Source organism: Gracilinanus agilis, chromosome 2, assembly GCF_016433145.1.
Source record: "Gracilinanus agilis isolate LMUSP501 chromosome 2, AgileGrace, whole genome shotgun sequence".
NCBI lineage: Eukaryota > Metazoa > Chordata > Mammalia > Didelphimorphia > Didelphidae > Gracilinanus > Gracilinanus agilis.
The window spans coordinates 566,332,341-566,459,651 of NC_058131.1; the positions used below are offsets into that span (position 1 = coordinate 566,332,341).

The 127,311-nt window shown below is 40.9% G+C and overlaps 1 protein-coding gene across 7 annotated transcripts; it reads left to right on the forward strand.

The window, feature by feature from the left end:
- Positions 1-56,409: 56,409 nt before the first annotated feature.
- On the forward strand, positions 56,410-115,981 carry TLE3 (TLE family member 3, transcriptional corepressor). Of its 7 annotated transcripts, none has more exons than XM_044665314.1 (20): positions 56,410-56,464; positions 57,091-57,191; positions 57,840-57,903; positions 59,188-59,232; positions 79,541-79,603; positions 82,552-82,656; positions 92,980-93,184; positions 96,550-96,566; positions 101,070-101,189; positions 102,868-102,918; positions 103,746-103,898; positions 104,136-104,268; positions 105,428-105,606; positions 106,805-106,881; positions 108,289-108,538; positions 109,121-109,368; positions 110,849-110,996; positions 112,334-112,484; positions 114,010-114,086; positions 115,221-115,981. In XM_044665314.1, exons 1-20 carry the CDS (start codon positions 56,441-56,443, stop codon positions 115,326-115,328), a joined length of 2,319 nt encoding a protein of 772 aa, XP_044521249.1. In that variant the 5' UTR covers positions 56,410-56,440; the 3' UTR covers positions 115,329-115,981. The 7 variants fall into 7 exon arrangements, with proteins under 7 accessions (XP_044521249.1, XP_044521250.1, XP_044521252.1 ...); XM_044665315.1 differs by having other exon boundaries at positions 82,552-82,626; positions 104,136-104,289; positions 105,428-105,621; XM_044665317.1 differs by having other exon boundaries at positions 82,552-82,626; positions 104,136-104,289.
- The last annotated feature ends 11,330 nt before the right edge of the window (positions 115,982-127,311 follow it).

Here is a 127,311-nt window from a genome sequence, read left to right on the forward strand (position 1 = left end):
TTAGTATACGGTCTCCAGAGAATTTAAATCTTAACAAAAAAAATTTTTTAATAGTTCACCAGAGTGGGCAGGTATATGTCCATCAATTGGGGAATGACTGAGCAAGTTGTGGTATACAACAGTGATAGAATACTATTGTGCTGTAAGAAATGATGAAAAGGATGACTTCAGAAAGAGCTGGAAAGACCTACATGAACTGATGCAGAGTGAAATAAGCAGAACCAGGAGAACACTATATACTGTAACAGCAATATGATGGAATGATCAAATGTGAAAGACTTTGCTACTCTCAACAATACAATGATCTGGGACAATTCTGAAGAACTTTTGTCAAATGATGCCATCCACCTTCAAAGACTGGAGTCAGATGCAGATCAAAGCAGAGTATCTTTCACATTCCTCTATTTATGGTTTTATTTGGGGGTTTTGGTCATATATGAGTATTCTCTTACAATAACAATATAGAAGTATGATTTGCATGATAATTCATGTATTAACCCAGATCAAATTGCTTACCATGTCCAAGAGGGAGCAAGGAAGAGAGAGAGGGAGACAATTTGGATCTTATCATTTTGGAAAACACAGGCTGACATATGACATATAATTAGGAAAATAAACTCCCCCCCAACAGTGTATGTTGAAAGCTAAAGGGATGGTATAAAACAATGCTACAAAGTGTGTGTTGAATGAATGACTGGGCACAGAGAATAGTGGAGGAGATAGAAAAACTATAAAAAGAAGATATCAGAACCATATATCTTTGAATTAAAAAAAATGAACAAACATTTAGATTATATGACTTAATCTATGGTCCTAACATGAACTGTGTCAAATAACACTTGAGAAATGGGGTAACCTTTGGTTTGATCCTTAAATTATTCAGAAACCTAGTAAATCCTGCCTTTCATAAAATGCTAGCTTTTTAAAATTTTTCTTCTATGCCTACATTTTCTGGAGTTTCTAAAATAAATTATATATAATAAAAAAAAAAGTAAGTAGCAGGATTTGAATTCTGAGATTCCTACTCTAACACGAGTATTCCTCTCACTCTCCCAGAGCTGCCTATGGCCATGGTAACTGATAAAAAAAAGAGTCAGAATTCAAATCCAGGTCTCCCTTGATTCTTAGATGAGCAGCTATTTCCTCTATGTTACATGGCCTCAGTCACAAAAGCAGTAAAAGAAATGAAATCATCCTTTTCTGCTGCTTGCTGCCACCAGAAACCCTCTTGATTTTCTTCCTAATTCACCCCATTCCTATCAGGAATGCCTAGAGAAGAGGCTGCCAAATCCCTGGGGAGACTGTGGAAGGCGGTTCGTCAGGCAGTCACAAGCATGTCAATAGGAATTTATGACGATATGCTGGCAGTTAGGCCCAAAATCCATTTCTAATTCCCCCTAGGTTGGGAAAACCCCCTTGTCAGGTCACTCCAGACTCTCTGAAGTTGTTTGCCTTTCTCTTGTTTATACAGTGAGGCTCTGTCTAGAAGCTGAGACGGGGCCTCCCACTTCTAAGTGCAAATAGTCTGCTGTGTACTTTGGGCCCCTCTGAAGGGTTGTTTTTGGTGAAATACTAGGTTTTGAAATACTTTACTTCTTGTTTATGTTAAGAATCTTATAGATTCTCTTCCAAAGGCCCCTTCCCAGAGACGGGGATGAATAGGTGATCACGGACAGCACCTAATTCCTATCTTGAACCACTGTAGACACTCTGAGTAGTGGTCCAGAGCTAGACTAGCCCAGAAGTCGGAAAACCTGCCCCAGCCCTTTAGGCATCTAGAGTCTACCAGTGGAGAAAAGACTATACATACAAAGTCTATTAACAAGACAAAGCAGGTTTTTTTAACTCTTATTTTCTATCTTAGAATCTTCCAAGGCAGAAGAGCAGTAAGAGCTAGGCAACTGAGGTCAAATGACTTGTCCAGGATCACACAGCTAGAAAGGGTTTGAGGCCAGATCTGAACCCAGAACCTCTCATCTCCAGACCTGGTGCTCTAGCCACTGAGCCACTTAGCTGCCTCCCAAAGCAGTGGATGTTGAATGCTAAAGGAGTGGTACAAACAATGCTGGAAAGAGTTTGTTGAATGAATGACTGGGCAAGGGAATGGTGGGGGAACTAGAAAAACTATAAAAAGAAGATATCAGAACCATATAGCAGCCTGGGGACATTTAATAGAGGGGTAACCAGCCGCCACTATTTATCTCATCAGGCCCTGAGTACATGTTGTATTAGTAAATGGGACAAAAATTGATCTTCGGTAATAATGATTCTAAGTCATTGGTGGCACATAGTAAGCAAGGTCTTAATAAATGCTTTTCATTCATCAATAAAGTCAAATGTATATGTGGTGTACTCTGTTTAAGAAAGCAGGGAATTGTAGAATACATTAGAAGAATTCCAACAACAAAAATGAAGTTTTATATATATTTTTTAAATTATTTTTTTGTCTTGGCATTTGAAGGAATAAGCTTCCAACACAGAAAAATCCACTTCTATAAAACACTCATTCCTGGATGGCAGTGGACAAATGAGATGTTACTTTATTCTAGACTGTGAAGTTAGAGTCTTTGTTATCATTTACCCAGAAGAGGTAAGAAGAGTGAAAAAAAAAAAAAAGGGTAAGTGATCTGAGTATGAAATGCTCCCTTCCTTTGCTTCCCCTGCCCATTAGTCAGCTGAATTCCAGGGTAAGTTGAAGCTTCGGGAGGGCTAAATGTCACTGTCAATATATTTTGGTGGGAGTCAAGGCCACCCAAATGCTACAGGTCCATCCATTCCAGCTCTGTCTCATTTTATCAGATCCTGTTCATCCCTTTTGTATATAAAACACAGTCAAATCCATCTTCTCTGGTAGCAAACAACAGAATACCTGACAGGACTAAGATAGCCTTGCACATCTTGAATATCACTCGGCTCCAAGAGAGCATATTAAAAGTGATTTATTTAGTGAAAGAACAAGATAAAGGATTTGTCATCATTTTCAAAGATTAGACTCTTTCACTTGGGGACAAAGAGGGGAAAAAAGGCACTTTGGAGATCTAGATTTCCTTCCTTACAAGTTCCCTCCTTTGTGCAAAATCCAGACTTTCCACCTTTGTCAATATTTTTCCATTACAAAAAAAAAAAGAATAGGAGAAGAGTAAAGCTAGATTTCTCAGTTTGCTCCTCAAGGTGATTCTACTTTCTAGTTTTTGAAAGCTTTCAATCAAATTTCTAGAATCCATATGCAAGGATAATATTGAACAAGAATTCTATCTGAAATCTCCTGCATCTCAGCTTGTCCAAGAAGTGAGAGCAAAACCCAAGCAGAGGAGCAGCTAGATACCAGCAATGTGCAAATAACCTTTGGCATGGCTCAATAAGAAATCTAGAATCCAAGAGACCAAGGAGCAAGCATTAGGGTCCAGTAAGCCAAGAAATCTAGTGTCAGTATCAGCTGAAAGGGACCATTTTTCTCTATGACATCATATGTAACTCAAAGGTCATTCCTTACAAATTTGTGAAGTCACTAAAAAAAAGTGACTTTGGCAGTATCAGCCTCCCTTTTCTATACTTGTTTCCTGTTTTCTGACTGGCTTAAGTCATTTAACTACATAAAGCTTCAATGTCCTTATCTTTAAAATGGAGTTAACAACAACGACACCTATCCACTCTTATCATACTATCAAGATGGTTAGGATAAGGGCAGCAGCAGAACTTGTGATTTCATCAATAAAGGGCAATGGTGCTCAAAGTATGGTCCAAAGATCCCTGGCGGCTCGCCAAGATCTTTGTCCATGAAGTCAAAACTGCTTTCATAATAATATTTAGATATTTTAATTTCTAATATAGTAAATATGAATATGTATAACTACATCAACAAAAGTTTTTGGAGGGATCTTCAATAGTTTTTAAAAGAGTAAAAGAGTCCTGAGATCAAAAAGTTGTGAACCACTGCTATAGGGAACTCCCAGGTGGTAGGTGTCTTCTCTACACTTTGTAATATTGTTTAGAACTCAGAGATTCAAAGGCAGAAGATTGTTGCTAACTATCTGTGTTGCTTCAAGAATAACAATATGTCACTCCTCCCTCCTTTCTCTACAGATACAAAGTATTAGCCCATCATGCCTTAGGAGACATCTTTCTGGATCCAGTTAGGACAAGGAAAGCCATTGCCCTGTGGCCAGCATTCCCAAAGCTCTGAAATTGAGGAGGAACTACCAGAGTTATTCCAAAGAAGAGAGACTAAGAAGATGATGAGTTATTGCTAATATAAACACTGACCTATGTTAGCCATTGGAGGGTTCCAAAAATCTAAAATATCATCCTTTCCCTCAACACAAAAGCATGGGACAATGAGGAGTATGCTGAAGGGGAGAAACAGGAGATCTAGAGTCTACCATCTCTGCAACAAACTAGATGTATGGCTAGGGACTGATCTTGTGATTTCCTTCATATAGAAAACCCTCAAGGGAGGCAACTCCCTCCACCAATGCTAATCAGCATCTAAGCTGAAATTTATAATCTTAGAAAATTACCTAGAGAACTGTGAGTTAGTGACTTGCCCAAGTCCACACGGATAGTACTCATCAGAGGCAGGACACAAACTAATGGTATGGCCTTAGGAAAATCATTTATCCCTTCTGGGGGTCAGTTTTCTTATCTGTCAAATGAAGGGGAATGTTGGGGTTCCATTCCAGCTCTAAGATTTTAGTTGGGGAAACAATGCATGAACCTACAAAAATTTATTTTAAAAATGGAAGATGGAAATAATCACCAAAGACTCCAATAGAAGAAAAGCTAAAGGAAGCATCAGGATGAATTATCAGATGAAATTTATAGACAGTAGAGTTTAGAGCCTTCAGGTACAATTGAAAGGATAGGGATAAAAGAGAGAGAGGAGAGGAGGGTATTTTCCCCTTCCCTTCTTTAACTTTCCTCTCAGCAAGAATCTGACTGCTTCACAATAAGTGTCCTCTCCCATCTCTGCTCCTCTCTGGACTTGGTCACCATGTCTCAGTGGCCATCTCAACTTGGAAGATCCCTCTTCCCCTGGACCACCCCCTTCCATTGGTGAGTTTCTCCTGGAAACTCCATTTTGAAGAAGTGCCTGCCCCTGCCATCCTTTATTCCTCTCCCAGTTCTGCTCCTGACTCTCCAGATTTTAGCACCATTCTGGTCCAAATGGACACCTCCACTTTTCAGCTCCATTTTTGTGTTTTTCTTCCCTCATGAGAATGTAAACTCTTTGAGGGTACAGAATGTCTTTCTTTCACTTATATTTATATTTCCAGATTTAGGACAGTGCCTGGCACATAGTCATTTAGCATTTAATAAATGCTTTCTGTTAACTGGAAAAAGAGATGGGAATGGCTGAGGATGGCTTATAATCATTATTTCCAATAGTGTTATTAACTAGCCTCTAAATAGATTTTATACTTTGTTCATAATCATCTTGCAAATAGGTAATAAAAGCATCATTATGGCCATTTTATAGATAAGAAAACTTCATCTCCGCAAGGTTAGATGGTTTACTCTTAGTCATATAGTCTTTTCAGTAAATACACCTTTGTTAAAGCTTTTTTAAAAGATCATATGGTTAGTAATTACCTGAGCAAGGATTCCAGCCCAGGTCAAAAGTTCAACATTCTTTCTAATACACTGGGCAATTTTTATATTTACCAAGAACAAAGCTGTTAATTTTAGGGAAAGAAATTCAAAGATCAATCACCCACCGCCTGAGGGAAAAGTCACAGAGTTCTGTTGGGAGGAGGACCTCAAATGTAATATAGCCCAGTCATTTGACAGTCAAGGAAATGGGGGGCTAGGGAGGTGGAGAGATGTGTCTAGCGTCAGAGTGAGTAAGTGGTGCTATCAGGATTCAAATCCAGGTCCCCTGTTGACAAGTCTAGAATTCTTTTGGGAGAACCTGTGTATATATACCAAAAGACCCCTGCTCTATCCCTACATCTTATCCCAAATGTTGCTGCCTATTAGTTGATTTGGATCATTATGGCAGAAGACGAGAGAAGGTTATACACCCAAAGACATTAAAGACCATTTCAAGCTTTTCTCCTCTTGCTTCCTAGCAAATCCCAGATGAATGAGTCCCATATTCAGCCATTTATTAGCCATATAAGCTTAGACAAATTCCAATCTCCTTGAGCCACAGCTATCTCACCTATAAAATCAGGTGAATGATAGTAGCCAGCATTCTATAGAGCAGGAGTTTGTACATTTTTTGTGGTATGGACCACTTGGGCAGACTAACTGGTAAAGCTTATAGACCCCTTCTCAGAATAAAATTTTTAAATAATTGAAGGAAAGGCTAAATTTCCATTAAAGGATAGTAAAAAATAAAGATGCCCCAACTATATGGACCCCCAGAAAACTATCTCCAAATTAAGAATTCTGGCCATAGAGCCTTAAGGTTTAAAAGGGCTTTACTGGTGTCCTATTTGACCCTCATAACCCTCTGAGGTAGATGCTACCATCTCCATTTTATGGAAGCTGACACCAAAAATAAATGAACTGAACCAGGGTTCCACAACTAATAAGTGTCAAGGACTCCATTTGAAAAAAGGTCCCCTTACTCCAAGTCTAGCACTCTTTCAACTCTAACTAGTTGACTCTTTGGATAGAGTCCTGTGCCTGGAAATCTGGAGGAACTGAGTTCACAGGACTAGAGATGGGAGGTCCTAGGTTCAAATCTGACCCGACACTTCCTAGCTGTGTGACTCTCTATTAGTCACTTAAACCCCATTGCTTAGCCCTTACCACTCTTCTGCCTTGGAACCCAATATACAGTATTGATTCTAAGATAGAAGGTAAGGGTTTAAAAGAGATAGAGACAGAATAGAGAAAGAGGGGCTGAGCAGCTCAGGGGACTAAGAGTCAGGCTTAGAGAGGGGAGGTGCTAGGTTCATATCTGACTTCAGACACTTCCTAGCTGTGTGACCCTGGACAAGTCACTTAACCCCCATTGCCCAGCCCTTACCACTCTTCTGCCTTGGAACCATTGATGCTAAGATGGAAGGTAAAGGTTTAAAAAAAAAAAAGAATTGAATTCAAATATTGCCACCGATACTTATCAGCTATGTTACCTTGGGCAAATCCACTTCACTTCTGCCTTTCTCTTTCTTCAGCTGTAAAATGGGGGCAACAATAGCACCTATATGCCAAGGCTGCTGTGAGGATCAGTGAGACAATATTTGTAAAGCTCTTAACACAATGTCTAGCACAAAGTAGGTATTTAAATAATCTTGGTCCCTTCTCTACCTTTATACTAACTTTCCTCAAAAAATGACACATGGGGGTAGCTAAGTGGCACAGTGAATAGAATGTCAGGCCTAGAGTTAGGAGAACCTGAGTTCGAATAAGATCTCAGACATTTCCTAACTGTGTGACCCTGGACAAGTCACTTCACTCTCTATGCCTGACTCTGGCCCTTCTGTCTTAAGACTTGTTCTAAAACAGAAAGTAAGGATTAAAAAAAAAAAAAAAAGAATGGCACATTACAGATTTGAAAATGCCCAGGACTGTATACATTGCTACATGCTTTTGTTGTTGAGGGCATAGTGAGGGGAAGGTAAAAAGGAAAGAAAATAGATCTTTGTTCTTTAAAAAAAATTAAATTGAAAAATAAAATAGAAATGGTCAAAAACTAATGTGCTGCCTGTGTAGGTCCTGAAAGACAGAATCATAAACTGATAGAATTAAAAGAAATCTTAACAGCCACCTAATCTGATCTAATCATTTGATAAATTAGAATAATTCACAACTAGATTCCAAAAGGATCTTAGAAATCCTTTATCCCAAAATTTTCATTTTGTAGATGAGGAGACTGAGGATCAGAGAGGGAAAGAATTCACACAGTATCTTAAAACCTTGTGGTAGAGTCATGGCTAGACCTCTCATCTCCTGACTTCAATCTGGTCCTCTTTCCAGTGAACTGTACTGTGTTTCTCTCAATGAGGAAACTGAGACCCAGTGAAAGTAAAGGGTTAATTTTTTTTCTTATAAGGAAAATGAAAAAAAAAAAAGTCAAATGGATAAGCTCCCTGCTTGAGTCACTTCTCTAATTAATTGCTTATTATTCAGTGGTTTTATTGGGTGATATAATGCATTATTTTTAGCAAATTCCAGTTTTAAGAAAATAATTACCTAACTCCCATTTTTCTCCCAAAGTTGAATAATTCTTTCTTCCATCTTCAGAGACATTAAGCATTTTCATGAGGGCTGCTGCATCTCTGTAATATGCAAATAAAGTCACTATGTAATTACCAATAAAATGCTTACTGGAGTGACAAATTTTTACTCCCTAGCAAGTTAAAAAAAAATAACCTCGTTTGTTTTTTCAGGATCCTTTAACCTTGTTTAGGTGACGTTCATTTCCAGTCATTTTATGGTCATTTGAGAAGACAACTCGGTCAATATGCCTACTCTGTGGGGGAATCAGGCCCCTGGGAATCTGACTTTTCCTCCTTGCCTGTTTCATTCAATTGATTCTCTATCCCTCCCCTACCCAACCCTCGCAAACCCTTCCCCCTCCCAATCCCCCTCCCACGCCTCTGGCCAGTTGTAGTTTTAGAGTATCAGCCTCCCCAGGGTCCCAGGGAATTGAGAGGACATGGGAAGAATCATTCATGAGATCTCAGAGCAATTCACTTGGGACAAGGGCCTGCAAATTGGCTCAGTTTCTGGCTATGTCCAGAAGCTATCCCTTCCTCTACTCATTAATAATCTAAGCTGTGAAGGCCATAAGGCAGTGATGGGCAAACTTTTTAAAGAGGGGGCCAAAGGAAAGGAAATGCTCATCTGTCAGTCTGTTTCTAAGGCAACTCTTTCGAATTTTCATTGTATTGTATCCTACTCTTTGTATTCATCAGATTAGGAATAATGTCACACAGCCAGATAGAAGATTTCAGGGGACTGCATCTGGCCCATGGGTTGTAGTTTGCCCATCACTGCCATAAGGGAACGGAAAACAAAATCCAAACAAACAACCTACAGACCCTAACTCAGATGCTAGAGAAACTAACAATGGGTCATCAATTTTCCAGATGTGGCTACCTAGAGCTGACCTTCCTCAAACCATTGTGAGGGTATCTTGTGTGAAAGGCACTGTGTTATGTGCTTAAGATGCAAAAGTAAAAAAAAAAAAAAAAAAATTTGGTTTCTACCGGTCACTAAGGAATTGATAGCTCAATTAGGAACATTAGTGTGGAGAAGGAAATCATGAAAAATTGGAAATACCTGCCTAAAGTTGTTTATACCCAGAAGGTCAGGATGGGTTAATTAAATAATTCAATAAACATGTGTTAAATACTTGCTAGGTGTAGTAAAGCATGGGCTGGGTCTTGTAGAGATTCAGAAATGAATAGGCTTGGTCCTTGCTTTCAAGGAGCTCACAAAAATCTTTCAATTATATAATATAAAGAAAATTCACTCTATATTCAATGAGTCTTTATTAAATGCTCCTTATTTTGATTCTCTGTTCATTCAAGTTGTATCAATTTGTTGTTGGCATCTTGCCTCCTTCCCCATAGCAATTTCTTCAAACTCATCTCCATCTCCTGGGGCAATTCCTGTGTCCAAGGGCAAGTTTCACAGAATTCTGACATCCTAGAGATTCCTCCAAGGAACTCTCACTACCTTGCTTCAGCCATGGTTAATACTAATATCAGTTAGGACTACTACCATAGACATTGTCAGGGCAGGGCACAGTACAAGGAAAATATCACCTGCTGATTTTTGAAAACTATACCTTAAATATTTCTTTACTCTGTAGCCAGAGAGCTCAATATATTTTTTGATGTTCTTTGTCAATATTGTCCCATCTTCCTGAAAATTTCCATACAGAAGGCATGGATTGTCATGATAGTTAAATTCTGAACCCAAACTCGGCGCTTGAAATAACTTTGTCATTACTTTGAAGAGAGTGAAGTTATACCTAATCAATTAAATTCCATGACCCTTCTGGATCTGGACATGCCGAAACCATGGTGTTCAGTTTCTTTTTTTTTTTTTTTTTAAACCCTTGTACTTCGGTGTATTGTCTCATAGGTGGAAGAGTGGTAAGGGTGGGCAATGGGGGTCAAGTGACCTGCCCAGGGTCACACAGCTGGGAAGTGGCTGAGGCCAGGTTTGAACCTAGGACCTCCCGTTTCTAGGCCTGACTCTCACTCCACTGAGCCACCCAGCTGCCCTGTTCAGTTTCTTTTTGATGCTTCCAACTTACCTTGGAAGCTCCAAATTTCACTATGACATAATTCAAATGAAGACAGTTCTTTTTACTTAATCCATAGAGTCTAAGGCCCTGCATAGACTCTACAGGCATGAGCTGAAAATGTCTTTTATGAAATGAATGGTATATCATTGCCACTTGGGATCTTTTGTTGAGAATAACAGAGCATTTTTAATAATCATCATTGTCAAATGGAGTCCTAAGTGTTCAAATAAAAAGGAATCAGGAAAGGTTGGTGAGGGTGCAGATCAATTTCTTCGGGGCTCAAAACATGCTTCATCCCTGACCCCATGGCCATTTTCTGATGTTTGTTCAATGGAATTTGGTTTCTGAAAAATAGCAGATGAATTTTCTTCTCAAGTGCACCAGCAGATGTAGCCCATCTTGTCCACTGTCGTATCAAAATCCAGATCACTTATTTGCTATACTCTGTTGGTCCTGTTCCTGAATCAGGCTACCTCTAACCCCAAACCCCTTAAGACTCTCTATAAAGAATAGCTCTGCTCAATAGCTTATGGCACAATCTTCTTTAGTGGATATTAATTGATGGAAGTTTGACTCATATTTGATCTAGATGGCCCATACTTGAGGACATATGTTGGGATCATTGCTTCTTTCTACTCTTTCTGTCCATATCAACCATCTCCTTTTTTCTCTTCCCAACTTCTCAACTTTGTGAAACTGAGAGACTTCATCTTCATGTCGTTTGTATTCTCATATAGTTTTTGACATATCACATCCAGGAAGTGACATGACAACCTGGTACTAAATAAGAGAGGAGAAAGCTCATCTATCAGGGTTCCATCTCCCTCCTCAACTCAACTTTGGGTTTTACTTTTGGAAAGTTGGGCTCCAGAAGACCTCTTTACTATCTGCTGGTCATCTTGTCACCATGCCATCTGCACTCTGGACATCATCCTTTCCACATATTCTACAATCTTATTGTTCCTCGAACACACTTTACTATCTCCAAAGAAGGATAGGGGTGCCTGGGTGGCCACCAAGGTGTGCTGATAACCCCCAGGGCTTATGAATGTTCAGCTCAGCTAAGCACTTGACCCCACAAACAGTGCCCAAGCCAAAGTGAACAAGGGAGGAGTTATATATTGTTCACACAGCTCCTCTGCCTACTTGGCTTGGGGTTAGGTTAGAGGATAAAGGTTTGAAATAAGGATGGTATTGTATTGAACTGGATAACTCTGAATGACCATAGATAAATTCCCCTCTTCCCTTTGGCTGTAATTATTCACTTGCTCTTGAACAGATATCAGTCTTCACTTTGAGATATATTCAAAGGGTTTAATGCTATAATTCAAAGGGGTAGGATTCAGGACAAGGAAAGTGGTGTTGGGGATGGCTATGCTAAACTCTATGGCAGTTAGATTAGGCTAATCAACAAATAACAGGTTGGCAGCAGGCTGGAGAGGCTTCTCTCCCTCCCAGACCCTGGTCAGACCCAGCCATGGTCTAGACCAGGGGTCGGCAACATATGGCTCTCGAGCCATATCTGGCTTTTTTGAGGGCCAGATATGGTTCTTTCTGCAGGAGCCATAAAGTCCATTTTTTTTCAGGCGCTGTTACAGGAGCGCGCACTGTGAGCACTGTACGGCTCTCACGAAATTACATTTTAAAATACGTGGCGTTTATGGCTCTCACAGCCAAAAAGATTGCAGACCCCTGGTCTAGACCAAGTGAAAGGAAGAGCTTGTGATATTCTTCTTGATAGCAGGTGTTGATGTTTATCTCTCAGCCTTGTTCAGTAATAGGTCAATGGATATTATGAGACAATCAGGTCAGGGGGTGGATATGCCAGTCTATAGGTCTTCACCACCCACGAGACCCTTCTCAAGAATGAGACCCTGAAGTCTTCTGCCCCTGGGCTTTTATAGTGGTGGTCTCAACTGTCTTTTGTCCTTGGCTTATGCCATCTGGGTAAGTCCTATAACCCACGATCTGTTACTCAAGCTGGTCTCCATCTTCTCCCCAAGTTACCTATTACACTACCTGCCAAGAAAATCTATTTTATATTATAATGATGAATATTATTAATGCTGTCATTCATCAATGGAGGGGCTGTCCATCACGAGGGATTTGGACGAACATATGGTAGTATATGGTTATAATGGAATACTATTACACCATAAGAAATGACAAATGGGATGAGTTTAGAAAAACCTGGAAGGACTTATATGAAGTGATACAAAACGAGGTGAGCAAAATCAGAAGAACAATATATACAGTAATATAAATATTATACAATGATCACTTGTGAAGAACTAAACCATTATTAGCAAAGCAAGTCTTCAAGATAACCACAAGAGATTCATGATGAAAATGTTATCAAACAGGCCTAGGTTCAAATCGGGCCTCAGACACTTCCCAGCTGTGTGACCCTGGGCAAGTCACTTGACCCCCATTGCCTACCCTTACCACTCTTCCACCTATAAGTCAATACACAGAAGTTAAGGGTTTAAAATTAAATTAAAAAAAAAAAAGAAAGAAAATGTTATCAAAGAGAAACTGTTGGAGTCTGAGTGCAGATCAAAACATGTCATCTTTCTCTTTATTTTCTTCATAAGATTTTCATTGTATGTATTATCTGTTTCTATCACAACATGATCAATATAGAAATATGTATTGCAATAAAAGTATAGGTATAACCTACATCAGACTATTTACTGTCTTGCTGGGAGAAGGGGGAGAAAGAAAATATGAATTTGAAAATGGCCAAAAATGTTTCTACATTTAACTGAAAAAAAAATACATTTATATACACATAGTGTGTATATAAATGTATTTTATATAGTCATTCATCTCATTTTCATCCCTCTTGATGGAGTTCAGATAGGAATGGTCAGGGCAGCTAGCTGGCTCAGTATATAGAGCCAGGCCTGAAGACAGGAAGTCTTGAGTTCAAATCTTGACCTCAGACATTTCCTAGCTTTGTGACCCTGAACAAGTCACTTAACCCCAATTGTCTAGTCCTTACTGCTCTTCTACCTTGGAACCAGTACAGTAATGAGTCTGCTATTAGATATTTATACTTAAAATTCTATGGACTTTAGCCCATATGGATATGGAGGCATAATTTGTAGCTGATTAAAAGTACTAGAAAGGTTCATTTTCCATAGGTTCATTGAAGGCATATCTTGGGCACCCCCACTTGAAGACAGGTTTAGGAGGATGGTATGAATCTCCACCTGTTTCCATTTGGTTTTGATTTCTTACGCTAGATGTCTATATTTTTAAAGCTTTACACTCCAATTAACTTGGAGATTATGAATATTTGGTATGATGACATCTACTAAAAAACATTGTTCTTAAATTTTTATGGATTGGAGTAATGTCTAGGCAATTGTGAGCCAGTTTCATTTGTGATAATGCTCCAGTTCCAGCCCAATTTCTGTGATGACTTCCAAAGGATACATAAGTATTTATGAAAATCACTTTGACTTTGAGAATCTGCAAAAGGATGTGGGGCCACACAAACCACACTTTAAGAACCACTCAACTAGACTAAGTTTTCCTTCATTCCATTATTGATAAGCTCCATCAGTTATAAAGTTTTCTTTATATCTGCCTCTCTGTAATTTCCACCCTTTTTTTGGACCTCTGTAAGGACACATAATTGTTTGAATCCAGTTTCCACAGTGTTCCTTTCCAGGACCAACAGTGGGAATTCAATAAAAGTTTGTCAAATTGTAGGCAACTCTCTAAGACAATAAGTTGCTTAGCAGTTGTTTATCTGCCTTGGTAGAAGAAGTTTGCTCACTGAGAATCCTATACTGCTGAAATCTCAAGCTTGGTACTAAAAAAAAATGTCCAAAAAACATTCCAGAGATCACTGAGGGCTGGTGGTGATCAGGGAAAGCTTCATGGAGGAGGTAAACGGTAAGCTGAGCCCATAGGACAGGGAGGATTTTGATAAGTAGAAATGGAACAAGAAGGTTATTCTATTTAGAAGGAAAAACATGAATAGAGGCAAAGAACTGGAAAATTACAAGTTCAGGAAACCATTTTACAGGTGAGGAGACAAAGGTAAAGAGTAAGATAAGGAAAGTTGTCCAGCATCACACAGCTAGTGAATGTAGGAAATAAGCCTGAAAAGACTTGGAAAAGATCCTGAACCAAGGAGGTAAGGTGAACTTGGAGGTAGAAGTTGGAAGCCTTGGGATATAATTGAAGCACTAGATATAGAATCAGAGTACCTGGATTGGAGTCTCATCTCTTCTTTTTACTATTTCACTTCTTCCTAACCCTCAGTTTCTTCAACTGCAAAATGAGATTGAATTCAATCTTTTTTTTTTAAACTCTTACCTTCTGCCTTAAAATGTATACTAAGTATTGAAGAGCAGTAAAGACTAAGCAATGGGGGTTAAGTGATTTGCCCAGAAGCACACAGCTATAAAGTGTCTGAGGCCAGATTTGAATCCAGGACCCCTCGTCTCTAGGCTATCACCTAGCTGCCCTTAGATCAGAGGTTGGTAATCTTTTTGTATATGTCATGAATCCCTTTGGCAGTCTATGTACCATATGAACTCCTTCTTACGATGCATAAGATAAAACACATGAGATTATATAGGAAACAAATCAGATAGAAATAAAGATGTATTTTTCCCCATGCAAACTCATAGACCTCCTGAAACCTATCCAATGTCCCTCCAAGCTAAGAACTCCTGGCCTAGATGACCTCTAAGGTCCCTTTCAGCTCTCATGAAATCTATTAGTGGAAAAGCCTGAAACCTAGGTCTTCTCACACCATACCACCACAAAAATCAACACTTGAATAATTTGCTCCTTATTTTCTCTCTCTTTGCCAATGGCTCCATTTTGTGTGATCACATTTTTTCCCTAGAATAAGTCTTTCTCTTATTTTTATTGGTAGCTGCTCCAAGAACCAATGATGACTTGGAGGTAGTCCAGCATCTTCCTCATACACTGGCCTAATTGTTTGCTACAAACACCTCCCATTTAAATACCGAACCTCCTGGGGGAAAGGGTTTTCATAAGAATAACACCACTTTCTCCAAGGGTCTCATAATATGCAAGTTTGGCACTGGATTTCTAGGGCTTTGAGGAAAGTGAAATGGACCAGTAATTGTCATCCATTGAGCATATCCAAGAAATGGTTGTGTGAGGTTTTAAATAAACTTTTTGAGATCCAAGAACTAGAGCATGTAGGCTTGTCACATTGCAAGAACATAGGGGAAAATAGTTATGCTCAATAGCAATGGGGATTGTGATAGGTAGGAGGAAAGGGGCTAGATTATCAGGTTTTTCCCTTAAAATTCTTGGGATTTGGTTTGGAGTGCCCCTTTCAGTCTAATTACTTCTTCTACCAGACTGGCTGCTAAAATGGAAAATAATAGTAGTAATCTCTGTTCTGTAGATGAAGAAACTGAACTTTGGGAGACCAGTGGCTTGCCCTTTGTCAAACAAATAACAACAATCTGTGTGAATTTGCAACTTGCTTAACTTCTGAGAGGATCAGTCAGTTATTCAATCAACAAGCACCTACTATGTGCCAGGTACAGTACTAAATTAGAAGGATACAAAGGAGCTTTCAAAGAGCTTATGGTTTCCTCATCTATAAAACTAGTGTTGAAATAGAGAGCTCTAAATTCTATTCCAATTCTAAAATCCTAGAATTATACTTGTACTACAACCTACCTAAAATTACTGAGTTAACTTAAGCTAAGAGGGACTTTAGATTTCTAGAGTTTTCTTCATAGAAGAGAGTCCAAAGGGGTGTTCCTATTCAGGATTGTGCCTATATCTTTTCTCTAGGACAAAGATTGGGAGAAAGGAGGCAGAGATTAGAAGGTAAAAACAAGTAACTCAGAATATACTCATCTTTGTCTAAACCTAAGCTTCCTCTAGCTCTCCCTCTGAGTCGAGACTGGCTCTCTTACCTCACTAGTTCCTACTCCAGCCAGTTGGTGTGGTTCCCCAGAGGGGCTGCCACATGACTATAACTCACTCTCAGAGTCCTGCTCGTAACCCTAGAATAAAGATATATACTCTTACTATTTACCATTACAACTTCTGAGCCCCAATCAATGTGCCTTCTATTTATACAAAGCAGTTGCTGAATCTAAAGCATGAAACATTTACTAAAAAAGAAAGTAATGGCAAAAATAATCATAACATATAATTTGCTTAATAAAAAGCAAAAGCAAGAATAATCAGAGCATAATGGTGATCCATAAACCTGGATGACACTATACTATCAATGAAAATTATGTTAATAATAAATATTTCTATAGACTTATAAAGCACTTTAAGATTAGAAAGTACTTTGCCAATATTTCATTATATCCTCACAAAAACCCTGAGAAGTAAGTACTATTATTATCACCATTTTATATATAAGGAAATTCAGGCTGACAAAGGTTAAATAACTTACCCAGAGTCAAACAGCTAGTATCTGAGGCTGGATTTGAACTCTCTATCCAAGGTGCCACTTAGCTGTGGAGGAAAATGAGCACATGTTCAGTACATGAGTAGGGAAACTTATGTGTCTGGCACAATTCTGAACTCTAGACTATAGTCCTTGAAGTCCTTGTTCTTTTTAGGGAACAATGAACACCACATTTTCTCTGCTATCTGTTCCCCTTCAGATCCTCATGGCTTTCCTGCTTCTCTACCTCTGTAAGATAACTGAGGCAAAATTAAGTTCTTTTGGTGAAGCAGCCCTAAACCTGGAGCTGTAGTTTTCCACCCCCTTAACCAAATGATGAAGCAATGTTTAACTATTTTGGTATCAATTCCCCCAAACCAGAAAACTGCAAAGCCCCTTAAATTTCCTCTCTAGGTGCGAGAGCTTTCTCCTCCTCTTAGTAGAGAGCAACATACTCAAGCCCCTGAGGAGTTTTTCTTTTCTCAGACTGCAGATAATGCTAAGAGGCAATAAACTCAGCCATCTCTTCAACAGAAAGATTCTTCTTCCTCCAATCAGCTTCCTACAACTACAGTACATTCCTCCAATCAAACAGCTCCTTGCATCAGCTGCAGTGCCCATCAATCATCTGCAGCTCCCATTAGATTCTGTATTCTATATTTTGCGTGCTTTTGCATTTCCCTCACAAGTTTCTGATCTTCTAATCTCTTGTTTCTTCCAAAGCCTCAAATCAAGCCCTCCTTATGAGTAGTGACTTGTTTTCAACTCAGGTTAAAAAAACCCAAAGTCCACAGTTCTATCAGGCATAATAACAAATAAACAATATACTTCCCCATATTGCTCAGAACCTTGAAAAGTCACATGTAAATGAGCTGGTTGGACTTCAAGGAATCTTCTCAGCACTTTTGTTGACTGGGCAGTTTTCTCTTCAGCTTTCCAATATGTTTCAGATTGCTTTTCTCATAGAAAAATATAGTGAATGTCCAACTATTTTTTCTTTTTTTTTTTTTTTATTCTTATTTTTATTATTCCTTGTATCTCCAGCTCTTAGTTTGAGGTCTGGCACATTGGAGATGCTTAATAAATGTTTATTTACCTCCTGACAGAAGTTCTTTCTTTTTTTTTCCCCTTTTCCCCCTTTCAGTTAGCACAGTTTTACTGGGGTGTGGCTCCTGCCCATGCCACAGGAGAGAGTTGAGTGAAGATAGATAGCAAAAGTAGATGAGCAGTCCTGGAAAGGACAGACTGACTAAATGATGAAGGTAACTGACAGGCTTCAAACCAATGGCTGAGTTAATAAGAATGCCTTCCCCAAGCATGGGAAGACTCCCTGGAGGAATGGACAGATGAGGAAAACTTGTTCCAAGGGTCATGAAGGCAGCTGAAGCAGGCATTGTGGAGTGCTTAGAGCTTGATCAGATATCAAACATGCCAAGGGCATCCACTGCATCCCTTTTCTTCTTCAGTTATCCAGACTTTTGTCTAGCCACTGGACCTGATGACTTGGGAGAGTGAAGGTGATGGCTTTGTGCATCTCTGCTTCATACATGCAATCTAATTCATGTGCAAGTCAAGAAGTCACCCAGGTGATGTCCTTAGTCTGGAAAACAAGGAAGAACTTCAAACAAAATGTGGATAAAACCAAGGTTCAGTCCCTTACATATGAATATACTGTAACTCTCCCTCCCACACACTCCCTTTTCCTCCTGGAGGAAAGCTCCAGGAGAGCAGAGACAGTTTTGTTTGGGGTTTTGTCTTTGTATTTCCATCTTCATAGGGAACTTGGAAGCTTGGAAACTCCCTTCAACAATGCAAATCAGCAATTTATAGTTTTAGAGAGTGGCCTAGAGCACAGAGAATTCTTGAATACTATATTCATTCAATGGCTTGCCCATTGTCTAGGAGCTAATATGTGTGAGAGTTAAGGCCTAAATTTGGTATTCCAGACTCAAAGGCCAGCATTCTCTTCACTAGGCCGGGCTGCTTGGTACACAGAAGCTTAAAGTTAGATGAACTGAATAATTAACTCACGTTTATAAAGTACTTAAGGTTTGCAAAGTGCTTTACATACAATGTGTCACTGGATCCTTACCAGAATCCCATGATTAGGTGCAGTTATTATCATCCCCATTTTACTGATAAGAAAACTGAAGTTCAGGGAAATTGAGGGAATGTCCCAGAATCACAAATGCTCTATGATGGATTTGAATCCAAATTTTTCTGCTTTCAAACCCAATGGTTCTTTCTACTACAGCATACTGCCTTTGAAAAGAAAGTTCCCAGAGTTCTGAAGGGATAAGGTCTCCCAGAAGATGAATTCTACATTCATTCAAAAAATACTGATTCAGCACCCAACGAGGTCCAGTGCTCTAGTGAATGTAGCCAGAGTGCCCTGCCTCCAAGGAGATTATCTACAGAGGGAGATAAATGGGTATGCAAGGAAGAATGTGACAAGTTATAGAATTACTAAATCTCGTCAAATCTACCTCTAAGCCTATCTCTTTAATCCATACTTTTTTCTCTACTCACCCAACCCTTATCCTACTTCAAACCCTCACCCTATCTCACCTAGATTATTAGAAGTTTCCTAACTGGTCTTCCTGCCTCCAATCTCTCCCACTCTCCAATCCATTTTACCGGGTTGAGAATAACTGACAAGTCTCAAGCCTGTAGGTGAGTTATAGTGTTTGTCTTCCCCAAGCATGTGAAGAATTTCCCCCAAGGAATGGGCAAATGAGAACAGTTTGTTCCAGTGGCCATGAAGGTGGCAGAAGGAGGCTCTCTGGAGAGTGTAGGGGTTGGCTTGATATCAAAGGGACCAAGGTCATCCACTGCCTCCCAGGCCATCACCAGTCACCTTGTCTTTTGTCCTGACCCTGAACTTTGATGCTTCTAGAAGAGAATGAATGAAACCAATAAATTTGGTTAACTCTGCTTCACTTAAATCTATCTCAAGTTCAAGTCAAAACACCACCCTCGTAGTTATTATTGGTCTTACTCAAAAAAAACAAAAAACCACGAAGGACAAACAATAATGTTTATTGCAGTATTCCTTTGTCTTCTTCTCTACACTCCCAACAAAGTAATCTCCACCAGTGCTGATTTTAGCTCAGCACCTAGATTCCCAACATGCTCTCAATAAATGTGAATTGAGTTGAGAGGTACAAAGAAAGCCATTAATAAAGTAGAATAGAATTTTATTTCAAGCAAAGGAAATTCCACTATCAGATAATCATTCTTTTACTTTGCCTCCAAGTTCCCCATTACCATGCAAATACCCCCAGGAAGGGCAAATCTTTTAGCAAGTCTATGAACCTGTTTTCTTGAATGTGGGTTTTTATTATGGGAAGAGGGGGGGGGGCAGATCTGGGTGTAGGAGAGGAAAAGATTTTACTTGGGATAGGAAAAAAAGGGGGGGGGGGAATGGTCTCAGAATTGGCATACCCAGGAGACAAAAAGATAAATTTAAAGGATATCACCATTTTCCCTAAGGGGAGTCCAAATTTCTTGGGAGCTCTTTCTTAACAAATGAATGGATTGGGTAGGAATTCATTCATTATTCCCTGCTCTGGGAGAGTTAACTCTTTAGTTGTTTTTACTGCCAAATATCTAGATCTTTCTGTCTCTGTCTCTGTGCCGCAGTCTCAGTCTCAAAACCTATCTCTACTGAGTTTCTCTTGATAAAAATCTTTTGAATTAATATGTGTAAAAATATGCATTTGGCTGGACCCATATAAAGGATTAGGCTCCATACAGCATATCATGTAGTCATATCAAAGACAGAATATGTAAAATGTATAAACACAGGCTATCAAATCTAGAAAAGAGTAATTACAATAAAGGAGAATCCTGAAACAAATCAGGCCCCAATTATTGTCTCCCAAAGAAAGAAATTGATCAAAAAAGAAGGACCCCTTTAATAGACACTGAGGTGTAGTGATTGGTCCTTATTCTATCTGGGGTAAGAAGACCTGGTTTAGTTTCTAATTACCTTTTTGACCTCAGTTCTACCAATTCTGGTTTCATTCATGTCTTCATTTACAAAATGAAGAACATAGAATAGATGATCTTTAAGATTCTTTCCAGTTCTGAAACTAAGGTTCTTTTTTTTTTTCCTTTCAGATTCTCTTTGCCAGTGGTAGCAACCTGTTTCTTCCTGGCTCATAAACTCTAGAAGTTATTTTTAGGTATTTTTAGGTAGAGCAGAAGGAAAGTTGATGAGCCAGCTCTGGCCTCTGGGGAAGAACAGAGCATGCTCCCCCTCACCTCTAGGGCAAACATTTCCTAATGACTGAGGCTCTTGAGCTAGAGAGCCTTTCTTCCACATTTACTAAATAAATATTGACTGAACACCTAAAATTTGCCTAACACTAACTTAGATTGGTTCCCTGCCCATCTGAAGCTTACAATCTAGTGGAAGAGAAAAGACAAATACATTTGAAATATTTAAGTAACAATCCAAAGGTTAAATAATAATACTAGAGTAGTAGCTCGGTTTAATGTTTTGAAGCCAGGAAGATTTGGGTTCAAAGTCCTGTCTCCAATAGGTTTGTTTCTATCTTTAGGCCTAACAGAGGCCACCCAGAAGGGACTAAATAAGTGTGTACTTACATAATGATTGACATTATGTAAGTAGGGTGAGTTGATTTCTTCTAGGTCTCTTCACAGTATATTTAAACATTAATTGCCACTGAGTCAACTCTAATTGTGTTGTTATTATGTCACTTCGATATCCATTGCTAAATATCATGATTATTGCATTGTATTGCCTTCTTATAACAATACAATGCAGCTAAGATACATTTGGGAAATGTGGGGTCAGTAACTATTCAACAAGTAAAACTAGATTCTTGAAGGAATGCCTGTTTTTTGTCACTTAAAATGCTACAAAGTGTGGTTTATTATTATTATTTTTCCAACACACCAGACTTTATAATACCAATCAACTGTTATTATCTTCAAAATAATCATCTTGGGAAACCCTGTGCTTATTCCAACAAGATCCTGTTCCTCTTTTTTTGGAATTCCTTCAAAACTAGTTTCTGAGTCATATACATGCATATACATTGACATTTGATCTCAGTATTATACATCAATAAATGGTAAGTAATGTAGGAGTTCAAAGGAGGGAGAAATGGAGGAAGACGGGCCAGTCTGGGTGGAAATGGTCTTTTCTCCCTGGACCACTCATGGAGGATGGAGTCCAAGCTTGAAAAAGAGTTAAGAAGTAAGGAGTGGTACTTAGGAAAGTGGGAGAATATTTCAGATGCAGGAAATGTCAGGAAGAAAATAAGGAGGACCAGGATCTGGTGTTTTGGAGGTATACTGAGGATATGAATTAGTATTGCTAGAGAAGATTCATGCATGGGACCAGGGGAAAAACAAAACTGGAATGATAGCTTGGAGATAGGTTGTAGAGTTCCTCTAAAGGGAACATGGGGAATAGTAGTAGTAGGAACCCTGGTCATGGAGTTCAATGAGATTGATTCATAGTCCTGGAACTGACCCTGAATTAATTAAACCAAACAGAGAAGCCATTTCAACTCTCTGAGGCTATCTCCTTCTCTGTTAAATGAGGATAATACTATTTTCACTAACTTTCTCGCAAAATAAGAATACTTTGTAAACATGATCTTACTCTCACATGCTAGACTACAGCCTTTGGGCATTTTCCCTGTTATGCCAAGGAAGATAAATAAGTAAGCCAACATATGAATGAATTAATATAAAGCACTGTGGCATAGCAAAAAGTGTCCTAATTTGGAGTTAGATGATTTGGATTCAAATCCCAGCTTTGTTACTTGACTCCTATATAATTAGGGGCAAAATACCTTATCTCTGGTCTTCAGTATCTCTCTAAAATGAAAGGGTTGGCCCAGATGACTGGAATCTATGGGAAATGATGATATAATTAAGTAAAATAGTATAAAGAGAGAAGAGAAGGTCCAGAAGAGTCCTAAAGGACACCCACTGTTACTAGTCATGTCTTTGAAGAAGATCCAACAGAGGAGATTAAGAAGGAATGCTCAGATAGGTAGAATGAGAACCAGATAGGAGTACTGTTAGGAAAACCTAGAAAGAAGAGTTTTAAGAAGAGGTCATTGACAAAGGCTGCAGAGATGTCAATAAGGATGAAGTTTGGGGAAAGGCTGTTAGTTTTGGGGGAGAAAAAAAAGAGATCATTAGTAACCATTTTGAGGAGGAAAAAGTTATATAGAAAGTTCTGGTCTGCTCTAGTCACATAGGGTTAGAAGTGCTGGGCTCTCCTGAGTTTCCAAGATAGCCAGGAAACCTAGTAGGAGAAACACCAATAGAAATAGTGTGTGACAGCTGCTTCTACATTTGTTTCTCTTTTTTTTCCCTTCTCAATCATGTTTTTCCATATTCTCCCTAAAGATAGGAGGGGTTGATGGGTCATCACTAATTAAGGACAAATGAAAAAATAATCTATCTTAGTATAATATATTTCACAGAATTTGGAGCTCAAAGGGAGATCATCTAGTTCCAATCACTTCATTTTGAAGATGAAGAAATTGAGGTCCACATAGATGGTCATTTACCCAAGTTCACACAGCCAGTAGGAACTTTAAGATGGGAACCCAGATGCTTAGAATATTAGAGTTGAAAAGGATCTTACTGTTCAACTATCTAGTGCTGTCCCCTCCTTTTACAGGTGAGGAAATTGAGAAGAAAGTGACTGGTCCGAGGTCAAACAGTCAATCAACGAGAGCCTGAGGATTAGAACCATGGTTTCTTAATTAGTAGTCTTTCCACTAAGCCATATTGGAAAGCTACCATAATGTCAAGTGTTGACTTTCTCTAGTGAAAATAGAAGGTGATCTGGGTAGGTAGCCTAAGAGAGGCAGGATGATATGGTAACTCCTATGACTCTGAGTCAGGATTGCTCACTTGAACAGTCTACTCTAGCCTTAGGGCCAGTTAACCTCCAACCCTAGATTTCACCAGCTATAAAACATATCCACCAATCCCTCCCCACCCCACCGCACCCCACCCCCATAATATTTACCTACTTCACAGGGGTGTTAAAGAATTAATTAGCAGTTTTCTAAGTGCTTTGAAGATGAAAAGCAGCATTCAAGTGGCAAGCTATTATCTATAGAATTAACACATAAAAACAACAGCACAGATTCCAAATGAAGAATGGAAAACACTTATCAAGGTGATAAAGAGAAGCAGGCTAGGTCATTTAGCTTTTCCCTTGGGGGCTCTACTAAGGTAGGCTTCTCCAACAGTTCAATCCCAATTTTTAAGTAAATCTAGATTGATCTTCAAATCAAGAACTGTCATCATTCACACCCAGTCCCCTCTCCCACCTCTAGGTCTGTCTTCTGTCTCTCTCAAAAAAAAAAAAAATTAGCAATTCATAGACTAAGAATTAGAAGGAATCTCAGGGCACACCAAACCCAACTTGTATTTCCCTGATAAATGGTCTAGTAGGATCTGCCTAAGTACTGTCTAGTGATAGGCGCCTCCCTCCCCCAAGTCCATTTCACTTTTAGACACCACCCCCCAATCAATCAACATTTATTAAATACCAATTACATGCTAGGAATTACACTAGTGGAGGAACTGTAAAATCTAGCAGGCAAAAAGAAACAATTCCTGCCCATAGGGCTCTTACATTCTATTAGAGGGGGTGTACGTATATATGTGTATATAAATACAAATATGTATACATATACATACCCATTTGAAGATTTAAGGAATGTGGTAGAAAATGAGTTCAAAACCTGTTTGTTACTACTTGCATGATCTTGAATCCTCCCTTCTCCCTTTTTTTTAACCCCCTTTTTAAAACCCTTACTTTAAGACAGAAGGGCAAGGGCTAGGCAAAGGGGATAAAGTGACTTAACCAGAGTCACTGGGCTAGGAAGTGTCTGAGGTCAAATTTGAACCCAGTTCCTCCGGACTCCAGGCTTGGCTCTTTATCCAGGAGAGATCTAGATCCTCCTTTTCTCTGGGTCTTAGTTTCTTGCAGGGAGGAGGATGCTCACATCTGAGGGTAAGAGCAAAGGCCTCACCTCAACTCAATGAAGGTGACCCCTAAGCTAAACTGGAAGGAAGCTAGAGATTCTTAGATTCTCAGATGGGAGGAGGAGGACAGCATTCTGGACTTGGAAATTTAGCCAGTGAGAAGTCAAGGAGCTGTTAAGATAGAAATCCTCACTTTACAGCTAGGCCTGGTTAGCATGAATAATGAATCCCCTGAAGGGACCGCATTATTCAAATTTGCACTGTATATTTCCATTGGGCTGGAACCAATTACCATATGTTACACCATTATAACTTCAAATAGTACAAATTTGAATACTGTGACCACTTCAGGGAATTTTTTTTTGCACTAATTGGGAATTAAAATCTGCTTCCCTCTTGCTTCTGCCAGGTGACAGCCCTTCAAATCCCTGAAAACACTGATCATGTCTGTGATTTTACAGATGAAGAAACTGAGGCTGAGAGAAAGGGAAAGTACTTATCTAAAGTCACACAGATAGGTGGTAGCAGAGCCAAGCTTCATATCCTAGATTTTCTAGACTGCCACTCTACCCCACAGTCTTCTCTTCTTCAGGTTAAATGCCTTCACTTTCTTCAGATGATCCTCAACATCCTGTGTCACCTATGGAATGCCCTCCAGCTTGCCAATATCCTTTTCCTAAAATATGGTTCCTAGAACTGAAAACTCCTTCCTTTCCTTCCTTCCTTCCTTCCTTTTCTTCTTCTTCTTCTTCTTCTTCTTCTTCTTCTTCTTCTTCTTCTTCTTCTTCTTCTTCTTCTTCTTCTTCTTCTTCTTCTTCATTCGTCCCTTACCTTCCATCTTGGAGTCAATATTGTGTATTGGCTCCAAGGCAGAAGAGTGGTTAGTAGACAAATGGGGGTTAAGTGACTTACCCAGGGTCACACAGCTGAGAAGTGTCTGAGGTCAGATTTGAACCTAGGACCTCCTGTCTCTAGGCCTGTTTCTCAATCCACTGAGCTACCCAGCTGCCCCCTCTCCTAGGTTCTTCTAAAGCTCAATCTTCTTCTATAGTCATACAGTCAGTTTGTGTTTATTATGTGCTAAGGTAGAATTACAAATATAAATAAAAGGAGAGAGAATTCCTGCCCTCCTAGAGCTTACATTTTAATGGAGGAAACCAATACATAAAAGGAAGCTGAAAAAGAGAGGTTTAATAGAGAAGTACCTTGTAGATACAGGAGGGGATGATAGAAAAGTTGGGATTTTACTTGGGCGAGAAATGAAGATGTGGTTGACCTGGGTCCCCTCCTTAATTATAGATTCTGGGAGGAGCCATCCAATCAGAAAGAAGGACCATTGGTACGGTCATATAAATATATGGTATAAATGTGTATATGTGTATATATATATTATATTTGTTTATATGTATGTACTAGTCTTTCCTGGACGCTTCATTTATACCTAGCACCTCTGTTGTGAGGGCTTGTCAAGCCCTTTTCAGAGTTTCTTTCTACCTTTGATGTCCATCTGCCACCCAGCTCATACCTGTGGCTCCAAGAAGGTATAGCGTGAGCAGCAGCAGCACCATGGCCAAAAATATTTTTAAAAAATCTCAGCAGATGGGTTAAACCAGGTTGAGGGAAACCAACAGGCTTCCAACTCAGTGAGTTAGGGAGCTGTCAGTCCCAAGAATGAGAAGACTTTCCTGGGGGAAAAGTTGGATGAGAACATTTTATTCCAATGGCCATGAAGGCAGCTGTAGCAGGTACTGTGGAGTGCTTAGATTAGGGTTAGATATCAAAGATGTCAAGGTCATCCATTGCATCCCAGACCATTACCAATTCCCCTGACTTTTTTCTTCCCACCAGACTTACTGAGGGAGGCTGAGGATTTTATGTAACTCTGAATGTCTAAAATCTAATTTATACGTGAGACAAAAGACATCACAATGTCATTTTGGTCCTCCTTAAGTACAAAGGACAATACCAACCAACTGCATATGAACATGTATATATATATATATGTATGTTTGTATTTATACATGAGCATTTTTTAAGTTTATGGACCCCTGGTTAAGAACTTGTGGTTAAAAAGAATAGAATTTGGGCTCTATCATCAGGAAGACATAGATTCAGATCCTAAAACTGACTGCATAGTTTTGTGATTATGGGCAGGTTGCTCAGGTGCTACATGGCTAAGCTTTAGCTACAAAATGTGGTCCCAAGACTCCTGGGCAGGGGCAGCTAGGTGGCTACAGTTTCTAGTGCTTCATGGCCCTAATAGGGATTTCCTTGGCAAAGATACTAGAGTAGTTTGCCATTTCCTTCTCCAGCCCAATTTATAGATGACGAACCAGAGGCAAACAGGGTTAAGTGACTTGTCCAGGGCCACATAGCTACTAAGTGTCTGAGGCCAAATTTGAACTCAGGAAGATGAGTCTTCCTAAATATAGGCTCAGTGCTCTCTGCCTACTCCACTGTCTAACTGCCTGTATTCCATCATACCATCCTTCCAGTTCTGAACCCGTGGTTTTGTGACATATAAGAACCATATTCCCAACCCCACAGAGTTTACAATCATCTCCCAATTTTGTTTATCAAGGACCTTACCTCTAGCTAGAGCTGTTTTCTTTCTCATCATCAGGCTTGTATGCTTTGCTCAATTCTGGCTTGTGGCTGATACTATTCCCCTAACTAGAAGACCCTCCCTTCTACTTACCTCTAATTTCTTTGGTTTTTTGTTGTTGTTGTTGTTTGTTTTTTTTTTTTTTTTAAACCCTTGTACTTTGGTGTATTGTCTCATAGGTGGAAGATTGGTAAGGGTGGGCAATGGGGGTCAAGTGACTTGCCCAGGGTCACACAGCTGGGTACTCACCTCTAATTTATTCCTTCTGTTACTTCCTTTTAGAATGGACTTCCTAGCTGTAATGAAGTAATTTAGAGAATAGAATAGAAATTTATCATGAGTAAGAAATACCTAGGGATAGGAGCTTGGCTGTCAGCTTTGAACATTACTTCATTACATAGCTACATGACCCTGGGCAGGTCACTTAACCCCAATTACCTAGCCCTTGCAGCTAATCTTAAAATTGTTACTAAATCAAAAGGTAAGGATTAAAAAAAAAAACACACAAAAAAAAACCAACAAGAACAACAAAAAAACAAGAAGAGTTTTGGAACATATTGGAAAAGTCCTCATGTAATTTGGAACACCTTTGAAGGAGATCTCTGAGGTCTCTTCTAGCTCAGACATTCAATGATTCTCAGGTTCTATGAAATGAATGAGTCAACTTGAAAGTCTGTGAAAGTAAACACCTAAGTGAACAGTGTTTCAGGGCCCAAAAATAGCAACAATTTTATCACACATATTAAACAAACATTTATTTTACACCTACTCTAAGCAAGGCACAGTTTTAGGTGCTGAGGAAAATACAAAACAAGATACAATCCTAGCCGATGATAAATTTATATATAGTTGGAAAGATAAGATTTTTGCACTTTTCTAAGCAGGACAAGGTGAATTATATACACAACGACTATATTAATGTCATTGAAAATAATTCTAAAATTGTAATGGACAACTTCAGTCCTAGAAAGAAGATGATGAAACACACTTTTCTCCTTTCTCTAAAGAAAAGGGAAACAATAGGTCCAAAACATTGAATATACCAGCAGGAAAAAAAAAATTATGTTATCAGTTGTTTTTTCTTTGTTATAAAGGAGGAATCTATGGTGGCGATGGTGGGAAAACATCAGGAAATTACAATGGTATAAAAATAGGAAATGTCAATAAACCTTTTAAAGACGCTTTTTAAAAAAGATATGTTTCTTCAGCATTTCAGTACTTCAAAAGAACTGTTGGTCCCTAGAAGGCTCCATGGAATAGGTAACATTTGAAAAAGGGCCTTATAGGATAGGCATTCAGGAAATGGCAGGAGCTAAGGTGAATTGGAGGACTAAGGAGTCCAACTCATGTCACAGATCTGGTGAAGTCCAATACTCTTTATAGGCCAACTTTGCATCTTATACTCTCTAACCTCAATCACTAATCTTGGGTAAATCACGCTTCCTCTCTGGGCCTCAAATTTTCTTCTCTATAAAAGAAGTCGTTTGACTTCAATGGTCTCTAAGGTCCCTCCCAACTCTAACATTTTATGTTCCATGATCTTCATTTAGGCTGGGTTTTATGGTACGTTATTTGGTTAGTTTGTTTTATTGATGGCTTTTGTTTTTATATAACAGTCATTTCTGGATATAGTCCTTCTTCCTTCCTCTCTACCCCACCCCCAGAATCCAACAGTTCTTTTATAACAAAGGAAACCAGTTAATCAGAAAATCAAAACGAAAAACAGTAGAGTAACCTGTGCCTGCCAACCTATGTGATATTCTACATCCTATCTCTTTCAAGGAATGGAGGGACATGCAGTACCTTATTTCTTCTCCAAGATCAAAACCCTTGTCTTTTGCCATAGAACTGATACCAAATATTGGTTCCAAGGCAGAAGACCAGTAAGGGATAAGCAATTGGGATTAAGTGACTTGCCCAGGGTCACCCAGCTAGGAAGTGTTTGAGACCAATCTAAACCCAGGTCCTCTTTGACTCCAGGTCTGATGATCTATCCACTGAGTCACTGTCCTGCCCTTGCTTTAATAACATTTTATCCATCACTCTCTTAAAGCTAGATAATCAACAACATGATGAATCAAGTCTTGATTTGGAGCATTTGCTGATTTTTGAGGTATAATTGCTCATACTGAAATTTTATCAGTTGGTTCCCTTGATCCTTTGCCTTCTAAGGGAAAAGACATTATTTTTTTTTTAAACCCTTGTACTTTGGTGTATTGTCTCATAGGTGGAAGATTGGTAAGGGTGGGCAATGGGGGTCAAGTGACTTGCCCAGGGTCACACAGTTGGGAAGTGGCTGAGGCCGGGTTTGAACCTAGGACCTCCTGTCTCTAGGCCTGACTCTCACTCCACTGAGCTACCTAGCTGCCCCTAAAAGACATTATTTTTTGAAAATTTTAATTTAATTAATTGATTTAGGATATTTTTCCATAGTTACATGATTCATGTTCTTTTCTTCCTCTCCTTCCCCCTAACCTCCCCATAGCCAATGAGCAATTCCACTCTGTTTTATATGTGTCATTGATCAAGACCCATTTCCATATTATTAATATTTACATTAGGGCAATAGCTTAGAGTCTACATCTCCAATCATGTCCCCATTGACCTGTGTGTTCAAGCAGTTGTTTTTCTTCTGTGTTTCTACTTTCACAGTTCTTCCTCTGGATGTGGAGAGCATTCTTTCTCATAGGTCCCTCAGAAATGTCTTGGATCATTGCATTGCTACTAGTAGAGAAGTCCATTACATTCTATTTTGCCACAGTGTAAAATCTCTGTGTATAAGGTTCTCCTGGTTCTGCTCCTTTCACTCTGCATCAATTCCTGGAGGTCGCTCCAGTTTACATGGAATTCCTCCAGTTTATTATTCTTTTGAGTACAGTAGTATTCCATCACCAACAGATACCACAATTTGTTCAGCCATTCCACAATTGAAGAGGATTCCCTCATTTTCCAATTTTTTGCCACTTCAAAGAGCACAGCTATAAATATTTTTGTACAAGTCTTTTTCCTTATTATCTCTTTGGGGTATAACCCCAGCAGTGGTATGACTGGATCAAAAGGCAGACAGTATGGAAAAGACATTTTAGAAAGAGAAAGGTTTCCTGATGTGTCAAGTTCCTTGAAAAAAGAAGAGTACTGATCACAGAGGGCCTAAGCCAGTGATTCCCAAAGTGGGTACTACCGCCCCATGGTGGGTGCTGCAGCAATCCAGAGGAGCGGTGCTGGCCACAGGTACATTTATCTTTCCTATTAATTGCTATTAAAATTTAAAAAAAACTAATTTCCAGGGGGCTAAGTAATATTTTTTCTGGAAAGGGGGTGGTAGGCCAAAAAAAGTTTGGGAACCACTGGCCTAAGCAATATCCTTAGAGAGAAAATCCAGTGAACCACCCAGATAGTGCCAATCTAGTAGTGGAAAGGGATTTGCTTGTTCAACAGCTTCCAAAGTATGTTTACCTTCCAGAGGGAGTAAGAACTACAGGTTGGACCTATGAGGCTTGGGTTGTCTTTGTAGGGTTGGGGGTGGGGGTGGGGAACCTTGCCAGACTATCAAAAACTTTCCCCAATAGTAATCCCAAATTCAGTTCTTTTCCAAGGCAAGCGGATGGATAATTTGAATGCGGTGTGCTGTCTGTTCCAGTTTATAGAGTCTTATAAGGTCTAAGGATGGAGTAAAATAAAGGCTGTGCCACAACTGATTTACATTTGTTATCTTGAATATTTGCAAGATGACTAGGGAAGGCACCATTCTCATTTGGGGAAATAGCACACAGGAGAAAGAACTTTGGCTCTAGTGTCAGATGACCTAGGTTCATATCATGCCTCTGATGCTTCCTCCTGGCTTGCCCAAGTCTCTTAACCTCTGTGAGCCTCAGTTTCCTTAATGTAAAATGAGAACTTTGAACCAGAAGCCCTCTAAAGTCTTCACCAGTCTCTAGAACTGTGATCCAAATTCCTGCCAAAACAGAGATTTCCCTCAGAGACTATTCTCTTTTCTTTCTGGTCCCAGTGATTCCTTCATTACCTGTTTGTTTTTCATATTTAAATGTTTTCATTGGTTTCTGTTTAGGCAATGAGCCTGAAAGAGAAAATCACAATCCCCCCAGGATCAAAGGCAGTCCATGTAATCCCAGAATCTTGGTGCTCCTTAGGTTATGAGTTACCTCATAAAAATTTCCCCCCACTTCTCTGAATTAGTCATTGATTCTGGTGACACTGTAATAATCAAATACCATCCCAATGTTATAGTTTCTTAAGCCATTCCCAAATCATTGGCCACCTACTTTGTTTTTAGTTTTTTTTTTTTCCTCAAACAAAAATCACTGTTGTGAATATCTTGTGCATTTCTGAGACCTCTCTGAGTCTCTTTGACCTCCTTGGAGTATGTGCTCTGTAGGGGTAGGTAATTTATCTTGAACCATCCCAAACTATTCTCCAAAATAGTTGTTCCAATCCTCAGTTCCAACAACATTAGTGTACATGGTGTAGTAGAGTTTGCTTAAGTGCTTTTTAAAAAGACCTTTTACCTTTACCCAGACTTTCAGACCATTTTGAAGACTTCCTTTTTTCCCTTCCACAAACCATTTTCATCTCCCTTGACAAAACATGACCCTCTCCCTAACTTCCTTATTTTTCGCAATGGTATCATTATCTTCCTGATCACCCAGGTTCAAAACCTAGGTGTCACCTTTGACTATTTCCTTTTCCTCACTTCCCCCATCTTAGTTATGAATTTCTGTGCTTTCCACTGCTGAAATACCTTACGAATCTTGTCCAGGGCTGACTCTAGTTAGAATCATGCCTTAGGGAGTCAGTATATAGGGAGAGAAAGGATTACCCTTCGAGGTAACTCCAGATGGTACCATGACATCTCTTCCCCATTATGAGGTGCAACTGCTTATAGACCATCCCCAAAGGGTTCTAGGAGTATGATAACCTTCTCCAGGTACCCACCTCCTGCCTCCTCCCCTCAACTCTTTGGGGAGAGGGGTCAGGTTTTCCCTTCCAATGAAACTGGTCCCACATTTGAAAGGTCCTCTTGACACCACCTAGCTGCCTCTGCTATTAAGTGGCTGAAGTGAGATTCAAATGCAAGTCATCTTAACTCCAAGTCATTTCCTTTTCATTTCCCAGAAGGCTATACACCTTCAGACTTTTCTATCCAGCCTCAGAAATCTCATCTTGAGAGATCACTTCAGCCTGGAACTCTCGCCTTACAAGTAATTTCTGCCCTTGGGGCCTCTCCCTCTGATTGGACTGCTCCTCCCAGAATCTCCATTTATTTCATTTCCCACTAGGCCATATTCTTCTGAACTTCTCCATCATATCCCCTCACCAAGTATCACCACCACCTCTTCTTCCTCCTCCTCCTCCTCTTCCTCCTCCTCCTCCTCTTTTTCCTCTCTTCCTCCTCCTCTCCTTCTCTTCTTCCTCCTTCTCCTTTTCCTTCAATTTTTAATAAAACCCTTACCTTCTCTCTTAGAATCAATACTATACATTAGTTCCAAAGCAGAAGACTGGTAAGGGTTGGCAATGGGGGAATAAGTGACTTGCTCAGTCACACAGCTAGGAAGTGTCTGAGATTAGATGTGAACCCAGGACCTCCTATCTCTAGCCCTGGCTCTCAGTCCACTGAGTCACCTAGCTGTCCCCCAGGTATCTTCTTCTCCTCCTCCCCTCCTTTCAGCTTCCTTTTATATGTTGACTTCTCCTTTAGAATGTAAGCTCCTTAAGGGTAGCACTTGTCTTTTTCCTTATTTGTATTTGTGATCCAAAGTGCCTGACAACTACTGAACACTTAATAAATGTTTGTTGACTGACCCCTACTCTGTCCATTATATCAGGATACCTGGCTTGTACCCTTTGTGTGTGTGTGCACATTTTTTATGAGGAATAACACTTTGTAAACTGTAAATGCATTCTATTTTGATTATTATTCTTATTTTAGAAAGAAGAGAAGTCAGAATCATAGAAGCTAGTTACTTACCCAAGCAAGTTGAGAAAGCCTGGACTAGAGTGGAGGAGGCTTCAACTGGGTTCTCTCTCTGGTGTCCTACATTTCAGCTCAGGCCAACATCCCTCCCCCCTCCTCCTCAGAGCCTGAGAGCTTCTGTTATATTAGAGCAGACTGTGAATTCAGAGACTCACTTGGATTATGCACCTGCTGCTGCTGTTCTCAGTGTCCCCCCTGAGACCTGGTCCCTGGTTGCTTTTGTAGTCAGGGAGGGTCATATAGGCTTTCCTAATGAACAGGCTTCTCTAAGCCCTGGCTTTGCCCTGCTTCTTCCCACAGATCCCCAAAAGCCATACCTTTGGCTCTTCTGATGGTTTCCTAGGATCTATAATTCAGAAATATTTAAGCAAATACATTTTCTACGTGGGGGCAGCTAGCTAGCATAGTACATAGAGCTCCAGGGCTGGAGTAGGGAGGATCTGGGTTCAAATTTGATCTCAGATACTTCTAGCTATGTGACTCTGGGCAAGTCACTTAACTCCCATTGCTTTTCTGCCTTGGAACCAATATGCAGTATTGATCTAAGACATAAGGTAAGGGTTTGTAGTTTTGTTTTGTTTTGTTTTTTATTGATACTAAGACAGAAGGTAAGAGTTTAAAGAATAGTTTTCTTAGCTTTTTGGACAACCAGAAGACATCAAACTAAATTCTCTGTCCTCTTACCCTCTCATGCACCCCCAAACATGCAGAATCGCCCAACGGGAACCAGCACTGATTTGGGGTGATTTGTTTAACCCTAGTGCATTATGTGTTTCCCTACTCCCACCTGCTCTAACAGTCCCCCTCTCCCACCCTCAATCATGCTATTGACTCAGGGGAAGCAGCTGGTAGGATTCAATTCATTCATTTATTCATTCAAAAACCATTTGTTTATTGTCTACTCTCTTTCATTACATTCTTGGCTGGGGGAGATCCAAATAAGACAGCTCAATTCAACAGACTTTCATTGAGTCCCCACACCAGGCAGACCCCTGTGCTAGCCACTATCAGGCAGTACAAAGATGGTGGGTCTAGGTTCTTCCCCTCCAGGAGTTTACAATCTAAGAGAGAGAGGTGGAAAAGACAAGTATGCAAATACTGCCACAGGAAGTATGCTACAGGTAATGGTCTAGGAAAGGTACACATGAACTGCCAAGTGTGAGCAAAATGGAGGGAAGGAGAGATCAAGTCTTACTTAGAGGATAAGAAATGACTTCCTGAAGGAAAGTAGCCTTGAAGGATGTAATAGAATTTTGACAGGTGGAAATGGGAAGAAGATGAGGGACCTCTTTCCACTCTCAGCTAATGTTAAAAGGGCCCAAGATTGATATGCAAACCAAGACACATTCATTAAACCCTGACATTCTGTTTTAGAACTGATGCTAAGTATCAGTTCCACTGCAGAAGAGTGGTAAGAGCTAAGCAATTGGGGTTAAGTGACCTGCCCAGGGTCATACAATTTAGGAAGTATCTGAAGCCACATTTGAACCTAGGAACTTCCTGTCTCTAGGCCTGGCTCCCTATACACTGAACCACTTAGCTGCCCCCATGAGATACATTTTTGGACATGGTCAATATGAGAATTTATTTTACTTGACTGTACTCATTTGTTATAATAATTTAGTTTTTGCTTTTTCTTATGTGGGGGAAAGAAGGAGGAGAAAAAAAAGAAATGCTTGATGACAAAAGGGTAATGAATAAATCATTTTGGACTATCCCTCAAAATAATCTGGAAACCTAATATATGATATCCTAGAAAGGAAAAAATATGTAGGTGTAAAAAAATACACAAATTGTATAAAATTATACAAAATGACCATATTAAAATATTTACTATTAAAGTGTTTTTTATAAAATATTCCTTCAGATCCAGAGCAAGGCTGAGGGACTTATAAGAAAGAAAACTAGCCACATTCAGAGGAAGAACTGTGGGAGGAGAAACACAGAAGAAAAACAACTGCTTGAACACATGGGCTGATGGAGATATGATTAGGGATGTAGACACTAAATGATAACTCTAGTCCAACTATCCATAATATGGAATTAGGTCTTGATCAATGATACATGTAAAACCCAGTGGAATTGGATGTCGGCTAAGGGGGGTTAGGGGGGCTTGGGGGAGAGGGAAAGAACATGAAACATGTAACTATAGGGAAATATTCAAAACTTAAAAAAAAATAAAACATTCCTTCAATCCAACCAAGTGGAGTTGTCATTCATTTTTGTCATTGTTTCTTTCCATCTTTAGCTCTTTCTTTTCCATTCTTTTAATAGGAACAGAATTATAGAACAGTTAAGTAGCCCATTAAATAGAGGGTCAGGGCTAGAGTCTAGAGAACCTGGATTCAAATCTGGTATCAGATATTTCCTAGCTGTATGACCTTGGGCAAGTCACTTAATCCCAGTTGCTTAGTCCTTATCGCTCTTCTGCCTTTGAATCAATATTTAGTATCAGTACTAAGACATAAAGGAAGGGTTTAAAAAAGAACATCATTATAGGTCAAACAATGTTTCTACAAGGAAAATTTGATTTTTTAAAAATCTCCATTTGCATTTGGACCAATGTAAATATTGGCAGTCCATAATACATTCTCACTGCTCTCAGCCATGATCACCAGATCTAGAAGATAGGAGAGTCAATCTCCCTTTTTACACCTTCCTTAAACTGTCCTTTTCTGATCTCTGTTCCCTTTCAGAACTGTTCTTTTTTTTTTTTTTTTTAAACCCTCACCTTCTGTCTTAAAATCAATACTGTATATTGGTTCCAAGGAAGACAATAAGTAAGGCCTAGGCAATGGGCATTGTGACTTGACCAAAGTCACATAGCCAGGAAGTATCTGAGGTCTGATTTGAACCCAGACTCTCCTATCTATAGGTCTGGCTCTCAGTCCACTGAACCACATAGTTGTGCCCTCAGGGCTATCCATTTTAACTTTATTTCACCTTTGTACAAAGTATCAGAAAAGTCTTAGTGCCTTAACATGCCTAAAGCTGCATCCAGACTTTTGGGACAGTCCATTTTTTTTTTAAAATCCATTAAAAAAAGAGGCAGTATGGCTCTGTAAATAGAGTATTAGCCCTGGAATCAGGAAGCCTGCCTGGCACATACCAGTTTTATGAGCAAGGGCAAGCTCCTTAACCTCTTGATGCCTCAGCTATATCTTTTAGATACCAGAAAATTGCTGAGTTTCTATACTGGGAGCTTGGGGTTCCCTACATCCATAAAATCACAAATAGAGGCAAAAAATGGTGGCAATTTACCAAGTTTGGAGGGGACGTAGAGTGATTTGTTCTGTGCCCCCTGATCCTTCAAGGGGACAGCCTTGTCAGTGACCCATCGGAAGTGGTAGATGTCAGGACCCTCTCAAGCTACTCTATCATCCTTCTGCTATTTTCATCAGAACCTGAAAGGATGCCCTTTTTCCCAGAAGGCTGAGCTCACAGTTCCACTTTATGTTACCGTTAATGGCATAATCAAATTTGCTTCCTATTACACTCACTCATTCACCAGAAACTGACCTCCCCATTACCCTGTCGCATTCCAGTTAAAGAGGAAGAGAAAAAAGCTACAGGCAGAGCTATTTACCTAAGCAACCCCAAGACTCTCCACCTAAAGAGATCAATCCGGAATCTGCAGAAAGAGATGGAGATCCGACTCTGTCCAACTTCCTGAAAATTATCGGAGATTCCTGAGGTTCCATAGACTCCTCCATTTTACCCACAAATCCTACCCCAGCCAAACCTCTCAACTTGAAGGAGGTTGCCCATTTGCAGATGGGTTGCTCAATTGTTGTTCAGTAATGTCTTTTGTGGTTCAATTTGGCTGGGGGAAAGAGCAAAAACCAATGGAAGAGTATGTTAGAGCCAGAACCAATGAGATCAAGCCAGCAGCAGAAGTGAACTGGACTAAGTTAGGCCAAGGCAGTGTGTTTCCCAATTGTTCCCTTCCTTCCTAGTAGAATGTCAATCCCTGGAGGGCAGAGACTTTAATTTCTTTGATCTTTGTATCTCCAGAACCAACTGGAGTACTTTGCACACAGCAGGCATTTAGGAAGTGTTGAATTGAGCTGAGAAGCCAGAATCAAAATCAGTCAGAGAGACCAGAGCCAGGATCAGAGACCCAAAGGCAGAATCAGTGAGAAAGGCAGGGCAACTAAATTGGAACTTGAGAGAGCGTCAGAGTTAATAATAAACAGAATCTGAGTGTGAGAAATAACCCATTTCCCATCTAACTTCCTCCCAAGGCACGTGCTCAAAATCACAGAGCAGATCTTAGAGGCCAAGCCCAAACCTATCATTTTACATATTAAGAAACTGAGGCTCAAGAAAATTATATGTGTAGTGCTCAATAGGGGAAAGATTAAAACCCAGATCTCTTCCCAATAAAGTCAATACTCTTTCCTCAGTTCCAAAGCTATTTGCTTGGAAAATGAAAAAGGAGGGGTAGCTAGGTTGCTCATTGGATAGAGAGCCACGCCTGAAGATGTGAAGACCTGGCTTCAAATTTGGCTTCAAATTTGGCTTCAGATACTTCCTAGCTGTGTGCCCCTGGGCAAGTCACTTAACCCCAATTGCCTAGCCCTACCCTTTTGTCTTAGAATTTTTATTAGGACATAAGATAAAGGTTAATTTTTTTTTTAATAAAAGAATTTTAAAAAGACCTTTTAAAGAATGTTTACTTAGGGACAACCAAAATTTTTGGTGATGTTGCTTCTATTTCTAGTCATTTCCATGGAAGATAACAATTAAACAGAGAAGCCAGAGTCAAGCACAACAAGGTAGACTAAAATATTCTTACTGACGTAGGATCATATATTGAGAGCTAGCAGGGAATTAAGGGAATCCTTTCATCTTGTTGAGTAGTTCAGTAGTTTCTGACTCTTCATAACCCCAATTGGGGTTTTCTTGGCAAAGATACTAGAATGGTTTGCCATTTCCTTCTCCAGCACATCTTACAGATGAGGAAACTGAGGCATAGGGTTAAGTGACTTGCCCAGATCACACAGCTAAGTGAATATTTGAGACTGGATTTAAACCAAGGTCTTCCTAATTCCAGACCTGGCATTCTATCTACTTTGCCACCTAGCTGTCTGAGGAAATTGAGAAATTTGGAGGCTAAAGGACACACACACAGTGAAGAAATGTCTCCAGTAGAATTTGAATCCTGTTCTTCCTGAGTCTACATCCAGAGTTCTGTCTATAACATCATTGCTAGCTCTAATCTTGCCCTATATTAAGTATGTTGATTAGAGAACTAAGGTAAAGCATTCGGTTTCTGGGTTACAGGTTCTTTTGTTGGGCTATGTTTTGAGGAGTGCTATTATCATGGGATTGAAAAGCTGAAGCTAGAAAGGCAAAGAGGTCAATGGCTTATTTTTGTTTTTCCTTCAAAAGACCCTTACCTTCCATCTTCAAACCAATACTACAAACTGGTTCCAAGGCAGAAGAGCAGTAAAGGATAGGCAAGAGAGACTTGACCAGGGTCACACAACTAGGAAGTGTCGGAGGTCAAAAGTCAATAATATTCAAAGACACCAAATTAACGAAGCATCAGAGAGAAGATATGAACCAAGACCTTTGACAGCAGCCAGTTTCCTTTCTACTAGGCCATGCTGTATAGACTGTACCCTCTTCAATTTATCAGGGATGTCACCACCAAAACTCTCTTTATCATATCATTTTCTTACTTAAGAACTTCCCTACAGCTCCCTACTAACTACAAGGTAAAGTTTGAATTTGTCAACCAAAGCCCCCTTCAAAAAGTCTTCAATGAGTCTTTCTAACTTAATCTCCCACAAGAAAGAGAAGAAAGAAGGAAGGGAAGAAATATGCATTTATTAAGTGCATATACTGTCTCAACCAGTCAGTCAATCAACAAGGGTATTCAAAGCTCTTCATAAACCTTAGCCCTACCTTCTTTCTTTCCAGGCTTTTTACATCTTACTATCCTCCTAATCTTCAGTCCAGTGACACTGGCCTCCTGACTATTTGACTAAGAAAACATACTATCTCTCAACTTGGAGTCTATTTTCTGACTGTCCCCCATACCTGCAATGCTCTCGCTCCTTATCTCCTCCATTTCCTTTCCTGGCTTTCCTTAAGTCCCAAGTAAAATCCTATCTTTTATAGTAAAACTTGCCCAACACCTTTAAAACAGCTTATTATTTCTTAAAGCACAATAGTATTCCATCACCAACATATACCACAATTTATTCAGCCATTCCCCAATTGATAGACATCCCCTAAGTTTCCAAGCCTTTGCCACCACAAAAAGGGCTGTGATAAATATTTTTGTACAAGTGGATCCTTTCCCCTTTTTTATGATCTCTTTGATATCAGACCCAGTAGTGGTATTACAGGATCAAAGGATATATACAGTTTTATAGTCCTCTGGGCATAATTCCAAATTGCCCTCCAGAACGGTTCACTTCACCAATAATGCATTAGTGTCCCAATTTTGCCTCATCTTTTCCAACACTTATCACTTTCCTTTACTTTCCTATTGGCCAATTGGATAGGTCAACAACTTTTCAAAGAATTTTGTCACAAGAGGAAGAAGAGATATGACACTATAGTTAATGGAGAGGATTTTTCTTTTTCTATTTTCTTTTTCTTTTCAGAATGGAGGAGACATGAGTATGTTTGTAGGCAGTAGAGAATGAGCCAGGAGACAAGGAGAAATTGAGTATAAAAAAAAAGAATTGGAATGACAGAGGGAGTGAGCTGTTAGAGGAGCTGGGATAAAATAGGATGACTTGAACAGGTAGAGGGGTTAACCTTGGTAAGAAATAAAGCCACTGCCTCATGTAAGACAGGTGTGAAGGAGGGGATAGTAGCAGAAAGCATCTGAGTGTTAGGAGATGAAGAAGAGGGGAGAAGAGAGAGCTTATAAAAAATCATCCCAATTTTTTCTGTAAAATATGAAACAAGGATCTCAGCTGAGAGAGGGGAGGGGGAAAGGACCTATGGGAAATTTGTGAAGGGATGAAAAGGTTTGGAAGAGCCTCTGTAGAGAGTGGGTTATTAAGTTGACAAGAGAGAAGTAGCAGGATTACCAAGAAGTTCTGAGGGCCCAGTTAAAGTTATATAAGATAAATTTGTAGTGGACCAGGTCAGAACAGTTGCATGATTTTTTCCACTTTTGTTAAGCAGTGTGGGTATAGGAGTGAAAGCAGTGGATAGTGGGAGTAATTCAAGTCTGAGGGTTGGCAAGGCATAATCAGTGATATGATAAGGAGGCTAGTGATTTAAGAGAAGAGAGCAATGGCTCACTTAGGGATCAAGAAGAGGAAAAGAGGAGAAAGTATATAATGCAAAGTGTATAGTCAGTGAGAGAATTGAAGGGTCAAGGGATTGGAGGTCACAGTGTGGATAACGAGTAGGATGTCCACTCCACCACCTAGTTGCCTGCCACTGTGTTAAGTTTTTTAGAATATATTTTCTCTAACATTGATTTTATCATAGAATTATATTCTTCTTTGGATTGTATCTCAACTACTCCAGCTGTTTGTTTCTCCACATTCTCTGAATAGACTAGAAGCTCTCAGAGGGCAGAAATGAGGTCTTAAATCTCTTCTCTATTTTTCCTCACTCCTAGCATAGTGTTTATGCACATAGTAAGCACTCCATATAACACTTTTGAATATATGAATGAGGAAACATCAGATTATTTTAAAAATATATATATACAAGCTCTCTAGCTTTTCTGAAAACAAATGATGACACTTTTCTATGTGATATGGCAGCCAAAAAAGCTAATGCAATCCTGAACTGCATTAAGAGTGGAATAGCGACAAGGACTAAGCAAGTGACAGTCTTAGTGTTTGACATCCTGGCCAGATCACATCTGGGCTATTCTATTCAGCTTTGAAGAATACATTTCAGAAAGGACATTGTTAAGTTAGAAAGAGCATCAATAGAAAGGTTACCAAGGTTGGAAAAAGCCTTAAGACCTTGCTATATGAAGATAAATGGAAAGAAAAGAGATATTTACACAGGAGAGGAATAGCTCAAGGAGAGACATCCAAACAGGCTTTGAACATTTATGCCATGGGATCATCACTTGGGAGAGAGATTTGACTTTGTCTTCTTGGTTCCTGAAGGAAAACCTAAGGAATGATAGGCGAAAATTGTTAAAAAGTAGATTTCAACTCATCGTAAGACAAAACTTCCTATCAGGGCTATCTCAAGGCTGCCCTGGGAAGTGTGGGTTCCCCCCTCACTAAAGGTCTTCAGGCTAGAACCAGACAACCATTCATCAGAGCATGTTGTAGTAGAGTTCCTTGTTCAGGCATTAGTTTGATTAAATGGTCTATGAGGTCTCTTCCAGCTCTCAGAGTCTATTCTTCCACTTTAAGCTTGGAATTCTCTCTTTTCATAGCTTAACTTCTGTCAAACTAAAGCATGGTATTGAATTCAGTCCTTTCAATTGTGTTCTACTGTTCATGACCCCATTTTGAGGCTTCTTGGCAGAGATATTGGAATGGTTTGCCATTTCCTTCTCCAATATAGTATAGAATAAGGAGATGCACCTTATTAGGAAAAGTAGAAATGTTGAAGGCTAGAAACCATTTTTGACCTAAAAGTTTGATTTGAAAATTCTAGGGGTCTCAGCCAAAGACATTAAGTACTTAACGATTTCCCCAGTTGTCAGGTATATTATAGCAGAAACTGAAGATAAAAAAGTCCCAGAGTAAGGGAAATAAGGAAATGAATGACTTTGGCAGTAAAAACTGAAATCAAGGTAATGGTGATCATCGTAATTGACATGTCTATTGGATCTCTTCTTTGAATGCAGCTGCTGTTAGTCTTTTCCTTTACTATAGTACCTTCACTGTACCACACCTAGTGCCCTATGATGTCAGACATTCTATAGGCATTTATTATGTATTTATGGGCCAGACATTGTAAGAACAGAGATGCAAAGGAGAAAAAAAAGCCCTCAAGAAGTTTCCTTCTAACAGAGGTGATAGTAGATACATACATCATCGGCAGATACAAGAAACGGAATAAATGGAAGGTAATCTTTGCAGGAAAGGCTTTTCCTAGAGTGATGGGAAAGATGGGAAAGGCCTTTTGCAGGTGACATTTCAACCAAATTCTGAAGGAAGCCAGACATATATGAGGAAGGAGAGTATTCCAGGCATACATAAAAAATAGCATTGTAGAATGGCAAAGAGAGAGAGAGAGAGAGAGAGAGAGAGAGAGAACCCATTTCTCCTTCCCTCCCTCTATCCCATTCACTTTGATCAATCAGAATGCTTGAAGAAGTTCTCATATTCGTGACTATAAATAGCTCTGGAGATTTATTATCCATCTTTGTGACTATTTTTTTTACTTATTTTCAGTCACTTTTCAATCATATCTGACTCTTTATGACCCTGTTTGGGGTTTTCTTGGCAAAGATGCTAAAATGGTTTGCCATTTCCTTCACTTGTTATTTTTACGGATGAGGAAACTAAGGCAAACAGGGTTAAGTGACTTGCTTAGGGTCACACAGCTAGTAAGTGTCTGAGATCAGATTTGAACTCAGGAAGATAAATCTTCCTGATTCTAGGCCTGGCACTCTATCCACTGTACAACCTAGCTTCCAGTTTACTCATTTAGAGGGATCTCTATTTTCCTCTTTCTTTAACTAAACCTTATATTAGAATATCACAAAATATTCACTTGCTAGAAAGGAGTCAGTACCAATATACTGGAATGGAAATAGCATGTCATATATCTTTTCATGTTTCCTAGGTAGGACTATAAGTCAGTGGCATGGGGGAAAATCCCCCAAACTCTAAAGGCATTTCCCATCATGAGATCAAGATTTATAAAAGGATATGAAAGGTTCTCTCAAGCATTAGCTGAGTCCCAGAAGCTTACTATGAGGAAATGAAGTCCTACAGCTAGGAGAATGGAGCATTGTGAATTATCAATGAACTTTATATGATGTTGGCACATTAGGATCATAGATAGATTGTTGAAATAGACCTCAGAGACACTAATCCAATGCTTTCATTTTAAAGATGGAGAGACTTCAGCGCTAGAAGATTAAATGACTTGCCCAAGGTAACATAAGCATCAATTATCAGAAAGGCAGGATTTGAACCCAAGCCCTCTGACTCCAGAGGCAATGTATTTTCTATTGTATTACTTTGCTTCTCTCTCCTAGGGAAATACTCTGGCTTTACAATGGGGCCAGCTAGCCTATCAGTCAAAAAAAAGTATTTATTGAGGCAGCTACGTGGCTCAGTGGCTCCAGTGTTAGGTCTAGAGACCAGAGGTTCTGGGTTCAAATCTAGCCTCTGACACTTCCTAGCTTTGTGAAACTGGGAAAGTTAATTAACCCCAATTGCCTAGCCCTTACTGATCTTCTGCCTTAGAACAGCTACCCAGGATTGATTCTAAGATAAGAATTTTTTTTAAAGCATTTATTAGGCACCTTCTTTCTATGTGTTAGACTCTTGTCTGAGGAAGCCAAGAGAGGCAAAAGACTGTCCTTGTACTCAATCTAATGGGGGAGATGGACAACAGGCAAACAACTACGTATAAACAACCTATCTATACAGGATAATTAGGAAATAATCAGCTCAGGGAAGGCACTAGCTTTAAGATGGCCTGGGAAAAGCTTTCTCTAGAAGGTAGGATTTTAGCTGGGACTTGAAGAAATCCACACAAACTACTAAGCAGAAATAAAGACCCAGAGCATTCCAGGCACAGGGGACAGCCAGAGGAAATGCCTGGTATCGAGAGAGGAGGAACAGCAAGGAAATCATTGTCGATGGTTCAAAGAACACTTGTGATTTAGATCAAGTTTTCTTCCCAGTTTCTTCTTCTACCTCAAAATACCCCTGGTGTCCACCTCACTAGCCACAGATCATAGCTTTGGATCTGGAAGAGACCTTAGGGATCATAAATCTCATCCTTTCATTCAACACACGAGGAAACAAAGGGTTTGTGAAGTCACAACTTGGCCAAGGTGAAATAGGTCCTAGACAGAAAAATTAGGATTTGAACTCATGTTCTTTGACTCCAAATCCATTGCTCTTTCTGAACTGATTTATTAGTGAGGCTTGTTCACCCAATACAATGTTCTTTACTCTGTACACTGATGACTACTTTTCATTCCTTACAGGGTAGGATCTATCTATGTTAACAATGGATGATTAGGGGCAATGACTGAATCCTAAAGGGTGGAATTTCAGAAATGGTAGGCCTGTGTGGGAAGAGGGAAAGCCAGGATTCTGGGGAACTAATTCTGTAATTCTCATAGAGCTGGATCAGCTTGCAGTGTAATATAATTTACCTACTACGTGCAAAGCATTATGCTAGGTACTAGGGATAAAAAGACAAAAATGAACAAATTCTTCCCTTCAGGTAGCTTATGATTTATGAATATTGAAGATCATTCTAAAAAAATCTTTTACACAAATTTCATGGATTTCGGACTTATGAGAGCCCTTTAGCAGCATAGACTGTAGTTGAATTGTTTTTTAGTCATGTGCGAAGCCTTGTGAGCTCCATTTGGGGTTTTCTTGGCAAAGATAATAGAGTCACTTGACATTTCCCTCTCCCACGCATTTTATTGATGAGGAAACTGATATAAATAGGGTTAAGTGACTTGCCCAAGGTCCTATAGTTAACTAGTGTTCAAGGTCAGATTTGAACCCACAAAGTCTTCCTGATTCCAAGCCCAGTGCTCCCTCAACTGCAATACCTAGTTGCCCAGTATGGATGAGTCTGTACATTTCTATCTTAACTCAAATTAAAATAAAGAGTTTACACCACCTTGGGTTTGTTTGCCTTCTGGGGAGGTCTTAGAAGCAACTAAACACAAAAGTGTACAGGATTTAGGAGTTGGGAGGCTTCCACTTTAGCCCTGGCTTCATCTTTTCAAGCCTCAATTTCCTTATTTGCAAATGATGGAACTGGACTAGAAAATCTCATCTAGTTCTTTTTATTTATTTTTTTTTATTTTTAAACCCTTAAATTCTGTGTATTAGCTCCTTGGTGGAAGAGTGGTAAGGGTGGGCAATGGGGGTCAAGTGACTTGCCCAAGGCCACACAGCTGGGAAGTGTCTGAGGCCAGATTTGAACCTAGAACCTCCCTTCTCTAGGCCTGACTCTCAATCCACTGAGCTACCCAGCTGTCCAATCTCATCTAGTTCTAATAGTTTATGATTTGTTTCTTGTTAATATACCAAGGATCAAAGGCCATAGATTTAGCACCAGACAGAACATTAGTGGTCATCTAGTCCATCTGTTTCCTTTTATAAATGAGAGTATCTCTCCATTCCACAAGATTTCTCCAACCCTTATTTCTAGTAAGAGAAAATCTTAGCCTGATACCACTGCAGACTTCCCTATTTTTCATGAAAGAGCCTTGGCTTATGAGTTGGGAGACGTGAGTTCCAGTCCTATTTCTGTCACTAATTCAAAGGGACTTTGGCCTCTTGGAATCTTAGTTTCTTCAAAAGAGAGTAAGGATCCTTGTCTAGCCTACTTGAGAGGAGTAATGCAGGGGCCAGATGATATTGAAAGTGCAGCTTTTAACATATTTAAAAGCACTATACCCACAGACGATAACATCAAAATTGAGTTTGTTTTTTCTTTTCTTTTTTATAATGATGAACTTAACAAATATGCATTTTAATAGACAAAATATAAAAAGAATTATGTATAAAACTATGAACTTGTTTTATGTTTGTTTAGTTTTTTTAAGTGTATATCAAATTTAAGATGGAAATAACAAAACTGCTCTATTTGTTTCAGTGGGTTTTCCAAAATGATTCTTCTGCAGAAGTTCTCTTTAACTTGCAAAATCTCTAATGGCTGGCATTCACATTTCCCAGCAACTTCCTGCTTATGTCACTTTAGCCTCCACCTCTAAAACTTTCTTCTATCCCATTCTACTCTTCCCCTTTTCATAGGTGTCTGAGAAACCAAGGGTTTCCCCTCTCCTCTAAATAAGTCCAGTAGAAAAGGGAAAAACCTCCTACCCTCCATTTCTTTAGGCCCTTGAAGCATTATTTTTATCAGACATATCTGAATGTCTTTCTTGCATTGGGCCAGAAATAGTTTTCCTGCTTACTTCCCAATTAGACTGTAAGTTTGTTATTGTTCAGTTATGTCTGACTCTTTGTGATCCAATTTGGAGTTTCCTTGGCAAAGTTTGGAACTGAGACAAACAAGGTTAAATGACTTGCCCAGGGTCACACAGCTAGTATGAGTCTGAGGCCAGATTAGAACTGGGGAAGATGAGACTTCCTGATTCCAAATCCAGTGCTCTAGCCATTGTGCCACCTAGATGCCTAGAGATTATAAAGTATGGCTAATATGTTCTGAAATGCTCCACAGAACCAAGTGCTGGAACAATGAAATAACTAGTTTCAATGTGATAAACAAAACTCCCTGACAGGCTTCCCCTCCAAGAAAGACAAAAACCAAAACTTCACAAATATCATCCTGGCCCAAGTTGAGTTGTTCCCTTGAATTACTTGAAGAACACAGCCTCCATATAAAGCTGAGGTGGAATGCATTAACAAGGAAATCTCTCTCTCTCTCTCTCTCTTTTTTTTTAATTTTTTAAATTAATTTTTTTTTTTTTAGAAAAATTTTCCATGGTTATATGATTCATGGTTTTCCCCTTCACCCCCCCAATATCCCCTCCCCATAGCCAACGTGCATTTCCACTGTTTTTAACATGTGTCATCGATCAAGACCTATTTCCATATTATTGATAGTTGCATTGATGTGGTCTTTTTGAGTCTACATCCCCAATCATGTCCACATCAACCCATGTGTTCAAGTAGTTGTTTTTCTTCTGTGTTTCCACTCCTGTAGTTCTTCCTCTGAATGTGGGTAGCGTTCTTTTCCATAAATACCCCAGAATTGTCCTGGGTCAATGCATTGCTGCTACTACAGAAGTCCATTACATTCTATTTTACCACAGGGTATTGGTTTCTGTGTACAATGTTCTTCTGGCTCTGTTTCTTTCACTCTGCATCAGTTCCTGGAGGTCTTTCCAGTTCACATGGAATTCCTCCAGTTTATTATTCCTTTGAGCACAATAGTATTCCATCACCAGCATATACCACAATTTGTTCAGCCAAGGAAATATCTTTTAATCTCCTAAACCTTCCCTTTTAATTTTTTAAGAAGGAAAGAAACCTCACAAATCTCTTAATTACGGAGCCCAATCACTTTATTAAGTGTTGACCTCACTACATAAATCAAAGATGGGAAAATTAGAAAATTGTCAATAAAAGTCAGCAACATATTCCTTCTGAAACTTTCAGTTTCCTTTAATAGGGAGTCAGCTTTCCTAATTATTTTTTTTCCTGGTGAAAAATGAACAAACATCCAATGGATCTTCTTTCCAGCTTTTATACACTACCTCCTCTCTGGCTGAAACCTTGAGTGATCATCAAAAGATTATCAGGAATCAGGGCACTAGGAACAGCCAAAGAGTCAAGCAAGGATGTTTCTTAGAATTTGAGAAACATTTTATTTTTGGATAAAAATATTTTATTTTACCGGTTACACATAATTTTCCACATAAGTTTTATGAAGTTATATGATCCAAATTGTCTGCCTCTCTCCCTTCCTTTTCCTTTCCCTGGGAAAGTAAGAAAATTCAATTTAAGAAGTTAAACAAAACAGCAGATCACTAACATCTTTCCTCTTCTGAAGAAGATAATAATTGTTGTTGAATCTTATTTGACTCTTCATGACTCTACTTGGGGTTTTCTTGGCAATGGTTTGCTGTTTCTTTCTTCAGCTCATTTGGCAGATGAATAAACTTAGGCCAACAGGGTTAAGTGACTTGCTCAGGGTAACACAGATAGAGTCTGCAGCCAGCTTTATACTCAGGTCTTCCTGACTGGGAGACATATTTTAACAAGTTTATTCTCACCTCCAACTACATCTGCAAGTAAAGCCTTTATTCCAGTCAAATCTATTGTTCCTCCTTCATCTTTGTTACCTTTCCACCTTTTCCTTCACTTTAAATGCCTTCCCTCTCTATCCAAATCCTACCTCATCCTCCATGGTTTTACTTCACTCTCATTTCCTCCTGAGCCTTGCCTAGAATTCCAGTTTCATATCCATCTCTCTCTCTCCCATGAATGATTGCACTTATCATCTGTACCTCTCATTTGCATTTATAGGAGATAATAGATTTGGTGCAAGAAAGGGATACCTTGGAGATCATTTAGTTCAGGGACTACTAAACTAAATACACAAAATGGCTTTTAAAAGAATATATGTAATATATATGAATATATTTAAAAGAATATATATAAATGCACATATACTTACATGTTATATATTATAAAGCAAAATAATTATATTGAAATGCATATATACAATATAATTATTTTGCTTTATAATCCCTTAAAAATTTTATTCATTTAAAATATCACTCTGTTGAGGTTCTGACTTCACCAGACCACCAAAGGGGCTGATTGCACATAAAAAAGTTTAGGACTTAATGATCACTCTTACACATGGAAAAACTAAGGCCAAAGTCACACAGACAGGAGCAGAGTCAAGATTTGAGGCAAGGTCCTCCAATTCCAGTTTTTGCTCTTTCTAATTCACCATGTTTTCTCAACATCCTTTTTTCTATTTTTAGTTATCCCTATCTGGGGTGCACTGGGCTCTTCCCAGAAGACTAGTACCTCTGGTGGGAGGACTTGCCAAGGCTTGCCAAGAGCTCTGTACAGGGTTGCTTTCCTCCTTTGATGTCCACCTGCCACCCAGCTCTCACCTGTTAATCCAAGAAACCATAACATTCACAGTGGCCACACCATGAAAAAACTGTCTCAGCAGATGGTCTAAACCAGGTTGAGGGTAACCAACAGGCCTCAAACCTGTCAGTGAGTTAGGGAAGGTGCCTACCCCCTGCATGTGAAGACATTCCCCCCAGGGAAAAGGGTGAGGAAGGCAGCTAAAGCTAGCTCAGAAGAGTGCTTAGAGTTTGGCCAGGCATGGAAGAAGCCAAGGGCATCTGCTGCATCCTGGGCCTTAACTGGTCATCTTGACTTTTGTCTTGCCACTGGATTTCAGTGACTGGAAGAGAGAGTGAGGCTGACGACTTTGTGCAACTCTGCCTCCCTTAAATCCATTTTATACAGAAGTCAAGAGATACCACCAGTGATGTTTTGATCTTCAAGCATGAAGAACAAGGAGCAATATCTTTAAGAATATATTGTGTCTCCTTGTAGACTGTAAGGTCCTTAAGGATAAGAACAATGCCTTATTATTCCTTTGTATCCTCTGAAGCACCTAAAATTTGGTAGGTACCCAACAAATACTTGTTAAATAATTAAGAGGGATTGATATTTCCATTCATATTTTTCTCTCCTATAAACATCAGTCATCAGACACCAAGGATACTCAGCTTTCTCCTATGTATTAGAAAAAAACCTCCTGGTGTATTAATTTTTAAATTTTATGTTTCATCAGTTTTACAATAAGACATGAAACATACATAGACATACTGCTAACAGCAAAACTTGATTCTAGAATGATTTTTTCATAACTGCCTTTGATTTATATAAAGGACGTCTAATTCTACTTATCTCCCTTTATATTATTTTTATATAGCATTTTCACATTCCTCACGTTTAATGTCATTCTTGATATTAAGCACTTTTCCAGAGCACTGATGTGTCTTTGTATGGTATTGAAGACCCCTATAATCTGACACTGACCTACCTTTCCAGCCATGTCATGTTACTTCCCACCAGACATTGAACCTTCTAGCCAAACTAGACCACTCAATTTGTGCCCCTTTCCTATTGCAGGCTGAATTACTCATCTTTTAAAGGTCAAATTAAAGGCCACTTCTTTCAGTATTCTATAGCATCTACCCTCTGGGATCTCATGGGTCATTTTGTTTTTCACCTCTCTAATTCATGCATAATGTAATATTGTGAATTATACTTATCTCAGTGTTTTATCACCCTAATAGAGTATAAAAAGATGGAGGGCACAGATCAGTTTACGTAAATTTTGTAAACATAATAATTTTTTTGTTGAATGAGTGAATGAATATTCCAACATTCTTCCAGCTTTGGGTAATCCTGGTCCTGCTACTTATTATTTTCTGGACATTGGGCAAATCATTGTCCCTTCCTTAGCCTTGGTTTCCTTATGGGCCAAATGAAAGTGTGTTGGATTAGATCAAAGTCTTAACATGATTTCCTTGGATTTGTTTACATTTTTTTTATAACTACATTTCAGTTTGATTGGGTTCTTTTGTAATTTTACATATTTTGATTTATATACTTAAAAACGTTTTGAGTAGTCTATGATACAAAAAAGTTTCTGAATCCCTGGATCAGAGGACATCTAGAGGAGTTGTTTCCCTGCGCAAGTCCTAGGATGCATTTTGATTTTTTCTGGTTTACTGATATCACAAACAGCGAAGCTATGGATCTCCATATGGTTTTTGAAGAAAAGAGATGAAAAAGGCAAATGATTTTAGAAAGCAAAGGGGATGAACGTCTGGATCACCTTGGGAAAAGGCTTATGCATCTCTTTTGCTGTCCCAAAAGATGAAAGATACTCAAACCTAGGTCACAGGCAGTAAGGTCCTTCAAACACACTGAAATTGAAGGTTGGGATAGTGTCGTGGGTGGGGTGGAATCCGGCTGCTAGGTTATTCTGCATTATTCCCAGGGTAAATTGCTCCTTCCTCTGGATCTATTTTAGGGGTGTTAGTGTGTAGTAAAAGGCTGTCGGTGGTGGTGAAGATGATGATAACAGTAATAACAAGGGAAACCCTTTATTATTAATAACAATAACGAGACAATGACCAAGCTTTCAACCAAGGGAGAGATTTCCTGGAATTTTTAAAAAAGGAGATAATCTCTCCTCCTTGGGACATCTGAGCATTGGTCTTTGAAAAATCAAAGTAACTAGGCAGTCTACAACCCCTGAACCTGCCAAGCCAGACAACTCTATTTCGGGAAGGGATAGGAGGGAGAGGTTTAAAAAAAGAAAGAACGAAAGAAAAGACTAGCAAACTCAAAATAAAAATGGATGCTGTGATCAGTCCTGAAAATAAAAGGCCAGATTCTTACAGATCTGCTGACGCCAGTCACAAAATCAGTAGCAGTAGTAGTTCAAGTCTGGGGCAAGCCCCCACCCACCCCCATGGAAAAAAAAAATACTTTTGCCTCTCCTTTAATCCAGGCCTGGATTTCCTTCTTGCCCTGGTGACTCCTGTGTGAGCCAGGAATTCCTCTCCCACGTGGGGTGGACTCCAAGGTACTCAATTAGGCAGCCAATGAAAAGTCAGTTCTCCAGTAGCAAATGACCCTGACACTTCTTGTAACATAAACAGTTGAAACGTTTCCAATTAGAACTGGAGACAGAGACGTTTGAACTTTTTTTTTTTTTTAATAATTGTCAAGCGCCTTGGATTGTGTGTGTTTTCTTTTTCCTTTCTCAAACACCAAGGTTAAAAATGTATTTTTTTTTTTTTTTTTGCTCATCTTGCCTTGTGGCGTGGGGTAGAGGTGAGTTGGTGAAGTTTAAAAAAAGGGATCTTGACCTCTTCTCTTTGTACGGCCCCCCCCTCCCCCCATCCCAGCTTTTCCTCAAACCCTTTTCTGCAAAGAAGATGGCTTGTCCTAGAGAAGCCCAGGACTGAAGGAGATGTTCAGGGAGACAGAATGAGGTAGTGATCTGGTATCGGAGCTTTAGAAACCTCAGGATCTCACACTTCTGACCCTTCTCTAGTGGTTTCACCCAACAGCAACAAGATGAAGCTGGTTTCAGAAAGACTAAGGACAGCCCTATATGGGCCTCACCAAGAACCAGAGACTGGAGCGCAAAGCCGGTTTTCTTTTAGGCCAGAATTTTCCACCTACCTGTGCAACCTAGACCAGTCCCAGAGGTGTTCTGTGGTATTCTTCTCCACCAGTCTGTCTCCCCACCCCCATCCAGGGGAGGGCAAAAGCCAACCAGGGGACACTGCATCTTGTAGGCATTATATTTAATAAACGTGACACTTGCATTACTTCTTTCCCCTTCCCTTACACTCCCCTCTGTCCCCCACTTCTCATCCCAAATAAAGAGATCTAGTGTGGGGTCCCCTTTTTACAAGGTCTTAAAAATTTCCACTTTGATTAAAAAGGGTCTTCAAAGGGTACCTTTTCATTTAACCCTTCTCCCAACACCATCTTTCTTGCCCTTTCTCCACTGAGGGCATACTAAGCCATCCTACCCAAACCTTTTCCAGACTCACCCACAACAAAAATTAAAGTCAGGCTCCTTTTTCCAGGGTTGAAGAAACTACCTGCTTCATGTGTGTTGAGATGAGGACGGCTGAGTTTTGGCTTTTTTTTTTTTTGGTTTGTATGTGTGTATTTTTTTTTACCTTTTATTATTTAAATTGATACGTTTCATTACTAGGGAGAAAAATAAAATATTCCTTTGATACACAAAATCAAATTGATATTTAGCCTCTGCTTACTTTTTTATGCATGGCTCCTTTATACCACATGGTAGTGACAGATTGTTTGAGCTGGAAGGAAAAGCCATTCAAAGCTAATTAAGCAGCCATTCCAAGCACTATTTGCAAGCGGGAGGCTCAGAAGCCCAGGCATTTGTCAGCGCTCCCCGCCCCGCGTGGTTTTGACTGACAAGCCCTGCTGGAGAAGGACAGTCCCCACCGACTGCACCAATTGGAGCAGGGCAGCTACCTAAGCTCTTTGTGATTGGATGTTGGAACCTCGACGGGGGCGGAGTCGGCGATTCCCACGTGGGGCACCTGGAGAGGGAAGGGAGGGGTGAAAAGGGGAGGGTGAGCCCACCCGTGACGTAAGGGGGAGGGAAGAAAAAGGGGGGGTGGGGGGAAGAAGATAGAGAGAGGAGCCATTTTGTGTCTAATAGATGCTGTAGCCAGATGTTTGCATCTGCCGAACCGGGTTCTCCCCTTCTCTTTTTCAGCTCCATACACTATTTTTATTTTTATGTAAATAAATAAATAGATTTTAAAATGTAGTGTTGGCATGGCCTCGTCGTAGTAGAGATCTGGGAGAGAAGTGTTAACTCTTTAAGAAACTGAGGCACTCACGTGTAACTCCCTTTTCACCCTCCCTTCCTGGACTCCCTGTGTTGGAAAAGAGATCGCATCCTCCTCATTAAGATGCAAACGCCAATCTCCGCTCTTAATGAGAGGAAAATATAGATCCAGGCCGAGGAAATAAGCTCGCGACTGCGCTCGCGCGTGTTCTCTCCGGTTCTTCTTTCTCTCCAATTGTACCACCTCGCCAACATGTTGGGGAAGATCCTTTTTGCTAGCTTGCCCGCCTGTCCGCCTGCCCGCCAGCCCTTTCCTCTCTAGCCCGGAGCTGACATGGTTTATTGATGATTTACAGAAATGATAAAAGAAGAGGTGGTGGGGGTGGGGAGGAGAGGGTTGGGGAAAAGATTGAGAGAATAGTTACTGGCTTTCACCTGGCCACAATTGGTTGCTCAACCCTGATGGTTCTATGTTTGAGAATCCAGGTTTTTGTTCCTTTGTACGAGGAAGAAGAAGGGGTTGTGTGTGGGGAGGGAAGTTGGGGGGGGGGGCGTTGTAGTGTAAGACAGTGTCCTTTTTTTTTCTTTTTAATTACACACATACTAAAGGCCTTCTCTTTTTCCTCTCCAGATCCGGCCTGGAGTAACCCCAAGATATAGTGATAAAGGACTATCGGTGATGGGTTTACGGTTTCCCGTTCCACTCTCCGCCCACCTCCCTCCCCCGGCCGCACTAATGGCAGCAACAAGCTAGCCCAGAGATCGGTTGGTCTTTCCCACTCAGAACCCTACTGCTGTCAGGGTATACCTAGAAAACGCTCTGGGTTAGTTTGGAGCGAGCCTGCACGAGGAGGTGCCTTGTCCGACCCTTGGTCTCGTATTTGCCTAGGAGTATTCTAATCCTATGGTATGGAGTAAATTTAGTCCTCCTCTCTAATAGGCTTAATAAAATGCTGCGAGTGGATAGCTTTACTGACTGGTGGGGGTAAAAAATCCTCCCATACCATCTCATAGACGCTACAGTAAGCACTACTTTGTAATGAGAATCCAGGGATATTCAAATGATGTTTGGTGAGTGTGTAACTTTAATGATGGTTACCCAAGTAGTTGACCAGGACTGCTCCGACTGGAAAGGAGACCAGAGTTCGGGGATATGTGAGTGAAAGGTAGTCCGGGTGGAACCGGGTTGTTTCCATTTTTTGTTAGCAGCCAACCAAGAGTTCTTCAGACCTTCTCACTACCCATCTTACATCAAAGTGGGTGTTTATTTTGCTTCGCAAAAAGACTGGAGCATGAAAGAGAAAATGGGGCGGGGGGTGGGGGGGTGGTAAGTTGAGGAAAAGAAAGGGCCGCCCGGCTATTCTGAACACATTTTTAAATGGTGGGGGGAGGGGGGAGAGGGGAGAAAGCAACTTTGGGAACAACCATTTTATCCGCACTAAATCTTGTGAACTGAAAACATAAAAGTGACAAAGCGATTCTGTTTGTTTTATAGTATCTAATTGGACTGCTTTGCAGACCTAATGAGATTAGAGGGAGGAATCGTTCGCCGCCGCTGCAGAATAAACTGATACATTATTACCAGCCACAGGTTTTTTTAGAATTGTAGAGAGGATGCCTTTTTTTCTTTTGTTATTTCTCTTCCTTCTCCCTCCCGCCAAATAATTATTTGCTAGTGGATCGTGGGAAAAAAAGAGGAGGGGAAAAAAACACCCTAGCAGCCCAGGACTATAATATATATCTATTTATTATATGTCTTTCGGTTAATTCTTGATCTGAGGAGCGCTGTTTTTCACTCCCATGCGAAAGTCACCAGCGGGTAGGGGCTGATTGCTACTTTTCATGCATAGTTTTAGACACAAGAGGGCATTGTGACGTCGCCCCTGCAATCACCCATTCGCAGGCCGAGTTCAGCCGCCCCACGTGGGGGTTCCGCGCTCCCATTGGCCGAGGCTGGGCAAAGCTGCCACATTATTTTGTTACTTTTCAGTCCCTATTTGGAACTGCTCTCGCGGCAGTTCAGACCTCGTGCTTGTCCCCCTAGCCTCTGTCTGTGTGTGGTATCCGCAAGGTCCGGGGCACTTTTTTTTTTTTTTTTTTTTTTTTTGGTGTGAGTGTATGTACGTGTGTATGAGTGTGTGTTTTGGGGGTTAGTAAAGGAAAGAGTAAAGGAGAGGGACCGAGTGGAAAGCCACAGAGCTCTCTTGTCTTGCTGGGTCTTTCCTCTTGAGCGTCTCCCCCTTGCCCGTACTCCGAGGCAGCAGCAAGAGGGCTTTCTTGTCTTCGGGATTTGCTATTCCCCGGCTTTGAGGAGAGCGAATTTCTCCCCGGAGCGGACCCTGGCTAGTTCCTTCCTGCGCCTGGTGGAGTTAAGATGCCAAGCAACTGAATCGAATCTACTTAGAAGCGGCTTTTCTCCAGCTCCGGGAAGGGAATCGAAGCCACAGTCACCGCGGAGGAGCAGCTGGGTTCTCCGGGGGGGGGTGGGGGAGGGGGGGGGGTGGTCAAACGGCCTGAGCTGAGCTCCTGTCTTCACTCTTCGGCACTCTCATCGTCTCAACTCACCACCTTGGTCCTTCCTAATTCATCCTTTCTCCTCCGGGAGAGCTTTCTTCGGAGCCAGCCCGGAACCCGGCTACATTGGGGATCTTCTGAGCGCTCCGGTTGGTGGAGCTGTCTGGTCGTGGCCCCCTCCCAGCCCGGCGGCGGTGATTCGGAGGAGAGGGGGTAGGGGAGGTCAGTAGTAGCAGCATCTACGGGTCTTGGGACTCCAACGCAGGACACCGCACCCTCCCCCGGTGAATCCGCGGGGAGGACAAGGATGTCTACGAACCCCCCGAGTCTGACTCCCTCTTCGCACTCGAGGGAAACCGGCCGGCTGCTGGCAGCAGAGCCCTAGCTAGACAAAGACAAGGAGACCCCCGGTTCCCCACCCCCAGCAAGCTCGGCCTCCCCATTCGCTTTCTCGAAGGACTTTTTTTTTTCTTCTTAATTTTTCCTTGGCTCTTTGTTTCTACTTGAGTCTGGTTCCCGAGCCTGGGATATTGTTCCGAGTGTGGGGTGGGGGGGGCGGGGGAAACGACTCAATTTCCCTGCCGCCCCCTGGTCCGGCTCTCCCCACCCCCCTCTCCCTCACCTCCCTGGGTCCGGGTCTCTGTGCTTCAACCTACTCTCGCAGAATCACGACCCCTCCCTGCGATGTATCCGCAAGGCAGACATCCGGTGAGTAATTGTAACTCGATTTATTTAATCAGCTATCATTGGAGGGTAAATGAAGCTGTTTATCTTGCACCTCCATTTTGCTTGTTACCTTTATGGTTTGTGTGCGTGCGTGTGTGTGTATGTGAGCGCCCTAACACAAAGAGGGAGGAAAGAGAGACTTGGGGGGGGGGGGGAGAGAAGAGGGCGGGGGAGAGCTGGCGGACTGGCGGACCGAGATGGTTAAAGCCTTCTGGTGCGCTTTGGTGAGGCTGGTGTAGAAGGATGAAGTGCTTTTACACATATACGCCTTCGGTCCCCCACTCACCCCCACCTCTGCGTCTAAACAAACAGTGATTTCCCCCTCCCTTTCCATGCTCTTTGGGATGCTGCCGGGATGGAAGCCCTCTAATGGAGGGGAGTGCTTGGGGTGCCTCTTCTCACGGTAGCTAAGAAACTTGGAGCTGAGGGGAGGAACTGGTTTGGAGGATTGTGTAGACCTGAGCTGCCGCGCATATTGGGGGAGCTCCAAGGCTAGGGGATCAAGGAAAGCAGGACTAGGGGGCAGATGGTGGCTGTTTTGCCTGTGCGGATCCCTTCGCTGATCTCTTTACTCCCCTCTCCCTACGTCTGTCTCCCCCTGGCTATAGGCTCCCCATCAACCCGGGCAGCCGGGATTTAAATTTACGGTGGCCGAGTCCTGTGATCGAATCAAAGACGAATTCCAGTTCTTACAAGCTCAGTATCACAGGTAAGGTCTGAGATGGAGGCTGGGAGCGAGTCATATCCCCAGAGTCTCTTGGCATACTCTTCCCCTGTTACCTAGGGGTTCAGAAATCCCTGAGGAGAAAAGACTTGGGGCGCAATCTTCGTTTCCCGTTCTGACCTGCCCCAGTTTAACTGTCACCCGGAGACCCCACTTTCTACTCTTAATACCATCATCCCTCATTCCCAGAGGCATTTGGATGGGGGTCTTTGGGGGTAATTTTCAAAGGGAGTTCTAGGGTGAAGATTGCTTCCTTTTCCAGTGACAGGTTTTGATTTTATGATCCTTTAGCACCATTTACTGCCTGCCCACCCCACCCCCTCCCCAGGCTCAGAGAAAGTTGACCTTATGGGAATGTTGCAGTTTCTTTGGCAGGGTTGAGTGGAGGGGCAGGTTTTGCTCTGTCTTCTTGCTCCCGCTTGTGGGTGGATAGGTAGGGGGTATCCTCGAGTTATATCTCTTAATGCCAGCTGGAAGTGGGACAAGTGCCCAGAGCATCTAGAAAACTGATTTTAAAGCCCTCTTCCTCGACTTGAACATTTAGTAGGACCCTTTCCACTCCCCACCCCCACCCCCTAAAAGACTCCGGTTGGGGGGTAGATTCTGAAAATTATCTGGTTTTGGTCTTCATAGTCTCAAAGTGGAGTACGATAAGCTGGCCAACGAGAAGACAGAAATGCAGCGCCATTATGTTATGGTAAGAGCTGCTCTACCGAATGTCGGGGGAGTTGGGATTTGGGGGAGTGGGGAGTTGAGTTGGGAGGGAAACAGTTGACAAATGTGAAGTCGGTTTGGACCCCAAGCCTGGGGCCTAGGTAGGGACAGTGAAAAGGAAAACTTGGTGTTGTGTGGAGGGGGAGGAGAAGATGGGCATTTGGAAAGGACTGAAAACATCCTTTCTTTCTCTGACTCTTTGCCCCGCTTATCCTTATCACCCCAGGGTTCCTGGGTTTTGTCTAGGATGTTCAGCAGCAAAAATCCTCTGTCTATGTTAAAGAGGGATGTTGCTTTAGGATAGGAGACACTTTCAGCTCAGTTCCAGGCTGGAATAAAAAGGAGAATTGAACCGGACCCATACATTGACCTCTCTCTAATGTCTATTATTTTGTTTTTTATTTTTACTTTGACACTTCCCAGATGTTCTCCAGTGGTTGTTTCACCCAGTACTATATTATGTCCAGGGTCAGTCTGCCTTTGTTTTGGGTAAACTCCTAACTTTGGAATCTGTTTGGTAACTTTCTTGCTCACTTAGCCTTTTGGTGAAACCCAGGGTCTGGCCTTAAAAAGCCCTTATAAACCATTCTTTTTCTGACCTTCTCCCCTAAGAGGAGTGATCAGCTTTTGTAGAAAGCCATGGTATTATGTGTCCCCACTGTCAGCCTTATCCCTCTCTTCCCCCCAAACAAACAACAACAGACCAAAACAAAACCTGAGAAGCCTTTTTTTTTTTTTCACCAAATCTTCATGGGGGGGAGGGGAAGGGTAGTAGGAATGCCTCTTCTTTTTATATCCCCGAGATTATCACAGCAAGCCTAAATCTTCAGTTTGTAAGTGAGCAAAGAAGTACTTAAGCTCTTCTCCTCCACACTGCTTTCCACATAAGAGGCCTTTGACACTGTGTTAAATAAATAATTCTTAGAGGAAAAGAGGTAGCAGTGTCCCAGTGTACATAATATTCCCTGTTGAACTCGAACCTTGTATCAACAGGATATGTGGACTGCTAGAAGGGAGGCTGATCGCTATTCTCACTATATATGTTCCATTCGGTGGTAGGAGAAACACTTGTTCATTGTTGGCTTCTGGGGCCTCTGTAGGCTGGGCTATTAGTTTTGATTTAAAACTTCCTTGGCAAACCTATCTTAAGTACAGTTGGGCCAGAAACCTTCCTCATCACAAGCAGCATTGGAAGAATGAATAGATTGCTGTGTGGTTTGTTTATCATTAATGGGAACACTTTTTGCCTTTTTTTTTTTTCAAACAGTACTATGAAATGTCCTATGGTCTGAACATTGAAATGCACAAACAGGTAAGTGATTGTTTCCAACCTGTGAAAAGAATACATTAAAGGGGAAAAACTTGGTTGAATTGCAGTGTCTGTGGAATTTCCTGAGTTAATCTCCAGTTTGGGAAGTGAGGTTAGCTGCCTCCCCACCACACCATCCCCCCCCCCCTTCTTTTTTTTGTCTAAGACAATGTGAAACTCAAGTTACAGCTTGAAGTGGTAACTGTAGGACACCTACTTTTCTTAAACTGCTAAGTTGGGTTTCTCTAATTCATTACAGAGAATGCTACCTAATTGTCAGAGGCATCTGATTTCACATTTAGGTCATATCTAATTGAGAAGTTGTACACAAAATGGAGGCACCCCTTAGATCTATCTGCTTTATATTTTAAAAGTGAAGGGGGGGTGGCTTGTAACTTTTTATCTGCTTTTTTGTAAAATTCTCTAAAGGAAGTGCTGGAGGGCTTGCTGGGAAAAAAAAAGAAATGATGTTTTACCCAGATTAGATAAACTGGAAGGGGCCAAAAGGCCCTAGGCACATGAGTATAAAATTTACAGGGATGAAACCACTGAGATTAAGCCTGATTATTTACTTACTACTTCCAAAATCAGTCTTTATTAAAAATTAAAGACAGAGGAAGGGACAGCTAGGGGGCTAGCTAGGGTTAGAAAGACAGATCCTGGGTTCAAATGTGACTTCATATACTTCCTTTCTGTGTGACCCTGGGAAAGTCACTTCCCCCCATTGCCTAGCCCTTCTGCCTTGGAACCCACACAGTATTAATTCTAAGGTGGAAAGTAAAAGTATTCAAAATAATAGAATTCAAGGAGAGACCACTTGAGCTCAACTTTGGAATTCTGAAGTTAAACCAGTTTCCCTAGTTAGGGGCATGGTTTAATGGATTTGTAAACGTATCTTATATTGTCACTATTCTAACTATAGTGAGCCTCAAACTGAACAAATAGTAATATCCTTTATCTCAGTGGATATCTGTAATCTGGCACTATCCCTGGGAGGGGCAAAGGGTGAGGCCCTGGATGTATTTATGTTTGTAGGAGAGAGGCTGTCTGTAATTTGGCCTCTAGAATGATTTGCATTGACTGAGCCCATACTGATAACGAAGGCTGGTTGGTCTCTTTCACAATTGGTGTTCGTTCCAGAGTTGTTGGCTAATACTGACTTTTGGCAATTCAGCTTAAGTGGACTTTCTACTAGAAATTGTCTTGGCTATGAGGTTTAATTTCAGTTCTGGTTATGCAAGGTGTCCCAGGTAGGAGGATCACTGAGAGTCTTGGCATGGTGGGGCTGAAAGGAACCTTCAGGATCAACTCATCTCACCCCTGGTATTTCGCTGGGGAGGATACTGGGGCTACTGTCATTCTAAGTCCTACATTGCCCTTTCCACCACATCTGGATCCCTCTTTAGTGATCCCTGAGTGGATACCCTGGTATTTTGTTGTTGTTGTTGAGTCATTTCAGACGTGCCGTACTCTTTGTGACCCAATTTGGGATTTTCTTGGCGAAGGAACTGGAGGGGTTTGCCATTTCCTTCTCCAACTCATTTTACAGATGAGGACACTGAGACAGACAGGGTTAAATGACTTGCCCAGGGACACAAAGCTAGGAAGTATTTGAGACCAGATTGGAACTCAGGAAAAACGAGTCTTCCTGTCTCCTGGCAGGGTACCCTTTCTTTTACTCCACTTGGGTGCCCCTATGCCTAGAAAATCCAGAATGGTTTCTCAGTTGAGCAGTTGGGGAGAGATTCCTTTGGCAAACTTAGAGATTTGTCATCCTAACCAGGAGAAGGATGTAGGCACTGAAGTTAAGATTATAGCTTGACATTTTAATGAACCCTTTTAGAATGCTTCCTCTAGATAGGAAGGTTAAAACCAACCATGCAGCTTTGTAATGGGATTATTTGAAAAAGTTTAACATTTGTGGGAATAATGTGGGAAACATTTGTGGGAGTGTGGTATAATGAAGAGGGCTGGAGTTGATTCAGTTCCAGCTCTGCTGCTTCTTATGTGACTTTGGGCAAATTCAACCTCTCTAAACCTAAAGTTTCCTCATCTGCAAAACAGTAAGATTGGGCTAGATGCTGGCGCAATAACAATGTTTTGAGTGTCAAGTCGAAGGGGGTGTGGGGGGCGTCAGGTCTAAAGAAATTGAAGAATTGCTGTCCTGACTCCTTGTCTCCCTTCACACCCTTTTCCCCAAGAGCTGAGTTTCTTGGGTGTGTTTAAAGAGAGTAATTGCACCCAAGTTTAAAATTTATAGCAGCAGTTATCCTAAGAGCCTTATAATTAAGGTGTAATATGTTGTTGCATGTTGAGTTCTGCTGTGTGTTGGGCTTCCATGTTCCCAGTAGGAGTGGGTAAGATAGCCCTTGACGCCATGTGGACAGTGAGGCCTTTTGTAGTAGTCCCAGATTTCTAAGTCTGGGGCTTTGGTATACTGAGTGTCCAGGAAAATGTTGGTTCAGAATCTTAACCCGTTTAGCATGGGATAATTTGAGAAATGGGCTTCTTTGTTAAAAGAGCCTTCTCTCAATTCTTCTGGCTGATTTGGGAATTAATCTATTATACCTATGAGTCATTGACCCAGTAAAGTTCTCTCCCCTCCCCCACTGGCATCTGGTTCCTGGGTTTGCTGAACAGGGTATGATGAGTGTTTTCTGGTTCTTAGACTTCTTGTAGCTTCAACTTGCAAATCTCTTAAGTTGGGTGAAATCGCCCTGTGGCAATGCAGGAACAAAGGCATAAGGAGGTGAGGAAACACTGTGATGATAAATGCAACCATAAGCTAATAGGGCTTGTCACTCCCCTGGCTTGTGAGAGCTCTGCAAAATAAATCCTGCCACTAATTGTAGTATGGGTACTGGGTGCATTCAGTGGATGGTGGTTAGGCCTGAGCAAACAAGTTTATCAGCTGACCTGTTTAGCGGTTGACTGGTGTTTTATCTGCACACACAATCAAGTGACTGGAGTGCTTGAATTATTCATGCAGTGTCCTGCCCTCTAGACTTGACTGTTCGTGTGATTACATCTGCCTGGAACAAACTGGATGGGTACTTCTTTAAGTAGAGGGGTGGGAGGGGGGATTGTCTTGTACATTTCTATAATACATTATCTACATTGTACTTTCTGGAAGTGTTGAGGTCTTCAATCCACAGAAGAGTCTGGGTCTCTCTCTCCCCCTCTCTCCTCTTTCCCTTTCTTCCTCTCTCTCCCTCCTTTCTCCCTCTCCCTCTTTCTCTCTTTCCCTCTCTCCTCTCTCTCTTTCTCTCCAAATCCTCTACTACAACTACATTTTCTTTAAAATTGCACATAAAAATGGATGCCCATTTATGTTTCTATGGGTTTGGCTGGATGGGGCCTAAAGTATTGACAGAGGGCAGCCAATAATGTGCCAGTTCAGTCCATTTTTGTTTTACAAACAAGCTGTAAATGTGGATTTGGTCTATGTCTGTCTTGGTTTCTCTTCCTCTCATAGCCTTCAGAGGTAATAAATGGTTTCCCCTTCCTACTCTTCTGCCTTCCTCCCTAATTATGTCAAAGTGTAAATTACAAAATCTCTAGGGCTGGCCTGTCTTTACTGCCCTTACAGGGATTTCAGGAGGTCATCTAATCCAACCCCCAGCCTTCAGGCAGAATGTCAAGGATGATTCAGAAGAGCTGAGAGCTTAACCAGTTCTCATCTTTCTTGTTCCCTGTTGTGTGTTTTGCTAGAGTATCCAGAAATAACAAAGTTAATTGAGGGGCAAATCCCAGAAAGCTGATGAACTTTCCTCCTTAAATGAACAATGGCGATGATAGTGTTAATAGTTTGGGTCACTAATACTTTACAGTATTGAATTTAAGCTATTGTATCATCCAGCCTTCATTTAATTGTTTTGTTTTTTTTAAACCTGTACCTTCTGTCTTTGCATCTATCAGTTCCTAGGCAAAAGAGTGGTAAGGGCTAGGTAGTTTCTCAGGCCAGATTTGAAATTGAGTCCTCCTGTTTCCAGGCCTGAGTCTCCTGAGCCACCTGGCTTCCCCCTTTTTATTTAGTTTTAGTGGTTTTTTGAGGAGGGGGATTGTCTCTGAGGAAGGGATGATGAAGGGGGGTGGGGCTGGTCCTTGGGATAATGCAGGGAAAATTGGAGGAGCCCTGGGTGAATGCTCTCCCTGCCCCTTCCTTGGCAACATTTTATTGCAAGATATGGATAAGAGAATCTTATGGATGGGTAGGCATAGAAAGACTGCAATCTGCCTTCATTGGAGGGTATGCTGTCATCGAGGGCTTCACAAATCCACTTCATTATTTGAGTCGGTTTTAAAGACTGAGATTTAAGACATTTTGGTTTCAAAGCAACATTATGTGCTAAGAGGAAAATGTTCTTGTTCTATAAACCTCCAGACTTCAGTAAGAGAGCTTTTTAGTGAGACAGAAGAAAAAGATCGAAGACTCGTTCCTCGGCTGTTAGGAAGCCAAGTATTTAAACTGCCACCAGCTTTTATATTAATATCTAAAGGAGCTGAGGCTATAAACTTAGTATACAGAAGTGCTGAGTACCTAATTTAAAGTTTTATAACTGTGTCAGCTTGCCCTCTTTGCACTCATCATGTTTTGAATTGCTAGTTAGATTCAAATATTTGTACAACTAATGATTAAAAGTGCATAGTAATCCACATGTGCCTAACTAGTTATCCTAGGTAGGAGATTTCCTGCAGAGAGGTGAAGACAGCATGTGAACTTTGCCTGGGGTGGGGATGAAGTGTTAGCATATGAAGTTGTGTGGAACTTGGGAGCCAGGAAACTTGGGTTCCAGTCCTGCATTTGCCGTTGGCTAACTCTGGGACAGGTCACTTAACCAGGTCTGGGTGCCAATTTTCCAGTGTTGTGGTGGAAGAAAGGTCACAGAGTTCACCTGGTAGATATTCTACAAGAGGTCTTTGCAGGGTATATATACTGGAGGTGGGGGTAGTTTGGATGGAAATGTTGGTCTGGAGTTGGGGTTGCTAAGATTTTAGAAATATTGTCAGAATTTGGCCCCATTCCATTTTCTTAATTGTTGCTGCCTCCTCTTTTAAATAAGACAAGAGCTCCATGTTTTGCTTTGGCAATCAATCAGTTTGAAAGAAATTGTTGTACTTTAGAATAGTTTTACTTACAATTCAAGGCCCTCTGCAATCTGTTCCTCACCTTTCTTTCTCTTGTTACTTTTCTCTTGTTCCCCAAGGACAGCAGTTCTGAAAGTAGGTCTGGGAGCCTCAAGAGATTCCCAAAACCTTTTCAGGAGGTTTGTACAGTCAAAACTATTTTCATAGTAATACTCATATGTTCTAACTTCTAACAGTAAATAATGATAACTCTAGCCCACATAAAGAAAAGTCTTTAGAAGTTCATAATAAAGAATACAAAGGGGCCCTGAAACCAGAATTTTGAAATATGAGCTTCTCTGGGGAACTGAGTCATCTATTCTAGGTCTTTACATATATTCTTTGAGCATTCCCACTGGGATGTTGGTTTGTAACTCTTTTCTCTTTCAAGATCCAGCCCAAGCCCTACCCTTCTCATGAAATAGGAAGTAATTTTTCTCTCCTGAAGTTTCAGAGCACTTTGTTACATGTATGTTTAACCACACATGCGATCATTATTAAATGTTATCTTATCCTCCAGGTATATGTGACCAAACTTTCCCACCTTTCTTACTGGATTCTTTGACTGTTAGAAGAATTGATCAAAGACTTAGAATTAGATGGCACTGGATAGAGTTCTGTATCTGGAGTCGGGACAAAAGCAGTTCTGGCCTCCAGATACAGAATGGGTTTGTGACCTTGGCAAGTCACTTAACCTCAGTTTCCTCAACAGTAAAATGGGGATAATAATAACACCTCAGGGGTTTTGTTCAGATCAAATGAGACTAAAGTTTGCAAAGCAATTAGGACAGTGCCTGGTACATAGTAGGCACTGTATACATCCTTGCCATTATTAGTACTCTTTGGATGCTTCAGGGAGTCCAGTAAGGTGTTTTGCCTGTAATAGGTGATTGATAAAATAGTTGCTCAAATTCTGAGATTTTGTTGGTTTATTTTTATTTTCTTTTCATTTTTTTAAAATAATCCTTACCTTCTGTCTTAGAATCAATACTAAGTATTGGTTCCAAGGCAGAAGAGAGTGGTAAAAGCTAGGCAATGGGGATTAAGCGACTTGCCCAGGGTCACACAGCTAGGAAGTGTCTGAGGATAGAATTGAACCCTAGGACCTTCTGTCTCTGAACCTGACTATCCACTGGGCCACCCAGCTGCCCCTTTGCTAGTTGATTTTTGAGTGGGATGAGTAGGAGAACCAAGAGTAGATTTGAGTCCATGATAGTTTGAGAAAATATACTTAAAGATATCTGCAAAAAATAAATACAAGTATTTGAGTGATTCAGGCAAAACTTTGAAATCTTTGCCTTCCTTAGTAATGAGTTTTTGCTGTTGTCATTTATTTCATTTTATAATACACAGTTGGGGTTCTTGTATATTCTCTAATAATCCTACTGTTTATGTATTTTATTTTATTTTTTAAATCTTTACCTTCTGTCTTGGAATCAAGGCAGAAGAGTGGTAAGGGTAAGCAATGGGGGTTAAGTGACTTGCCCAGGGTCACACAGCTGGGAAGTGTCTGGGGCCAGATATGAACCCAGGGCCTCCCATCTCTAGGCTTGGTTCTCAATTTACTGAGCTACCCAGCTGCCCCCTGTTTATGTATTTAGCCGAGTCTTCCCAACTAGGTTTCAAACTTTAGGGCCAGGCCACTTTTCTTTCTGGATCCATTACATCATCCAGTACAGAACAAGATGTATACATAGTGGGTGTGATCATTGGTCATTGATCATTGTACAACCTTGTATAGGCAGTGACTAGAGCAGTCCAGTGATGTAGCCCAGCTCTGAGAAGCCACGAGTCGTGACCTTGGGAAAGGCTCCTATTTTGTCTGAGCTCCTTTTGCAAAATGAGAGAACTGGGTTCAGGTGATCCGAACTCTCAGGTGCTTCCCAGCCCTGGGCTTCTCTGACCCCGTCTTCACCCTACCTAGAGCCCTCGCTCGGGGTCTGGCCCCGCTCCATCTACCGAGGCCCCATTAGGGTGGAAGCTCTTTTTCTATCCCCATCCTCTGAGCTGGCAGGAGGCTGGGCGTCCCAGCTCCCCGGGACATGCTATACTCCTTTGGACTTTATTCCCCAAAGTGGCATTGTCTCCTTTCTGATACTGGTATTCTGTAATCACTGGTTGTGACCCACCCCCCTCCCTCATATTTAATTCTCATCAGTATAACTCTCCACTCTGCTATTAATGATAGCAGCCAGCAGAATAGCTTTCAACATGCCATTGACAGTCTGGTTTAAGAGAGCACTTGAAAGAGTGCTAGACAGCTGAAAGTACCCATAATTGTGTACCGCAGTGAGAACTGCCAGCTCAAGGGCCTTGTTTTCATATGCTTAAAGGGACAATATCTTGTTTTCAACAAATGCTTCCAGTGACTTACATCCAAGATTGTTTCTTCTCTTGGGTCCGCCCCTTTCCTCTCCCATTTTCATTTTTTGGTCTTTATTAGTGTAGATATTGAGGCCTTTTAGGCTTTTCAGTGTATATGTGTAGACATTTGTGGAGGGAGAAGCATGTATTTGCATGGATAGATTGCTCTTAAGGACAAACTGTGTCCTTGATCTGGAATGCTATCTGGACTAAGTGCCTGAGGAAAAGGGGGAGGGGGGCAAATTTTCTAGGTTGGACCATCCATGCCTTGAGGGTTTTTTTTGTTTTTTTGTTTTTTGGTTGGAATGGGACCTGAAAGGCTTTATAACACTAATTCTCTTGGGAGCTCCTACTGAATTTTCAGAATTGCATTGTTTATCCTCTCTCCCTATCCGAGCTTTGGGTTTGGACAGCCAAGCTCCCAGAGTCAATGAGCTTGTCTACACTGCTCTCAGCTAGGCAAAATTGAATGATGAAACCCGAATGAGTGCTTTTTGAAGAAGGTGAATAGTTTGGACTAGATGATCTCTGAGGCCCTTACTAGCTTGGAAATCTTATAATTCTTTGGCCTCTATTCTGGATAGTATTGAAATATGAGAAAAAGTGTGATATTGCCATCCAAGAAATGTCAGGGCCAGGATTAGAACAACTTCCAAGCTCTGTGGCCCTGGGCAAGCTTCTCGGTCTATTTCCTCATCTGTAAAAATGGGGATAAGTGAGTGATGCTTACAGCCTTACAGGGTTGTGGGGGAAGCATTTGGTAAACCATAAAGCATCATATAATTATGAACTATTGTTGTTATGCCTAATTTAATTCATTTCTCCATATAATTTACCTTTGGAAGACCCTCCATGTGATTCTCACCCTGCATTTCAGTTCATATTTTTTGAACATGGCATCATTTCAGGGGTTCTTTGCCATAATAGAAATCCTAAAATTTTTATATTAAGTAGGGGGGACCTTAAGAGATCTATCTAGTTCAATGCTCTTCTCCCCCTCTTTTTTTTTTTTCATAAACCCATATATTCTGTCCTAGAATCAATACTAAATATCAGTTCCAAGTCAGAAGAACAGTAAAGGCTAGGCCATTGGTTAACACCAAGTGTGACTTGCCCAGAGTCATACAGCTAGAAAAAGTTGCCTGAAGCCAGTTTTGAACCCTGATTCTCCCAACTCCAGGCCAACCTATTGCTATCTACTGAGCCACCTACTTCTACAGATAAGAAAAATGAAACTCAGAGAGGTAGAGTAATTTAGCCAAAGTCACACTCTGTCAGTAGCTCAACCAGGACCAGCACGCAGATTTTCCTGACTGCTCTCCATCCAGTATCCATCCTTTATTCTGGCCAAAGCATAATAGTACCAAATGTCTAGTTTTTAAAAAAATCTCAACTCTACGGAGGTAGACTTGACCCTAAAGCTTTTTAGCTCTGCTTGTTGTCCCATGTGGGTAAGGGCTCACTAGGGGTTCATTGTACGCTCACTAGAAGTCCAGTTGAAAATTGGGTCCTTTATCTTACTTATTTATTCCGGTGTTAGATCTCATCTAGTCAAAAGCGAAGCCCAGATCCCCCTGCTGCCTTTTGCCCCTTGCTGCCTTTTGTGCCCAGAACCTAAAGAGTTGGAAACATCATTGGAGATTGATGGGGTTAGTTTTCTTAGGGAGTTCTTCAGTCTTTGTTAAAAATATACTTTTTTCTATCTCTTTATGTGTCCAGTCATGTGCAATATTACTATGTGGGATAAAAGAGGAAATCAGCAGTCCTCATGAACTCCTTCTAGCAATGGAGACAAAACTTAAATACATCAAATAGGTAACACGATAAGACCACACATATAGGGCATGGCAGGTGATGTTGGTATAGACTCCCAATTTTAGGACTCTGAATAAGGCAGAGATTTGTGAAGGAATCCCTCTATTGAGGAGGTGGCTTTTGTTCAGGCTGTGAAAGACAGTTTTGAACTGAGTACTTTATAAATTCTTAACCTGCCCTTCTTTTAAAAAAAAAAAATCATGGGTTTTTTTTGGGGGGCAGGGGGAATTCTCCAGAGGTTAGGAAATGTAATGTTGGGTTCCTGTCCCAATAAGCATTCATTAATGTCCTATCTTATCCTGAGGATAAAAGAGAAAAATAGAGGTGATCCCTGCTCTCTAGGACCTACATTTCTACTGGGGGAATTCTAGAACCAAGTCATGATTATCTTCCTGTCTTGCAAAAAAAAAAAAAAAAACAAGAAAAGTTGTTGCAACACTAATTACACTCCCTTGATGCCCATATACAGTTGTGGCATCTCTCTCTTCTACCCCACCATCCAAAAAAAAAAAAAAAAAAGGCCTAACAAAAAAACTGAGCCTATCCTTTCCTTGCTTCAAGTAAAATAGAGACATTTTTGAAAAAAAAAATAAGATCTGACTTTTGCTTTGGTTTGAAAAAAATACTTGTATTTTAAGACTCTCAAAAGCAGCTTTGCTGTTCTTTCTACAACTCTTGGCTTTGAACTCTGTCAGTACTCAGTGATACCTAGTCCTTGTGTGCAGGGCTTTACAGCATGTGTATTTTCTCAGGGAGTTGTGATCCAGCAAGGAATCTCCAGATAATCCTGCTCAGTGTTTTATATACACCTTTGCAGGTTTGGGATGCTTCAGGGAGACCTATTTCTTAAGCCCAAACCATCTGGGGATTCTATGCAGTTCTCTTCTGGCTTCTTACAAGGATATTGATAAGCTCCCTTCCTTTAACTTTCATTAACTGGAAGGAAATAAGGGCCTCTTTCATGCCTCCAAAGAGGGTCTCCTGGCAGCTAGGTGACTCGGTGGATGAGAGCCAAACCTATAGATGGAGGTCTGTCTTAGAAGTTCAAATTTGGCCTCAGATTCTTTTCTAGCTATGTGATCTGGGCAAGTCACTTCACCCCACTGCCTAGCCCTTAACCACTCTTCTTCTTCATTGGAACTGATACTTAATTCTAAGATATTTGAAGCCAAAAGGTAAGGGTTAAAAAAAGATGACATCAACAAATCCTCACCTCAGGAAAAGTGACATTTCTTCCAAAGTCACATTTTTCAAGTCATACCTGCTAGGTATGTGCTAGGTAGTTCAATGGACAGACCTTAGACACTTAAAACTGGGCAGGGTATTTTACCCTGTTTGCCTCAGGATCCTCATCTGTAAAATGAGCTAGAGAAGGACATGCCAAACCAATCCAGTATATTTGCCAAGAAAACCCCAAAATGGGGTCACAAGAGAGTTGGACACAACTGAACAACAACCCGGATGTTGAGAGAGGAGCCCACTGGGGTGGGTAGCCTCTTTGCATATGGGAGACAAGAGTTACAAAGGCTGCTACTACTCCCAACTTGGGGGTGTGGATGGAGGGAAGGAGATGATATTTTAGGTAGTTCTCCTGGACCCAGGAGTAAAGTGAACCAGGGACAAAGATGGAGCTAGAACTCTAGGACTCAAGTGTGAAGTAACAGAAATAATCATTTAGGTTTAGATCTAGTGTTTATATAGTATGTGGTTTGTGGTATATTTTACATACTTTATTTCAATTGTACTTCAGAAGGACCCTGTGAAAGTAGTTGCTATTATTATCCCCCTTTTATAGATGAGGGTAACTGAGGCTAAAAGAGGATACATGATTTGCAGAGGGTCACACTGCTAGGAAATTTCTCAGGCTGGATTCAAATTCTGGTCTTCTTGATCCCATATCTAGCACTACTTAGTTGCCTAGAAGTAAAAAGTGTCTTGCCATATGGAGCATGGAAGAAGCCTGGGCATCTCTCTGGGCACTGTCTCCTTTGTGACCTTGCAAGGGCTAGACTAGGTGACGAATAAAGGTGCCTTTTAGTTTAGCACTGTGATTTGGGGGCTTCTCATTCAGATGCCCCAGTCCTTGAGGATGGGCAGAGGACTAGCTTTCCAGGGGGAAAAGGCATATTTTTATAATTGAATACAATAGCTAAACTGAAGCACATGACAGGAGAGTGGGGGAGTCTTTTGCCCTTTTCATTTCACAATGATAATAGTTAATAATAGCTCACACTTATATAGCACTTGACAAGTTCCAAAGCCCTTTCCTCATAATAGCCCTTTGAGGTAGGTTGTAATTTAAAAAAAAAAAAAAAAAAGTGAAAGGCAGCTGGCCAAAGGGTATGCCAAATAAGGGTGGCTTGGTTTGCTTCTCATTTTCCTACTCTAATACACTCACTTCTTTTTTTCCCTGTTCTTCTCAGTTCAATTGGACATCCCCACCCTCCCCCCCAAAAATTCCTTCTCCTAGGGGAGCTACTATAATTAAAAAAAAACCCTCAGCATTAATTCTGATGAGAGAGACCCCAAAATTCAATTTAATGACCTACCTCTGTGTAGTTTACTTAAAAAAAAAAAAACAGCCTGTTGCTGGGAGAAGGAGATTTGCATAATGTTCTAAGGGGATTAGGTGGCTGGGGGTTGCCATGGCAACCCCATAGTGATGAATTGAGATTTTTTTTTTGTGGCAGGAGTTGGCTGATGGAGCTAAACTAAGGAGGGGGGAGGGTATGAGGAGGGGTGTGTGGAAGGGGTGGGTAGCAGCCGGAGGCTCTAGTCAGAGAGGGCCCTATTGGTTTTTAGGATTCAAGGATGAATGGGCAGTGTTTGGGGGTATGCATGTGGTGGGGTAGGGAGGGAGTATTTCCTATGAAAGCTTCCCCTGTTTCTTTTATACAAATGATCTCTTTGAGGGCTTGATAAACCTTAAGCAGGAGTCTCGGGGTATGGGAGGGGGAGGATTGTGGGGGTGAGAGGCAAGCAGATTTAAATGTGTTTGGGAACTAAGAAATTAAAGTGAACAAATATTTAAAGATTATTTCATCTTGTTAACAGGAAGTCTGATTCCTGCAAACTTTGGAGAATCAAAGAATCTTAGAGCCAGGAGAGACAAATTATTTGATGCCAACTAGGTGTCTAGCACTGTGCTAGGCACTTATCCCTTCCATCAAGGAGCTTAGGGACAGAAGATATGTACACAATTATAATAAAAAAAGAATTCACTGCTGAGTGGATAAGGCAGAACAAAGTGTTAAGGACATTTGGAGGAGAGAAACCTTATTTCCAGTTAAGGGCATCAGGGAAGATTTCATAGAAAAGGGATAATATTTAAGGCATCTTAATACCCTAAATTCCACAATGCCAAAAATTCCACAAAACCAAGGATCTTGAAAGGGTGAGCAGGATTTCAACAAGTAGTGATGATGCAAGGCATTCTAGGCATATGGAAGAGCCAGAATCAAAAGGAAAGGTGACCCCCTAGTCCAGTTTGGCTAGATTTTATACAGCCATCTGGGCCAACTCCCTCCTTTGGCAGATGATCTTCACTGAGGTCAATACAGGAACATGACTTACTCAAGGTCATAATGTTCAAACCCTTGACTAATTTGTCAGGTTTTTCCTTTGACTCACTTAACCTAAATGTCAAAACTGGGGTAGGACTGGAAGAGTGTATTAAATTGACTTCAGGCTTCCCACAATAACCATAATCCTTAACCCTGGATGAATTTTCAAGGGGCCAAATTTTGAATTCTGCCTTAAGGGCATAATTGCTGGGATTACTCCAGTCACCAATTAGTAGACTGCCTCTAGGGCTGGTTAAAGGTTTTGAGTTAGGCTGTTAAGGTGGGGTGGTGGGGGTGGGGAGGGTGATCACACATCCCCAATAAACAATAACACTGGAAGGCTGTTGGGCCTAATACATTTAGTCCTCCTTGCATAAAGAATTCAATAGGTTCCCTTGGAAGACATAAATATTTAATGGAGTTGTAGTTATATATAATTTGATCAATATGTCAATGCTAAAAGGGGTTTTAAGGAGGATCACCTATCATTTAGCAATCTGTGATGGAAGCCTTCACCAGCCCCTTGAGTAGCAGGGGTCATTATCTCCTGCTGCTGCTAAGTGGATCATTTATTTACCTTGAGCTTTCAACTTTCCATGCTATTTTTTTTTCTACCCTAGCTCCAGCGCATAGCCCAAGTGACCTGCATTCTTGGAAGGCTGAGCCAAAACCTAACACCTCAGTGCTACTCCTTAGGGATTCAGGTCCCCTTGGCTTTGCCTCTGCCTCTCAGTCCAGGTCCTGCCAAAGCAGCAGGGCAAATTTTATTTCTATGTCCTTCTCTCTCCTAGCTTAGGCTGAGGAGCAATTCACTAGAAAGAAAGGTTATCTTGTAGTTAAACATTTGGGCTCTATCAAAGGCCTGTCATTTTGGAAATACATAACATATGTAATCGAATATTTTAAGGTAAAGCTGTGCCCAGGACATGCTGTTCTGAAATCTTCAAATATTTGACTGCCGCTGGCTAATCTCTGGCACCCTGCTGTTGGTAACATTTGGACTGGAGGCTCTGGAGGCCATGATTCTTTCTGACCATGCTTTCAATTTGAGTTGAAGACAGCTCACCTGGAGCTTCCCAGAATCAAATGGAAACTGATTACTGATCTTGCAAAGGAGAAATCATCTTTATAAATATAGCTAGGATCCTAGGAGGGGCAATAACAGCAACTTACTTAGAGCCCTTTAAAGGTTGACAAGGCACAGTACATACATTATCTCATTTGATAAGATTGCAAGAGATGTTGGGGGAAGGAGTACTGAATTTGAAACTTTGCTTCTGCAACAATACTGGCATAATTTGGGGAAAGTTATTTCATTTTTTAAGTACATAGATAAAACAATTTGTTTTGTGCTAGGCTTTTTGTGATAAGCACTGGGAATAATACAGTTAAAAGGGAAATCATCTCAACCTTCAAGAAACTTTTATTCTGGTTTTTTTTTTTTTGACCCCCTTAACTTCTATCTTAGAATCAATACTGTGTATTGTTTTGAAGGCAGAGTGGTAAGGGCTAAGCAATGGGGGTTAAGTGACTTGCCCAGGGTCACATAGCTAGAAAGTATCTGAGGCTAGTTTTGAAGCTGGGACCCTCCTGTCTCTAGGTCTGGCTCCCTAGCTTCTATTCTTTAAAAATATGTTTATGTCATTCTTTTTTTTTTTTTTTAGATCCACATTCTTTCCAACTCTTACCCTCACACCTAATTTGAGAAAGCAAAATAAAACCCATGAAACATGCATGGGTCAACAAAGCATATTTCCATGTGACCAACAAATAAATGCTTCATTCTGTATGCCAAGTCTATCACCTCACTATCAGGAGGTGGATAGCAGGTTTCATCTTGAGTCCTCTAGAATTGTGACTGGGTTATTTTGTTGATCAGCATTGGTAAATCTTTCAAAGTTTGTCTTTACAATATTGCTGTTATTGTTGATATTGTTCTCATGGTTTTTTTGCTCTCCCATTTTGCCTCAATTCATACATCTTCCCATGTTTCTCCAAAACTTTTCTCTTTATTTCTTAAAGCACAATAGCATTCAATTATGCACATACATATTATACATACCATAACTTTTTAGTCATTCTTCAACTGGTGGGCATTCCCTAAGTTTTCAATTCTTTGCCACCACAAAAACTGCTATATTTTTGTACATATGGGTTCTTTCCTTCCTTCCTTCCTTCCTTCCTTCCTTCCTTTCTTCCTTCCTTCCTTCCTTCCTTCCTTCCTTCCTTCCTTCCTTCCTTCCTCTCTCAAGAACACATTGGATTAAGGGTAAGAGGGCTGCAAGGCAGAGCCATTTGAGGGTATATGTAAGACCTCTGGGCACCCTAAATACTATGATTTACTTGTTAAGCTGTAAATAATGATTTTTGTATTACTGACTTCGCAGTGCTGCTATGAGAAAAGTGTTTTGTAATCCTTGCAACAGAAAGTAAATGTTAGTTGCTGTTATTTTTTAATTGCTCACATTCCTTTTTATTATTTTTTATGATAATTAAAACTTCTGGTAAAAAATATCCTTTAAAATATTTTCAAGGCTAAAGTGTAAATAGAGCAACAAATTTAACTTCCTTTGAGGGGGGAGTGGAAGAGAGTTTCCAAATGTAATCAATTCTTGATTATTCATGCCTAATACAAAGAACCTGTGTTATAGATAGATGATCCCTAGAAGTGTAAATCTAAATAGTTCTGTTTCAGTACTCTTTTTCTTCCTAATTTGTTTAAGGTTCTTTTAAAATGATTGCTTTACAAAACATGAGATTCCCCATGCGTTTATTAAATATAATGGAGAGGGGAACAGGAAGCAATAGTGGAATATCTGGAAACTATTTGATCAAAGAAGGGATAAGATTTTAGAGTCCTATGGGACCATTTTACTCTTGAGCAACCTAAACTTGCCCCCTAACTTTTTTGTGCTCTTCATTTGCCTAGCAAAGTCTATATCTTCATGAAAATTATAAGGGTCATTTCCTAGTGTCCCTAAGTATAGGACAGATTCCAAATTTATATGGTGAAGTGGGAAGTGCCTTGAACTTGAGTCAAGAGATCTGAGTTGAAGTTCAGGCTCTGCTAGTGATTTCTAGGTGATCTTAGGCAAATTTCTACCTTTCTGGGATGGGCCTCCATTTTTTTCCTTTGTAAACTGAGGGCGTTGAGCTATATGACCTCCCAAAGGTCTTTATTGCCTACACTTAGGAAGGTTTACCTCCTGACTAGAGGAAGGATCTCAGTTGTTTCTAAGGGAGGAACTGTGATTTGTCTACTAGGAAAACTGGGTGGTTTGAAGCTATATGTGGAAAGAAATTTTAGGAGGGGACTTGGGAGCAGGTAATAGAAGCCCCCAATGGTCTCTTCCAAACTACTTTCTCAAAGTTGGTCTTCAAATACACACATTAACTCTCCCACTTTCAGGTGAATTTCTCATGGTTTTGCTAAAAGAATAAGCACATAAGACAAAGATGGTGGAGAGGATGCAGATTGACCTAAAGAAGCCTGTGTACTCTATTGATAACAGATTGCTCTGAATTACCAAAAGGAATTTTTAAACTGTTTGATCTCCTTCCAATTTGTGCTTTAGACCAAGTCTCCTTTGTCAAAGTAGCAGTTCTTAATTTCTTTCTCCAAGCTTGTTGGAGTTGGATCAACAGCTGTTTTAACAGCTGTTTCAATCTGAGAGGCCACAGTTATTAACCCTTGTGGTACATTTTCTTTTAAAAGCCACTCTTCCAAGGGATTCCAAGTTATTAAACGTTGTCTTCTAAATTGGACCTTGGTGTCATGGAGGCTGAGAGATCCTTTAAGTATTATTTCCTATCTCCAGGAGACTTTCTCCTCCCCAGTTTGGGGGGTTGGGGGGTAGGGTGGGAACTTAACCAAAAAAAACCCAAAAAGCACCAGATATGCATGAAACAATAATGGGAACTCCCAGTGGTTATGGAGTACAAGATCCTTAGTTCAGATCCTCACTCTGTCCCTTGTATTTCTGTTGCCTTGGAGACAGTCATTTAAACTCTTTATGCTTGCTTACAATTTTCCTCAGTTGTAAACTGGGGTTTTATAATATTTGCACAGTGACCATGAGACAATGACTTAATGACAAGATCAGTATAAGTGTCTCCTGAACTGAATTCTCACCAGGAATAACTGTCGTGACTAATCTTGGCAGCAGAGATGACAAAGCAGTTCCCTTCACTAGAGAATTTGGAGAACTACTGATAGATACTATGAAATGCACTGTCAAGATCAGTACATAACTAGTGTTGTGTTTGGGAAGATGTACCAGAAGATGACTTTTGTTTTCTTAATCACTGAAATTAAAAAAAATCTGCCTCAAAAAAAGCCAGGATCATGGAAGGAAAATTAAGTATGATCTAGTCCAATACCCTCATTTTCCAGATGATGAAAATGAATGTCTGAAAAAAAAAAACAACAACAACAAACAACTGACATCCAGAAAACAAAGGTTCTCAAATAGCATAACATAGTTGCTGAATGGCACACCTTGTATCTCTGATTCATATACTCTATTAAAAAATAACAGGAGAGAGGAGAAGAATATGGCTAATGTGGAGAATTTGAAAATGCTTTAGATTTAGCTTTGCTATATAGTTTGACAGATAGACACACTTGTGCTAAGCATTTCAGTCTTCCTTTTCCTGGAAGAATTGTGTTTGATGGTAGGGAAGATTGTGGAGGGATAGAAGAAAAGAGGGTCAGGAGCTATTTTCTTTGTGGGTAAAGAAGCAGAGAACTCAATTGAAATTGCTTACAAAAGGTTCCCAAAGAACCCCAGCTGATTTCTCAGCAACAGAGAGCAGAACTCAACTGGGTAAATATATCATAAAATCTTGCCGAAGTCACTTTTGACTCTCTGGGTAATCAGATGACATTGGGCACCACACCAGGCACTGCAGGAGTCGAGAGGCATAGACTATAGAAAAGATTGGATCTCTGCCTTCAGGGAGTCTACAGCCTTAAATCCTGGGGCCTCTTTTTGTTCTTTCTCTGAAGGAAGAGGGGAAGGAGAGTCACTCTCATTTTTTATTAAACCATTAAGGCCCTGACACTGACCAGTTGTGTTCAAAGTCTACTTTGGCTTGCCAAAGGAAGTTGGCAACAGGAAAGAACCTTTCATCCACAAGTGAGTGCTTTAATTGCACACTAGGTCATGGCCAGCTGGAAAACTTTGAAGTGTTCTTTCCTGTCTTCCCAAAGAGAAGGTGGTGTAGACAGCAGCAGCAGCAGCAGCTTCCAGAAGCCCCATTGAGGTTGGTCAGGTATGGCTGGGCCATTTCTCTGTTTAATGAAGGGCTTACTTAGCCTTAGGTTGGTATGTCAACACTTAGTACCTTCTGTTTCTACTATCACCCCTTCTTAACCCAGGTTTGCCCACAAATAGACATTTCTCCTCAAACCACTGGCCACTGGCATGTGCTGTTGGCAAGAGCTCTAGAGTTTGGATGACTGCACCTGCAATTCTTAGTTAGGTCTCTACCTTTTTTTCTTCACCTACCAAATGGTGAAGATCTTAAATTAAGCATAAAACAGGTAGATTCCTTGTTAAGAAGTTTTCTTAGTTGTCTGTATAGGGATGTCAATACAGGTCAAATCTCTTAAGAGAACTGTTCAAAATACTACTCTTGAGTGGACCTTCCTTCCTTCTTTCCTCCCTCCCTCCAGGATCTTTATCATACAGAGATTGGCTTGTATAAGGAAAGACATGTCGACTTTGAAATAAAGTTCCAGATATTTGTTTTCCCCTTAATGGAGGATTAAATAGGATTATGGGAAAAACTGTTGTCCTACCTCAACCCCATGGAATCCAGAAAGGTTCTTGACTAAGAGTGAATCAAGGATTGTAGAATGAGCCAGTGAGCTTGATCCCCAGTATCTTTGTGGGCAAATTTTAAATCATTTGATACTATTTCAGTTAAGAAGGTGTCATGCTTACCTAATATTAGTGGGTAGGCATGGAGATAGGCTAAAATGATTTAAAAAAAAATTTTTTTTTTAAACCCTTACGTTCCATCTTGGAGTCAACACTTGTATTGGCTCCAAGGCAGAAGAATGATAAGGGCTAGGCAGTGGGAGTCAAGTGACTTGCCCAGGGTCACACAGCTGGGAAGTGTCTTGAGGCCAGATTTGAACCTAGGACCTCCCATCTCTAGGTCTGGCTCTCAATCCACTAAGCTACCCAGCTGCCCATAAAATGATTTTTTTAATTTTTAATTTTAAATTATTATTTTTTAATTTAAAACAATGCAGATTGGACTGTACTAAGTTTCTAAATTGGACCTTCTAAGTATCTAAAATCCTGCCACATCTAATTACCCATCATACTCTGTAGGCCTTTAGGATCTATTTCCTTATGGTTCAGAGACAATAACTAACGTGGAATGGAAGAGAAAGACCAAAAGTAGCATCTGCTGAAAGTAGGAGGGGCAAGAGTAGGAGAGACAAGGTCATCTCAAAGGCTTAAATAGATGCTCGTTGAATTGTATCTGTTTTATTAAATTCCCTTTGATACATACTTTTAAAGTAAATTCTTGGTCCAGTTCTGTAGTAGGTACCAAAACAATACTAAAGTCAAAAAAGCCAAAACGTTCCCACTAGTTTGATTAAACAAGCAAAACCAGTTGACCCAATAGAGAATGCACAAAGAACCTGAAATCGGGGAGACATAAATTCAAATCTGGTTCTGGACCTTTAATAGCTCTGTGACCCTGAGCAAGTTTTTTAAAACCTCTCTCTGCCTCAATTTTGTATCTTTCCAGGGTTAATGGGATGAATTTAAATATTTACAGCATTTTTGATCTAGAGGAATCTATTTCTCATAGTAGAATTTATAGTTAGGCTTTTTGAGGAGGATGTGTGTGTTTTGTACGAGTGAGTGATGGAATAAGATGATCTTGGTCATGCATTCTGCCTACATAGAAAGCTTACCGCTGGCAGGCTTCACCATTGCCAGGCTCTTTGGCTACAGTACTAAGAAATTTCACTATATTATTTTCCAGTTTATTTGAGACCTTGAATCGATCTACCTAACTTATATTATTTTCAGTAATCAGCTAGAACAACCACTCTGTGTTCTTGTAGAATAATAGAAAGTCTTTGATAAGAAATCAGAGCCTCTAAAGACATGCAGGTTGGGGAATCCTGGTGCCTGGAGCCAGCCTGTTGGTTTTCTGAATATAAGTATAAAGGGTGAGACAAATCATCTCTCAAGTCCCTGCCAGCTTGAACCTCTATTACAGATGCCTTCCCTCTAACCAACCTTGGATGAGCTCACGCAGAGGGAAGGGATGCTATTGCTTGTTAAAAGAGCATGCAGTTTTGCATTGTGGTTCAGAGTCTGGAATTAGTCTTGACGGTGACATTTCAATGACTTTGATTTATGCACCCAAGTTGATGCGTGAAACTTAATGTGATCTCCTTTTCTTTTTAGACAGAGATTGCTAAGAGACTGAACACAATTTTAGCTCAGATCATGCCTTTTCTGTCACAAGAGGTAAGATGTGTTTTCATCCCCTTTCTCTCCTGCCTTTAAAAAACGACTAATGAGTTTCCAAATCATTGTTTTTGAATGGTTGCAGAAGCCACTGCCTTAAGTTTGATAATATGGATCTGAAGAAGCACAAGCAGTTTCAAGAGACAGGGACTGATTTAGTCAAAGGGGGCATTTGGCTGGCTTGGTATTGTACCCTGTAAGTTCAGGGCAACCCTGCCCACAGTTAAGAAGATATTATTATAGTTTTCTTATCTATAAAAATGAGGGAGTCGGATGAGATGGCCTCTGGTCTCTCCCAGTTGTAAATCCATGTCATTTCTGTGAGAAACAAATTATATTGAGCAAAAAGCTCTCATTAAATGGTTGGCCTAGATCAAAGAGAGCATATCGATCCTACTTGTCCTCACACTAGTTTTTTTCCCCCTAGTAAATTTTTTTTTTTGATTCAAAGATATTTTCCCAATGTCATGTAATAATAATTTTCAATGTATGTTTTCCAAAATTATAAAATCTAATTTGTTTCTTTCTCTCCTCCCCACTCAGAGATTCTAGGCAATTTGACCTAGGTCATACTTGTGATATCATGTAAAACATATTTCTATTCCATATTGGTCATTGTTGTAAGAGCACACTCATATACTAAATCAAAACACCAAAATAAAACCCTAAATACACAGATGTGAAAGGCAGTATGCTTTGATCCACATCAATCCAACTCCCAACAGTTCTTTCTCCAGAGGTGGATAGCATTCCCTTCTCATAAGTCTTTCAGAATTGTCCCAGATCATTACATTTTGCTGAGAGTAGCCAAGTTTTCACAGTTGATCATCATACAACATTGCTGTTACTATATACAACGTTCTCCCAGTTCTGCTTATTTCTCTATGTATCAGTTCATGCAGATCTTTCCAGCTTTTTCAAAATCATCTTGCTTATCATTTCTTATAGCACAATAGTTTTTCATCACCAATATATAACACAATTTGTTTAGCCATTCCCCAATTGATGGACGTCCCCTCTGTTTCCAATTCTTTTCCAGTACAAAAAGAACTGCTATAAATATTTTTGTTCAAGTAGATCCTTTCTCATTATCTTATTGGGATACAGACCCAGTAGTCACATTGACTTTTTAAAAGGCTTCTACTTGTATAGGATTGAAAGATCCTAGATTTTGGTGAGAAGGTTGATCATCTCACCCAACTCACTCATTTTCCAAATAAGAAAACTAGGGGAAACCAAGTCACAGAGAGGTCAAGTGAGTGGAATAGCTGGGGTTTTAATTCATTCTGTTGACTTCAGACTATCACACTGCCTCCCAATTTGGTGTGACTTGATTTGTTTTGGAGGAAAGAGCAGTTACTCATAGTTTTGTTCTTCTCCCATTTTGGCTCTTGTTGGAAGCCTTATGTTATACTCTCTTATCAATTAGGCATATTTCTGTGTAATTGATACCTCAAACTTTTGACTAGTTCCTCTTTCAATCCCAAATTTTGTCCTGTAATGTTACGCTTTGGGGGAGACTCTTCTTTTAGATATTCTGTACTATATGGTTTGTGGTTTTAAGAGCAAGGCTCCTCTTCCCCCTTCTAACTCTCATTTATACTTTGGTCTCACAGGTTAGCACACATGAAAGGATAGTTGCTAACTTTTCCTTTTTTTTTAGTTTCAGCCAAGTACTCCCCATCCCTCCAGGTGATCAGGCACTCCCCAAAGGGGTTGAATATTCCAACCCCAGCTTGGTATAGTGGATAAAGCAGTAGAATCAGAACAACATGAGCTCCTTCAGTTGATCCTGGGCAAATCACCTTGGCTCTCTCTGTCTCAGCTTCTTTACTTATAGAAATATTCCCGGAATGGTAGCCCCTCCTTACAGAGTTATTGTGAACAGTGGTGTCAAACTCAATAGAAATGGATCCCTACGGGCCACATTGACCTAGAAAACCACAAATTAAAATGATCTATGTCGTATTGTATTTGTATTGATTATAAAATCAATAAACATTTCTCAGTTCTGGGCTTGGGTGGGACCCTAATGCTCCTGGTTGTAAGAATCAAACGAGATAACATACTTAAAATACTTTGCAAACCATGAAGTACTGGTTGTTGTCATTGTTTTATCTGTAATGTGAAGAAGGTGGGATAAATAATATATCAAGTCCCTTCTAGTTGTCCTACCTATTGGACTGCCTCACTACCTAATCACAGATGGGTTTCTGTCTTGTACAGTGTATAATAGACTGTCTTGTATAGAACTGTTTCATTTTTCTGCATTTGAGTGGTCAGGAGAGAAGAAGAAAGTGTTTTGGATAAGAGGTTTGGAGGTACTTGCATTCTATATTGTTCTACATCAGAAGTTCTCTGAACTTTAAAAAATAAATATAGTTTTAGTAACTTTTAATATCATTGGTTTCCTTTGTAATCTTGCATATTTAATTTATTAATTTAAGAACATTATTCTGGGATAGCTAGGTAGCTCAGTGGATAGAGAGCCAGGCATGGAGACAGGAAGTCCTGGGTTCAAATCTGCTCCCAGATACTTCCTGCCTGTATGACCCTGGGCAAGTCACTTAACCCCAGTTGTCTAGCCTTTACTACTCTTTTGCCTTGGAACTGATACTAAATGTTGATTCTAAGACATACATGAAGAGTTTAGAAAAAACAACATTATTCTGAAAATCTGTCCACAACACATATAAAGGAAGGTTACAAATCCTTGCTCTATATAAATTTGAAAAAAGAGATAAATATGTGAGCACAATAAGAACATCTTAGCAATATGTTTCTAAACTGTATCTATATTTAAGGTAAAGAGGTAATGATGAACAATAATGATGCTTGTAAATTTGGTATCCAAATCTTTATTTAGAATTTTTTCCATGACTTGTAGAGACCATCTAATATTCTAAGGATTGCTTTAATGGATGCCCATTCTCCCTTGTTTCTTTTAGCACCAACAGCAAGTTGCACAGGCTGTGGAACGAGCCAAGCAGGTGACCATGACGGAGTTGAATGCCATCATCGGGGTACGTGGACTCCCCAATCTGCCTCTCACCGTGTGTATATCCCTTTTATTCCTCTCATTTACCATAACCAGAGATCAACTCTGAACTCAGTTGGTCTCAAAGAATGGTGGCTTTAACCCTCCTCCTAGACACCCCATTAAGGATTTCCTAATTGGTTTTCCAAATTATTTCCTGGCTCCCAGTCTGTGAGGTAGCTGAAAACAGCTGGATTCTCACTCTTGCCTCTAAAATTTCTCAGTTGGTATGACAGTTAGCCTAAAAGGGGAAACCTTGCTTCCTCAGGTTCCCCCTTCCTCTGCTTCAAAAGCGGTCATCACCCCAGCTAGAAGGAAGGGAGCCTACGGTCATCTTTTTGACCAGTCAAGACAAATACTTTGCAAAAGCAATTATATGATGGGGCTTAAAGGAGCCTTCTTTAAACTTGGACACTGATTCTGAGATGGAACCTTTGGGGTCAGGCAGGGTTTATTGCTATTTCTCTAAAGCAAACTTCACCCTTCTTTTAGCCACCTGGGATCAGAACTGTCTCTGTTGTACTGTTATTGTGAACTGTGCTGTGAAACATTGGTTTTTACTTTGATCTCCCATACATCAAGTGGCCCGTGTCAGTGTTGCTTACATCTCAGCCAAGACCTGGGCAGAGTGGTCTTCCTGGCCCAGAGGCAACAGACTCAGCTGGCACAGATGGTCCTCTAGGTCTTAAGATGGAAAACTGGGTTATACATAGAACTACATGAGCTGACCTGTGTTTTGAGGGGGGTGGATTACTGATCTTCTCCTATTGGATTTAGCAGATTTCTCTATTAGCTTTCCTTCTCCCTGCCTAAGTACCAAAGTTTAGGGTGAGCCTAAAGGTATTTTATTCTAAGGCTGCCTCCACTCCCCTGCAGTTTCATAGGGATAAAAAAATGGATCTTATTTGTTGTAGGAACTCCCAGATGAGGGAGTTTCTACCAAGAGAAGCTGACACTTTATCTGGAACTTTAAATCTGTCCACAACATGTATAAAGGAAGGTTACAAACCCTTGCTCTATATAAATTTGAAAAAAAGAGATAAATATGTGAGCTCGATGAGAATGTCTTAGCAATATGTTTCTAAGCTGTATCTATATTTAAGGTAAAGAGGTAATGATGAACAATAGTAGTGCTTGTAAATTTGGTATCCAAATCTTTATTTAGAAATCTTTCTGTCACTTGTAGAGACCTTCTAATATTCTAAGGATTGCTTTAATGGATGTACATTAAACTCTTTGTAGAGCACCAAGAAATTAAGTGACTTTCCTAGAGTCACACAGTTAGTGTATTTTAGAGGTGGGGCTTGAACTCAAGTTTCCTGGTTTTAAGGCTGGGTTGCTATCGACTATACTAAGTTACCGTACTAAGAAGTCTTTATTTAAAGGAGGGGGAAAGGTTGACTATTTTCTCTTGTTTAGCAAAGGCCACTTTATGGCTCTTAGGATTTTAGAATGGTACAGTTAGAAGGCACCAGACTTGATTTAGGAGATCAGAGTTTTCATTCTGATTCTTCCGCTAAATTAATGTGTGATCTTTGAATGAATCACTTGACTGACTGCACTAAACCTCATTGTCCTGATCCATAAAAGAGAGAAATTTGGACCCAGTGGCCACCTATTGCCCTTCCTAGCTCTCAGACTCTAGTTTCAGTTGTTAGACTACGGTAGTAACGCGTATTGTGCTCTTTAAAGTTTGCAAAATGCTTTCTTCCAAACGACTCCATGAGAGAGATGGTGTAGGTATTATCACTCCCATTTGATGGATGAGGGAACCAGTTTTGTGAGTGGTTATCATACAGCTACCAAGTCTCTGAGGAGGGAGGGATTCAAGCACAGGTGTTCCAAGTGTGGAACTCCATTTACTCCACCATACTGTCTCATTATCTTTTTTATGTTGGTGTGCTTAGGATAAGAAAACTGCATCACCACTTGGACTTTGAGTGATTGTCTGTCTGACCAATCCATCAAGTTTGTACTTTTGGGGTTCTTTCACCAAAAGGAAGTTTGTAAATGCTACCCATGAGTGGTAGTTGGTTTAGCCCGGAGTCTGGTAATGCTGTGGCAAGGGTAACTATTCACCCATTGGGTTCCACCCTGTTAATTGTCAAGAAGATAATGGCAATCTTGGTAAGGAGAAGGACAGATATTTGGGCCAGCATACAGAAAGCCCAAAAACCCAGGAAACACAAGAATGTGAGCAAGACTTCCTTGACCTTACATCTCAGAGATGTGTGAGGGGATGACCAAGGAAGGAAGCATAGACTGTTAAACCGAGAAGGAACCTTAGCTATCATCTAGCCACCACCCTTTATTTTGCAGATAGCATCGTTGAACCCCCAGAGAAGGGCAATTTTGCCCAGTTCCAGCCAATGTGCTAGTGGCGGAGCTAGGATCAGAGCACTTAAGTCCAGCTGTTTGCATAAAGTGCTTTCTCTGCATTTAGAGTGAAGTGTTTGGGGGTCTAGGAGGGGAAGGGTGTTTTGGGGAACTGATTGGGTAGGGGTTCTCGGGTGGTGTGGTTCTGCTCTTAGAGCTCCTTAACTCTCCCCGATTCTCTAAAAGCAGATTTGCTCCATGTTTCATTCTTACAGTATAGTCACACTTCTCATATTGTGGCTGACCTTTCCCTGCCTTTCTCCATTCGTTCATTCCTTCCTTCCTTCCCAAAACTGCCTTCACTTTTGACCCTTCTTTCTTACCCTCTTTCCTCTTTAGAATAAGGACAGCCTGGTGAATATTAGTTAATTAAAAAAAAAAGAAGAGAGTAAAATTGAGGGAAGACTGTATGCTTTGATTAGCTGAGCTTCCTTTAAGTAGTATTTAGGAAGCTACAAGTTAGGTCAAGGCAGCTAGAGGCAGATATTGGAATTCAATTAAGCCAACGAGTGGGGCCTGTGACCCCCATTTTCAAGGTAATTGCTTCTCCGGCTCTGTCTGAATGCAGCCATAGTCCTGTCATTAAGCAAGCAGCCATTTAATCGCTCCTTCTGACAGAGTCTCACAAGGCAGGAATTACGGGCAGAGGAGGCATGCCTGAACTGAGGGGGGCTGTGCTTGACTGCACTCCAGCAAAGGAGGAGAACTAATCCAGTCAAGCCCTTCTTTATCTCTTCTAGAAGCAGCCCGAGACCCAGCAGCTACTCCAGCGAGGCTCACCAGCTCCTGGGGAGGGACAGAGAGGATGGGGAGTCGGGGAGCCGGATAGGAAAGGTCTTGGCTTTCCTAGTGGAAGGGCGAGCGGTCCCAGGAGGCCAGATCCTCCCCGGGCAGAGCCGTGGCCACCTTGGCAGCACCCATGCGGGTTGGCCGGGCTAGAGGGCCAGTTCCTTTGATTGTCACTCCAGCTTTCCAGGGAGGAGGGGCCTGGATTGGGAAGTGGGAATGGGAAGAAGGGCAAAGGGCTGTCAGCCCTACCCGCTTTGCCCAGCTCACATGGGACGCAAGTGTCCTAAGAAGGAGTGTAGAGCCAGGAGATTGCATCTGTTCCAGTTAGCTGGGGGCCGGCGAGGCTGGTGGCAGGAGGCCGGAGCTCCACCCTTCTCCTTGAGCCTCTCCTTCCCAGCCCTTGCTTAGAGGAGCTCCCACTCTAGGGGCGGCCGGTGGGGAGAGTTTCAAGAAACAATCCACCCTTGGTTAGGGACTTAAAGGCAGTGCTTGTATTTCTAGAAGTGGGTTAGAGACCCTGCCAACTTATTTGTCATCCAGTCTCTTGAGGTTACTTTTACCTTGCTTCTCACAGTTCCTGGGGCGCTCACCACTGAAACTTTATTTTTTTTTTTTTAGCCCTAATTTCTTGACTTAGAGGTTCTCTTCTCCTTTACCACATCCCCTGGATGATGACTGTTAGTGATACCATTTCAAGAGATCAAGAGTTCTTACCTGGGATCTGTGACCTTTTTATTAAAAAAAAAAATTTGATAGTCATTTCAATTTAACTAGCTTCCTTTGTTATTTTTTATATATTTTTTTTCTTTAAAAACCCTTTCCTTCTGTCTTAGAACCAATACTGTGTATTAGTTCAATAGTAAGGGCTAGGCAGTGGAGATTAAGTGACTTGCCCCTAAAGTCATACCAGCTAGGAAGTGTCAGAGGCCAGATTTGAAGCGGGGACCTCCCATCCCTGAGTTACCTAGCTGTCCTCTCTATTATCATATATTTTATGTATTTAAAAATCACTATTCTGAGGAGCCCATAGGCCTCACTACACAGTGAAAGGAATCAGTTATGAAAAATAGGCTAAGATTCCCTGAAAATGATACCATGGAGAGTTTTTAAAGGGGGAGGATATAGACCCATAGACCCCCTAATTCAGTTTATTGGCCACCATGTGTGGGATGAGGGGTGGGGTGGGGAATGATATAGAACATGATTAAGGATTGCAACAAGGTGGATTCAATTGATTACATTGTTGTGTGTATGTGTGTGTGTGTGTGTGTGTGTGTGTGTGTGTGTGTGTGTGTGTGTTTAAAGCACAAGTAAGTAATTTGGAAGTGAGAGTTGTTTGCTCAAAAATGTTGGATAGGAAAGAAGGGCCCATGTCACCCAGACCGGTAATCCTTCTTCCTTTTCTTTGAGGTCAAGAACTGTTAATTTTATGCATCTAGGACATTTTCTTTGGCTCTCCTGTGAAATGGAGCCCTTGATTTGGGCAGAGCTCTGGAAATGATTAGACTACTTTACTAAATTTAACCCAAGTGGTGAACTTAAAGTGGTGAAGCATTAAATCTGTTAACAAAGGCATGAAGCATGATGTACATAATCCCATTAAACACTCTACATGCAAGATCTTCCCGCCAGACCTTTCTTGTAAAATTGCAGTGTCTTCTTCTTCTTTTCTTGAACCATATTGCTCTGGCACCTTCACAGAAGATCAGAGAAGGAAAATGTGTCTGCTTTGGGAGGGTGACTCTTACTGAGATCTTTGGTTTGGAGTGAATGAAGCAGGGAAGGAGAGGGGAGACCTGACTGCTTTACACCAGCAGTGCCCAATTTCTAGCCTACATTTCCCCTTATTTAGGGCCTAAATGCCTGGGTGGTTTCAAATTTTCTTTTGCAGTATCTTTATTGTCTTGTAGGAAAATCCTAGTGTTCTAAGGATTAGGGGAAATTGGAGAGTGGAAGCTGCAAAATGGCTAAGAGCAAAGTCTTTTGCAGTTATTGAAGTGATTTATACTAGTCTGCTACAAAGGCTTCTCACTTCTTTTTCTTTTTTTTAATCCTTACCTTCCATCTTAGAATCAATGCTATGTATTGGTTCTAAGGTAGAAGATTGGTAAGGGTGGGCAGTGGGGGTTAAGTGACTTGCCCAGGGTCACACAGCTAGGAAGTGTCTGAAGCCAATTTTGGACCCAAGATCTCCCCTCTCTAGGCCTGGCTCTCAATCCACTGAGCCAGCCAGCTGCCCCCCTTCCCACTTCTTGAAAACATGAACTTGTCGAGTTATCCTCTCACTCAGCTCTGCAGCATGATATTTTGGCTCGTCCAAGAAGTCATCCTTTCAAGTCAGGGGCACCTTTTCAGAACTAACCAGAGTTTATGAGAGATCTGACCTTACTTGAAATGGAGAAATCTTGAAGAAGATGGACATTGACTGTCTTGGAAGCAGATTTCTTCATAGCTCTTACTATGTGGCATGTCAGATGACCGAACTTGATATTTAGTTAGCCCCCAGTCTGAAGCTATTTGTAGGTTGAGGCAATTGGGTGACCAGTAATAGAAGATTGCACTGTTAAGGAATGCAAGTTTTTGGGAGAGAAGAGGTCCTCCCACATGCCTCAGCCAAGAGAAAACTTTGGTTTAGTCTCTTACTCATGTTATTAAGTGCTACCAGCTCATTGTTTTGGGGAAAGATCCAGACTGGAACCAAAAAGTTAATAACAAGGCCTGTCCATCCATTGAAAGGCAGGGCAGAATTGCCTCTCCCACCAGCCTCTGCCTCATCCTACCTTTAATGTGGTCCTGCTTCAATGAGAAGTTCTCAGTTTTTGCATTTTTGTATGCATTGACTGAATTCTTTGCCCGACCTTACCATTGCTTAGTCATATTTGGATTCTGCTCAGCCAAATTCCTGATTTAACTGTCTGAATACACATAAGTTGGACAAGATAACTTCTAAGGTCTCTTTCAGCTCTAAAAACCACAACCCTTTCTTGTGCATAGACAACTGAAACAATCTACTTTATATCTGGTACCTTTAATTACACTAGACCACCTTGGGCATGTGACGAGGACACAGACACTAAAATATTTAGTAATGTGAAGGGGTTACATGCCCTTTGTCTCTGAAATGGGCTGATAGTAAAAAACTTTCTTCTCCCAAAACAGCTACTAACCCTCTGAAAGGGGATGTATGCCTGTGATCCCCCCCCCCCCCCATCAAAGAATCATAACTGCACTTAGACATGGGGAAGATTTCCTGGCACACTCAAAAACTATAATAGTCATCCCAGTCATTCCTTAGGTGGGATGCTAATTCCATCTTATATGTAATATGGCCTGAGATTCAAATTCCCGAGTCTGTCTTCCTGTAATAAGGACAGTGAGAGAATGGATGGTCGGAGGAACAGAAGAGAGATGGGAAAGATGAAGGTGCAATTCAACAGAGCATCTCATCTGGTTCCTATTAGATAGAGTTGAATTCCAGACTTGAAAAAGTGGCATGTTTTGGGGTTTGGGGAGGAATACTATAGTGCTTTGGTACCTGGAAGATCACATAGTTTTAGAACAAATTTTCCTGTTTTTGTTGTTACTGTTTGTAGTGGATGCAAACTTTTAACAAACTGGGATTGGGCAATGAGGATATCAATCTTAAACCGATAATGCTTTCTCTAAATTGGAACCAGCTTCCCAATCTCTCCCCACCCCCCCAAAAAAACCCAAACAAACCAATAACATGGCTGTTGACCTTTATTTTTCTATTCTTATTGAATAAATGAAATCTTGCAAGAGGCAGCAATAGAGTAGAAAAGTTTATTAGACTCAGTCGAGAGCAATGGGTTCAAATCCTGCCTCCAGTTTTAATAGTTGTGGGAAATAATCATGAAAAAAATCTTTAAAATTCTCTGGGCTTCAGTTTGTTTCTTCATTTACCAAGTAGGTAAAATAATACCTGTAGGATTTACTTTATAAGGTTGTTGTGAAGAAAGTTAAATGAGATGATGTGTTGTATAAAAGACTCTGGTCAGTTTGAAAGCACTACATAAATATCACTTATTATTGTATTGGATTAAGGAAGGAATTATGTAGACATAAAATGGCATTATTCTTATTCTACCCTCATCTTCATGAAAAAGTGAAAAAACTAATGGGAATAACACTCAAAAACCATGATGAATGACACCTGGAATGAGAGTAAGATGGTAGAGCTACTACCACTACGTGAAAAGTGAATTGAAAAGCCATGGCCTCTCTCCCCTGTGAGAGTAACTCTGGACCTTTTACTCCAAAGATATTCACACCCATCCTTTTCAGCTTGCCCTGAAGTGTTTTGTAATTTAGCCCCTCCCCACCAACAGATTTAAAGAAAAGGGATGTGCTAACACCCAAAACAAAACTGAACTAATTTTACAATTAAGTCTAAACAAAACAAACCAAAAAAAGCATTTATAATTATATGGAGGGATGACAAACATGGGAATGACTGGAGTTGCATTTAAACACTAACTGTGGTCCAAGGATGTCCCTTAACTGTTTTCTGATTAATCATGGAAAGCTTCCTGGAAGAGGTGGGATTGTATACTAATACTCTTTGCTTATCTTCATTTTATTCCTTCAGAATATCCAAGTTGGCAAAAGGTTTTTTTTTATCGAAACCAGCAAGGATAATTTATCTTTCAATAGAACTCTGGTTTACAAAGCAATCTCCTCACAACAACTTTACAATGTAGTTATAAAACACTCCCTCCCTTCCCCACCTCCCTTTTTTTTTTTTTTTTTTTTAAACCCTTAACCTTCCTTCCATCTTAGAATAATACTGTGCATTGGTTCTAAGGCAGAAGAGTGGTAAGGGCTAGGCAGTTGGGGGTGAGGGGTGTCAAGTGACTTGCCCAGGACCACACAGCTAGGAAGTGTCTTGAGGCCAGATTTTTGAACCCAGGATCTCCCATCTCTGGGCCAGCTCTCAATCCACTGAGCCACCCACCTTCCAGACCCCCATTTTAACAGATGAAGACACTGAGATTCAGAATCTAAGGTTACAGTGAAGTAACCAAATTTACACTTGAATAAAGGTTTTTCTGGTGCTCATCACCACCTGCTTTGCTGCCTTAATGGTGGTAGTAGCTCTACCATCTTACTCTCATTCCAGGTGTCATTCATCATGGTTTTTGTGTGTTATTCCCATTAGTTTATACAAGCTACTTATATTCAGGGATTACAGATAAATGACAATTTAAAAAGTAAATCTTTGCATTTGTACCTCTAACACTTGGCACAATATCTGGTCAATGTCTGGTGATTAATAACAACTTTTAGTGATCATTGATTTCCTAAAGGAGTGTTTGTGGCATGTAGATGTGTCCATCTACTAATTTTTTTTGAGGGCCTATTTTGATTAAGGTCTTGTGATTTGTCTAGGTGGTGGGGACAGATGAAAAAATCAGATCCATGATCTTCGGAAGAGTTTACATTTTAAGGGGAGGGTAGAACATGTACCTAAACAAATTAAAAAGGAAGATTTTATTAAGGTCTGGAAATACCAAACAAAGAGTTCTGTTCTGGAAGCTAAGGATTCTAGAAGGTGGTGGAGAGGGGGGAGCCATTCAATACACAGGGCAGCCTGTTGTATGGCATAAAGTTGGGAATCAGAATATAGAGTTCAGGAAAACTAGGGCTGTCAGAATACTGTATGTATGAAGGAGAGAATAACATGGAATTAGTCTGGAAAGATTGGCATCTGCCAACTTATAGAGAGCATTAATTAAATGCCAGGCTGGGGTGTTTATAATTTATTCTAGTGGCAATGGGGAGCCACCAAGGTTTTTTTAAATAGGAAAAGTGACATGATCAGACCAATACCTTAGGAAGTTAACATAGAAGCTTGAGACCTACGATATTGGAATTGGTGCAGCAACCTGAAGTCCTCATTGGGGAAAGAAATGAAAATCTCCAGCTCTTGACCTTAGAAGTCATCCTTGCTGGATAGCTGAATCACTGGAGTCTTAAACTCTTATCATTTCTTGTCTGAGCTATGGAAATTTTTTATTGAGTGGGGCAGAGGGGGCAGCATATCAGTGGCTCATCAGGATACCATCGCACAGTTAAAAATGAATCCCAGGCTGACAAGACTACAGCACTATTGATCGCATGACCACCTGAACTCTATATTCTCTTCTTTCTTTCTCGCTCCCTCCTTTCCCTCTGACATTAAAAATCACTTGAAAGGGAAGAGCTCTGGGCATATTATCAATAATACCATCTTTCCCCAGGCCCAGGATGATTTTTTGGTTCTTAATTCAAAAGGAAATACTATGCTGCCTGGTCCACAAAGCTGATGGACTGTGCTGCAGTCTCAATGAATAGCCACTGTGATGTCCCAGGGCCTTAGTCGTAGTGGTAGCTGTCTTAAGGGTTCCTTCACCATGGGTATGGGCTAGAAGGTTTGCATTTCCAATGGACGTTTTTCTCTAGAAGTTGTTTTTTTGGTGGGGGGGTGGGTAGATGGTGAATTGGCAGAATGTTACCCAGATTGGGATGGGGTAAGATGGTTCCTTTAAAATGTTGGGTAGTCGTTGTGAATCTAGGTTCTCTCCCACCCCCTGCCCTGCACAGGAGACAACTTTTTCTTCCATCTGCTAATAACTGCAAGTTCTCCTCCTAATCTTCAGGACATTAACCTTTCCAGCCACAAGGCACCAGGGCCTGAGAGGCAGGGGCTTTTTCTTAAGGCTTGTTGCTATGAGAATTGGGCTGGTACTTTTTTTTAATAAGACCTAAAAACTGGGATACGCCAAAGAGTTAAAAATGAATTCTCTTGAAGTGAAAGGGAGTCCTTGATGAACTCAGGTTGTTCTTTTTAAAAGCATGCATTATTTATTGCTGTCTTGGAAACAGGCATTGAAAATACTGTCCTGGATCTATGTGGTCGAGTGTTTGTAGAAATCTCTTATCTAAATTGAAGTCCATTAATTCTGGCTGTTCTTTCAGAGAGAAGAATATGTTGTCTCAACCTTGGTCAGAGGTTTTAGGTTGTTCTACCCTAACCCCCTCCCCTTCCCACGTTATGAGTGCATGAAAAAGGATTTGCCCTTTCTCTCTTCTTCCACTCACTTGTATGATCATGTTGCCATTCTGATATCTTCCTTCCCCATCAATTTACTTATCCAAGCTGGCTTTATTACAGCAGCAGCAGCTCCAGGCCCAGCACCTCTCCCATGCCACTCATGGCCCCCCTGTCCAGTTGCCGCCTCACCCATCGGGCCTCCAGCCACCAGGCATCCCTCCAGTCACAGGAAGCAGCTCAGGGCTTCTAGCGCTTGGTGCCCTTGGCAGTCAGGCCCACTTGACTGTGAAAGATGAGAAAAACCATCACGAACTGGATCATCGAGGTAAGGCCTTTGGAATGGAAAGGGGGAGAAAGAGGAGGAAGGAGGGTTCCATTAGGAGCTGAGGCCAGTAGGGCTGGGAAGAGACACGGGCTAACTTTTAATTACTTAGCTGTTAAAAAACGTGCATTTGTCCCCCACTCCCCTTAAGGCCAGCAGGGCAGTAAATTTATTGGGATCCTCTGTGAACTTGGCTTTCTTATTCTAGAAAACATACCTTATGCTATGCTGAGAAGCTCCTCAACATATCTGCTCACTTCCACATACCTTTACATTCTGTTGTGGAATAAATAGTCTCCTTCTTACTTTTGCCAACCTAGAATTTATCTATCAAGTTCCATTGAATAGGGCTTAGCAGAGTAAATAGAACATTGGACTTGGGGGTCAGGGAGACTTGGATTAGAATCCTGACTCAGACACCTAATAGCTGGGCAAGTTCTTAACCTCTCAATACCTCCATTTGCTCATGTATAAAACGAGGGGTTTGAGACTTGGCCTTCTAAGGTCCCTTCTAGCTCTTAAATTTATGATTCTATAAAACTGTGCTTTTATGTCCACTCCCCCACCACACCCTCAGCCTTTAAAAATATTGCCTTTTTTTTTTTGAACCATGACTATTTAGTCATAGAATACAATATGATAGTTGAAAAGGGGACCTTAGTTTACCCGATCCAACCCTGCGTCACACAATTAAATTCTGTATTCGCTGTTCTGTGACATCTTTGTCTTGTCTCCCCAAATAGGTAACAGTTTCTTCAAAGGACAAGGACCTCCTATTATTTCCAAATTCTTCACAGAATCTAGCATGATGCTGGGTATGCAGAGTAGGTGCTCAATAGATGCTTGAATGGATGAATGATTGATTAATTAATATACTTGAAAGTGGGGAGAGTAGGGCAGTCCCAAGATAAAATGAGATAGTGGGGCATCTTTCTGCCCAGAAAGTGACTCTCTTAAGTCTCTCTCTCTTTGGAGACTTGGAGATATGATTACTCCTTAGGTCTATTCATAGCTGGGCTCTCTGCCCAGCCATCCCTATTTGTTTCCTTCAACTATTCCCATAACCACATCCCCTGTTCTCTTCCTCTGCACCTTTCACCCCAAGATGCACACACCCATCCTCTTCAGTTTGCACTGAAGTGTTCTTCTTTTCATTCTGGCTAAAACTCAGCAAGGAATTTGGAGGCATGACCAGTTGAGCCTCTCTCCTCCCCGCCTTTTCCCTCCTGGGTTTTGGAATCATGTGGATTAGAGAGTTAGCACTGGAACCACAGGGTTTCACAATCCTTTGTGGAGTGGAGACCAAGCCCATGGCTTCTCAGTGAACCAGACAGGCTCATAGAGTTCAATTAGGAGCTTGTCTCCCGCCCTTTCAGGTAGATCGAGGAGGTAGGGATTCTTTTTTTAAGTCTCATTCTTCTCACACCCCCAACCCTACCACTAATAAAGTATAAATAATTCCTTTATGGTAGCTGGCACCTAGTTCCCAGTCTCTCCTCCCTATTCCCATCAGAGCCTAGTGCTCTCTACTTTAGCTACCTGGTTGGCAAGAACCAATTGAATTGAAGCAATCGATTTTAGGAAAGTTAATTTTTAAATAAACATTTTATAGAAAAGCTATTATTGTGTTATTCCCAAGGAACATAGTGGGCTAAACCTTTATCCTATTAAGATCAGCTCTTCCCTTGCCCCTTTAACCTTTCTCAGTTGGCTCAGAATTGGGATACTCTCTATACTGTTAGGAGTTCTGGCTCCCATGTGGTTCACAGTCCTACTACTGTGTCCCTGAAATATTCTTTTGCTTGTGACTTTCTTCAAATGATATTTCCTGGAGTTCTACTATCTTCTTCTATTCCCCAATTAAAATTCTCTAATTCAGTTGATAGTCATAAATGACAATGACCCTTGGCTCCTAGTTTGTGTTTTGAATGTATCTGGTTGTAGGTAAAACATCACCTGCCTGTCCTGCTTTTCTTCTCTTTAAAAGAGTTTAGTCATTTATATATGGATTTATTTTTGTTTCCTGGAGTATATAACTTCTCCTTATTTCCCCCTAGCTTCCCCTTATCTGTTAGAATCATTCACTCTTCAAGTCCCAGATCAAATGCCACTTCTATAAAGCTCTCCTGGATTCTCCAGTTCTGATAAGATATGCTCTCTCTAGCCTCTGAACCTTTATAGTATTTTATTTGCACATTCTCGCCCTTGAACTTCTCATATCTCCTTTGTAGCATAGTTCTTTTGCGGCATGTATTTTCTGTGCTTCCTAGTAGATTATAAATTCCTCCAGGATAAGTGGGACTCTGTCTTAATTCATCTTTTCATCTCCCAAGGTTTCTTCCTTAGGGGAGTCATGCACATAGTAGGCATTCAGTAAATATTTGAGTCAATGAATGATGTTACTGCCCCTGGCAACAGACATTCATTGTTGAATGGACAACTTGGGTATTTTCTTTAGAAATGAGTTTGCTGATAGCACTATCTTTCCTCCTCCTACCCACTCATACAGAAAATGCCTGTAAGCAGTGTTTCCCCTCCCTTGCAAAAACCTAAAGATTAAGGTGGCCCTTTAGAATATTCCTTTGAAAAGACTGTTGATTCCTCTGTATATTATCTAGGGACTATGATGAAGGGAATGCAAATTCTGCCCCAGAATTTGCTTTGAAAATGGCAATCTTTGTTTCAGCCCTCAGTTTAACCCTTCGGCCACTGGCTTAGTTTTTGGTTTTAAACAGCAGGAGGACTAGAGTTTATATTTGCAACTCTGAATTCTCTCTGACCATATGTTTTCCTACTTGGTGCTTTGCCCAGCTCCTTGGGAGCTATAGTTCCTAGGCTTTCTTTAGCCAGGTGGGAAGCATGTTGAAAGACCCTTAGCCATCCCAACGGCCCTTCTGTCTGCCTGTTACTCTTCCAGGTGTCTTTTGAGTAACTTAGTCTCAGGATCATACCTTTAGAACTGGAAGGGACCTGGAGGCCATCGAGTATGACCCCCTTGTTTTACAAATGAGGAAAAGGAGAGATTAGGACTTAATTCTTAAAGAGTATAAAGCAGTAGTTGTATTGTCTATCTCTTCTTGGTGTGTCTTGAGAGTCAGGACTTGGTCGGGGCAAATGTAAGCACTGGAGCCCTGAAAGATTAATTTTTAAACAGATAATCAGAAAGACCATTACTATGTCAACCCCCAAGGAACTCAGTGAACTGGGACTGCCACCTATTAATAAGGAGACAAAAGAGAGCAAAGTAAAAGGCCAGCTCACATTATGTTGGGCTCAGTCTGAACTTGTTTTCTTTCTTTTTTTTCCCCGTCTTCCTTTTATTTTTGGATACACAACCCTGCCTCTGACTTGGGCTTCGTTCTGGAAAGAGAGAGAATCCAGCGCAGTAAGTGACTTGCCTCTGATTCTGTTACAGGGTGGGGATGGGCGTTTTTGTGCGTGTCTGTGTGTGTGTCTGTATGTCTGTGTGTGTGTGTGTGTTATTTTCCTATTCTGAAAGCTTCAAAAGCCATCTTCTGGATTCTCCCATTGTTTCTTGAAGGGAGAAAGCAGCCCCTGATTGGGGAGAAAGGCGTATTACCCCCCACCACCCCTTACCCCCAATTCAGTTTCAGATTGGTTAAAGGGAACCTTAGCCAACCCTCATTGTCTTTCCAGGATGCCTTTTAGTGGGTGCCAGCCCTACCAGCTTGAAGGTTCCTTTTCAATCTTTGTGATTACACTGAGGCCCCGAGATTCCATTTCAAGTGAATAAGCCTCCAGAGTGAGTGCACTAGAGTCTGTGGATGAGAAAAAAAAATCCTCCTGTGATTAGCAAAGCTATTTAATTTCTGATCACTGTTCTTTTATCTTGGGCCATCTAATCTGTTGGGATGGCTTTGGTTATTACTTTGTGTTAAGTAGGACTTGGAAGGTCAAGCAGTTAACTAACCATCTAAATAGCTTTGGTTGCTGGCAATCGTTGCCTCAGGCTGGTTCCCCACCACCCCCATCTTTATAAAAAAAAAAAAAAAGAACCCTTCATCTCTGTGTTCATGCCTTCTTTGCATTTGGTAACTGGTCTGGAGAACAATGTTTGGATTTATAAGCCGTCAGTAAACTGCACACCCCTCGTCCAGCCCCTCCCACACACCCCTTTTCTACCTCCCTAAGGAGGAAACAGTGTGGTACATTGGGAAAGTCACTGGCAGCTAGGGAATCAATCAATTGTCCTAGTCTGTCCCCATTTTTGTGTACCACTGAAAGGAATTAATTTTGGCCCCAAGTTCTTCCATCTATAAAGGGGGGAACGATAATACATGACCCTGACTACTTGCCTTCCAGGGTACGTGTGAAGAGCATCAGATCATAGCTATTGGTCCTTTAAGGCACTTTAGGGGCCATCTGGTCCCAAGGTTTAAATTCTACATGTGAGGAAACTGAGGTCTGGTAATGACTTGTGCAAAGTCATACAGGTCAGGTAGAAGCTGGGATTTGAATCTGGAGTCATAGACACCCAGCCCAACACATTGGTTTTGTGTCAGTGTTGCCTCCCAAATGGAAAGTTGTATATGCTAGTGCTATGCAAATATTCTAGTCTCTTATGAAATCCAACTTCATGGCTTTCCCCAAACCCTCCCATAAACCCCTCCTTTTCCTTTTTTTTTGTATTGCTGTTATTATTTTTATTTTACTTATTTATTTTGCTTTGGGCCTCATGCCCAGATAGATGAAAGCTTTCTGTTAAAAAGAAACCCCCAAGGGGACTAAAAAAAACCTACCCCAGTAAAAATCTTCCTTTTGCATGGATCTCCTGTCATCCATGCACTTCAGGCATTCATAGCAGAGAGGCCACAAATGAGCCTTTGGAGGATCAGATGAAGATGAATCAAAATGCCATCTGAGCTGGGGAGGGGAGAGGGAAGAGAAGGGGTTGATGTGTATTGGGGTGGGATTGGGGAGGGCATTAATCTATCCCTTGGCAGCTGGGTCATCGAGAAAGGGCAAGTCATCCAGGGAGGAGGGGAAAAGAGTATAGAAATGTTTCTGAAGATGGGGGAGGCTGGTGGTGAAAGTGGGTGTGTGGAGAGGTTGGCCCCTGGAAGATTTCCCGATGGGGGTTAATACGGAGTATAATAGCAGATAGATTCATTCATATTTCCTTGCCTAGCCTAAGCAATAAAAAATACTTAGTTTTTTGGCCGCCTGCCGACAAAAGGCGGACTGGATCGATGCCTCTAAATGCCTGACATGACTCTCTGGTAGTTGCAAGGTTTTTCAGCCTGACTGCATGAGAAGAAAGGACTCCGTGTTATCCAAAGCTACTTATTGGGTACTGAGGAGAAACATGAGCTGCTTTGCTTCTCCCTTTCTTCCCCATCTGAAAAGGGAAGCAGAGGAGCTTAAAAACATTTCTACTTAGCATGGGGTGGCAGGCACTGTTAGAAGAGCTGAAATGATGGTAATTTCTGCCGGCGCTTGTAGGAACTAATTGAATTGCATCTGTGTTAGAGCATTGCCCGTTTGCACTGCTGTAGTTAAGGTTGAGTTGCACTTTCCATTATAACCTCCACTCTCTGTTCAAGGCTTTATAACTCTGCCATTTTAATTTGCTCCAGGCAGAAACTTGGCAGGGACGGGCTTTGCACAGAAGCGGGCTTAGGAAATGAATTCGTTGTTCTGCTGCTCTTGTTACCACAGCAATGTTTGTGTGCCCCCAGAACACACACACACACACACACACACACACACACACACACACACACACACACATCTCCCTTTCTCACTATCCCCCTCTCTGAATACATGACCCAGGGTGTAGGTCCTTAGCAGAAAGGAAAGTCAGGGGAAGTTTTATTTTCAAAGTTTAAGCAGCCACGCCATAATATGATGGAGGACTGGTGGACACGAGGTGACCTGTCTCCTTATCTGTTCTACCACTAAGCTTCCTCTGTGGCTTCTCTCTAAACCTCACTTTATTCATCTGTAAAATGAGAGAGTTTTAGAATTGTCCCTCCATTTTCTTTCAGTTCCAATATTCTGTGACTCTTTTTTGGGGGGGAGAAAGAAGAAGTGGAATGGAGGTGGGGAATGATGCCCTTGCACTAGATTATCTGAGGAAATCTTCTATCTCTTTGGAAAGCAATCTGATATTTCCTACTAAGGCCTTTGTGGCTAATAAGATCTCTCTTCAAGTGAAGTTTGTGTTTTAAGGGAAGAAACTGAAGAGGACAGACAATACCTCACTACCCAGCCATACTTTTGGGTTAAATACTACCATGCATCAGCACAGCCAAAGATAGTGGGTAGAGGCTGGAGTCAGAAAGACTTAAGTCATGTCTTTGACATACTGTAGGACTAGCTCTATAACTGTGGACAAAGTCACTTCTCAGTGTTCCCCAAAAACTCTTTAAGATTATAAATTACAAACAAATTGTTAATCTACATAATGTGTGTAGAGTTTCCCACACTGGGAGGGAGTTCCCCAAACAAATGAGAACATAGCTCTGGGGCACCTTTGCCCTCCACCTAATTTTAAGGGGGCAAATGGGAATTCCCCTTCAAGTGATCATACTATCTATTCTAATTTGTTTATTTTGTTTATTTATTTGAGAACTCCTTATATTTTGTCACAATTCTAAGACAAAAGAGTGGCAAATACTAACAAGTCAGTAGGGTTTAAGCGACTTGCCCAGGTCATATAGCTAGGAAGTATGTGAGGTCACATTTGAACACAGTTCCTCCTGACTCTAGACTTGGCATAATTTGCCTATTTTAAAACACTATAGAGGGGCTTCTTGGTGGCTTAGTGGGTAGAGAGGAAGGCCTAGATACTGGAGGTCCCGGGATCAAATTTGGCTTCAGAAACTTCTATCTTAATGACCCTGACTAAGTCACTTAACCCCGAATTCCCTAGCACTTACTGCTCGACTGCCTTAGAACAGATATTTAGTGTCAATTATAAAACAGAAGGAAAGGGTTTAAAAAAAAACACACTATAGAAATGTGGCCTATCTTCAGGATCATAAGAAATGCTGTAGGGTTGAGATTTAGAAGATGCGTGACATATAAACACCAAAATGACCCCAGAATGACAATTGGTATACTGTTATTTTGCTGGCAAAATAATCCATTGGCAATTGTCACCTCATATTGATTTCCCTCTTCTCAGCTCCCAGAGTTCTTCTAATCACCATGGAGAGGTCTTCCTGTCCACTGATGATGTACTGGTTTAGTGAGCTCTTCCCTGAAAATGAGTGTCCATGTGTTTTCTCTTAAAGATTTTCCCCACACTGCACCTCTTTGTTTTGTAGCAAAAGAATAGATTTTTCAGGAAAAGTGCATTTATTTTAGCCATCACATCTTCTAGCCCTGCTCTTTCTCCATCCACTGACCCCCACACTTTCAAGTGCTGGTCTTGGAAGCCTGGCTTTTTTTAATGGTGAAAGCAGGAGGTGCTTTTGGACCCAGTATCTGTTTCCTGTCTCTTCCTACTATTGCTCTTTGGTTTTGGACATAACACTTGACCTTTTGGGACCCTAGTTTTCCATCTTAAAAAACACAAATTATTGTTTTTCAACTTGGATTTTTTAAGGGTGTGTGTGTGTGTGTGTGTGTGTGTGTGTGTGTGTGTGTGTGTCTAATATTTCTCTGGATATTTAACAAAGTTAGCAGTATTCCCACCAGATGTTTAGACTAAAATGCTAACAAGCTGGTTTGGGAGTATATTTGTAAGCTAAGGCTTCTGGTTCTATTTTCTACAGATGTCTTAGACAAAAGTGCATGTGTGTGTTTGTGAATTCATGGTCATGCGCACCAATGACTTACATACTCAATGCTAATAACCATTCTTAACTCGCCTAGCAGTCACAATAAATGTCTCTAATGGCAGGACCAATCTCTGTTTCAGAATAACTCTGTGTCTCCTTCTGAAAGCTTGAGGGCTAGTGAGAAACATCGAAGTTCCACTGATTATGGCATCGACTCCAAGAAGAGGAAAGCAGAAGAAAAAGACAGCATGAGTCGATATGTAGGTCTGATTGGAGGGGCTGTCATGGGTGTAGGGGGGCAAATCATGGGGGAGACCTAGGGGCCCACTCCCAAGGGCAGTTGCCCTGAGGCTCTGCTGCTTCAGAGATCAGGCAGCTAGCTAGGATCCACGGGTCTTCCTGGAAAAGAGAGGCAGGAAACAAACTGTTCATGGGTCTTATGCTGCTTACCAGCATCATCTTCCATCTCAACTCACCAACCCTCAAACTGCATGTTGCTGTATTGTGCCATCTTGTCTTCAAAAGTTTCCCTCTATCCCTTCCCTCCCCCACCTCTTTCTTCCTCTTTAATTTTTAATTACAGGAAATGGGGTGGGGTAGAGAGGGGGTGGCAACGTGATGGTTTTTTAAAAAGCCATTGCAACATTTTTTTTTTTCAAAAAAAAGTTCAGAGGGAAATATAAGGAAGTTCAGAAGCCAGTCCAGATGAGTAGAGCAGTTTAGAAAGTAATATGTAGAGTTTATTCCATACTGTTTTTTAAGAAAACACGCAAAACAGGTTGAATGAAATGGAGATTTGTAGCTTCTTGTAGAATCCTTTTTGTGTTCTGCTTATGTGAAAATGCCCTCTCTTTATTTTTAAATATTTTTTTGCTTTTAATTGGGAACATAAACTATCTTTTTAAAAAATGTTTTTTTTTTTAATCTTCACACCAAAAACTGACTTCGTTAAGTTTTAACCTGTTGTTCAAAACTGTAGAGGGGCCACTCAATACAAGACCAGTGCCTATAGGCATCGTTTGTAATGGAACCTCACTGACACTCAAGATAATAGAGCACAGACTGAGTATGAGATGAGGTCCTTCTCAAGAGACAGGAAATACCAAAGGATCTTATTCCTAGACTAACATACACAGTGACATGACAAGACTCCATTCTATTCTAGTGGAGGGATTGAATGTGAGAGGGGACCTATCTAAAAGCTCTCCTCTGGAGTTCTTCAAAGCCTATTTTGGTGCTATTAAATCTTTTATTCAGTGAAAGCAAACTTTCCTTTGGATATTAGTGGAACAGGCTGTTTTTCCTTCCTGGAAAAAGATAACTCTAAGATCTCTCTGGTCATCATTTTCAACATTGCTCATTTCCTTAGATATTCTATTCCCATCCTTTTGGACCCAGATCATGCCCTACTCTAGTGGGGGCTGTAGGGGTGGGCTTTCCTCACTACCCAGCTCACTGACTGCTTTCTTTATCTCTGTGGCACTGATTGGCCTTCTTACTTTGGATAAAGCACTCAGTGGCTTTTATTTTGTATTATCTTTTATTGTGTATAGTATATCTAACGCCTTGTGGCCCTACCCCCAACCCCTTATTGTAGGAAATGAAGAAAAATGTCATTGATCAGTAGCATTTTTTGAGGCTTTCCATATACAATCCCTGGCCCCAAAGGGCTTAGAGTCTTGAAGTAGGAATGACTGTAGAACATGTTAACTATTACTAAGATGAAAAAAGACAACTCTAGGGTGAATCGCTGTCTAGCAAACCGAGTTTAAAAAAGATAATTCAGAGTAAGAGTGATCAGATTGGCTAATGGTTAAGCAGAGAAGATGTCCTGTGGAAGGAGGCTGTATTTTGAAGAAAAGGAGAAATGTATAGACTTATCAGAAGAAAGCATGGAGGACATTCCCATTTTTGACCTGACCCCTTCTTCTGTTGCAGGATAGCGATGGTGACAAGAGTGATGACCTTGTGGTAGATGTATCTAATGAGGTAAGTGAGGGACTGTGTTGTAAATGGGACATTTAAAAGAAAAATGAAGTTTGTTTTTTGTTGGTTTTACAAAGGACTAAGATGACAATCCCTAGTCGATGTGAGACCATAGTAGAGATAAGTGACTACATGTGAATAGGGATGAAAGGAGCCCTAAATCCCATGGCTTCTGAGTTGAGGAAAAGATGAGAGCTATAGATTGATATCTTCAGCAGAATAGTATTCCCATCATACTCCTTTCTGCTTGTGTTCTAAGGAAGAATATGATTCTTAGATCTCTTAAAAATTCAAGTCCTTGAGGGTTCTGGGATAGGTAGCTTTGCTATCTTTTCTAAAATAGACCAAAAAAAAAAATACCAAAAAAATAGACTAAGAGAAAAACAGCTTTGATCATTCATTGGTCCATCTCACCTAGCTCCCTGCCCATGATTACCAAAAAGTGTGGTCATTCCTCTATAACATCAATCCCAGCAGGTTAGCGATAACATGTTGTGGCACAGACAGTGGCTGTTGGAGTTGAGAGATCTAGATTCTAATCCCAAATCTGCCACTGCTTAATTCTTTGATCCTGGACAAATAATTTCAATTCTCCATTTTCCTCATCTGTAAAAAGCTCAAAATGGACTCTCAGATTCCTTTAGGTTCTAATTAGTATTCTAGTGTCTCTCAATTATACCTCTAAAATGTCTGTAGTAATGTAGAGATCCCCATAGCCTGGTCTATTCTCAGAATCTGGACTTCTTACTTCTTCTTTCTCCCATCTAACAATTATAAATTTGAACACCTGAGCTTAGTGGTTGCTATAAATGCATTTCTTGTGTTTTTAGGATCCAGCCACACCCCGGGTCAGTCCAGCCCACTCCCCTCCTGAAAACGGGATAGATAAAACCCGAGGACTGAAAAAGGATGCTCCTAATAGCCCTGCCTCAGTCGCTTCCTCCAGTAGCACTCCTTCTTCTAAGACAAAAGACCTTGGTCACGTAGGTGGTGTTTGCTGCTCCTTATGTGTTGATGATTGGCAGCGGGAGGAGGGGGTGTAGATGCAGATTTCTCAAGTAACCCAGAAAGAGTTTCAGTGACTCTTGGGTTTATTTCTTGTTTGGACAGAAAGGGAGGGTGGGCATAATGCACTGCTTAAAAAAGCTGACTCTTGCAGGCTGTTGTCAAAGGAGAGGTGGAACTCTTCATGTTTTCCTTTTTCTCTTCTTTGATTCTAGAATGACAAATCCTCTACCCCTGGTCTCAAGTCAAACACACCAACTCCAAGGAACGATGCCCCAACTCCTGGAACAAGCACGACTCCGGGGCTCCGATCAATGCCAGGCAAACCAGCTGGCATGGATCCCCTAGGTAGAGACATAGTCCCTTGGGGTGCGTTGAGGAGGGGTAGTCATTGGCAATTAAGAGTCTTCTTTCTTGGTTGTTTTCCCCTGGGCAGAGACATGGATGAAGATTTTTCAAGGCATAGGTCAGCAAACATCTGATTTAAGTTTTTACAGTGACTCATATATAAAGAACCTTTGGAAAGAATCCAAAGAAGGTAGTCATAGCTTCTGTTCTTTGGGCAGCCTGAACCTAGTTGGAGATCCAGGACAGACGCGCTGAAATAATTCAGAATGCTTAGTTTAGGAATATGCCAACAAGTGCAAAGCATTGCAATTCAAGAGGTTTAGAGTAGAAAACACACAAGACTGAGAATTGGAAAAAGCTAAATTCTGGTGCCAATGCAGCTGGCTCCTTATGTGATTATAGGTCTCACCTTTTTGTACCTTTTATTTCTGTATCTGTAAGGTGAATCAGTTAAACTCTAAAGTCTCTCACAGTTTAGAGTTGAGTGTATTATACCAAGAAAAATTTCCTAGTGGTCTGACTTTCAAGGGGAGAATCATAGGTTCATAAGGTTTATAGACCCAGAGGAACTTCAAAGGCCATTAAATCTAGCCAGGGATAAGAACTAGACTCAAGATGTCACTGGTTTAAAGAGAAAACTCAGTACAGGGCCGACACCTTTTCTGCAACTGGGTTCTCATACCAGCTCTACCACTCTTTAATACAGACAGTAGACAATTTAACTTTTTATGGACCTTGGTTTCCTCATCTGCCCAATTTAAGAGGACTGGACTCTTAAGGTTCCTTTCAGCCCTGAATAGTATTGTAGGATCTCACACTTGCACTTCCAAAGTATATAGGACATTTTGCTTTGAGCTAGTGTGTTACTTAGTGATATTCCCCAAGTTATGCCATATTGGAGGGAGTGAAAAAGGTTGGGGAAGGGTTCTGTGATCTGGGTTTCCCAATATCTCTGTGTTAACATCCTTATTGCATGATTGCACAGCCACTGTGTGTGAAAGGCTGAACCTGAATTTGTGTTCCTTATATCATAGTCCTTTCTCTGCATGGTCCTTTCTTTCTCCATGCTACCATTATCAGAATGGTTAGAAGAAGGAGAGAGATGAAGGATTTCTTGGAACTGGAGCCCTCTAACATATACTCTCTCGTTTTCATTTAGCATCCACTCTCCGGAATCCCCTCACAATCGGCTCCTACGCTACTCCATTTGCTATGATGGGCCATCATGAGATGAATGGCTCTCTCACCAGCCCAGGGGCCTATGCAAGCCTACACAACATCCCTCCTCAGATGAGCGCCGCCGCCGCTGCCGCAGCCGCCTATGGTCGATCACCAATGGTGAGCTTTGGAGCTGTACGTAGAACTTTTGGCTCCTTTCAATGGGGGATGAGGTATTGTTGGGCTAGCACTGATTTGGGTAGAATATCACTCAACCTTAGGCTAGTATCAGCTCATCTGCTGTTCAAGATTTAGGATTGTAGAGGGTATATCCATGTGGAGAACTTTGTAGGTGGGCAGAGAGATAAAGTGACCATCTAAGATTCTCTCCAGTTCCAAAGATTATGTGAACTAAGTAAGCTGGCAACCCTAGTTCATAGAAGAGCTGTTTCCTAAAAGGAGACTTAGAAGACATTAAAACTTTTAATAATAAGTTAATAATAATAGTTTTAATAATAAGTTAATAATAATAATAACTACGTATAATGGACTCTGCCTTATAAAGGGTATTTAAGTATGATATCTCCAGCCCTTAAAAATATACCTGAACTCAGTCTAGGGTGTTTGAGATAACCATATCTTGGGCAAGTCACTTTATCTTTCAATTTCTATATCTGTAAATTGTGCATAACAATTTGTCACCAGGTTATTGAAATGAGATAATGAATTTGAAAGCACGTTGTAAGTAAAACACGACTATAACCATCATCTTATATTGATCATATTAGTGTTGTTTGCCATTGGCCTTAACATTTCTTATTTATACAGGGGTTAATCATCAAGTATTATGTATTGTGTGCCTAGCCTTTGCTGGGTTTTATATATGGTAAAAAAAGGAGTTTCTTACTCCTGTGGGGAAGACAAGATACATTATTTCACTGGGAAAACAATTGGAGAAAAATAATAATAAGTAATAGAGTATGTACAGGCATTGTGTTTATGGACTTGGTTTTCCAATAGCTCTGCTATTAACATCTTTGGGGTTTGTTGCCATTTTCCCTCTCCAAGGATTTTTTCAGTTTAGTTGGAAAGCTGAGCTGGTGTTAACTAGAAAAGGCAACTGGGTTCATAGTATTGGGTTGTGGCCTTAGTTTTACTGCTAATTTGCTATGTAATCGTGGGCAAGTCATCAACTTTCTAGACCTAGTTCCTCATTTGTACAACAGGGATATTAATCCCTGCCTTATCCTGACCCAGTGGTTATTCTGAGGCTCAATCAGGTAATGAAGGTAAAAGGACTTGGAAATGTTTAAATGCTTTATAAATATTGAAATGTTGTGATTTTTACTGAGGGTTAATGCTTCTGTTGGTTTCACAGGTTGGTTTTGACCCCCACCCTCCAATGAGGGCCACTGGACTGCCCTCAAGTCTTGCTTCCATCCCTGGAGGAAAACCGTAAGCTTCTGGCTCTTCCTAAATGACTTTGGGCAAAGGGTGGGATTCTAACTGATCAGAGTGCCACAAGTCCATGTTGGGAAAAATTGGGCCACCCCATCACAAACCGGAGAGCTTATTTTTATAAAATCTAGGAGGGATCTTAGAGGTCATCTGATAATTCTAAAATTGAGGAAACTAAGCAACCAGAAGGGGAAGTGAGTGATTTCCACCCCCCACCCCCTCCCCCAAACACACATACACATATTACCTAGCTGGGATTTAAACTTGGACCACCACTCTCAGTCTAGTCTTTCTTGCTTTTCCTCCATGCTGTCTTAATAGTTTTAGGAATATGGCCCCAAACCCTGCTGACTTTCCCCCATTCCAAATCCTGCCTATGAATATAAGTATTGGCCTTTCCCATTTGTTCCTTGAAAACCTGATAGCAGAGGGTAGGGCATTTAAAAGCTCTGATTCCTGAGCTTTACTTTATTTTTTCTTTAACCTTTACCTTTTGTCTTAGAATCAATACTATGTTTTGGTTCCAAGGCAGAAGAGTGGCTAGGCAATGGGGGTTATAGCTAAGAAGTGTCTGAGGCCAGATTTTAACCCAGGACCTTCCATCTCTAGGCCTGGCTCTCAATCCACTGAGCCAGCCACCCAGTTGCCCCCTGAGCTTACTTTCCCTGGACATCAAAGTGCCACGGGTTGATTTGTCTCTTTAACTCCAGAAAAATTCACAGAATGAAGGCAGACTCCAAAAGTGCTGAGAGGTCAGCTCACTCCAGGTGCCCAGGGGTTTGGAAACCTCTAATCTGTCTACAGAGAAGCATCTCGGAGCTTTGGTGTTTTGTTTGTAAAAGCTGGAATGGGAATAAGATAAAAGCACCAACTTCTATAATATTTGATAAAAGTATACTAGAGCAATTCAAAGCAATGCTGTATAATGTTTAAAAGGATGGAGGAAAGGTCATTACTAACCCCCATATAGGTGAGGTGAAGGAATGAAAAGCTTAATCTGGATGAGTTGACATTTGAGTTGGCCTTTAAAGAATGGGCAAACATGGGGAACAAATGAACAGGGGGAGGGGGAAACATTAACATTTTGCAATAGATAATTCCCAAAGTGAATAAATAACTTACACTGAGCTAATTGAGAATTGGTGGTTAAATTTACTTTATCTATTACCTTGCTGGTTGAAAAATTTTCTAGACTTTAGACAAGAAAAAAATCAGCACATTGTATTTCATGTGTGTATATAAAAACACACCTAGTAGAAGAGAAATAAATAATCCCCGCCTCCCCCCTCCCAAAAAAAATTGGTACTTTCCATTATTGGATTTTAGATGCAGGAGTGGAAATAAAGGTGATATTGAATTTAATCTTAATCTGACCCTTAAATCCCTTGTGTCCTCTTTTTTCAGGGCTTATTCCTTCCATGTAAGTGCCGATGGCCAGATGCAGCCAGTCCCCTTTCCCCATGATGCACTGGCAGGACCTGGGATTCCTCGGCATGCGCGACAGATCAACACGCTAAGTCATGGGGAAGTGGTATGTGCTGTGACCATCAGCAACCCTACCCGGCATGTCTACACTGGAGGCAAAGGATGTGTGAAAATCTGGGACATCAGTCAACCAGGAAGCAAAAGCCCCATTTCTCAGCTTGACTGCTTGGTAAGGAATTCTTTAGAGTATAAACCTGGTATGGTCAGGGGGGTATTTTTTTTTTTTTTCTCTTTTCTGTTTACCAGAAACACATAACCCCTTTCCACAGCCAATCTCCTCTAGTCCAGTCATCCCAGCCTACTTAGCATGCTCATTCTTTACTCTGTACTTTTTTCTGTTCTTTGAATCTTTCTAGGAATGTCCAAATCCTACTCATCCTTCAAAAATTAGCACGTCTCCTCAATAAGGTCCTTGAGGTCAGAGATAGATAGCTTCCCTTTTCTTTTTGAATCTCTAGCACATAGGCAGATGCTTAATCATGAGGAAGGAAGGAAGGAAGGAATTAATAAATAAAATGTTGCTTCAGGGAACTCCTATTTTGTTTTTAGGGAAAAAGCTTGCCTGTCTTTGGCCCTTCCAATCTGCTGGGGGGAGGTGGAGGAGACGGAACAAACATGTGCCTTTTACATGACTTATTAAATGGTAGCACATGGGGCAGCAATGAATTCTCATAGAGGTATTGGAAATTTTATCCTATTTTTTAATATTGTGATCCTGGAGTAGGCTAATATCCTTCTCTTGTTTTCTCAGAACCGAGATAACTACATCCGCTCCTGTAAGCTCCTTCCCGATGGTCGCACACTCATTGTGGGTGGTGAAGCCAGCACACTGACCATCTGGGACCTGGCATCCCCAACACCTAGAATCAAAGCTGAACTGACATCCTCTGCCCCTGCCTGCTATGCCCTGGCCATCAGCCCTGATGCCAAAGTTTGTTTTTCCTGTTGCAGTGATGGGAATATTGCTGTTTGGGACCTTCACAATCAAACCCTGGTCAGGTAAGGACAGAAACTGGATGGTAACCACCATTATGAGTCACATTTTAAAAAATCTTTATTAACTCCCATGATTCTTGCTTCTAGATATCATATTAGGTGATTTATATCATGTCTGTTTATTGGGGGGGGGTCCCTAATTTTTAAGGAATCTTGGAGGGTATCTAAAAGTATAAGACAGGATCCCTTGTCCTCAAGGATCTTAATCATCTTATAGAAATCGGGTACATGTGCAAGATTTTTACTATAAAATGCTGTAGGGAAGAATAGTCTGGCTATTAGGGAGGTGGTTAGAGAAGGTTTTACTGAAGAAGGGGAAAGCTTTTAAGCCAGGGCTTGAGGATTCAGCTCAGCAAGATGGGGGTCAGTTAAGGGGTTGGGAAAAGGGTATTCTAGGTTGGAGGAATAGTATATGATATCATGTAGGTTCACCAACATATGGTGTGTTCTGGGTACATAGAGTAGTACACTTCTTTTGTGTGTCCTGGATTTCTCTGGGATATTCTAGTGAAGCCTATGAACCCTTTCTCAAATAATATTTCAAATTCAGATAAAATGCAGAGGATTACAAAGGAAACCACTTGTATTGGAATATAGTTATCAGTTAAAAAACGAAGTTCAGAAGCCCCAAATTTAAGGATTACTGGTAAAGGGGAATAGTAGGCAAGAAGGTTGCAATGACAGAATGGGTCCATACTGAATCAGAGAGCTTTGAACACCGTGTTGAGATATTCAAACTTTTTATCCTCCAGGTATTGTGTCATAGGGGGAGCTTGGGGCTATCTAGCCCATACACTACTCAGGTGGCTCCTTTTCTTTCTTCTCATCAAGTGCTTTCTCTGTGTGAAGCCCTAGATCAAATGGTATTACATGAGATTCATGTTTCCTTTTGGAGCTAGCAGGATACTCAAACTCAGAGAGATTCTTCTTGAGGGAAAATATGCAGTACTTACTCCCCATGAATTTTAACTTTCTGGGCTTTCATTTCTTCTTCTGTAAAATGGAGAGGTTTAAACTAGATGGCCTTCCTCATCCCTTCAAGTTCTAAAGCCATGATCTAGTCTGCAGATATTATTCAAATATAAGAAAATGCTTTCTAAAAAATTAGAGCTCCTCAAAAGTGAAATGGACTGCCTTTGGGGTTGGCCTTCTGTATGCAACCGATACTCTGCAGATATCCTGCCTCAGATGGGTATCATGTCCTAGAGGCCCAAAAGCTAACTTGGTCAGGTGGTAAAGTAAATTGAAATACTAGACTCGGAGTCAGGAAACCTGAGTTTGGTGAGTTCCACCTCTATCTGGACTATTTAGTGTTGGACCAGTCCCTTCCCCATTCTGGGCCTCAGATTCTTTATCTGTGAAATGAGGAGATTGAACTTGATGATAATCCCTAAACTTCCTCTAAGCACTAACATTCTGTGATACTACCCCTAGGTTGATTTCTTTTTCCTTACTTCTCTCCCTTTCTCTTTGTGCACTTCAGGCAATTTCAGGGCCACACAGATGGCGCCAGCTGTATAGATATTTCCCACGATGGCACCAAGTTGTGGACAGGTGGTTTAGATAATACCGTCCGATCCTGGGACCTGAGGGAAGGCAGACAGCTACAGCAACATGATTTCACTTCTCAGGTGAGTGTCTTTCCAGATCCCTCTGGCAGCTCAAAGGGGTCTCACATTATATAGGCAAGGAGTTCTGTCTTTGGGACCTTTTCTCCTTCTTAAAGTTGCCTCATCTATATGCTTGTGTGTTTATCATGTATATTGTGTCCATTTCCTTCAGACTGGTCATGTTACATGCAGGTTGAATTTAGTACTGATGACAAGTTGAATAGACTGTGATCTGTGATCTCAAAGAGATGATATTCCTCCTCTGGCCATTGGGTACACATATTAGTTAACAGGTGGAAAAGCCATTTGGTTCATTGGTAGCTGGGAAAGTTAGATAGATCTGGTGATCTCAGATTTATTCAAATGCATGCTCTTGCATTAAACATGTCATCACCATTACTAGGAAATTGTAAATGTGTGTATTTTCATCTGTTGGATACCAGGGGAACACATGCCCTTGACCTGTCTTTATCTTAATATCTCCCTCTCACAGTATAACCATTCCACCTATCACCTATTTCCTTGAGGATAGCTTTCCCTTTGATCACTTCTTGAATATAAGTAATTGGGGGAAGTACAGTATTCTGCAGTCTATTTGGGTCCAATATTCATCTCTTCTCTGCCCTTTTGAGGTGCCCGTAATTTGGCTCAGATGTGGTGGTGTTTCCCATGTCTTTAAAGTTATATCTGAAACTTATCCTCATTCCTTAAAGGGCAAGGCCAGTGCCTAAAATTATTTTTGTTTTCTCTGTGCATGTCACAGTTGAAACTCTTTGGAAATTAAGTCCAATATCTTTTCATGCCAAGTTCTAGGTCTCAGTTTGTACCTTTGACTTCAGTGAGCCACTTTGATGGATGGATGGGGAAGGCTCTTAACTCTCCAGCCCCTACCCCTATTCCCATGTGTTGGCCTGCAGGCAATATCTTCCCCCACTGTATTAGGAATGAGGGCAAATTTAGGAAAACCAGGCTAAGCTATAGCTTCCTTTTCCACTTGAATATGTTATAGCTCTAAACCTTTCAAAGCATAAATCTCATGATAGAGATTATCTTAAAAGGAGAATCTTAATTGAAAGATCTCATCTCATCAACTTTAAAACTTAGGGGAGGGGATGCTTTTCGCCAGCTTTGAGCAAAATGTAAGAAAAATGGCCCTTTGGCAAGCGGTGGCTGTTGGGAGGTAGGAGTGGAAGGAACAGGGACTCTAGATAGAAGTAGTTGTTTAAAAATCAGATTGGGGGTGTTTGTGGGACCTGGGTTGAAAGGGGACTCCTTGTGACCTAGTTGGGAGCCAACAGACACAAGAGTGTTATTAGCTCATTCATATTCAATGTTGAGACCTTCTTTTTCTTTTAAAGATCTTCTCCTTAGGTTACTGCCCCACTGGGGAGTGGCTGGCTGTGGGCATGGAGAGCAGCAATGTGGAAGTGTTGCATCACACCAAACCAGATAAATATCAGCTACACCTACATGAGAGCTGTGTGCTCTCCTTGAAATTTGCCTACTGTGGTAAGAAATAGGGGCAAGGGCATCCTTAGTCATCCCTCTTTCACCTCTAATGCACTTGAGGTTCTTTAACTGGCATTTGTCCTATGACCTGCCAGACCTACCCAAGCATGGAGAAGAATTCTTTGCTTGGGGTTAAACTATTAGCTCTTCAGCTTAGCTAAGAGACCTTAAAGGGAGAACATTCACCAAACCATTTGGTTGATTTGATCTGTATGACCAAATTATGATAGTTCATTGGAGAGAGCACTACTAGACTGAGAGAAGACCCAAGTTCAAATCCCAGCTCTTTGACATCTTTATCTGTGAATTTGGGCTGCTTCTATTTCTTTATCTGGGAAATGAAAAAATAGAAGTCAGACCTCTGAGGTACCTTCTTGCTCTATTATATTTAATCTACAAAGTCAAGTGCATAAAAGACCTGTTATGTCTTTTTTTTTTAAAGTATGCATGTTCATGTGTAATCATAACACATCCTTGGAAACTCAGAAATGCAAACTTAAAAAGGAAAAAGTGTAAATAAAAACAAGAAAAGGAAGGAGATACAATTTTGTTACTACCTTTTTGAATTTAATTTATACTTTTAAAAAGCAAACTATGCAAAAGAACTTCAGGCTTTCTTGTAGAATACCGTTTTGTTCTTTTTATGTTGAAATGTTTGTGTTGAAATTCATCATAAAAAAGTTTAAAAAAATGACTAGCCCATTTTAGAGGAATCCTAACATTTTACAGTTGGAAGGGTTCTTAGAGCTTCTGTTATTTAACAGGTAAGGAAACTTAAGGCCTAGAAAGGGGACGTCCCTTGGTGTTGAGGGTCCCAGATAGCTTAGCAGCAGAGCTGCCTAAGACTTAGAAACAGCAGCACCATGGGATCCTGACTGTTAAGGTCAATGATCTTTGGTACTACATTTTCTCTCCTAGGAATAGGAAGTAAGTTTAGTGTATGTTGTGGGCCAGGATACTGGTGGAAATTCCTTGCTTGTCATGGTCCCAGTTGATTTTAAGGAAGGAAGAAGGTAACTCCTACCTTCCCAGCTCCAACAGTATCCTGGTTCAATTGTGACCCTCTTGCTATTTAAAATAGTAATTAGGGGCTGTTAAGTGGTACAGCCTGGATAGAGTACCAGGCCTGGAATCAGGAAGACCTGAATTCAGATTTGGCTTCAGATACTTACTAAGCAAGTTACTTAATCCTGTTGGCTTCCTAAATAAATAAAATAACTAATTAAAAAAAAAAAAACCTAACTCATGATTATATTTGCCAAAAATCACCCTCAAGTCCTGAAAGCTTTAATTTCCTCAGCTCCTCCTCTTCAACCTTCTCTTTTTTTAAGGCAGAGAAGACTGTACCCTGATATCTCATTTTCTCATTTATATTCTCTTGTGAAATACTTTGCATGGGAAGCTTCCTACACACTGGGTATTTGATCCCTCTCTAGCAGGCATCGGGGAGGAGCAAGGTTGTCTGGGTTTGCCTCCAAGGATAATAGCCACAAACTGATCCTTCTCTCAACTTTTTGTCACTTAGGCAAGTGGTTCGTGAGCACTGGGAAAGACAATCTTCTCAATGCTTGGAGAACGCCGTATGGTGCTAGCATATTCCAGGTATGGTGGCCCTCTTGGCTCCTCATTCCTACCTCTGCTGTGCATAACATAGTTGATCTTCTGGAAGGGAGGAGCCCTGAATATACCTTCCCCTCTTCCAATGTAGGCATACCCTAAAGCAGTGTCCCCTCTGGATTTGTTCTGACTTACCTTAGATTGGACTTCCTTATGAGAAGTCAAAACTGGATTGCTCTTGGCTGAAGGCTACCGAAAGATTTGCAGCCCAGTTTGCCTTTAACTCTGCCCTGTATATCTGAAGCTGTCCCTGGAATTTTCTTGGAAAAAGGGGTTAATTAATTTTGGACATTAATTAATTGTTTAACTATTGTATATTATAAGTATTCATTATTTTAATTTGGGGTATTTCATGGATCTCTTTTGATAGTCTGGTTATACTTGTGGCTGCTTTCTTAGAATATTTTTTAAAATATTCATAGTTTGGAAGGAAATAATACATTTTAGTTATGTTTGGAAAGATATATATTCTTCCCCCCAATCAATTTTTGAAATCTCTCCACAGATCCCTTGCTCTAGAACAGTACTAGGAAATGTACAAGTAGTTGACCATCTGTCATAGATGTGAAAAATAACAAGATTCTTGAGGGCGCCTCGTCTCCTTCAGAATCAAAGCCAAAATTGTTTTAGACAAGTTTAGTTAAGAGATAAAGGCAGTGTTTTTACCTCTGATCTTTTTTTTTTTGTTTGTTTATTTGTTTTTAATGAAACTGTTGGTTTATAAAAACCCCCAAAATTTCTCTTAACTTTGTTCTTGCCCTGATTTTAAAGATCACATTGTCCCTAATTAATGAGCCAGCTCATTTCCTCATGAAAGGAGATAAAAAGTACATTCATGGGAAGCATTAACTAAACCCAGCCCTTCAGAGCATGATGGCTATTTCTGGGTGGATTACAATTTTTTCCCCCCCTGATATTATGATGTCTCCTTCAAATGGTAGCGTTTGAAGCTCCAGAGAGGCTTTTGACTTGACTTCATGTAGCACTGAAACTGAGCAGCTGAGAAAATAAACTGTTACCTTCTGGTTTTTTTGGTTTTTTTTTTTGTTTTTTTCCTCCCTCCTTCCTTTTTCATCGTCTCCTCCCTGCTAATCCTCGCTCTCCTTCTTCTCTCTCCAGTCTAAAGAATCCTCCTCTGTCTTGAGTTGTGACATTTCAGCGGATGACAAATACATTGTAACAGGCTCTGGTGACAAGAAGGCCACAGTTTATGAGGTCATCTACTAAACAAGGATTCTAACAGGGCTGTCAAACTCTGGGAAAAACAGACCCCAGCTCTGACAATACAATGGGCAAGGACCCACTGAAGGATGTCGGGAGAATGAAGCGTAGGCAGCCATGCATTCAGAGCCTTTTTTTCTGGCAAGCCGAGAGGGGATGTGCAACGTCACGGTCTGGGACTAATGTGCATGGATTGATACGTTTCAGCAACTTGGATAGATTTTTTTTTTCCTCCCCCCCACCTCTTCAAAACCCTGGCAGATGATGCAAATGGATTTATTTGGATGTTTTCGGCTCCTGCACCCAAGGAAACCCTCACAAATCATGCCTTCTTTTTATTCGGTTCTCATTTGTCTAAGCTTCAGTGGCACTGTAGTGGATGGCGCTTTTCTTTCTTTCTTTCTTTCTTTTTTTTTGGAGGGGATGGTTTCCTCCCTCTTCCCTAATTGTGCAGTGCACAAGACTTGTGAAAAATGTAAATAATGGACAAATAAATAAGACTGGACAAGAGGGGGAAAAAAAGGGAAGAGACTTCTTCCTACCGGGTACACTAGCTGTGTATTTTGTCTGCTGTAATTGTAATCCACTGATGGTGGTGGCTTTTTTTTTTTTTTTTTTAAAGAAGTTCCTATTTGGGAGGGAGGAAGGGGAGGGGGTCGTGGGAGCAATGGGGTTGGGGGTGGGGAACGGGACCAGTTGGGGAGGAAAAAAAAAAAGCCTTTTTGGACCCACAGCTGGTAACCAGATTGAACAAAAGGCATCTACTGGTCAGCATTGTTCCTCCTGTTGTACATGTGAATTGTTCGGTGTGTGAGTCAAATGTTTGAACACTGTATGGGCTGACAGGATGTGGGTCAGAATGCCAGCTACCAATAGAGCATCAGCAGAAACAATCCGATTTTCTATGGATTTGTTCTTTTTTCTTTCTTTCTTTCTTTTTTTGGATGTTTTGGAGATACTAGAAAGTCCCAGTAAACTCTTGCTCCAGCCCCTTTAAATCTTTCGACACAGCCTATAAAAAGAATAATCTCAAAGAAAGCATAGCAAACTCAGCTCAGGGAGCTACCAGAGAAAATAGCAACTGTGTGTTTTTTTTCTTTTAATTTTTTTTGTATTTGAATAAAAATCAAGAATTAGAATGGATGGTCTTTTTAATGGCATCTTCTTACCCTCTCCCATCCACTTCTTTCTTCCACTTCTCAAGGGGGGAGGGAGTTTATTGGCCTCTAGGGTTATATATGGAAGGGTCACTTTCCCTTTGGTCAAAATAGGCTCCTGTCAGTCGGTCACTTTTGTTATTGGCTTCAACAGATTGAAATTGTAAACAGCCTGACTGAAGCCTACTTGTTGCCACTTTTTGTAACAAAAGCGGTTTGGGTTGTTTTTCATTTTTATTTTGATTTCTTTTTTTTTTTTTTTTAAAGAAGATGAAGCTAATGGCCATTTTGAGTCCTTGTGTAGAGGATGGGCTCAGTGATGTAGCATATGGAAGAGAATTTTTATACTACATTTTTATGGATTATTTTTTAATTTTTGATTCAATCTGGTCAAAAGGAACTAAGGGGGTGGGGTCTGATGAAAACTACCTGTCTTAAAAGTTCTTTCTAGGGCAAAACATTCTATATATAATAAAAAGGATGAAGAGGTGGGTGTTATGTACCTTTCTCTGTTGGGGCGAGGGGGGCTATTCCTTCTGCGCCTCTGTATCCCAAATGTTTAGCCATTGCCTCTTGCTATAGTGTTTGCCATGAGGGAGGGAAGAGAATGGAAAGGACTTGACTCTTACAAAAAAAAAGAAGAAAAAACAAGAAGTAATTGTAATGAGCTGTTTTTATATTTTTAAAAGTCTAATATTTAAATATTTGTTGTGTTTTAATTGACTTTCTTGTGTACCAGTTAGTGCTTGAAACTGGAACATTTACGGTTGGGCGGGAAGGGAGGATCTCAAATTGCACTGCATTATATTTTCTATATTCATTGTCCACTCCAAGAAATGACCTTTGTCATAAAGAGATCTCTGAATTTGAATTCCATATATTTAATTCCCATGATCCTTAGGGAAGGGGTAGATGGGAGGTATGGAGGGTGAGACAGATAGCAATGACTCGAAGTTAGGATTTAATCTGTGCTTTTAGGCAAAGAATATGGTTTCAAGTTCACATTATTAAAAACGACCCATACTTGGAAGTTCCCAACATCGAGGAAAGGTCTTATTTCCTTTGGAAAGACAATGTCCATAATACCGATGGTGGCTAGATGTGGGGAGATGTCAATGTGACTATAGTACAAGTATGTAGCAGATTTTTCAGAGCTGTTTATATCTGAACTGTTTTGGGGAAGTTGGGTGTGGGGAGGGTAGAGAAAAAAGTTAAATGTAAATTAATATAAAATGAAACCCAAGTGTCATCTCTTAAAAATCCACAAGCTTTTTTAAAATGAACTTAAAGTTTGGGGGAGTGAGCCACCAATTTTGGCATTCCCCTTGCCAAACAACTTAAACTTCTTTCTAAAATTTAAAAACAAAAACAAAAAACAAAACACTCAAGTCCTTAAAAGGCAACTAACTCCATTGACACAATGGGTTTAAGAAGCAGCAATCTGGAAGAGGGTTGTTTAGAGGAGATGGAATACACTAAGTAGAAGAAGTGTTAATAGCCATAGTCTGTGTGTACCACAAGGAGCCTTATTTTAAGGAAGAGGATCTGGGGCCAAAAAAGGAAAAGACACCAAGTAAGAGTAAAATGGGGAGAATAGTCCGCTTGCCAAATTAAGGTTCTAAGGCTGGATGTAATAATCACTACTTATTTCCAACTTGTGATTTTGAGCTAGCTATCTCATCTCCCTGGGTTTCACTTCCTCATTCATTGGTGATCAGAGAATCATAGATTTAAGGCTAGAAGGGAACCTTAGAGAACATCATATTCAACCCCCTCATTTTATAGGTGGAGAAACTGAGGCAAAGAGTAGTTAAGTAACTTGTTCACAGTCTCACTGTTAATAAGCACCTAAGGCAATTTTGGAACTCCAGCCAGTCTCCCTGAATCCAAGACCGATGTTCTGGATAATGTGCCGCCTAGCTACTACCTCAATTTCTGAGGAAAGGCTCAGCTTTTCTCTGTCTCTCTGACTCTGGCTCCATGAACTTATGTATTTAATTCTATATCTGTCTCTTATCTATGATGCCTTGTATATTATTTATCTATATATGTCTTCCCGACAATGCCTATCTCCGTTTCTATATAGTCTCTTGATGTCTGTGTACCTATCTGTATTACATCAATATGTGTATTATATCAATAAGATTGAATTATGACCAAGACATCCAGAGAGGTAATGATAATAAGCACCTACATCCAGTCAGCCCAAGACCGCACAAAAAGTCAGCCAAAAGGCTGCAGGTGTTGGGAAGAGTCATACTGCCAGAGAAGCCAAAATGAGCAGACTGGCAGCATACAATGTTCTGCCCTGGGATGGTCCAGGGGGTGGGGATCCCAAGTCCGCATCATTCCAGCATGATGTTCCAGGGATTGAAAGCAACCCCTCAGAATGTTCTAGAGGTAATATTGGCAATGCTCTGACTGAAAATGATATGGGGGGGGGGGAGAGGAAGGGACTCTGGAATCAGCCAGCACTGATCACAGGCACACCCAAGGGAAGTGGAAGTCCAGAACAGGAAATAGGAGAAGGGATCAGACAGAGCCTGCTCCATCCAAGAATGTTGATGAGGGCAGAACCTGTACTTGGTACAAAGACCCAAATCAGGAACTCAGAGAGGAGATAAGGAGTAAGCAGAAGACTCTGAATGTGTAGTAAATCAGAGGACACTCAAGAGGTAAACCCAGAATGAGCTAGTATTTCCATAACAAAGATAAGCAGAGGATTGGGGGTGGGGAAGAGAATAATCTCACCACAAGAACTCCAAGAGTGGTTAAGAAAAAATGCAACAGGAAAAAAGATGAAATTATAAGTGAAATAAGAGATTGAGGAAAGAAGCTAACTTGGAATAGATGGTAGAAACTCTTCGCAAATCATGGACTCTGAAAATTAGAATGGAACAAACAGTTCAGTGGCTTTAGAAGACAAATACTAGAACCTAAAGATGAAAGAATGAACAAAAAGACTCAAAATAAGCTGACCTGGGAAACAATTTGAGAAGAGAGAATTTAAGATTCATCAGTCTTTCTGGAGCTATCATCAAGCAAATACCACATTTGAGGAAACCATAAATGAAAACTGTCCAGGATTTATTAGAATCAGAGGACAAAGTGAAACTAGACGGTTCTATTAGTTACTTCAAAGATCATTCCCATTTTACAGAAGGGATAGATTGAAAACTATCTATTCCTCTGAGGGGATGCCATCAGCAAAAGTGGCAATGGAATGAAAGTCATCTCATGGATACATTCCATGAGTGTCAAGATCAGCCTTCAGAGACTAATAAAAGCTGTCCCTATCATCCTTCCTTCTGCCCCCCTCATCAAGACAAAATGCCAGCTGAGGAATTCTTGGATACGAGTTGTCTGAGGTGTTTTTGCTGGAACTTTCAAAGGAGAAAAGACTATCAACAAAAGCAATGTGCATCTCCAGTGGCCTATAGGAGGAAGGGAGGATGGGGAAGCATTGTGCATGTTCTCTCTAAGTGTAAGCACATCATGGATCTAATTTCAGCACTAGTTCCAACAATTACTCCTGCTTCCTACATCACCGAGTCATTGACCTGCTTCCTGTCCCTGTCACCCCTGATGCAAGAGTTCCCCAAATTGTGGGGCCCAGTTTAATTGCAGTTTGCCATGTCCTATAGACAGTACTCATGGACTCAGGGATGGCCAGTCAAAAGAAAAGTTTTGACAAGACTGTTGTCATATTTGAGCCATTAACATTGGATTTTGTCATCTTGTCCAACCTGCTCAATTTCTATTTTGGGAAATATAACCTTGGAAGGTAAGATTACAGAAGCAGGGCTATGATCCAGTTCCCTTATCTGGTCTGACTTTTGGACCAATGTTTCAATGGGACTAGTATGAGTGTGGCAGGAGACAGGTGGGAGGGGGGGGTGCAGTTGGCGAAGGGCATAGGAAAGAAAAGGAAGACAAACACTGGGTCTAACCTCCAGGGAAACATTGGTAGCATTTGAAATTGAAAATTGCCTAAAAATTCACAAACATGGTCTCTTGCTCTTTCCTTTGAAATATAAATGCAGCTAAGGTCCTCCTATGTCATTATTAAATTAAAATGAGGCTTCTTTTTAAATTAATTTGCATTTAATGTCATCTTCAAATTCTGGAGAGATTTGTACACAGGAGTTAACAAAGCCTTGCAGAAAGGGATGAGGTTTACCAGCCTACTGATGTGTACTGGCAATTCCTGGTCTTATTTTACAACTTTTCCTCCCAGATTATTTCTCTCAAAATTGGGGCGGGGGGATGTGGAGGTGGGGAGGTGGGGAGATTTTTGCTAGTCTCACTCATGTGGCTGTCCATTAATAGATTTCTTCTTTTGGGTAGCCAGCTTTGGCTCATAAAAGTTGGGAGGCAACAGCATCCTAAATACCAAGGGGTGAGGTGGGCAGACTAAGGAAAGGAACCCTTGTTATTCTATCGATCTCTTTTGCATTATTCTGGGGTTTTAGGATTACAGTGACATTGATATGAAAAAGGGACTCCTGAAACATGCCTGAAACAGGCAAATGTAGATTTTAAATGGGGCTGGCTCAGGCTTCTTTTCAGTCTGTCTTTTGCTCTTTCCTTTTTTTCCCCCTTCTCTCCTCTCCCATTCTTCCTGTACTGGAATTAGATATATTGAAGAAAGACTGCCAACTTTTTTACTGTTCCTGTGACAGATGTTTGTAAACTGTTTCTGATTCTAAACATAGGTTCAGTGAGAACACACAGTTGGAGTCTGTGAGCTGTCTGGGGCTGGCCTGATTCACACACACACACACACACACACACACACACACACACACACACACACTTCTCTCTTCTGCAAAATGGCTAGAGCATTGCTGTGTGTCCTGTTTAGATACTACTGACTTGGAAAAAACATTTGAGATATTGATACCTCCTCCATTTGCCTTGGCCATCCCTTCCCCAGATTCAGTTTTTCATTCTCCCCTTCCCTTCAGAATAAATGGATCATCCTATAAATATAATATATAGAACACCTGCTTTGTGCTCAGTCCTATCCTAGAAGGCTCGAGCATGGTATGAATAAAATCAGAGACATGGGTTCAAATCTCAAATGAGTCAAGTAAGCTTAGTTGTATTTTCTGGAAATTGAACCCTTAACCCTGGCCCAATAGTTTCTCTAAGTTGGTCACCCAGCAAGGGGTGGATAGTTCAGCATAACTAATGAACACCTCCTGGATTGGCAGATTGAAAGAAAGGAAGAAACTTGAAAAGTTCTTGAGGATGCCTCAAAAATACCATGAATCCCAGTGGAAGAGACCTTAGAAATCATCTAGTCTAGACCCCTAGGTCCCTTCTGTCTCTAAATCTATATTGCTATAATCAGCTAGGCCAATTTTCTCATTTGTCAGAAAGCTGAAGTTCAGAGAAATAAAAAGTAACTTAGTTATGGTCACAAAGGAAATTTAGGAGGAGCGAGGCTTTGATACCCAGAGCCTTACCTTTCTGTGATCTTTTTCTCCTCTCTTTTCACCCAGAAATCTCATTTTAATCAATCAACCAACATTTATTAAGTGTTCTACTATGAACCAGCCACTCTGCCTGATAACAGCACTATTGTATTTGTAATACAATAAATTAACAGATACCTGCTGTTTTTCCCCATCAAAACCCACTTTTGGACCTTCCTTTCCTACTTAAAGTATAAAAACATCAAATGCCACACTTTCCATTTGTCCTGAAGACCTTTAAAGGAGTCTGGAGAGTGACTGGGCAACTCTCCAGCCCCTTTACCTTTTAGGAAGGAGATTGGCCTTTAGTTTGAACCCGGGGGAAGAGGCAGAAAGTCTAATCTTTGCCTCTGTGCAGGTCACTGTAAAACTCTCCTCTCTGCTGTTGGCTTTGGCACCCCAGCCTGTCCTTTCTTGTTGGAGGCAAACAAAGTAGGATTTCTGAAAGATCTTTCTTTGTGTTCTGTTTTGTTTTATCAGAAAACAGTAGGTTCCTAATAATTGCTGGTTGATTGGAAAAGATCTAAGGGTTTCAGGAGACCGCAGGCAAAACAAACAAACAAACAAACTACTCTGCTTTTAGGTGGCAGTAAAAGTAGTAGGGCATCTCAAAGGAAGGAAGACAGTCATCTGTCCCACCGGCTTCTGGGCAGCCCAGGGCACATAGGGAGTTTTGTGCTCACTTCTGGGGACCACATGAAGAAGGCCTTTGATAAGCTGGAGAGCTAAGAGAGTAGGTAACTAGGATGCTGAATAGTTTGGAAATCAGGCCACCTGAGGATTGGCTGAAGGAACGAGAGACATTTAATCTGGAGAAGATAAGATTTCGGTGGGGAACACGATCGCTTTCTTCAAGTATTTGAAGGACTGTCATGTAGAAAGGAAAATGATATGTTCTTTTGCCCCCAAAGGACAGAATCTGGAGGCAGATGACCTGGGTTCCATTTGTAGCCCTGTCCCTTGAAACCAGTGTGGTGGGGATCAGGTAAGTGGCTCAGTGGATTCAGATCTGGATTCAAATCTGAGGCAGACACTTGTTAGCTGTGTGACCCTGGGCAAGGCACAATGCAATTGCCCAGCCCTCACCACTCTTCTGCCTTGGAACCAATACACAGTATTGACTCTAAGATAGAAGATGAGGGTTTAAAAAACTAAACCAAACCAGTGTGACCTTGGACATTGCATTCCACCTCCTAGGGCCTCGGTTTCTCCATCCATAAAATGGGAAATAGTTCAAACTCCTCATTTTACAGATGAGGAAAAAAAGACTTGGAGAAGTCCCTTCCAGCTCTAGAACTGTAATCCTAATAAATTGGATTATAATTATAATAATATATAACTATAAATTGGAGTTAAAAAAAAAAGAAAGCATAAGGGAAGATGAGGGGGAAAAAAAGCATAAGGGAAGATTTTTCTAAGAATTAGAGAGGCTACTAGGCCCAGTGGATAGAAAAAGCTGGAGCATTGGAACTGGAGTAAAGAAGACCTGATTTCAAATCCCTCCTCAGGCACGTAATAACTGTGTGACCTTGGACAAATACTTAACCTTAGTTTCTTCACCTGTAAAATGAGGTTAATAATAGTGTGAGAAGGGCAGTTAAGTGACTCAGTGGATAGACAGCCAGGCCTAGAGGTGGGGGGACTTGGGTCCAAATCTGGGCTCACCTGTATGACCCTGGGCAAGTCACTTAACCCCCTTTGGCTAGCCCTTATGGCTTTTCTGCCTTAGAATCCATACTTATCACTGATTTTAAGACAGAAGGTAAGGATTTTTTCAAAAATAGCATGAGGACTAAATGAGATAATATTAATAAAGTGATTAAATCAGTGGCCAGCGCATAGTAGATTCTTAATAAATGTTTGCTCCTTCCTCCACATCTGAAAGTGGCTAATGACTTGTTTGGCATATTATAAAAGATTCTTATTCTTGGACTTCAGGGTATGTTTTTCCATATTGATTATACTCAAAGCCCAAGGCTTTAGAACTTTAGGCATTAGGCTGGGAACTCTTTGGCGACAGGAATGGGGACTAGGAATCTCATGTGGATTCTGAGCCCTCTCAAGAAGGAAGAAACACTCCTTTCTAGACCAAGTTCCTTGAAGGAAAACACTTGGACCATTCATTTCTGTAGGGCTTCCAGCACCAAGCTTGGTAGCACTGCCTAGTCTGTAGGTCCTTAATTAGTGTTTGCTGACTGAATTGAGCCAAAAATGGAAATCAAGTCAAGAAGCAGCTGATTGGTACTCCAAGAGTTCATGTTCCTGTAGCCTTTTGAGAAACCAGGATCATCTGTAGCCGTGATGAAGTAGCAAAGAGTTTTCAAGAAAGTGTCTATTTTTTTATCATGGTATCTGTATGTTTACATAAAAAGAAGCAACATGATACAATGGACAGAGTATTAGAATCCAAACTCTTGGGTTTGCCTCCCTAATCCTGTACTATGTGTGATCTTGGGTTAGCTATTTCCTTGTTCTCTGGAATTTAGTTTCTTCCCTGATAAAATGAGGGGATTAGAACAGATCAGGGGTTACTGACCTTGTGTGTGTGCATGTGTGGGGTGTGTGTATATGTGTGTGTGCGTGTTCGAGTGCACACGCTTGTGAGCACATGTTTTGGACTCTGGGAATCTGGTCTTCTCATAAGCTTAGAGATGTCTTCTCATACTAACGTCTGTAAATAATTGAAGGAAATGCTAGATTTCAGTTAGAGGGAAGTGAAAATAAAGTTGTAATTTTTTGTCTCATCCAAATTCATGAAACCCCTGAGATCTAACCATTAGCCCAAGATTAAGAATTCCCAGACTAGATGATCTCTAATTTTCATTTAACATTCTTTGGAATAAAGCTAACTGCAGATCTGAAGGCATCAACCAGAAAGTGGAGGTACTTTGCTGGGCAAGGAAGCCTTCTGAATACTCTAAGAGATTCAGTTTGTTCAGACTTTGTATCCTATTGATTTGCTGAAGCAAACTAAGAGAGAGGTAGGTGTATAGAGGTTTCTTTTTTTCTTCCTCCCTCTCTTTCTTCGTTCCTTCTAATCTTTCTTCCTCCCATTCTTTTTTCCTTCCTCCCTCCTTCTCTCTTCTTTTTCCTTCCTTCCTTCCTTCATTCCTCCCTTCCTTCCTATAAACAATGGGGAACAATACACACACACACACACATGATTCTTGAGATGAGGGTAAGGATAAGAACAGGAAGGAGTCAGGGAACCAACCATAGATGAGGAAGAAACCTGCTCCAGATCTCACAACATTTAATAAATGTGAAACAGGTCCAGAGAGAAGTGACTTCCCAAGGTCCTACAGGGCAGAGCCAGAATCTGAATCTAGCTCTTCTGCCTTCGAAGTCAGCACTCTCCCCACTATACTGGGAGGACAGGGCAGCGTGAAAAATCATTTATTCTCCCTGTATTTGATGTTGTTTTAGAACAGCTCTGGTCGAGTCAAAGCCTTTTCCTTGCACTAGGACACATGTAACATCCAACAGGGGTTTCCCCAGTGATGTATTGGACATGACAGAGCTAACTGCGAGGGAGAAGCAGAAACGGAACTCACTTGGCTTGGGTTTCAGCAGCAAATGGTTCAGAGTGTATTTAAATTGGATTTTCAGCTGAACCGAGTGAGGCGAGTTCCAGAGAACAATAAAAGATAAACACCACGAGCTAGCCCAGGTGTTCCATGGGAAAGAAGGGGGCGCATCCGGGAAGATCTAAGGAGCAGGCTGGGGAGAAATGGTCGCTCCCAGCTACCAAGCAGGCCCCCGTCCAGCAGGAAGGGAGGTCCCAAGCAATCTGCTCCCTTTCGCAAAGCTGTAGCTACCCCAGCAAGCCGCCGTCTCGGTTATTCGTCAGCCCTGCCGTGCCTCCACCACCCGGGATCAGATTTCCTGGGACTCCCAGCCCGGTGCCCGCCCTCGCCTTCGCTGGGCGTAAGGAAGGGCCCCCTCTGAACCGTGAGCTCATCGATCTTTTCCTCAGGCTCGATGATCGCCTCTTGCCAGATGCTGCTTCTCCATTCAGGTCCGGGCTTGCGCCACCCAAAGGCTCATAGCACCTGGCGCTGCTCTCCCCCCACTTGCTGACTTCTGACGTCTAAGGTAGCCTCGCAGGCAGAGCGGTTGAGATCATGTTTATACTTCAGCTTCACCCCACCCTGCCTATTTGTTTTCAAGACAGCCTCCTGACCCCCTTGGGATAGATCTATGTCTTCTCATGCTGAAGTGTCAGGTTGAGCCGGGATAGACCTTGGCAGAAGTTGGAAGGAAGCGAAATGCGATTTTGTCGTCGCCCCTCCCCCTGACCTTCGTCTCCCAGGGCTACTCTCACCTCCTCCGGGCGCCTCTTCTCCCTCTCTCCTCCCTCCCCGGGCTCAGAATCTGGGTTCCAATGCGGGTCTCTGCTACTTACTGCCTGTGTGATCTTGGGCAAATGATTTAACTTCCTCCTGGCCTCATTTTGCTTATCTAGAACATAAAGGCTCAACCCATGACCTCTTGTCTTATCCAGCTCTAATACTTTCATCCTTAAGTCGCTCTGGCTACCTGAAGCCCTTCCTTGAAGTGGGCCACTTGGGGCTCTTCCCTCTATGGGGAGAGTTTTAAATATGCATTTTATAGGAAGAGATCCTTAAAGGGGTAGCTGGGTGGCTCAGTGGATAGAGAGCCAAGCCCAGACACTTTCCAGCTGTGTGGTCTCCTGCAAGTCACTGAATCCCCATTGCCTAAGCCCTTACTGCTCTTTTGCCCTGGAACCAATACTTAGTATCCATTCTAAGATAGAAGGTAAGAGAGAAAGAAAGGAAGAAAGAAGGGAGAAAGGAAGGAAGGTAGGAAAGAAAAAGAATTTTAAAAATTTTTGAAAAAGGAAGAAGAGAACCTTAACTCCTTAACTTTTCCCAGCTGGTATGGATTTTAGAGAACTTTGGATCATAGCTCTAGATCTGGAAAGGCCCTCTGAGGTCGTCTACTCCAACCTCCCTTTAATGGATGAGGAAACTGACTTGCCAAATCTTGTCATTCTACTTTCACAGCATTTCTTCTGTATGTCCCCTTCTGACCATTCACATAACCCACCCTAGTTCAAACCTGAATCTATCATCTCTTTCCTGGACTATAGCTATAGCTTTTTTTTTTTTTTTTAACTCTTACTTTCTATCTTAGAATCAATAGTATTGGGTCCAAGGCAGAAGAGCACTAATTCGAAGGTGAAAGGGGTTAAGTGACTTGCTTAGGGTCACACAGATAGGGAGTATATGAGGCCAAATTTGAAACCAGGACTTCCATCTCCAGGCCTGGCTCTCAGTCCACCGAGGCACCTAGTTATCTGAGCAATAGCCTTCTTTTTTTTTTTTTTTT

Bases quoted from the DNA above. Each gene is read 5' to 3' on its own strand.
- TLE3 (XM_044665315.1), top strand. From the start codon at position 56,441: ATGTATCCGCAAGGCAGACATCCG. The intron at 79,604-82,551 runs GTAAGATGTGTT...TGTTTCTTTTAG, and splicing joins TGCCTTTTCTGTCACAAGAG to CACCAACAGCAAGTTGCACA. The intron at 106,882-108,288 runs GTAAGCTTCTGG...CTCTTTTTTCAG, and splicing joins TCCATCCCTGGAGGAAAACC to GGCTTATTCCTTCCATGTAA.